At 34.1% G+C, this 130,788-nt stretch overlaps 7 protein-coding genes and 2 long non-coding RNA genes across 20 annotated transcripts; 6 read left to right on the top strand and 3 right to left on the bottom strand.

Annotated features, from left to right (window-relative positions):
* The first annotated feature begins 3,055 nt into the window (after positions 1-3,055).
* On the top strand, positions 3,056-8,508 carry LOC132610596 (uncharacterized). Of its 7 annotated transcripts, none has more exons than XR_009571187.1 (5): positions 3,056-3,295; positions 3,782-3,860; positions 6,008-6,804; positions 6,945-7,346; positions 7,573-8,508. It is a non-coding gene; the product is annotated as an uncharacterized LOC132610596 (long non-coding RNA). The 7 variants fall into 7 exon arrangements; XR_009571186.1 differs by having other exon boundaries at positions 6,008-7,346; positions 7,573-7,668; positions 7,793-8,508; XR_009571188.1 differs by having other exon boundaries at positions 3,057-3,295; positions 6,008-6,465; positions 6,716-7,346.
* Positions 8,509-9,310: 802 nt separating this feature from the next.
* LOC132609060 (uncharacterized) lies at positions 9,311-24,960 on the top strand. Of its 2 annotated transcripts, none has more exons than XR_009570660.1 (3): positions 9,311-9,749; positions 18,379-21,612; positions 23,422-24,960. It is a non-coding gene; the product is annotated as an uncharacterized LOC132609060 (long non-coding RNA). The 2 variants fall into 2 exon arrangements; XR_009570659.1 differs by having other exon boundaries at positions 9,312-9,749; positions 23,453-24,960.
* Positions 24,961-31,393: 6,433 nt separating this feature from the next.
* LOC132608778 (uncharacterized) lies at positions 31,394-37,670 on the top strand. Of its 2 annotated transcripts, XM_060322521.1 has the most exons (7): positions 31,394-31,681; positions 32,390-32,619; positions 33,128-33,669; positions 34,176-36,156; positions 36,565-36,680; positions 36,799-36,911; positions 37,342-37,670. In XM_060322521.1, the coding sequence occupies exons 3-7, from the start codon at positions 33,162-33,164 to the stop codon at positions 37,447-37,449; spliced, it is 2,826 nt and encodes a 941-aa protein (XP_060178504.1). In that variant the 5' UTR covers positions 31,394-31,681; positions 32,390-32,619; positions 33,128-33,161; the 3' UTR covers positions 37,450-37,670. The 2 variants fall into 2 exon arrangements, with proteins under 2 accessions (XP_060178504.1, XP_060178503.1); XM_060322520.1 differs by lacking the exon at positions 32,390-32,619 and having other exon boundaries at positions 31,395-31,681.
* A 24,130-nt stretch (positions 37,671-61,800) lies between these two features.
* On the top strand, positions 61,801-62,974 carry LOC132610574 (histone H1-like). The gene is made up of 2 exons (XM_060324893.1): positions 61,801-61,959; positions 62,250-62,974. The coding sequence occupies exons 1-2, from the start codon at positions 61,891-61,893 to the stop codon at positions 62,721-62,723; spliced, it is 543 nt and encodes a 180-aa protein (XP_060180876.1). The 5' UTR covers positions 61,801-61,890; the 3' UTR covers positions 62,724-62,974.
* A 1,981-nt stretch (positions 62,975-64,955) lies between these two features.
* On the top strand, positions 64,956-67,976 carry LOC132610590 (small ribosomal subunit protein uS19-like). Its single transcript, XM_060324908.1, has 4 exons — positions 64,956-65,096; positions 65,182-65,327; positions 65,801-65,858; positions 67,586-67,976. The coding sequence occupies exons 1-4, from the start codon at positions 65,094-65,096 to the stop codon at positions 67,832-67,834; spliced, it is 456 nt and encodes a 151-aa protein (XP_060180891.1). The 5' UTR covers positions 64,956-65,093; the 3' UTR covers positions 67,835-67,976.
* Positions 67,977-70,574: 2,598 nt separating this feature from the next.
* Positions 70,575-74,245, bottom strand: LOC132609813 (transcription factor bHLH92). Its single transcript, XM_060323971.1, has 3 exons — positions 73,855-74,245; positions 72,942-73,232; positions 70,575-72,104 (listed from the first exon to the last, which is right to left on the bottom strand). Exons 1-3 carry the CDS (start codon positions 74,173-74,175, stop codon positions 72,012-72,014), a joined length of 705 nt encoding a protein of 234 aa, XP_060179954.1. The 5' UTR covers positions 74,176-74,245; the 3' UTR covers positions 70,575-72,011.
* An 8,788-nt stretch (positions 74,246-83,033) lies between these two features.
* Positions 83,034-85,332, bottom strand: LOC132611069 (transcription factor bHLH92-like). Its single transcript, XM_060325484.1, has 3 exons — positions 84,929-85,332; positions 83,998-84,288; positions 83,034-83,167 (listed from the first exon to the last, which is right to left on the bottom strand). The coding sequence occupies exons 1-3, from the start codon at positions 85,247-85,249 to the stop codon at positions 83,075-83,077; spliced, it is 705 nt and encodes a 234-aa protein (XP_060181467.1). The 5' UTR covers positions 85,250-85,332; the 3' UTR covers positions 83,034-83,074.
* Positions 85,333-93,698: 8,366 nt separating this feature from the next.
* Positions 93,699-101,039, bottom strand: LOC132609055 (CRM-domain containing factor CFM3A, chloroplastic/mitochondrial). Its single transcript, XM_060322885.1, has 9 exons — positions 99,761-101,039; positions 98,234-98,726; positions 98,021-98,151; positions 96,665-97,015; positions 95,918-96,074; positions 95,554-95,846; positions 94,972-95,031; positions 94,735-94,824; positions 93,699-94,272 (listed from the first exon to the last, which is right to left on the bottom strand). The coding sequence occupies exons 1-9, from the start codon at positions 100,661-100,663 to the stop codon at positions 94,141-94,143; spliced, it is 2,610 nt and encodes an 869-aa protein (XP_060178868.1). The 5' UTR covers positions 100,664-101,039; the 3' UTR covers positions 93,699-94,140.
* Positions 101,040-102,945: 1,906 nt separating this feature from the next.
* On the top strand, positions 102,946-110,501 carry LOC132609856 (DNA-directed RNA polymerase V subunit 7-like). Of its 4 annotated transcripts, XM_060324031.1 has the most exons (4): positions 102,946-103,152; positions 106,561-106,665; positions 108,016-108,453; positions 109,709-110,501. In XM_060324031.1, exon 4 carries the CDS (start codon positions 109,716-109,718, stop codon positions 110,274-110,276), a length of 561 nt encoding a protein of 186 aa, XP_060180014.1. In that variant the 5' UTR covers positions 102,946-103,152; positions 106,561-106,665; positions 108,016-108,453; positions 109,709-109,715; the 3' UTR covers positions 110,277-110,501. The 4 variants fall into 4 exon arrangements, with proteins under 4 accessions (XP_060180014.1, XP_060180015.1, XP_060180013.1 ...); XM_060324032.1 differs by lacking the exon at positions 106,561-106,665; XM_060324030.1 differs by lacking the exon at positions 108,016-108,453.
* The last annotated feature ends 20,287 nt before the right edge of the window (positions 110,502-130,788 follow it).

Raw genomic sequence — 130,788 nt, 5'->3', positions numbered from 1 at the left:
GTGTATTTTATTGTATAATATTGTATATGGGTGTATAATATTATATATGAATGTATATGGGTGTATAATATTGTATATGAATGTATATGGGTGTATAATATTGTATACAGATGTATATGGGTGTATATGGATATAAAGGTTATAATATTGTATATGGGTGTATAATATTTGTATATAGGTGTATATGAATGTATATGGATATATAGATTATAATTTTTGTATAATATTGTATATGAGTGTATATGGGTATATGAATTATAATACTCTATTAAAAAAATTTTAAAAAAAAATATTTTTTTTTTTTTAAAAAAGGAGGCAGTGGCAAACTCCAACAAAAAAAAAAATTAAAAATTAAAAAACGAAAAAGAAGGAGGCAGTGGAGAGAGAGGGGAGAAGAGGGGAGTTTTGGGTTAGAGCTTTGCAATGTATTGTCTATTTTTTTGCAATGTAAGTGACCCAATTGTATATTTATGAAATTTCCCCAATTTTTAATGGGAAATAAAAATATCATGAATAATAAATAGACGTTAATAAGCAATTACTAAAATCTATATCTATATCTATATATTATTAAAAAGAGGATAGTTTGTCATAGGATTGTGACAAGTGTCAGCGTAGAATAATGCCACATGGTAGTTTTAGGACAAAAAGTAGTTAATTAATTAATAATTAGTTATTAGTACCCATATATTAATAATTAGTTATTAGTACCCATATATTTATCTTTATTTTTATCTTTAAAAGGGAAAAAAATACAAAAATAAGAAAGACAAAATGATAAGAAGACAAAAAGAAAAAAGAAAGAAAAAAGAATAAACTAAGTAAAACAACCTGTTTTTGTTTTTGGGCTCCTTGGAAATTTAAAATTCGAATTGAAACTAAAAAAACTGCACGATAAAAAACTGAAAGATAAGGATCATCCGTTATTCACAGTAATAATATCCTGAGTTATCTATCTATCTATTTATAAAAGCTTCAAAAGATTTGGAGTTTGAAAATACTAAATAAAGAGTCTTGAAAAAAAAAACTCGAATTGTACGAAAAAATCATTCGCTTGCAGAAATAGTGGAACAGTTCCACCAATTAAGGCAATTTTAAAGGATGCATATGTAATGGGGAAGTTATAATCATTTAACCTATCATGCTGAAATTCTATCTGTTTCAACAATTTTAAAAAGATAAAAAATTAATATTGAATTAATTAATTTATCCATTTGAAAAGAGATATTTTTTAGTGTGCTTGCAGTTATTTTTTTGTGAACTACTGTGGTAAGTTTTAATTTGTATGATTGCAGTTATTTCTTAAACTGTGAATAAGATGATGAGCAGTGATGGGGCTTGCAGTTATCTAATGTGGTTAAAACCATGTAACCTCATATTTTAAAATTCCACCCTTCTCATTTATAAAAGAAAAGAACGTTTGCCTAACTTATGTTTCAATTAGGCATGTAGCAATTCATTCTCTGTTTTTGTTGTTTTTTTTTAAAACTTAAAGATAGTACTTAATTCATCCACTTGAACGGAGTAATTCATTCTTTGATGCTTTGTTTGAAGGTATAGTTCATCATGGAAAAAAATTCCTTCACTTCTTAATTCAAAAATCTTTTCATCTTTCTCAAATCTTTCCTAAATTTCTACACAATTCCATGGCTCCTAAGGCAGAAAAGAAGACCGCCGAGAAGAATAAATGGCCGGTGAAAAACGAACGCACTGAATTTAGAGCTTAGAAGTTCTTACAAGAAGCTTGCACTGGATAGAATTTGAAAAGCAAAAACAAAACAAAAAAGATCAGTTCTTTTGTGTTGATGGAATTAGGACATGTTTTTTTTTTCTTCCAATTTTATCTCATGCTTTTTGCAAGCTGGGGCTGTGTGATTTTCATGTTGTTCCATTTGTTTTTACTTCTTGAGAGGGCTAATAGTGGTATTCATGTTGTATCTCAAGAAATGGGCCCACATAAAAATTAGTCCGGTGAATTTGCTAAGCATGTTGTTTCTGAAGGGACAAAAGCAGTTACACATTACAAGCTCTTCAATTTGTTAGCGATTCTTGGGTTATTTGAGAATTGGTAATTAGAGTTACTTTTCTTATATCTTAGAGTATTTTGTTTTGTTGGGATATAATGTTGTTGCTAATCAATGAAATCTAATAAACAAAAAAAAAAAAAAAAAACAGGTATAGTTCTACAGGAATAGTTCTTTCTCTTTTTCTCTATTATTTACATAAGCTTATTCTTCATATGGTGTTGTTTTGCTGTGTTCCATATTTAATATCGCACTTTGTAATTATTGTATTATAGTCGGTATGAAATTATGTGTTGATATTTAGCAATAGAGCCAAAACAAGTTCATCTTGATCTGCTTTTAGTTATACCAGAATTGACTCTGATTTCGTTGAAAAAGTGAATAGAGTGTTGCCACCGTTACGAGAACTTCTAAAAAAGGGAAGTCAACTTCTGATGTTTTAGGTGAGATATACTTACCGCTCATTTTTTTAGGCTTATAATTTGTTTCAAGCTTATAAGCTGCTTTAGATAAGCTAAGTCAAACGGGCCCAATTAATTTTTTGAGCTTATTTTAAACACAAAATGACTTTAAGCTGGCCAGCCAAACACTCAAAAAAACTGAAAAAAGCTTATAGACAACTTATAAGCCAATCCAAACGGGCTCTAAGTTGCTTCTGTATTCATCCTTTGCTCATACATGTTTAATCTGTTTATACATATTTAAAAACAGTGAAGGAAATCTTAGATTTCTCTTTATAAATGGTAAAGTTTCTCTATGTTTTATTCTTTGATCTTTAACTTTTTTCTTACTTGCACCTCGATGCAGATCTATCTATCGTCTGCTCCTATTCAAATAGAAATTAAAGCAGGTAGAATCATCCAAAGAATCACTAAAATTCTATAATTCAAGTTACATATTTTCTACGTCTTCGACTTGACTCTGTCCCCTTTAGTTGCATTTAAAAAATGATAACTAAACTAATATTTTTCGCACATACCATATATGTGTTACTATTATACTAGTTCCCACTAATAAAAGAGGATGCCATGCTCATTTTCCCATCATCTTTTTTTTTTTTTCCAATCCCAAAATTCATTTTTCCACATTCAACTCATTCTACAACGGCCAATAGTCAGCCACGTAATCAGTACAAAATCCACGTCTTTTCCATCCTCAAAATCTCACTCTTCTTCAGCCAAAACCAAAAAAAAACAAAAAAAAACAAAGATAAATAACTTCCGGGTCGTCACATTTGGTGGCTTCGGGTCAATATTCGGGTGTGGATTCGGGTATGTTTTTGATTGGTTTTTATTGTGGGTCATATATGTTTGTGTTTATGTAATCAGTAATTTTATGCTTATTGTGACTTGTCTTTAATTTCAATTGACAGCAAATGAAGGCCAAAAAAATAACGTATGTTGTTATTTTCTAAATTGGAGTTTAAATTTTTATGTACTAACAATACCATCAGGTAAGTTAAAAGGTAATTACAGATAACTCAATTTAATACGTATTGATTGGCAACCAATAATCAAAGGCATAAATGCACTTTCGAGTTCATCTGAATCAACTACTTTTGACGTGAAACATAAATTTATGTTTAAAAATTGACTAAAATCGTAACATTAGGTCTGAATAATTAAAAAAAAATTATACTGCCAGTGGATATAACTCTTTTATGTGGGTCTGAAATTTTGTTTGTGTTTGTACTATTTTATAGTTGTAGTTTTCAATTTTTTGGTCGGTGATTTATTGTTTTTGTCTTGGAAATAAAGGGATTAGCTGTGTAACAAATGCTCCTAGCAAGTGTTGGCTATGGGGAGAGTGTGCTTGGAAGTGTAAGTGAAAATTCAAGTGAGTTTAGTTTACTCTACTTTTTGTTATATAGTGTATCCAAATGATTTACTTTTTAAAGTTTTGCCTTAGATCATTGAGGAGAAGTAGCGCATTTAGCATCCTCAGTGTTGAAATGCAAAGATATAGGTTTGAAAAACAGATAAAAACATACAACAACAATATACCCAGTGTAATTCTACAGGTGGGGACTGGGGAGGGTAAACAGGCAAAAACATAAAGAAAATAAAGTTGGGTCACTATCTGATGGTGTCCGGTGTGTCTGATGTATGTCATGTTAGAATCTCACATTGGTTAATTGTATGGGTTGTAATGCCCTTGTATTGTCTTAGACAATGCTCACTACTTGATCTACCTTTTGGGACTGATTTAGGCTCAAAGTCCATTTTTATGGTACCAAAGACAGACCCGTCCTCGAAGTTTGGTCCATGCGTTGCGAACTTAGTATTATGGTAATATTTGTTTTGCGGGGGACAAAGAAAATATATCTAGTTCACAATTGAAGATGGAATATTCTCTAGCTTAATAAAGAAAGTTCAAAATTAGAACGAAGTTCGTTAGTGATTGCCTTATGATTCAGATTGCCATGATTTAGAAAATGTGGGAATGCTAATATGTGTGTGTATCCTTTCATTAATTAACATTTAGTCTTACTATTAGAGAGGATAATCAAATATGGGGGACTTGTGCATACCGAGGCTAACTATTTTTAATGGAAAGAAAATATAATCACAAGACTCCCAAGACTCCCTAAATGAATAAGCAAGTTGGCTCAGAGTTTGGTGCAATGACCTTGTCTTTTAGAAGTGTATACAGTATTTAAGTTTTACTCAATTTGAGTAAGTCCATAAGATATCGTTCAAAGGATCATTTTCAAAATGTTTGTATGTGAAGTCTTATTAGTATTCATTTGACTGAAAGAGGTGAATCAAGGTCCATTTGGATGTTACTATAGAAATAGATCACACAAGATTTTCTTTAATGATGCATAATGTGGGGAGCAAATCTTAGCAACTCACCATTTAAAAGAAGTAAATGCATTGTAGTTAATGAGTATTACATGTTCCAAAGTGACGGAGAGGATGTGGATCATCTTCCCCTGCATAGCATTTTTCTTCAGAATTATGGGTCGTGATGTTCTCCAATTAATATATGGTATATGTAAAGAAATAAATGAGACAGTGTTTAGAAATTTTCTGATGATTTCTCTGTATTCACTGTTTGTGTATAAAATACAAGTATAATGCAGAAAGAAAAGTGTCAAAGAAAATAATTATGTACGCCTGTCTATTTCCTTCTTGTACCGCTTTGTAACAATATAACAAACTTAGGATTCTAATTTTGGCATCTATGGTAGAAACTGCTCGTATATACAGCTGTACTTGTTTACTTTGAACGATCAGGATTGAATCCATCAATCTCCTTCCGTGTGCTCCTGATTTCTCCACGTGGCTTGGTCTTCGTAGTCATTTTATCACATTTGGATTGAGACAAAATCCTAGGTTTCTCCGACCAAGCCTCCTTCATATCTTCAGCTCTGAGTTTTTCCTCTTGTTCTCTCCATTGTTGCTCTGTAAAACTTCATAAAATGAGAGATTTGAGTGAGGATTCCCAATAATATGCAACCGGAAGTTTTAAAGGATCCTTCTTACTTCCATAAATGGAGAATGAGGATTAAAAAGCAATAAGCATTTTACCATGTTTGGTGTCCTGCATTTTTGCTAGTTTCGAAACTTAACACCTCGACAGATAAACTTATAAGATAAGATGTGCTCAACCCGTAAAGCTATTGCTTTGTCGATAAAAACAATGAAGCGATACTAACGAGGGGTTACTGCTTCATGGTGAAGCCATGGGTTTTAGAGAAGTGTGTGCTTCAAACAATGAGAAGCGCCACTTGCCTTTTCATCTGTTACAATTCTGCCACTTGCCTCAGCATTTCTTCCAGGTGCATGCATACTTCAGTCTCACTGTACTATAAATATCGTTCAGGTGCTGGATCTGCTGTATCCAAGCAACATTTTTTACTCCAAGCAAGAATGCTTTTCTTACCGTTTTTTTTTCATGTCATAGAATGTTAAGTTCATTTCTTAATTTCTATGACCTAAAAAGAAGTTGTGATTCTTATTTTGTGTGTGACATGACAGGAACTACTATAGGTAGCACATCAAAAGGCTGCAGAGCGAGGGAACACATTGATCAAAGCCCAAAGGCTCAAAACCTTTTCGTGGTGGCTTATTCTGGTGAACACAAACATCCTCCACCCACTAACCGAAGCTGTCTATCTGGGCGGAGGATGGTTATGTTCACCGAGATAGGCCACCAAGCCGAAGCTGTCTGTCTGGGCGCTGCACCTGCCGTGCCAAATCCAAGATTCCAAAAGGAAAAATATTGTGTCCAGAGCATTAAGCTTTAATTCTTCGCATCCAATTGCTTTCGATGTTCCAGTGCTACTCCAATTAGCCCCAAAACGCCTGAAATCCAGAGCGTGTCACCTAACAAGAAAATAGAAATGGTAGCTGAGGAGGAGAAAGTTGTTCTGATTCCGAACAAATTCATGAGTGATGATATTCTCAAGAGTGTACTTTTCTTTGTGTTAAATGCAGTGAGTGATTTTATTGGAATTAAATTGATCTGGAAATTTTTCATAACTGAAAAATTTATGGTCCGCGACATTAACTGATTTTGAGTTTGATTTTATGATACGTGCCTTCTTCCTCTCAGGAATCCTGTTGCCGTTTAACTGTATCCAAACAATCATTTGAGGGTTGGAATTTGGCATGAAAAATCTTGCTTTGTGTTCTAGAAGTTGGGATATGTGTGTTTAAATTACTGTTTTATTTTGATGTTTCCAGAAGGGTGGGCGATCATGGCGAGCTTTATAGACATTTTAATTGGTGCAACACATTTGGTACTTTACAGATCCACACATCACTTTAATAAAGTTACGTCAGATTTGGACCCAGATACCAAATTCTTAATGAACTTTGTCGTACGAAAGTTGTGTTGATTATTTCATCTATATTTGGCAAACCATATTCATCGGGTTTTCTCTGTGTTTTGCTATGTGGTTTTGTTCATCAGATGGGCGCAACAGTGTACCAGAGCATACATGAAATCTGCTGCAGGGTTTAGCATATCCAGCTTCGCAAGGGTGGGGATTCGTCACAGGATGTGGGGAACTGCCAACAAGTTGGCACAGCGGCTTCAGAGCATATCAGACCGTGAAGAATTCAGAGGCAGCGGTTTTGAGGCATGCGATGATGGCACAAATCACTTCAAAAATATCATCTGATGAAGGTGCAGGTACTTTGGAGCGAGTCTCTGGTGAAGAAGATAAACATGAAACGATATCCAAGGTCAGAGAGGAGGTGGTGGCCTCAACTGGAGATGGGTGGTTAATCGGCAGAAGCGGGGCTGTAGTTTGCAGGCATATCTTCAAAAATTGTATTTGATTTCCTCCGCGATCATAACAGTAGGCGCAAGGTACTTTTAATTTTCACTAAGAGCAAATTATAAATTACATACTTCTTCCACTTCCATTTTAATTTGTCATTAGTTGCTAATTACTATTTTGGGCAATTCATATAATCCTAGCCAGTTTTCTCAAACATTTGGTTACATTATGAATTTTTTATTCACAAAGATCAGTCATTTTGTTTCTGAATATCTAAAATTTCTATAATAGTAACATAATTGAATGTTATTGCAGTGGGACATTCTCTCCAATGGGGGTGATATTCATGAAGTTGCGCATATTGCTAGTGGCAGGGAAACAAGCAACCGTGTCTCCTTATTGAGAGTCAACGTAAGGACATTTATGTCTTCAATTTTACATTCTTTCCTCATATTTTGATTTATGACACTTAATGTTTTATTAATGTGTCGAAGAAATAACGTGTGAATTCCAAGAATTGTTTCATGAATTGCAGAGTCTAAACTCAGCTCAAAGCGAGATGTTGATGTTTAGAGAAAGTAGCACTGATCCAACAGGGTCCTTAGTTGTTAATGCACCTATTGATGTTCCTGCTATAAACATTGTATTTATTGGTGGAAATCCAGACTATGTCCCGCTTTTGCCTTCTGAGTTAGCTGTTTAGTTTTATAAACTAGGTTTCACGAACTCCACGAGGATCATTAATCTCATCATGGTTTCAAATGGACAAACATTTCTCGTGTTTTTAATTTGTGAAGTTATGATTTCATATATAGACGCCAAGACCCCATGCAATAAACCTTCCAAAACAAGATTGAGATTCTACTGATTCAGAACTGAGAACTGCTACACGGGTATTATGGCACAAAGCACTACAAAATATCATCTGATGAAGGTACTTGGAGCGAGTCTGTGGTGAAGAAGATAAATCTGAGAATATCAATATCCAGGGTCAGAGAGGAGCAATTACATCAACTGGAAATGGGTGGCTATCTATTTGCAGGATCATGCTATTTTTCTCTGTATAATTCCAATTCTAGTCCGAAGGGACGGGAATAGAACCTAACTGATGTATTAGATCATTTGACAAGCAGCACAAAGATCAGATCGTTCACTGCTCTCTGACTGTAATAACATTTCCATGTGTAGACTGTATCTTATGTTGATATATCAACATTGTGATATGAAAATTAAACGCTGGAATTGTTAATATTATCTTGAGTCAAAGTTGGAGGTACACTATTGTAATAAGTGATATAGTACATGGGTTGTGAACTCTTACTATTTCTTCAAAATTGTACCGCGATAGAAGTGTCCAATTATTGTCCATTTGTTTGCTAAGTCAGGTAATTTAATCACCCGCTTGTGACACCGTCAAAACACACAAACAAGGAAAGTCCTCATCGAAGGCCTTTATGGCGAAAAGAACCTACAATTTTAGTAACACATACTCGCTCTGTTTCAAAAAAAATAAAGTAATGACATTGATTTTATTTTATTTCATTAAATAAATTCACATGTTTAAGTCTAAATTAAAATACAATTAATTGTGATTTATTAAAATAATTAAAAAAGTTTGAGAAATAATTTAGGCAAGAAAGAATTAATTGATTCTCTCAATATCAATATAAATAGTGTCATATTCAATCTAACAAAAATAATGTCATATAAAATAAATTTTGATAATACAAAGAATGGAATGGATATAGAGACACATACAACCCCCCCCCCCCCCCCACCCTCCCACGCGCGCACACACACTCACCTACCCCACCCGTACGCAGGGGCGGATGTACATGATAGTGATAAAAAAATTACAGTGTATATATAAGATAAATTTTTCATATTTATGTACATATATTAATTTTTAAACACTTTGCGGTCCAAGCTGTTTAAAATTGTCTCTAGCATTCTAAGTTTGATCCCCAAAGACAACATAGTTTTTATATTTAGCTTTTGTTATTTTTTTTAAATCCCTGAGTGAAAATTCTGGATACGCCACTGCCCATACCCAATACCCCACCCTTTGCTCATCCCCACCACTGGAAGTTGTACTCGAATTTGAAAACCTCATTGTGTTTTGCTTTGAGTACTTAAAAGGATATTTTCCAACTTGAGTATCAAACATCAGAAAAATTAATTATTTTCGGAGAAAATATTTTCCATAGAGAACATTTTCTGTCATACCAAACACACCCAAAATCTCACTCTCTTCTTCAGCCAAAACTTAAAGACAAACCAAAAAACAAAAGGTAAAAACTTAGTTTTGTTATTACTTTGTTCCCGCCATTAAAAATGTTGAATTCAACTTTTGTATAAGTTGAACCGGTTCATCTGCCCCCTCTTCCCGGTTTAAATGCTCATTCCGGGTCGTCACATTTGGTGGGCTCGGGTCGAAATTCGGGTCTGGATTCGGTTTTGTTACTGGAAGGGTACAATGCTACTATGAACAAGTATGTTTTCGATTGGTTCTTATTGTAGGAGCCCGTTTGGATTGACTTATAAGTTGCTTATAAGCTGTTTTCAGTTTTTTTTGAGTGTTTGACTGGCCAGTTTAAAGTCATTTTGTGCTTAAAATAAGCTCAAAAAAATAATTAGACCCATTTGACTTATTTAAAAATAAGTTAGACTACCTCAATTTATTTATTTTTAACTTATAAGCTGCAAATAACTTATAGGCATAAGCCCATCCAAACAGGCTCTAGGTCTTAGATGTTTGTGTCTTATGTAATTCTATTATATTATATATGCATAAAAGTTAATTTTAACTTTATACATCCGGTGTAATTCTGCGATTCACTTCCGGCCCTGGGTGTAATTTTGTTTTGCAGAAAAGATGTACTTTCCGTCCCAATTTATATGACACTCTTTCATTTGAGTCCGTTCAAAAAAGAATGGCATCTATCTATATTTGTAGTAACAATTCTTTTTTAAATTTATCTTTTTACCCTTAATAAAAAAAAATTTATCCACACAAATTTCTACAATTTGTTTTTTAAACCACAAGTTTCAAAAGTCTTTCTCAAACTTTGTGCCCAGTCAAACACCATCATATAAAATGGGACGGAGGAGTAGCTTATATGCGAATTGACTTCTTAATAAAAATGAAGGCCACGAAAATTAAGTTGTTACTTTTGTTTATCCCGAATTTAGGTAATCAATTGAATTTGTAAGTGAGGCATAGGATATGTGGGTGAACTTTAATCTATTTGGTTGGTAGGAAATGTATACGGATTCGCTGCAATTGATATGTGTCTGTATGTGTGATTACCGTGAGCAAATGGATCGATGTTGACGATTTATATTAAATATATATGTATTAAGTAGTATATAAATATTGGATGAGTAAATAAAGCTAAATAACACACAAATCCGGACCAATATCAGAGAGAGAGAGATATTTTATATATTTTGCTATTACAATATTCTTGATCTTGAAAGGCTAACTCTTGAAAGTAGGGAAATGCCTCCTATTTATAGTTTTGCCTTATGGGCCTTCTATACAACATAAAGCCCTTTTGAATAAAGAAAACCCTAAAAGGATAAGGTTGGGCCGTACGGTCTGACATCCGTACGATTGGCAGTACAATGTGGCAGAACGGTTTTGACGCGTGGCATAGTGTAACTGATCACCCGGTCTAACGGCCACGATCAACCGGACTATTTGCCATGATCAACTCGAACTAACGGCTACGATCAGCTCGGCTATGGAGAAACCGGACCGATTTCCTTCGCTTTCTTCTGATCCACTTCTAGTGCGATACCTTTGGTCCGGGAGAAAGTCTTCATGCTCTTGCTTGTTTCTTTCTTCCCTCAATTCCCGGTCTCACCGGTCTAGCATAAATCCGATTTTTACCGTATACAACTTTACTATCGAGTTTAAGTTGTATGTACTAACTATACCATCAGGTCAGTTAAAAAGTTATTGCAGTTAACTCAATTTAGTAGTATTGATTGGTAGCAGTTTCAAAAAAAAGTATTGATTGGTAATCAAAAATAAAGGATAGATAGCTCGCTATAATAGTTAAATTGTACTGATGGTTTAAAAAATCCTTATACTGTCAAGTGGATATAACTTAAGCTCTTTTATTATGTGGGTCTGAAATTTAGTTTGTATTTGTGACTATTTTATTGTTTTGGGGGGTGATTTATTGTTTTTGCTTGGAAATAAAGGGCTTAGCTGTGTAACAAATGCCCCTGGAAAATGCCGGCTATGGCATTCAAGTCATTTTAGTTTCTTTATTTCCACATCCATTCTCACAATGTCACTTAACATGGAGCATTAAATTTCTTTTTCTGTTCTTTTTTTCTTTGTTTTGAGAAAAGCTTTTTTGCATGTCATGTCCATAATGGTAAGAATTCACACTTTTAGCTTTCCTCCATCTTTCTAGTTCCTTTAGGAATTGATAAAAGCTTCATACAAGATTATGCATACTAACATAGAATTAGAAGTACAATAGAGTAGACTGTTAGAAATATAGCAGAGTAGTTATTATGTTGTCATCACTCATCAGCTTAAGATATCTGAAATTCTTGGTCACTTATTTTTTTTTTAATCAACACAACCTACAACAACCTGTTGACACATTCAAATAAAAGAGGTTTTTGGAGACGAAAGAAGTTCTTCAAGAGTCGAAAGATATTTTGCAGAAATGGAAGGCTTTCAATATTGTCTTATTTAATAACCGCGAGCTTGATGCCTTGGATTTATCGGAAAACTTGATGCGTGCAAGTTTGGTGCATTCGATGAATTTTACTAGAAAAGTAAATGGAGAATCCTAAGCCGATTTCTTTATGGATTTCTGGACCTCTCTCTTATTTTGTTTCATGCGAATAGAAAAGTAGATACCGTAAATCTACCAAGATTACGTAGAAGTAATGAAGTGATAATTTGGTGATGTTTTGACAAGCTGATGGCTGTAGTTTTGTTTGCAAATATGGCAACTACATGCTTCACCCATTTTTTTCTGATTTGTTTGTATTCAAACATCTGCATCCTTTTTCGTGTTTTGACGAGTGTCATGCATATCTCCCATTGGATCATCAACTCTATATAAATGTGTAATGGGAAGAGCGTGCATTGGACGACGCCACGCGGGTGTGTCAATTAAATGAAGACAAAACTAAGCATTCCGTAAATGGTTATAATTCAAGGGAGAAGGGAATTGAACTCATACAAGGGAATACATACCCAAGTAATTAAGAGGGTTCAATTGAAGATATAAGAGGATTCCTCCCCAAACTCACAAAGGAGCCTCAACTTCAACATTCATCCAAAAACTATCTAATGAACTAAACCTTAGTTTCTACTATTTGTAATAGTAGATAAACTAAGCTAATCTAGTTACAATAACACCCTTGAGCTTAAAACAAGGGAAACAAGAAAATTGATTTGCCTAACCAATTACCTATTTAAAATGTAGCCACCTCTTGCTTAAATTTCCACTTTAGTATGTTGTAGACCTTCCATGCTTCTTTCATTGATCTTCTAAAGTATTTAAAGCACTTCGGATCAAGTTGACGGTCTTCATATCTATGATGGCTAATCCATATCCCGTCATGGAGAGTGCTGCAAATCAGAACATTTTCTTGTATACATTACAGTACCAACCTCGTGATCTTCACACGGAACTTTTTGCGACGAGTGCCACTTGCATTTGTCTTGTGTTTTTTTATTAATTCTTGGATGCAATGGTCATTTCCAGGAGATCAGATTTTGGCTTTATTCTGTTCAGAACATTTTCTTGTATACTTTGAAGCAATATCCTCGTGATCTTTGCACGATCTTCGCACGGAACTTTCGTGAGGAGTTCCATTTGCCTTTGTCTTTAGTTTGTTTTTTTATTTCTTGGATGCAATGGTCATTTTCGGGAGATTAGATTTTGGATTTATTCTGCATGTCAGGACGTTTATTTTGTATACTTCAAAGCACCATCCTCGTGATCTTAATGCACATAACTTTCGTGAGGAGTGCCACTTGCCTTTTCACCCATTACAACTCTGCCACTTGCATTAACACACTTCGTTTTCGCTGGTCTATAAATACATATTCATGAACAAAAATTGGGTACCGTTACAATGTACATAGACACATTGCCGTAGATAGCACAATCATAGATAGAGATATTTAGGTATTTTCTTGTTTTGCTTCCTTAGATAGATTTGCTTGTACACAATGGTCATTTCCAGGAGATTAGATTTTGGCTTTATTCTGTAGGTCAGAACGTTTTCTTGTATACTTTAAAGTACGATCCTCGTGATCTTTGCACGATTTGTGTGTGTGTTTTAATGGGTTTTGTCTCAATGACCCCTTTACTTCCCCGAGGCGGTTAGGGTAATGGTGCTGTCAAAGTCATAGTAATCTCTCTACAACAGTGCATCGCTTAGGGGCGGGGGGCTGAACTTTGAAGAATGGTATTTTTAGTTTCTTTATTTTTCCTTTTCTTACACTTTTTAAGAGAAAAAACCGATGAAACGAATGCGACGATAGACAACCATAATGGCTCGGTGCCACTTGCCTTTGTCTTTAGTTTATGAGTATTTCTTGGACGCAATGGTCATTTCCAGGAGATTAGATTTTGGATTTATTATGCAGATCAGGACATTTTCTTGTGTACTTCAAAGACCGATCCTTGTGATCTTTGCACGTTCTTCGCACAGAACCTTTGCGAGTTTGCCTTTGTATTTTGTTTTTGATTATTTCTTGGACACAATGGTCATTTCGGGGAGATTAGATTTTGGCCTTGTTCTGCAGATCATAACATTTTCTTGTATACTTTAAAGTACCATCCTCGTGATCTTTGAATGCACGGAACTTTCGTGAGGAGTGCCACTTGCCTTTTTCGCCCGTTACAACTCTGCCACTTGCGTTAGCACACTTTATTTTCACTGGTCCATGAATGCATATTCATGAACAAAATTGGGTACCTGTTTAACAGTGAGAGGGGCTTGTTTTCTGAGAAGTTGAAGAACAGCTTGACCTCTTTCTTTGTCTTTGTGTTAGTTGATCTGATCTTTTTTCCCATTTCTCAATAAGACAAAGACTAATTCTGGTTGCTGTTTTCTTGTAACTATTGGTATCAAAATCTTAGTAGTCAAAAGTTTGAGACAGATTATAAACAAAAATTAATTGCATAAATTTGAAAAACAAAATAATATATAATTCAATCAAAAACCAGATTATCAAAATCTCAGTAGTCAAATAAAAATTAATTACATAAATTTTGAAAAACAATATAATATATAATTCAATCAAAAACCAGATTATCAAAATCTCAATAGTCAAAAGTTTGAGACAGATTATAAGCAATTACATAAATTTTGAAAGACTAATTCTTGTTACTGTTTTCTTGTAACTATTGGTTGGTCAACTGAAATAGAGAAAAGATGAATCTATCAAGAAACAAGAGAATATAGAGACAGAGATACTACTTTTCTTCTTTACGCAACCATTTGAAAAACAGTATGACAATAAGATGGAGAAAGCAATTTCTAGTGTTAAATAAGTAGAGTGAAATATTAAAGAGAAAAAGAGAGCCCGTATCTATATGCGTGATGAAAGCTGTTAAATAAGGCTACCAAAGGTCAACAGTGCCAATGACGGCTTGAAAGCAAGGCCTTATTTGAGGAGCTGTAGCAAATTTTGCATCCTTTCAGTGTCCAATTTCAAGGTAAGAAAGAATGAAAGGCAAATTGATATAAATGACCATTTGATGAGAATCTTCCAAAGATTACCCCTGATATAAATAGATGGGTAGTGGAACAAAAACGACTCAGTTCAATGCATTAACCATTATTTACGTCTCCCTTAGTAATTCAAGATCCTGAAAATTACACAAAAATGGTTTTACGAGAATACAGGTGGACGTGCACGGCAGCGTGCATTGGTCGTGCGCCGCGGGGGCCTGCCCTGTGCGTTCCCTTGATCTCCTAATGTTTAGCTACTAAATTGAAAACTATAGGCACTTTGCCTTCATGTTGGTTATCATTTTCGTTGGAAAAACATTGCATGGTAAAATCAGAGTTTTGGGAATTATGCCTTTGGATTTAGTTTTTGATTATTTCTTGGATGCAATGGTCATTTCACAGGAGGTTAGGTTTTGGCTTTGTTCTGCAGATCAGGACGTTTTTTTGTTTACTTCAAAGCACGATCCTCGTGATCTTTGCATGCACGGAACTTTCGTGCGGAGTGCCACTTTCCTTTTCATCCCTTACAACTCTGCGACTTGCATTAGCATACTTCATTTTCACAGGTCTATAAATACATATTCATGAACAAAAATTGGGTAGTGTTACAATGTACATAGACACATTTTCTTAGATAGCACAATCATAGATAGAGATATTTAGGGATTTGCTTATTTTGTTTACTTAGATAGATTTGCTTGTACACATATAAATAACTCTCAGTCTTGGAATAATATGTGAACTGAGATTGCTCCATTGTCTCTGTATTTTTACATGATATCAGAGCCACTAGGGTTCAAAATTGTTGTTCAGAACCTTTTGGCACCCTGAGAGGAGGTCTCGGCTATTTGGGTCACCCTAAGGAGTGACCAGTTTATCTCACCAGCACCATAACAAGAGACAAAAGGAGATTTCCAGCAAGAGCCATCTCCAGTTTCACTCGCCGATGATTTTGGCTTGCTGCTCCGGTATCGCCTCATCATTCATGACATGTTCTGGTACTAAAATTCTGTTTGGAAGGTCTTTTCTTCACTTCCTTTTTTGTCTCCAGTGTAGCTCTTTGAAAGATCTTTTCTGATATCTTCTTCCGACCACCATATCTTTTCTGATATCTTCTTCCAACACGTTTTCTTGTATACTTTAAAGCACGATCCTCGTGATCTTTGCACGATCTTCGCACGGAACTTTCGCGAGGAGTGTCATTTGCCTTTATATTTAGTTTTTGATTATTTCTTGATGCAATGGTCACTTTCCAGGAGATTAGACTTTGGATTTACTCTACGTCGTTTTTTGTGTATACTCCAAATCACGATCCTCGTGATCTTTGCATGCACGGAACTTCCGTGAGGAGTGCCACTAACTTTTCACCCCTTACAACTCTGCCACTTGCATTAGCACACTTCCTTTTCGCTGGTCTATAAATATGTATTCATGAACAAAAATTGGGTACTGTTACAATGTACATAGACACATTGTCGTAGATAGCACAATCATAGATAGAGATATTTAGGAATTTGCTTATTCTGCTTCCTTAGATAGATTTGCTTGTACACAATGGTCATTTCCAGGAGATTAGATTTTGGCTTTCTTCTGCAGATCAGAACATTTTCTTGTATACTTTAAAGTATGATCCTCGTGATCTTTGCACGATTTGTGTGTGGGTTTTAATGGGTTTTGTCTCAATGACCCCTTTACTTCCTCGAGGTGGTTAGGGATGGTGCTGTAAAAGTCGTCGTTATCTCTCTACAACAGTGCGTCGCTTGGGGGGCGGGGGATTGAACTTTAAAGAATGGTCTTTTTTAGTTTCTTTATTTTTCCTTTTCTTACACTTTTTAAGAGAAAAAACCGATGAAACGAATGCGGCGATAGACAACCATAATGGCTCGGTGCCACTTTCCTTTGTCTTTAGTTTTTGATTATTTCTTGAACGCAATGGTCATTTCCAGGAGATTAGATTTTGGATTTATTATGCAGATCAGGACGTTTTCTTGTGTACTTCAAAGACCGATCCTCGTGATCTTTGCACGTTCTTCGCACGGAACTTTTGCGAGTTTGCCTTTTTTTTTTTTTTTGATTATTTCTTGGATGCAATGGTCGTTTCCGGGAGATTATATTTTGGCCTTATTCTGCAGGTCATAACGTTTTCTTGTATACTTTAAAGCACCATCCTCGTGATCTTTGCATGCACGGAACTTTCGTGAGGAGTGCCACTTGCCTTTTTCGCCTGTTACAACTCTGCCACTTGCATTAGCACACTTTATTTTCACTTGTCTATGAATACTTATTCATGAACAAAAATTGGGTACCTGTTTAACAGTGAGAAGTGAGAGGGGCTTGTTTTCTGAGAAATTGAAGAACAGCTTGACCTCTTTCTTTGTCTTTGTGTTCGTTGATCTGATCTTTTTTTCCCATTTCTCAATAAGGCAAAGACTAAGTCTGGTTACTGTTTTCTTGTAACTATTGGTATCAAAATCTTAATAGTCAAAAGTTTGAGACAGAATATAAACAAAAATTAATTACATAAATTTTGAAAAACAGTAGAATATATAATTCAATCAAAAACCAGATTATCAAAATCTTAATAGTCAAAAGTTTGAGACAGATTATAACAAAAATTAATTACATAAATTTTGAAAGACTAATTCTGGTTACTGTTTTCTTGCAACTATTGATTGGTCAACTGGAATAGAGAAAAGATGAATCTATCAAGAACCAAGAGAATATAGAGACAGAGATACTACTTTTCTTCTTTACGCAACCATTTGAAAAACGGTGTGATAATAAGATGGAGAAAGTAATTTCTAGTGTTAAATAATTAGAGTGAATTATTAAAGAGAAAGAGAGAGCTCGTATTTATAGGCGTGAAGGAATGCGTTAGATGAAGGCTAACAAAGGTCAATAGTGCCAATGACAGCTTGAAAGCAGGCCTTATTTGAGGAGCAGCAGAACATTTAGCATCCTCTTAGTGTTCAATTTCAAGGTAAGAAAGAATGAAAGGCAAATTGATATAAATGACCATTTGATGTGAATCTTCCAAAGATTACCGCTGACTTAAATAGAGGGGTAGTGGAACAGAAACGACTATGTTCAATGCATGAACCACTATTTACCTCTCCCGTAGTAATTCGAGATCCTGAAAATTACGAAAATGGTTTTCCAAGTATACACATGGCCGTGCAGGGTAGCGTGCATTGGTCGTGCGCCAAGCGGGCCTGCCCTGTGCGTTCCCTTAATCTCCTAATGTTTAGCTAGTAAATTGAACACTATAGATGCTTTGCCTTCATGTTGGTTATCATTTTCGTTGGAAAAACATTGCGTGGTAAAACCAGAGTTTTGGGAATTATACCTTTGGCTTTAGTTTTTGATTATTCCTTGGATGCAATGGTCATTTCCCAGGAGCTGCAGATCAGGACGTTTTTTGTATACTTCAAAGCACGATCCTCGTGATCTTTGCATGCACGGAACTTTCGTGAGGAGTGCCACTTTCCTTTTCGTCCGTTACAACTCTGCCAAAGCATCAGCATTTCTTCCAGATGCATGCACACTTCATTTTCGCTGTTCTATAAATATCATTCAGGTGCTGGATCCAAGCAAGAACTCTTTTCTTATCAGTATGTCTCCTTCCCTCTGTCCCTGAACATCCATAGTCTAACCTTCTCTCTTTACCAGAGACTCGCCCCAAAAAATCTGTGTCATCATCAGATTTTTTTTTTGTTTTTTTTAACATCTGCTATCAGCTTTCCTTTACTTGGTATATCTCTGCTACCAGAGCTTGTGAAAATTCTGAGGAAATTGAGTGCATTGATTGTCCAGAGAGTTTCCTAATATGTTTTTGCCGATAAAGATTTATCTGATGCATACAAGATTGGCAGCTTAATTGTGTGTAAAGGTTCCTACACAATATTTGTTTTGCTCAGTTTGCGTAAGTCAATAAGTTATCATTGACAGGATCATCTTCAAAATGTTTCTATGTGAAGTCATATTACTATCATTTTATTGAAAGAGGTGAATCAAGGTCCATTTGAATGTTACTATAGAAATAGACCACACACAAGATTTTCTTTAATGATGCGTGTCTTAACAACTCACCGTTTAAAAAGAAGACAATGCATTGTAGTTAATTAGTGTTACATGTTCCAAAGTCAGGGATCGAGAGGATGTGGATCATTTTCTACTGCATAAAAAAATTTCTTCAGAATTCTTGTCCGTGTGAAGATTCGCCAAAGTTAAAGACTGAAATGAAGGAGATCAGATTGAAATAATTTTCTGTGTGTTTATTCCCTTTGTATGCACAGCTATATATAACAATCTAGCTGAGAATAAAAGAATATTTCTTGTACACATGTCTATTTTGTATTGGCTAAAGATCTAACAAACTAACTAATTGTCTTGTGCTGATCACATGCCATCATCTTCCTTCATTTCCATCGAAAGGCTGATATTAGTGCCAGCACATGTTGATCGAACAGCTGGTAGTGTGCCAGATGGTTTGTTTGGACGAAACATTTGAACACCGGGTGCCAAAATCCCTTTTGAATTAGCTTTCCCTTTTGTTGAATGTATAGCCTTCTTCCTTTCTTCCTTTTCTGTTTTCTCACGATCATGGAGGAACTATGAAGAATCATCATTGTTGTCAACACCGTGATGTTCTCCATTTTCAACAATTAATAGGTATCCTTGAACAGTAATTCCAACTAGTGAAGATATGGTATATGCAACCGGTATTGTGTTATTCTGCAGATCAGGACGCATGATCCTCGTGATCTTTGCATGCACCAAACTTTGGTGAGGAGTGCCACTTGCCTTTTCATGCGTTACAACTCTGCCACTTGCATCAGCATTTCTTCCAGATACATGCACACTTCACTTTCACTGTTGTATAAATATCGTTCGTTGAGGTGCTGGATCCAAGCAACACTTATTACTCCAACCAGTATATTTCCTTCAGTTATATGATTGCCTTCCGTCTGTCCCTGAACATCCATAGTCTAACCTTTCTCTTCTTCACCAGAGACTCGCTGCAAAGGATCAGTGGCTTCTCTGGTAACAGTACTTGTGAGGAAATTGAGTGCATTGATTGTCCAGAAAGTTATGCAGAAATAAAGGGGTTTCTGGAGACGAAAGAAGTTCTTCAAGGGTCGAAAAGATATTTTGCAGAACAGCAGAAATAGAAGGTTTTCAATATTGTCTTATTTAATAACCTTGAGCTTGATGCCTTGGATTTATCAGAAACTTGGTGCGTGCAAGGTTGGTGCATTCAATGAATTTTACTACAAAAGCAAATGGAGAATCCTAAGCTGATTTCATTATGGATTTCTGGACCTCTCTCTTATTTTGTTTCTTGCGGTTACAAAAGTAGATACGGTAAATCTACCAAGATTATATAGAAGTAGTGAAGTGATAATTTCGTGATGTTTTGACAACCAGATGGCTGCAGTTTTGATTGCAAATGTGGCAACTGCATGCTTCACCCTTTTTTCTGATTGGTTTGTATTCAAGCATCTGCACATGCATATCATCCCGTTGGATCAACTCTATATAAACGTGTAATGGGAAGAGTGTGCATCTAAGTTGCTCGGACTCTTCACTTTCCGTGCTGCACCTATGTCGACACGACATGGGTGTGAGTGTGGGTGTGGGATCCATACCGGATATGGTCAACCGATTTTGGGTACTTTGACCAAAATAGACGCAGAAATTTGAGACAAATACAATGATTTCTGTCATCAAAACAAAATCTAAGATAAGTGTTACCTTTTCCGAAAAAGGAAAAAAAAAAAAACTAAGGTGAAATTAAAGAAAATGGAATATCCTGTATATAAAAATTGCTATGTCAATCTTTTTCCTTATATCTTCTTCTAGGATTCTCCTCTTGATCAATATTTTCTCCTCGGAATACCTTGTAAGTTTTCCTCATAATATCTTAGACATGTAACTGTATTTTTAGATATTTGATTTGTTTTAGCCAAATCCCCGTACCCATATCCGTCCCTCGATCCATACCCCCAAATCTTAAAATTTAGATCATTAAGGATCTGACATCTAGATCCGCGCCCGTATCAGACACCCGTGCCCGAGTCCGAGCAACTTAGTGCCGTCCCTTATATCAACATGTTTAGCTAGTAAAGTGAACACTATAGGTGCTTTGCCTTCACGTTGGTTATCATTTTCATTGGAAAAACATTGCGTGGTAAAATCAGAGTCTTGGGGACTATACTGTTGGCTTTAGTTTTTTATTGTTTCTTGGATGCATTGGTCATTTTCCAGGAGATTAGAATTTGGCTTTATTCTGCAGATCAGGACATCTTTTTGTATTACTTCAAAGCACGATCCTCATGTTCTTTGCACGGAAATTCCATGAGGAGTGCCACTTGTGTTTTCATCTGTTACAACTCTGCCACTTGCATCAGCATTTCCATAAATATCGTTGAGGTGCTGGATATTCTGGATCCAAGCGACACTTATTATTCCTTCAGTAACAAACCGTTTCCAGTGATTCCACTGCCTTCCCTCTTCCCTGAACATCTGTAGTCTAACCTATCTCTTTTTCACCAGAGACTCGCTCCAAAGAATCAGGGGCTTCGTCAGATGAAATAATTCCAAATAGTGAAGATATGGTACATGCAACTGGTATTGTGTTACGTTTATTATAATTTCCTTTTATGTATCAGGTGGAATTTTGCTTAGATATATGTTACTCTAAATTTTAAAATCCTTGTATACAAACAGTTTTTAGTTATATGGAAAGTTTCTATTGTAAAGCATTTAACTGCACGTTTGTGTGTGTTAACATATTTGGCTCCTTATTTAATCCCCGTCCCCTTTCCTTCTTTTAGCCTTTCTCCAGGTTCAGGTGATAGGGTATCTATAGAGGATGCAGGTCTAGAACATTGTTAAAGTATTTGCATATAATGTTTAGCTAGTAAATTGAACACTATAGGTGCTTTGCCTTCATGTTGGTTATCATTTTAGTGTTTGATCATTTCTTGGATGCAATGGTCATTTTCCAGGAGATTCAATTTTGGCTTTCAGAACTTTTTATTGTATACTGTAAAGCACGATCCTCATGATCTTTGCAAGATCTTTGCACGGAACTTTTGCGAGGAGTGCCACTTGTGTTTTTCTTTAGTTTTTTAATTATTTCTTGGACGCAATGCTCATTTCCAGGAGATGTCCTGCATTTTTGCTAGTTTCAAAACTTAACACCTTGACGGATATTATAAGATAAGTGCTCAACCAGTAAAGCTATTGCTTTGTCGATTAAAACAATGAAGCGAACGAACGTGGGGTTACCGCTTCATGGTGAAGCCATTTGCTTTAGAGAAGTGTGTGCTTCAAACAATGAGGAGTGCCACTTGCCTTTTCATCTGTTACAACTCTGCCACTTGCATCAACATTTTTTCCAGGTGCATGCACACTTCACTCTCACTGTTCTATAAATATAGCTCAGGTTTTTTCTCAAAAAAAAAAATATATAGCTCAGGTGCTGGATCAAGAAACACTTGTTACTCCATGCAAGAATGCTTTTCTTACCAGTACATGTCCTTCAGTAATAACCCATTTCCAGTAATTCCCCTGCCTTCCCTCTGTCCCTAAACATCCGTAGTCTTACCTTTCTCTTTTTCACCAGAGACTCTTTCCAAAGAATCAGTGGCTTCATCAGATGAATTTTTTGTTTTGACACCTGCTTTCAGCTTTCCTTTACTTGTTATATCTCTGCTATCTTGCTCCAAATATTACTAATAGTTATTAATTTGGTACTTTTGCATATAAGATCATCTGGGATGTGCTCACATCAAGCCAATTCACTAGAGATAATCCAACTTAATAAGTGTGAAATAATAGTCCAATGCTTGTGAGCGTTGTGAGGAAAGTGAGTGCATTGATTGTCCAGAAAGTTCCCTAATATGTTTTTATCGATAAAGATTTATCTAATGCATATTTGTGTCTGTAGCTGAGGTATCACCTTGCTTTTATTTGTGTTAAATGCAGTGAATGATTCTATTGGAATTAAATCGATTTGGAAATTTATGATAACTGACAATTTGGTCCACGACATTATTTACTTGTTTTGAGTTTGATTTATGATGGTATGTGCCTTCTTCCTCTGAGGGAAACCTTTTGCTGTTTATCATATGTGGCTTTAAATTACTGTATTACTTTGATGTTTCGGGGAGGGTGAGCGATCATGGCGAGCTTCATGAACCTTTTAATTGGTGCAACACGTTTGGTACTTTACTGATCCACATCACTTTTTAATCAGATTTGGAATTTTTCACGACTCAGATACCAAATTTTTACTGAGTGTCACAAAAATTCTGTTGATTATTTCATCTTATATTTGGCAGACCATATTCATCGGTTTTGCTATGTGATTTTGTTTTTCACAAAAAGCTTATCTCTATCCTAGATTTAATTAATTTTTTTCTTATCTTCCAGAGTCTAAAGTGAACTATGTTTTTGTTCCAAGGATGTCTGTTATGAAGTTGATCAAATTTAACTGGATCTTGCACAGCGGGATGTGGGGAACTTTCAGCAAGTTGCACAGCGGCTTCAGAGCATGTCAGACGGCGAAGCATTCAGAGGCAGCGGATTCGAGGTGTGCAATGATGGCACGAAGCACTAAAAAATATCATCTGATGAAAGTGCTGGTACTTTGGAGCGAGTTTCTGGTGAAGAAGATAAACGTGAGACTATCGATTTATATGTTAGAGAGGAGGTGGTGGCATCAACAACTGGAGATGGATAGTTAATCGGCAGAACTGGGGCTGTAGTTTGCAGCCACCGTTCAGAAATGTGTATTAGATCTGGTCTGGTCGATCCATCACGTGACATTCACTTTTTGGAATGTGAAAAAGTGAAGAGTCGGACCAGAATTTGATGCACGATTAGTGTTCCTACCAGATAACCAGAATTTGGTGCACGGGAATTTTTCCTACTGTTCTTAATAGTGTGAATTCTCGAGTTCTTAATTTTTGAAGTTATGGTTTCATATAGAGATGTCAAGAACCCATGCAATAAACCTTCCAAAACAATATCGAGATTCTACTGATTCAGAATTGAGTATTGCTACAGGGGTGTTATGGCACGAGTACTACAAAATATCATCTGATGAAGGTACTTTGGAGCGAGTTTCTGGTGAAGAAGATAAATGTGAGAATATCGATACCCAAGGTCAGAGAGGAGCAATGGCATCAACTGGAAATGGGTGGTTACCGGAGGAACTGTGGCTATCTATTTGTAAGGGTCATGCTAAACTTCTATGTATAGTTCTGATTTTAGCGGATGTGAAGGGACAGGAATAGAACCTAACTAATTTAATTGATCATTTTGACAAGCAATAAAGAGATCGAATTGTTTACTGCTCTTGACGGGAAAATTTCCATGTATAAGCTGTATCTTATGTTGCTGTTAACATTTTAATGTGAAAATTGACATTGTTGGAATTGCTGATCAAAGTTGTTGGAACTACATTCTTGTAATAAGTGATATAGTACATGGGATGTGAAATTAGACGTCTCAGGTTCGAGCATTCCTGGGTATGAAGTCGCCTTTGTTAGGAAGTGCTTTTACCCGCAATGTGGGACTTTCCAGTGTGAACTTGGATTTTTCGGGGCCCAATGCAGGTACCAAATATCAAGTGGAAAACAAAAAAAAAAAAAAAAAAAAGATGATAGTACATGGGAAGTGAACTCTTACTCATATCTTACTATTTCTTCAGAATTGTACCACAATGGAATTGTCCAATTATAGCATTCAATGGTTTTGAATGACAGATAACAGCTGTACAACTACAAAATGGGGGCCAATCTCTAGTGAATTGGCTTGATGTGAGCATATTTCAGATGATCTTACCAAGTTCATAAATGTGGAATAACAGTTCATTCTTTACTTTCTTTATGACAATGACACCACAATGGAATTGTCCAATTATAGCATTCAATGGTTTTGAATGACAGATAACAGCTGTACAACTACAAAATGGGGGCCAATCTCTAGTGAATTGGCTTGATGTGAGCATATTTCAGATGATCTTACCAAGTTCATAAATGTGGAATAACAGTTCATTCTTTACTTTCTTTATGACAATGACAATATGGATAACTAGTATAAATATAACTTTTTCTGAAAAGTATATAGTTTTGATCCTAAAGGTGTATGTGGAGATAGTATAACTTCTAACTGGGTTAATTTTACTAGTGGTCACTCAACTTTATTTTACTGCATTAAAGTCATTTAACTATTTTTAATAAGATAAAAATAATTTAAGTTTGCCAAAGTATTACAGAAGTCACTGAACTATTTTTTATAATAAAAGAATCATTCAACTTTGTCTAACAAGTCACGAACAATTTTATTGTAATGAAAAACTCATTCAACTTTGTCTGAATATCATATAAGTCTTTATCTTTTCTTTTCTCCTTCTAATGACTTTTTGTGTACTTAGATAAAATTGAGTTATTTTTTAGTAACTTTTCATGATACTTAGATAAATTTAAATAATTTTTTCGTTATAAAATATAATTTAGTGATATTAGTTTAATAAAATAAAAATTAAGTGATCATTCGTGAAAATAACCCGGTAGTGAGGCTGTCCCAAAAAACAAGGGCATGCCTCATCAAAGGCGTTTATGACGAAAAGAACCTTCAATTTTTTTGGACCTTTTCTACAATATGAATTTCATGGCTCAACTCTCCTCTTGTCTCTATGGATTGATAAATCTTGAAAAGACCACCCAACCCCCCTCAACCCCCCCCCCCCCCCCCGCCGAAAAAAAAAATATAAGCAAGAGAAAGGAAAGAAGATTTTTTTTTTTTTTTTTTACTTCAAAGATAAAATAGTAATATACTTGCTCTGTATCGGAAAAGAAGAATTTAATATGAAAATTATAACATTCAATTTTCAATGTAGACCTGACAGTGATTTCATTTTATTTATGAAATAAATTTCATATGTTTATAAGTCTATATTGTTAAAATATTTTAAAATGTTTGAGAAAAGATCATAATCGAAGAAAGAATTATTTAATTCTCTAAATAATAATAGTATCATATAAAATAAAGTTTGATATTACAAAGAAAGAAATGGATATAGACACAAGTACATACTTTAGACAAAGAATGGAATGGGTATAGACGCGCAGACATTCAATATAACTTCTTCTTTTCTCATTTGTACTTTATGCATTTAGTATCCAGAATTTTCTAGTTCGACTAATTCAGAATCAACAATTTATGATCTATTAAATAGAGGCAACTTTTTTTATGAAAAGTTTCTCCATTCTTAGAACTCATCTATAAGTATTTTCGTTAAAAGTGAAGGATCTCACTGACTCTGCCATGCTACTTGGTGCTTTGGTGGCGTGCATGCACTATAAATATATGCAAATAGTAAACCAGAATAGGATGGAAGTATCAAATTGGTAAAAATTGATCCGCATTCAGTGTTTTCACCAAATAATATTAAAGTATCATGGTTGGTGATAAATTAAGGTGAGAAATTGTATTTATTAACTATAGTATAGTGATAACAATATATGTAAAGACATGTGTATGTATTTATTGTAGGAAAAATGGTCATATTTGTCTATCTACTATTAAAAAAGAAAAAGAAATTACCTTATGTTATATTATCAGTCCATATATGACTCCAATGTCATAAAAGTGGCTCAAACTTGCCCGTACTCCGTTAATCCCGTCTATTTTAACCACATGACATGCCAACTTACACCACCAACCCTTCGTCCACCACCACCACCCAAAATCACTAACATCTATCACCACCACTGCTTGGTGGCATACCAATTAAATATATGTATGTAAAAACAATATTTGAACAAGATGGAAAGGCCAAATCTCAACATATTGCTTGAAATTAATGAAATTAGGAAAAATAACACTCTATATCTATTTGGAGAAAATATTTACTCGGCTCATATTTGTAATATTTTCCGAAATGGCCCTTTTATACATGATTATACACTTTTATACAAGGTTAATTCATTATCTACAGTAAGTGTATAATGTTGTATAATATTGTATATTGTGTGTATAAACATTGTTACCAAAAAAAAAAGTTAGTTGTGCGGATGTAAATTAAAAATATGACTTCATGAATATAATATTTTATGTTGGATTGTATATTATTGAAATTATCGGTATTGGGCCAGAAGCCTTAAACAACTGTGGATTCATCTAGGCCCCACATTTGGCCCCATAATTTTGGATTAGCATTGACCACTTGGGCTGGAGTTTTCAATTTTGTCAAATAGCCATCAATCCTTCCTTTAGTGCTACAGGTCCCCTCTCTAGGGGCCTAAACTTGACTTCTTACCATAAAAATAATCCTAAGGATTTTCATGTCGATTTAAAGAGTAACATTAACACTAAGGCCTACTTGTACTTTTCCTAGGTGTTTTTAAGTGATTTAACCTTATCAAAGTAGCTCTTTTATGAAAACGAAATGGATATGATTTTCACATGCAATGCTACTTTACACTTGTCCTGTTGTCGATGTATGACAAACTTCTTTAGATTTTGTTAGAAAAGTTTTCAAAATGTCTATGCTATAATCAATATTAATTTTTCGAAAAACTAAATGACAACAAACGAAGATGAACCTGTGAAAATGGAGTTTCGAGAGAGAATTTTCCTCTCATTACACCCCAAAAATTTATACTGCCTTCCGTTAGAGAAGCATGTGACATTTATAAGATTACTTTTATATGAAAAATATTTCTTGAGAGAGCTAGTGTGAACCATTTTAAATTAGAGAGTTGGTAAATGGCCACATCAATATGACCCAAATTTGGCCACACTTATATAAAAATCACGACAACCTCTATTGTACAATTTTAAATTAACATGAACTTTGAGAAGAAAAGATAGAAATGACATTAAGTAAGCATAAATTATTAAATTTGACCTAAATAATCATATGAATTTACCCCATCTGGGTCATTGCGGCCAAAATAGTGTGACCAATAGACCTTATTGTTTAAATTAAATGTTTTTTTTTAGCGTCTCGTTTGATTAAATATCTAATTATAGAACAACCATGGAAGTATCATGAGTGTCTGTTACAAGTTCTTTTAAAGGAATTGTCATTTTCCACGAGTTTTGTCACAAGGGATAGAGCTAACAACCTTGGAAATTGTCATTCTCCCCTCTTTCCTTTCTTTTTTTAATTATGTTTTTGTGGGTTTTGCCTACACGTCTCAACCATATTTTTGTTTAAATAAATGTGATTCATATTTGAATTAAATCCACGGTTTTCAGAAAAATCTTATTCGCCATTAAGAGTAGGGAATTTATTTTAAAATAAATCTCACTTAGCCGCTTAACTTTTGAGTACCACCCCCAATCTTCTTAAAAGAGATTAATAACCTCCTTGAGAAATTTTTGTCAATTAGCTTTAGAACTTTAGTACGAGGAAAAAAATATTAGTATCTTTCTTTTTTCTTCTGTATAAGATCATTATTTCTAGTAATGAATAATGATACTTAACAAACTTTTAGTCTATGAATTCTTGCCAAGAAGAAGCTTGGAGAAAACAAATTTTCAGAACTAAGGTGTTACATTTTTTTGTGTCGTTAAAATATTAGAAATGGTTAAACTATTTCCTTACATTTAGAACATCATGGTCAGAAAATTGATTAAATAGGTGTTGTACATCATTAAAGACCCTGCATCCAGTCCAGGCACAATAGTTAGTAGGAGTATATAATTTTTAGCCCTTAGAGAAATTGAAATTGTGATGCCTCAATCTATAATTGGCATGTTTGTATTTGTAGAATTTTCGATCACATTATCACAGTCAACATTCCCCATCCAAAAAGGAAAATAAATGAAAAGAGAAAGATGTGGTAATACTTTTTTGTATTAAATTTTTAAAGTTCATTGGAATATACTATTTAAGGGGCTATTGGTCATATTCAATAAGTGGAGGGCTTATTTTATTCCAACCTTTAAAGATTCAGGGGCTTAAGTACAAATTTTCTCCTTGTTTTACTTAAAACCAAGGTAATAGATGGGTCAAATGCAAATAAATTTATTAATTCTCCTATCCAACAATACTAGCATCATGTTCAATACTAATTATTCAAAGTTCATTCTCATTGCTAAAAGCTTTCTTCTATATGTTAGCGCTCAAATTCTTTAATCAAAAACATAAATTTATATATAATCACAACTAGTTTTATATATAATCACAAGTTCACAACTAGTTTCATGGATGCAATTTTAGTGAGATCTTGCTAGAGGGCTTTGATCCAAGGTTAAAAGTGCATCACTTGATGTGTGAGTTAGACGTATATTACGAGATTAAATTATAGTGCAAACAAAAATCTTGTATTAAAGTACAGAAAAGCAAAGGAACAAACTGTATCCACCGAGATTCTAATTAGATGTTTAGCTATTAATAATATTATCCCTTTAACCAAAAAATATCAAACATTTTGTTAGTAAGATCCATTCCGGAAAATATCTCTTATAATATATTAATTCTTACATCCCTAGAAGCTCCAAAAGAGCCAAATCTTTAATTTGAAGACTCAAAGACATGTTGGAAGACAACGGGAAAAAAAAACATGTCGGAAGACGGTTCATGTAATCTCCATAATAATACTGTTATTTGCACCAATTAGTCAATGGTTTCTAATTATTTTTCTCACTTGCAATCATTTTTTTGCTGAATATATTAGAGTTAAAGCCATGTCCTACTCAACAAAAAAGGAGAATAACTAAAGAATTCCTCAATTCCATGTTCACCTTATCCAATGATAAAGGCGAGTTCCTCCACTATGTAGCGTGTAGACTCTCCCATCAAACAAAGCACTGACAGGCAAATACATGCCCGTGCGATGCACGGGCTGAACGTATCTATTTACTTTAATTAACCGGTCTTTAAGGTTTTGTATTTTGAAAATAACTTTTAAAAATATTCTAATTGTATATATACAAAATGTATTTTATGTACCATCACTTTAGTTGTAATTAAAAGTCTTTGAGATGGAAAGAGTCGGACTATTTTATCGTTATCATGACAATGAAAGTTGTTCATTGATGTAAAAGAAAATTAGTAAGAATATGAGGGAAAATTAATATTTTGATTCTAAATTTTTTCTTTTAAATTCTTTAATATTTTATATGTATACCGACATGTTGATATCCATTTCAATTAAGTAACTGTTCAGATCCAAATATAAGAACCATTTTGTTGTATATATTGGATTAAAATATTTTTATTAAATTAATTGAAAAATATATTATAAGTTTTTATATTAATTTTTAAATAATATAAAAATATTATTATATTATTTAGTAATGTGGCCACGAGAGTACTTCATTTTTATGAATTCTTAAAGAATGTGAAAAGTCAAGTATAGTAATGTGGTCACGTAATATGAGACGGAAGGAGTACTTCATTTATTAATTCTTAAATAAAGTGAAAAGTTAAAAGTGAACAAGTAAAAGTGCATGAAGGAAATAAATATGTGTCGGAGAATTAAAATAGAAGTGCACGCGTGTATACATGAGAAGAGAATAAATATTCAGTACTATGACATATATCCATATGGGATTTATTAATTCTCAAAAAATGTGAAAAGTCAAAAGTGAACAAATTAAAGTGCATAGAGGAAATAAATTTGTGTAGGAGAATTAAAATTGAACTGCATATGTCTATACATGATAAGAGAATAAATATTCAGCTAGAACACGAAAAGTCAAAAGTGAACAAGTAAAAGTGCACGGAGGAAATAAATGTGTCGGAGAACTAAATTTAAAGTGTATATGTCTATACATGATAATGGAATAAATATTTAGTACTATGACATATGTCTACATGGGAAATAAAAATAGTTGGATAAAATATATAAATTATGTAGCTCATGGGGAGCCGTGTTCGTACCCCCAAGCCGCTTATTATATATAGAAATATAATTCAAACCACTAATTATTTCCCAATGAAGCATATGCAATCTTTTTTCTACAGTAGGTAGTACTATTTTCTCTGTTCCTGAAGTGGTTAAAAAAATAATTCCATTTCCAAAAGTGGACATTAGTGGTTAAAAAAATAATTCCATTTCCTAAAGTGGACATTCTTTTTCCCCTTTTGACACCAAGTTTTCGACTTACACGTGCATTCCAAATTTGACATTCTTTAATTCTCCCTGCGTTCCTGAATTCTTTAATTCAATTTATGAAAAGATAATTTTTTTATTTTATTTTACTTTTAATATTAATTACTCATTTCATAATAACGCTAATAAAATTATATATCAATAAGGAATAATTTTGCTTTGATTGCAAATCCCAATTTGCCTTTTTGTGGACACTATTCTCCTCACACATGAACAGTCCACGTAGCATTTTCTCAACCACCAGTTCAATAAAGTTGTGTATACTACTTTGGGACTTTTCAGTTTTTGAGAGCTTCTTTGGTTTCTTCTATTACAAACATGTTGTACATACCAAAATACTAAAACATGGCAAATTCTCTAATTTGTTAAGTGTCTCAATCTCTTCCTGTTTTTCTTTACATATCAAGAAAAAATAACAATTATCTGAAAATTTTTGTTGACTAGTTGTCTCTTCACTAGTAAAATTACCTGCAATAATGGAGGAGAAATGAAAGAATGATAAGTTTCGATTTTTAAGAGTGGTAAAAAAAGGCTGCTATGGATTTTTGGAGAAAACGGTACGTGGGTATTATTTAATTTTCTTTATTTATAAAAGTACTAAGTACTGTACTTGTTATGTTTTCTTGATTAATTATTACCCATTTTCTCATGCTTGGTGGTGAGAATTTTTAATTAACTAATATGATGGTTAGTGAATTCTGTATCTTGGTTTTTTTAATTGAATGTTTTAGAATGTGCTGCTATGAAAATTCTTGGTTTTTGTTAATGTGTTTGAATTATGCTTTTCTAGAAGAAAGTTCAGACATAGTATTAAAGTAGTAAAAAGTTCTTGGATCAAAGGCTCATCTAAAGTTTTTTTTTTTCTTTTCTTTTTGCTGTTTATAACAACTGAAACTCTTTAAAGGACCAATCTTCCTTATATTTGCTGAATGTTTTGTCTTATTTTTGCTGGTAATAACATCACTATGCATGAACTAGATCACTGGTTTTGTTTTATGTGATGATATTCAATCAGAGCTGATTAGCAGCAGAAATGTATAGTAGTTGCTCTGAAATCTAAATTGGCATATCCTGAACTACCCCATTTTCTATTGTCTTTACAGTTTCTTTAATTAAGAAATATTATAATTAATTTTGAAGCTTTGGGAGATGGTTTTTCTAGGTTTGGATGTCTTTTTGTTGTGTTCCTAGTGGGAGTAGGGGTGTTTTAGGGGGGTGTTTGGAGTTTGTGGAGGGAGATGTTCATATTTTTTTCTTTTTTTCAGTTTAACTATCCGGTATTCGAAGTCTATTGCCTGAGTAATTCGAGTACGCATTACTTGGGCCCACTAGAAGGAGAGTTTTGGAGCAAGTTGCCTTCGTGTGACCAATAGGTCACGGGTCCAAGCCGTGGAATCAGCCCCAGATGCATCCCCTTGGGGCCCGGCCCTTTCCCGGACCCCAATGAACATGGATGTTTCGTGCATCAGGCTGCCCTTTTTAGGTCAGCTAAGTGGTAAAGCACTCCCTAGCAAACTTGAGATTATTGGTTAAAGGGCTAGGGATTCCAATCGTCGCGTCGGGGTAGTTAATAGAAGTCTTAGTTCATGATACTTTTGTAATTTGATATATTAATTGCTCAAAAGAAAACTGCGGCTAACAGGAATCCGAGTGCCAAGTTGCGCTGAATCTGAATCTATGATTAAAGAATGCACCGTAAAAAGTAGCATATTCCTTGGAAGCTTGCTATGTTTTTTCATTTGGATTTATTATACTTTTCAATCTTTCTTGAAAAAAGAGTGCGCCACAAAAGTAGCATATCCCTTCTTTTGAGGTGTGGGGAAGATGGAGCTGTAATAAGAAGATGATAGAACTGTTTCAAGAAACATTTCCAACATACTTTTATTAGTCTCATCTCCACAAAAAAAACTAATGTGATCTGGTAGTTGTCATTTGATAGTTGTTTTGCGTGGACTCTTTGCTATTTACTGAAATTGGTGAAGATAAATACTTTTTTTTGTCAGGCTTCCTTACAAGCTGTAGTACTCTGCCTTGCTGATGACAAATTTCAACGACGATGATATTGATTTAGGACTTGCTCTAGGTTGCACCACTCGTAATAATGTTCAGACAAAGCCAAAAGATGATTCATCTGGTGCAGGTGTAAATGCAAGCTCAACGGTGGATATGGCATTTGCAGCATCTGATCCCCTATCTGAATTAGTTTGGTCCCCTCGCAAAGGTTTGAGCCTCAAATGTGCTGATAGTAGCTTAGCTGACAAAAAACCTTTTCTTCTGTGGAATGTGGGACCAAGCAATTTGATCGGTTCGCCATCACAAAGTGACGGATTTTTTAAGGGGACTTATGATGAAAATGCTGCTTATGAGAAAATAATCGACTCTCAAGAAAGGTTTCGGACCAGTGTAATGGGGGGATCAAAAAGTGGAAATGAAGTGGTTAAGTTAGAAACTAATCAAGATGAGGAAAATGTGAAGAATACTGAGAAGGGCTTTTGCATTACTCAAGATATCATTCACACAGTTGAAAGTTTTCAAAATCATGCAGGTATATTCCTAATGGTGTCTGTTACATTAAGCTAATTGTGTCCTGTTATGTTAAGATTGTGGGGCTTATCATTCACCATCTTGATTTATATAGCTTGTTTGGTCAAACTTCTAAAATCAGCTTATTTGAAAAATGCTTTCAGAAAAATACTTTTGGTGAGAAACAGTTTGTGTTTTGGCTAATTAATTTGAAATTAACACTTTTGAGCAGTAATTAGTGTTTGTCCAAGCTTTTAAAAAGTGCTTCTAAGTGTATTTTCTCAACGGTGCTTTTGGGAAGAAGTTACTTTTTTTTAGTTTCTCGAAAACAGTTTCTGCTCCTGCTCAAAAGAACTTTTTCTTCTCCTAAAAGCTTGGCCAAATACCTCAACTTTGAAAAGAAAACACTTTCACCCTTGAAGAAGCTTGGCCAAACAGGCTATTAGTGAGCTGAAAAAAAGGATGGCCTGCTAGTAAGGTGTCCGATTTCATAACATGTGTCTTATTAAATCACTTTGTTTGATGCAGGTAAGGGAGAGTTTGGAACAGAGAGATCTCTGCTACACCGAGCCAGTTCCAAGGTTGATATGGAAACTACCGAACCTCTAGCAGGGAAAATTAATCAAGAAATGTCGACTAGTAACAAGTGTAGAAAGGGAGAAGCTCTAATTCCTGCTGTCAAAGACTCTGAGGCCCTTGCGTGTCTGCTTCCAAACTCACAGACCGAAAAGGAAGCAGACAAAACATTAGAATCTACCGCTCTGGCAGGACTGGAGAAACTGGAGTGCACAGCTGAGAATGATGTGCATCTTCGAGGGATTAACGAGACTTGTGATCAGAACAAGGAGCAACTTCTTAGGGACGGTTCTGCTCCACCTGAAACTTCTCCAACACATAGCAGGTCCTCATCATATAGAAGGAAAGGCAAAGGAAAAGCATTATCAGACGGAAATGACAATAGCAAAATGTCAAATGATGAGGAGAATAGCCATGAGAGTGTAGAAAGCTGCAACAGTACAAGGTTAATCCCGAAGGGTACTAAACGTTGGCACTTTGAGCAGCAGTTTTTTGTTGGAAGTAAAAGAATCAGGACGGACATGCGTGGAGATACTGCTACAGAATCGACAGTTGAACGTAATAATAGCTCTTTCATGACTTGGATTTCAAACATGGTAAAGGGATTCCCTAAATCCAATCTCGAAGAGTCTCCAACTCTTGCTCTCACCGTTACTCCTAATAATGAGGAAAATCATGGAAAGGGGAAGACTAATCATCAGGAAATTGTTATGTATGACAAAAATCATGATTCCAATAGCAAGTCTATTGGTTTCCAATCTGTATTTCAGTCACTATACTGCCCAACCTTGAAGGTGTCTGAAACAGAAATACCGAAAGAGGATCATCCGTCAGCTGACAAAGTCCTCATCAATGTTCCTCCAATATCCTGTCATCGGGGAGACGATATGTCAGATTCACACATGCTAATGTCTAATGACAAATTCAATCAATCTACAGTGGCTCGCAAAGAGATGCTACCGATTCAAACTCAGGTTATGCCTCCAGTTGTTTTTCCTCAGGAGGCTAGTAGGACCACTTCAGCAGAAAACAAAGCTTCTAGTGACATGTCCAATAGAAATCAGTCTCTTCGTAGCCTGTGGATTACTAGATTCTCCAACAAAACTCCCGTAAGTACTGTTCTGAACATAGCTAATTCCAAGCCAACTACACATGAAACATTAACAAGTGTGGAGTGTCGGATCGAACAGGCAAGCTCTGAAGCAAAGGAGACTTCAGCTGGTGACCAAGATGGTGATGTGGCAGCCAGCTCGAAAGAGATGGATGACAATAATTATGAAAGGTCGATGAATAATCTGCATCGTATTATACCTTCTGCCAAATTCAATAAGTCAGAAGCACTGGCCTCTCTGTTTGCTAGGAGATTGGATGCTCTTAAACACATAATACCTTCTTCAACAAGAAATGAGTATAGTTACGCAAGAACAACTTGTTTCTTCTGTGGCAGAAGTGGCCATGACTTGCACAACTGTTCAGAGGTGACAGAATCTGAGTTGGAAATTCTTATTAGAAGCATCGGATCTTATGATGGCGCTGAGGAATCTCCTTGTTTGTGCATTAGATGTTTTCAACTAGATCACTGGGCTATTTCCTGCCCAACTTCATCTTCAAACAGGTCACAGCAGTTACAACACAACGTTTCTCCTGTTAATCAGAACAGGAATGAATGTTTGCCTAGCCTTCTTGAAATAAAGCAAGGCCATCCCATTGAACTTGCTAATAGTGACCTAATGCACAACAGAAAGCAGTTTTGGTTTGCAATAACTTCTGGTTCCAATCAAGTTCAGAAGCAGAGAACTTCTGATCCTACCGAGAACAGTTTGAAAGAAAATATAATTTCTTCCAATCTTGTTAGTAAGGAGATAACAGATGTTCCAAAAGGAATTTTTGATGTCATCAGAGGTCTTCGGTTTTCTCGTGTGGACATTCTCAAGTAAGCAAATCATAAAAAAGGGCAGCCCGGTGCACTAAGCTCCCGCTATGCGCGGGGTCCGGGGAAGGGCCGGACCACAAGGGTCTATTGTACTCAGTCTTACCTTGCATTTCTGCAAGAGGCTGTTTCCACTGCTCGAACCCGTGACCTCCTGGTCACATGGCAACAACTTTATCAGTTACGCCAAGGCGCCCAGCAAATCATGTTATACATAATATTTTACACAAGCTGTGTTAATCTATTATCACAACTTAGCTTATATATTATTTACTTTGGGGCTATAGAGGTTCTAAAGGTTTACTTCTTGCCCTAAATTAATTTATTTGGCACTATTTTCACCAGTTGTCGCTGTTATACATATACCTATTGGCTTGTTTCCATTTTAATTACTCTTTTTGGTTGCTTCAGATGGATGAACTCCAACACTTCACTATCGCATTTGGATGGGTTTTTCTTGCGCTTGAGACTAGGGAAGTGGGAAGCAGGGCTAGGAGGTACAGGATATCATGTTGCATGCATAACTGGTAAGCTTTATGGGAATAAATTTTCATTTCAAACTTTCTTCCACCTTTCAATGCAGAACAGATAGTTATTCTTTTATCTGTTTACACTTGCCATATCTTCCTGTTATGGAATCCACAGGTCTAAAAGGAGAAAAAATAGAGAGAGATTCCAAGAACTGCATATATGTTAATGTCTGTGGAGTCAAATGCTTTGTGGAAAGCCAGTATATCTCCAACCAAGACTTTTTGGAGGTAATATACTTTTTATTTACACATTATGCATAGTTTCGCAGATTCCTCTTTCTCTGAGCTAGTTATTTTCTAGCTTATTTTCTTTCTTACCCATTTTTTGTGGAGGTTTCCGTGATAGTTTTTGTTGGAAAGTGAAGGTAATATCATGTTAAGTACATTTTTTTTTTCTTTTCTTTTAAGGAAGTAATAGCTTTGCCAGATTCATATTCTTACTCGGCACTTGGCAGTATGTTTATGCTAAATTTGATGCTGCATCTTGTCCTTGAGTTGTTTTTACTTTATTCTTTACGTGAGTGAATCTAGTTAACTTTTGCACTCACTGCTCTCAACTCAGGCCATATAGAGGTGAATAAAGTTAAGAAACGTGTACATATAACAAATCGCAAATCCATTAAAGTCAAATCTCAAATCCATCTCTAATTCCTTACAGGATGAACTAACTACTTGGTGGCGCAAATCTTTGGAGAGTGGTGGGGAGGTTCCTACGGAAGGCGATTTAAGACTCAAACTTGAGGAGCGTACGAAACTACGGTTCTAAAAAACTCATCACAACACACACTAGTCCCGAGTTTGGTTTGTCCAAAGTGTCAAAACCAGACCAAGAAATGAGCTATTCCACCATCTTGTAAATAAGATTTTGGGTGCTATTTCACAAATTCTTTCTTTCTTTTTATTTTTGGTGTTCTATAGACATCTGAGATTGAGAATTCTTTTTAGTGATCATCTGGTGTATATAGATGAATGTGTTTGTGATCATAAGGCTTTGAAATGTTAAATAATATGAGAAATATTGTTTGAAGAAAAAAGAAAGATTGCTGTTGATAAAGAAACATTTTGTTATAAAATAAAAACTATAAAGTAAATACACGGAAGAAATATATAGAGAGATATATGATTTTATTGCTCATCCAATTCTCTACATATGGCCACTATTTATAGAGGAAAATATATGCTTAATGGCTAAGCCATCTAAGATAACATGGCTAAGTAACTTAATGAAATGGCTAAGCTATTTAAGATAACATGGCTAAGTAATCTTAATGGACAAACAAACTCATAACACTCCCCCTTGGATGTCCATTAATTAGATGATGGGCCTCGTTAAAACCTTATTAGGAAAAACCCTGTGGGAAAAAACCTCAATGAAGGAAAAAGAGTACACATATCTAGTAATACGCTTTGAGAGCTGCCTCATTAAAAACCTTACCAAGAAAACCCAATGGGACAAAACTTGGTTAAGGAAAAAAGAGTACAACGCGTATTTCACTCCCCCTGACGAAGACTAAGATTTAGATGTCGGAGCCTTCGCATTCCAATCTTGAATATCATCTTCTCAAGAGTTGAAGTTGGCAAAGATTTGGTGAACAAATCTGCAGGATTGTCACTTGAACGGATTTGTTGCACATCAATATCACCATTCTTCTGGAGATCATGTGTGAAAAATAACTTTGGTGAAATGTGCTTCGTTCTATCTCTTTTTATGAAACCTCCTTTTAATTGAGCTATGCATGCAGCATTATCTTCATATAATACTGTGGGTATTTTTGTATCACACTTCAAGCCACATCTTTCTCTGATGAAATGTATCACTGATCTCAACCACACACATTCTCTACTTGCTTCATGAATAGCGATTATCTCAGCATGATTTGAAGAAGTAGCAACAATGGACTGCTTTGTCGATTGCCATGATATAGCAGTTCCTCCGCATGTAAACAGATAGCCCATTTGAGATCGAGCTTTATGTGGATCAGATAAATAACCTGCATCAGCATAACCAACTAGATCTGTACTACTATTGTTAGCATAAAACAGACCCATATCGCTAGTTCCTTTCAGATATCGCAATATATGCTTAATCCTGTTCCAATGCCTCTGTGTACGAGAAGAGCTATATCTTGCTAGCAAATTAACAGAAAACGCTATGTCAGGTCTTGTAGCATTAGCAAGATACATAAGTGCACCTATTGCACTAAGATATGGTACTTCAGGACCAAGTAGCTCTTCGTTTTCTTCCTGAGGTCGGAACGGATCTTTGAAGTGAGCGAACAACCATAGGAGTACTTAAAGGATGCGCATTGTCCATGTAAAACCGTTTTAAAAACTTTCTCAGTATAGGCAAATTGATGGATAAAGATCCCTTTTGCGAAATGTTCAATTTGCAGACCAAGACAGAGTTTTGTCTTTCCGCGATCTTTCATCTCAAATTCTTCCTTCAAATATTCAATCGCCTTTTGGAGCTCTTCTGGAGTTCCAATGAGATTTATGTCATCAACATAAACAGTAAGTATAATGAACCCTGATTTTGTTTTCTTAATAAAAACACATGGACAAATGGCATCATTCATATATCCTTCATTTATCAAGTACTCACTTAGGCGATTATACCACATGCGCCTTGATTGTTTTAAACCAAATAATGATCTTTGTAATTTGATTGAATACATTTCCCGAGACTTTAAACCAAATGCTTCAAGCATTTTATATCCTTCAGAAATTTTCATATAAATTTCATTATCAAGTGAGCCATAAAGATAAGCTGTAACCACATCCATTAGATGTATTTCAAGGGTTTCATAGACAGCTAAACCGATGAGGTATCGAAATGTTATAGCATCCATAACTGGTGAATACGTTTCTTCATAGTCGACACCGGGTCTTTGAGAGAATCCTTGTGCAACAAGGCGTGCTTTGTATCGCACAATTTCATTTCTCTCATTTCTTTTCCATACAAAGACCCATTTGTGGCCAACTGGTTTTACACCATTAGGCGTTTGGACTACAGGTCCAAAAACCTCACGTTTAGCAAGTGAATTCAATTCTGATTGAATTGCTTCTTGCCATTTTGGCCAATCATATCTTCGTCGACATTCTTCGACAGATTGAGGTTCCTGATCCTCACTGCCTTTTATAATATTTAGTGCAACATTATATGCAAAAACACTATTCACCACAATTTTCGAACGATTCAAGTTGCCCTCATCACCAGTAAAACTTAATGATAGTTCTTTACTCACTGGAGTCTCGGGTTTGCTGATTTCTTCAGGAATATCTGGATTAATCAGATCTTGAATCTCTTCATGAGATCCTTTCATAGTGTCATTCTGATCATTGTTTGTATTTCTTTTTCTAGGATTTTTATCCTTGGAGCCCAATGGCCTACCACGCTTCAGGCGTGGATGAGATTCAGAGGTTATGACACTAGTAGATTGTCTCTTTGGAACATCAATTCGAATAGGCACATTCTCTGCAGGGATATGCGACTTAGTTATTCTTTTCAAATCAGTAAATCCGTCTGGCATTTGATTTGTTATTTTCTGCAAGTGGATGATCTTCTGAATCTCCTGCTCACATATAGGGGCACGTGGATCAAAATGAGATAGTGATGGAACTCTCCACGCAATTTATCTTTTGATTTCTTTTCTCTCTCCCCCTAATTGTGAAAAATTTGTTTCATCAAATCGACAATCTGCAAATCGGGCAGTGAATAAATCTCCCGTCAATGGCTCAAGATAGCGAATAATGGAGGGTGATTCAAACCCAATATATATTCCTAACCTTCTTTGGGGGCCATCTTAGTGCGTTGTGGTGGTGCTACAAGCACATATACAGCACAACCAAAGATTTGGAGATGAGCAATATTTGGTTCATTACCAAATACTAATTGTGACGGGGAGTATTTATTATAATGAGTCGGTCTGAGACGAATAAGAGATGCTGCATGTAAGATAGCATGACCCCAGACGGTTGTAGGCAACCGTGTTTTCATAAGTAATGGTCTTGCTATCAATTGCAAACGCTTAATAAATGACTCAGCAAGGCCATTTTGGGTATGAACATGTCCTACAGGATGTTCAACCTTTGTCCCAACTGATAAACAATAATCATCAAAAGCTTGGGATGTAAATTCTCCAGCATTATCAAGACGTATAGACTTTATAGGATAATCTGGGAACTGTGCCCTTAAGCGTATTATTTGTGCCAATAATTTCGCAAACGCCAGGTTGCGAGACGATATGAGGCACACATGAGACCATCTCGAAGACGCATCTATTAGAACCATAAAATATCTGAATGACCCACAAGATTGGTGAATAAGTCCACATATATCCCCATGTATACGTTCTGGAAAAACAGGGGATTCAACGTCAACTTTCATTGGTCATGGCCTGGTTATCAATTTGCCCTGATGATAAGCGACACATGAAAATTCACTACTTTTAAGAATCTTCAGGTTCTTAAGTGGATGCCCTTTTGAATTTTCAATAATTCGTCTCATCATTATTGATCCAGGATGACCCATTCGGTCATGCCAAAGCACAAAAGTTCCTGAATCGTTAAACTTCTAGTTTACGATTGAGTGCGCTTCAGTTGTACTAATTTCTGCATAGTACAGGCCAGAAGACAAAGTTGGTAATTTCTCCAAAACATATTTCTGGCCGGAGACATTCTTTGTAGTAATAAGATATTCATCATTTGTTTCATTTAATGTCTCGACGTGATACCCATTACAACGGATATCTTTGAAACTCAACAAGTTTCTTGGGGATCTAGAAGAGAATAATGCATCTTCTATAACAAGTTTCGTCCCCTTAGGTAGAAATATAGTAGCTCTTCCGGAGCTTTCAATTAATTTCGAATTGCCAGAAATTGTATTAATATTCCCCCTTTTTCTACGCAAGTGAGAAAAATATTTCTCATCTTTGAATATGGCATGCGTTGTTCCACTATCAATCACACAAATATCTTCATGATTGGTCATTGATCCAAATAATATTTGAGGATTTTCCATATATTCTTCAAAACGAAAGAATAGACAAAGTAAACATCGAAGTAGATATTATGATTAGACAAAGTATTACACACACTTTATTACATATATTACTATTAAACAAAGCATTACACACACTTTATTTACATAATTATGGAAACATAACCACATTAGCTAATACAAACGACATGTATGAAATATCTAAGTTATTATAGATCCATCACCGACCAGATGATCTATTTTCCCTTCAGGGAGTTCAAAGAAATCTGCCACATCTAGATACATGGGCTCAACATTATCTTCAGAAATAAAATTTGCTTCGGCATCCTTTTCTGCCTTTTTGAGGGAGGCTTGATACAGCTCAACTAGGTGTTTTGGCGTACGACAGGTACGTGACCAGTGTCCGTTTCCTCCACATCGGAAGCATTTATTTTCTGAATTTTTCTTTTGCACAGCTTCATGCTTTTCATCCTTCCTTTTACACTGCTGGTGGTGAAGGGTATTATTTGGTGCAAGACGAGAATCATGATTAAAATTCCTTCCTCGACCACGACCATGACCACGACTGGGGCCACGACCTCTTCCACGCCTAGAATGGCGAAAATTTGCCTCATTCACTTCAGGGAATGGGGCAGTACCAGTGGGTCGGCTTTCATGATTTTTCATTAATAATTCATTATGTTGTTCAGCCACTAGAAGATGTGAGATTAGATCAGAATATTTCTTGAACTTCATCTCTCGGTATTGCTGCTGCAGGAGCATACTCGAGGCAAGAAAAGTGGAGAATGTTTTCTCCAGCATATCATGATCAGTGATATTTTCACCACATAATTTCAACTGAGAAATAATTTTAAACATTGCAGAATTATATGCCTTAACAGATTTAAAATCTTGTAGCCTTAAATGAAGCCAATCAAAACGTGCTTGTGGAAGTATGACCATCTTCAGGTGATCATATCTATCTCTCAGATCATTCCACTGCGTAAGAGGATCTTTAACCGTGATATATTCCATTTTCAAATTCTCATCAAGATGATGGCGGAGGAATATCATTGCCTTGGCACGGTCTTGGTTTGATGCCTCATTTTTATCTTTGATGGTGTCTGTCAGACCCATCGCATTAAAGTGAATCTCGGCATCAAGAATCCAAGACATATAGCTATTGCCGGATATATCTAAGACTACAAATTCACGTTTAGAAAGATTTGTCATTAGTAAAGGGGAAAAAAATCAATACCTTCGAGGCTTTTAAAGTATTTGCTCGAGATAACAGAGTCTCGTGCTGATAACGTGTTATAAAATAAAAACTATAAAGTAAATACACGGAAGAAATATATAGAGAGATATATGATTTTATTGCTCATCCAATTCTCTACATATGGCCACTATTTATGGAAGAAAATGTATGCTTAATGGCTAAGTCATCTAAGATAACATGGCTAAGTAACTTAATGGAATGGCTAAGCTATTTAAGATAACATGGCTAAATAATCTTAATGGACAAACAAACTCATAACACATTTTACATTATGAGGTATCTTCTTTTTGTGTTTGGACCAGTAGTATATATTCCATGATAAGTGGTAAGAATTTGTTGGAATCATTTTTGGTCTTTTGGATTCACATATTTGCGAGAATATACAAAGTAGTTTTGTTCACTAGTTCAAATTTCGTTGTCTTTCCTTTTCCATTTCTTCGTCTTCCCTTTTCCCTTTCTGACATTAGATTTTTGTTGTGGCTGTATTATGTTAATCTCCTTTGATTATTCTGTGGTAGATATGTTAAATCCCACATCGGTGGTGGGAGGCAAAATCTGTATCTGCACGTGGTCTTTGGGTATGTCTCGTCTCTTGAGTTAACTTTTGAGATTGAGTTAAGCCTAATGTCCACACGCTAGAGGTCCAATGTGTTAAAGCCCCATATCGGTGGTGGGAGGCAAAATCTGTGACAAATTTTGAAGAAAAATGACCAAGGGAAACAATATTTTGTGTGATTGTAAGTTGAATAATGAAAATATGAGTAAATTACAAACATATTCACTTAAGTTTGAGGGTAGGTTCAAAATAGTTACAGTTTTAGTCCTTTAAGTTTGTCAAAAGTTAACATTTTTAGTCTATGTCAAATATTTACCGAATGCTATTTGTTAGATTTGACGAGAACTATTTGAAAAAAAAAGGGGGACTTAGCGGGAACTCACACTAAGAATATGTATGCCAGCACATACACTGTTTTAGGAACAAACTATATACTTTTCAGAAAACACTGAAGGTGCTTTACAGTAGATGAGTCTCTCTCCAAAGTTTGAAATATCCACTGAAGGCTCATGGATTATACAGCACCTTTAGTGTAAATATTTTTAACAGACCGTCTGTTTTTAGAGGTGAAAACTGCACACTGAAATGCTCCACTGGGGTTGCGTTTTCACCATTTTGGTTAACAAAATTCTCATAAATCAATTTATTGGATTTGTCCCTCAAAGGACACCATTTTGGTCAAAAATTCTTATCAGTAAGATCCATTTCGAAAAATATTACTCCTGCTATTTCTTAATTCTCACATATCCCTAGAAGCTCCAGAAGAACCAAATCTTTGAAGACTCAAACATGACATGAAAAAAAACATGTTAGAAGAAAGTTCACGTAATCTTTTTTTTATAATACTGTATTTGCACCAAAAAAAATTTTAATTGTTTTTTATTTATTACATAGGGGATAGGAAGGGGAAATGGGGAAGGGAATTACAATGTGAGGATTCGAACCCTCACTAATAAGGTGAGAGTTCAGATAGTCAACTAACTGAACTACTAGATCCCTGCTATTTGCACCAATTTGTAAACAATAGTATCTAATTATTTTTCTCACTTGCAATCATATATTTTGTTCAATATATTAGATTTAAAGTCATGCCCTACTCAACAAAAAAAGGAGAATGAATAAAGAATTCATCAATTCCATGTTCACCTTATCCAATGATAAAAGGCAAGTTCCTCCACTATGCTCCACGTAAACAATGGTCTTGACATCTCTATACGGAACCATAACACGATTGAGAGCAAAGAGAATTCACACTACTAAGAACAATAAAAACTAAGTGTATGTAGCGCAGTGGCGGAGCGAGAAATTTAGCGAAAGGGTATGCGAATTTTCTTCTTACTTGTGTTAAGGGTGTGCAAAATTAGATATATACTCATAATAGCTAACATTTAACCTATTTATATCGCGTAATTTTCCGGCGAAGGGTGTGCACCTGACCACCCTTCACCTAAGGTGGCTCCGCCCATGATGTAGCGTCTCCATGTCACGTGATTGGATCGACCAGATCTTTGCTCTACGTACTCCAAGCAACAAGGCATTTCTTGAATGGAGGCTGGCCACCACCTCCTCTCTGATTATCCGGGACATTGATAGTCTCACGTTTATCTTCTTCACCAGAGACTCGCTCCCAAAGTACCAGCACCTTCATTAGATGATATTTTTGAAGTATTCATGCCATCATTGCACACCTCGAAACCGCTGTGCAACTTGTTGGCCCCAGCTGATGAACAAAATGCAAGATCCAGTTAAATTTCATCAACTTTATAACAGATATCCTTGGAACAAAAACGTAGTTCAATTTGTATACCAAGAAACTCTGGAAGATAATAAGATATTTCACTAAATCTATGATAGAGATAAGCCTTTTACGATAAACAAAAACCAGAGAAAAGGACAAAAATAGTACATTATCTTTGGGTTTAGACCTAAAATCATACATGTTCTTTTACATGGATCATTAATAGTCCATTATGTTTGCATAATTGGTGCACTTTTAGTCAACTCCCAAATATTTTGTTAAAAATTTAACGAAAAAGGGCAAAAATGCCCCTGAACTATTAGAAAAGGTCTAAAAATATCCTTCATTCATCTATTTTAATAAAAATATCCCTAAATTCAACTTTTTGGCTCATTTATGTCCTTTGACTAACGGTCAACACTAAAAATATTTTTAAAAAATAAATTAAATTATGCATGACATTTTATTACTGGAAAATTGATGTTTTGTTTAAAAAAAAAGATCTGGAAAAGGTTTTTTTAGAATCAGGAAAAATGATTTTTTTTAAACCCAAAAAAACTGGAAAACTTGATTTTTTAATTAAATTATCTCGAAAAATGTTTTTTTTGTCCCCAAAAATTTAAATTTTGATGATTTTATTTTTCGGACACTTTAAAAAAAAGAAGGAAATAGTGGATCTTTTTCAAAATCTGAAAAAATGGATTTTTATAAAAAAAAAATGGAAAAAATGATAGTTTTACAAAAAGTGTGGAAAACCCGTTTTAAAAAAAAATAATCCAGAAAAATAAATTTTTAAAATCTAGAAGAAAATTATGGAGTTAGTTTTGCACATTTTACTTTAAAAATTTAGTTTTTCCAAATTTTAATTAAAAACATTCAATTTTTCATATTTAAAAAAAAATCAGTTTTCCGGATTTAAAAAAAAATCAGTTTTCCGGATTTAAAAAAATTCCACTTTAATAAAAATGCAATCCTGATTTTTTTAAAAAAAAAAATAGTTTTGCCACATTTTTTTAAAAAAAATAGTGGTTCCAAATTTTATAAAAATCCAATTTTTTCAGATTTAGAAAATCGGACTAGCCGTAAAATGCCATGTATAATTTAAATAATTTTTTTAAAAAAATTTAGTGTTGAACCGTTAGTCAAAGAGAATAAATGAGCCAAAAAGTTGAACTGAGGGGTATTTTTAGCAAAATAGATGGATGAAAGGTCTAAACTTTTTAGACCTTTCTAATAGGTCATGGACATTTTTGCCCTTTTCAGTTAAATTTTTAACAGAATATTTGGAAGTTGACTAAAAGTGCACCACTTATGCAAATATAATGGACTATTAATGTTTCATGTAAAAAAACATATATAATTTTAGGTCTAAACTCAAAGATAATGTACTAGTTTGATACTTTTCTTAACAAAACCACATAGCAAAACATGGAACAAAACCGATGAACAATGTTAGCCAAATATAAGATAAAATAATCAACACAACTTTTGTACCACAAAGTTCATTAAAAATTTGGTATCTGGATGATGGAATTCGTTATCTGACATAACTTTTTACAAGTGATATGTGGATGTGTAGAGTACCAAATGTGTTGCACCAATTAAAAAGTACATAAAGCTCGCCATGATCTCCCACTCGTCGGAAACATCAAAATAAAACAGTATTTTAATCACACATATCCCAACCTCTAGAAGTACAAAGCACGATTTTTCATTTGAAACCATGATGTCCATACCAAAACATAGAGCAAAGCGTCAGTTATCATGAATTTCTGGATCAATTTAATTCCAATAAAACCACTCACTGCGTTTAAAACAAAGAAAAGCAAGGTGATACTTCAGCTACAGACACAAACATGCATCACACAGATCTTTATCGACGAGTACATATTAGGGAACTTTCTGGACAATAAATGCACTAAACTTTCTAACAATGCATGCTCACAAGCACTGGTACCAGACATGTAGCCAATGAAGGAAAGCTGATAGCAGATGTTAGAACAAAAATTTCATCTGATGAAGCCCCTGATTCTTTGGAGCGAGTCTCTGGTGAAAAAGATACAATTTAGACTACGGATGTTCAGGGACAGAGGGAAGGCAGTAGAATCACTGGAAATAGGTTATTATTGAAGCATTCTTGCTTGGAGTAATAAGTGTTGCAACACCTGAACGATATTTTTAGAACAGTGAGAGTGAAGTGTACATGCATCTGGAAGAAATGCTGATGCAAGTGGCAGATTTGTTACGGAGGAAAAAGCAAGTGGCGCTCCTCACGAAAGTTCCGTGCATGCAAAGATCACGAGGATCGTGCTATGGAGTATACCAGAAAACGCCCTGATCTGCAGACTAAAGCCAAAGTCTAATTTCCTGGAAAATGACCATTTCATCCAAGAAATAATCAAAAACTAAAGCGAACAGTATAATCTCCAAAACTCTGATTTTTCCATGTAATATTTTTCCAATGAAAATGATAACAAATGTGATGGCAAAGCAGCTAAACTTTAGGAGATAATGGTACTGATTAAACAGAAGAGGTCAAGAGGGGGAGGGGTAAGTGACCAAATGTATTTTGAGATTGTAACAAATTGTGTCAAGTTCATTTTATATGCAAATACATTACCAATGTTCTAGACCTCCATCCTTGCTAAATATCCTATCACCTGAACCCGGAGAATGGATAAAGAAGGAAAGGGGATGCAATGGGATTAAATAAGCAAATAAATAAAGAGCCAAAATGTTGACACACAAATGTGCAGTTAAATGCTTTTTGGTACAGTTGAAACTTTCCATAAAACTAAAACGGTTTGTATACAAGGATGATACAAAAATTTGGAGTAATAAACGTATAAGCTTTAATCGACGAAGCGATAGATCTACTGGTTGAGGGTGTCTTATCTTATAAGCTTATCTGTCGAGGTGTTAAGTTTAGAAACTAGCAAAAATGTCAGGACATCAAAAATGGTAAATTCCTTATTGCTTTTAATCCTCCATTTATGGAAGTAAAAGGGATCCTTTGAAACTATCGGTTGCATATACCACATCTTCACTAGATGAAATACTGTTCAAGGAACCACCTATTAATTGTTGAAAATGGAGAACATCACAACCCATAATTCTGAAGAAAATTGTTATGCAGTGGAAGATGATCCGCATCCTTTCCATGACTTTGGAACATGTAACACTAATTAACTACAATACATTTTCTTCTTTTTAAGTGGTGAGTTGTTAAGATTGATCCCCACATTACTCATCATTAAAGAAAATCTCACTACAAGAAAGTATAGAAATGGCAACAAAAAATTTAATATTTGGCAACAACTTAATTTTATTGTTGGCAAAGAACTTTTTTGTTGCCAAAGAATTTAATTTTGTTGCCATAGTATTGATTATTGTTGCAAAAAGTACTTTTGGCAACAAACAAAAAAAGTTGTTGCATGTTGTTGCAATAACAGCCGTTGGGAAAAGTCTATGCAACAAAAAAAAATTGTTGCCAAAAGTACTTTTTGCAACAATAATCAATCTATGGCAACAAAAATAATTTTGTTGCCAAATATATTTTTTCTTGTAGTGTCTTGTGTGGCTATTTCTATAGTAACATCAAAATGGACCTTGATTCACCTCTTTCAATCAAATGATAGTAATAAGACTTCACATAGAAACATTTTGAAGATGATCCTTTCAATGATATCTTATTGACTTACTCAAATTTAGCAAAACTTAAATATTGTGCAGGAATCTTTACACACAATTAAGCTACCAATCATGTATAAATTTCTAAAAGACAACGTCATTGCACCAAACTTTGAGCAAACGTCATTGTAACGAGTATGAGCATGATCAGTTAGCCTAATTTTCGATTTGATCTTGAACCTGATTTCACTAACAAAATGAAAATGGATTTTTTATTGAGAAACTATATAACAAAAGTAGAGTAAACTAAACTCACTTGAATTTTCACTTACACTTCCAAGCACTTGTTGGGTTTTTTGGAGTGTGAATGGAAAATGAGAAAAGGTACTTTTTGGAGTGCACCCAAAAGACACCTTTTCTTTTTCACCTCTCCATCTCACCTTTTTCTTGCCTATAAATTTAGACGACTAGCCTCAGTTTTCTACACAGAAAAAATTCTTGACTTCCTCTACATATTTTCTTACAAACTAATATCGAGTCTTTGTGTGATTCATTGCCGAATTTGCGTTCGACGAAGTTGATGGGGCGTGAGGTATTGCTACGCCATCAACAGGTATATCCGTTTTATCCTGGGAGGAAGTAATCCATAACCTCGGGTACAGTGAGGGGATTAAATTCCTTAAGGACACATAGTAAATTCTGTGGACTCGGATATTTTCAGTTTTATGCATTTTACGTTTTTTTTTTTTTTTTTTTAAGATTAACTCGTGTTTTTGGTTTACTGGTTTTGAACATAGATTTACTAACAATCTTAAGGAATTTAATTTACTGTTTTTATTATCTCTATGTTCATATAAATCGGAGTAGAAAACAGGAAGACACCAATCTGGATTTATGAATTATTTCATCTATGATAATTGGAAAAGACAATGAAAGCAACCACGTTAAATTGTTTTTAATTTCCGGACAATCACAAGTACTGCTAAGTGTGTAGTAGTTGCAATTTATTTGTTTGATACAGTGTTATTGGCATGAGTAATCACAATAAAACCCATCGTTTGTCAATGGTTATTGAGATCAATTCTCTTGGTGGATAATCATTCATGAAGCCTATCCCTGGAAGAAGTTTAATTTGGAGAAGGTACTTTAAGGTATAGTGCTATGTTAGGTGTTTTCCAAAGGTTAGAAAGAAAATACCATGTTTTCTGTTCAAAGGTGCATATTACTTGTTCATATCAATGCTTGGTCTGTGGTATAAATGCATAAAAGGAAAAAAAATAAAAAAAAAATAGAGGCACTGGAAAAATTGGAATCGATCGTTTCTGGTGAACTGCCACAAAAACAAAAGGAGTCCGGAGCCTAAAGGATATAAAAATACATGGTATAAACCAAAAGGGCATCATCAAAAATTTATATACCAAAAGGGGTATATCGTGGATCAGCCCACGATATACCCCAAAAAACTTTTTCCATTGTCAGAAACATTCAACGAAAAATTAAAAAAAAAAAAAAATTGTATAACGTGGATCAGTCCACGTTATACGGTTACATTTTTTTTTCCCCCGTTTTACAAATACTTGGTAAGACGTTGCCTCTATTTAAATCATATTCGGTTGTGTTTTTAATAAAAAAAATTTATTGATTTTTTAAATTTTTAAAGCATATAGTTAATTTCAGTGATTAACTCAAATAAATATTTTAACACATGCAATAATTAAATGTGTTATATATGCAAACAGAAATAAAAAATAAAATATAAGTTAAATAAACGTCACACATTAACTGAGTAGTAAATGTTAAATTACATACTAACTAGTAAACGGCACAAGACATGTTATATATTCTTGGAAGATTACATAAGGAAACAACAATCGTACAACTTAAGAAAAAACATAAAAACCAACAAGCAACAACAACTACTGATTTCTGTCGGGGCAGCGATTCTTGTTATGACCTGTTTGCTTGCACGTACTACACTTTCTAGCCATGCGAGCAGGAGCTATATCCATTTCATTCCTCCTTCTAGTTGTACTCCGCGCTCCTGAAGTTCGCTCGTATTCAGTGTTTGCAATTAAACTGAAGGGAGAAGGTGGCCAATATGCCTCATCACCCAACGGTGAAAAATTTCCACTGTACGTTTGCTTGTAAAACCTGCAACTGTAGTACTTGCTAACATAGGTCTTTGGTTGAATTCCGCGAATATCACAAAATTTAATTGCATGTGAACATGGCATATGGTAGTTTCTCCACTTTCTACACGAACACTTTTTCCCTTCGGCAGAGACTTTATAGATATTTCCGCCCTTACCTTCGTGTGCAAATGTCAGAATCTCAAAGACCCCTTCAGTTGCATTGTATTGCTGCATGTCAGTATGCTTTAGGGACCTCTCCCAGTATTCATCAAACTTCATAAAATTACATGATAATAAAATAAATAAATTACACATAAGCATAACTATTATATCAAAACGCCATTAACAACCATAATTATGATAAAATACCTGGCCATCTATTAGGTTGTCCAATACATCCCTACATATGGGTAGCACATCACGTGCCTCATTTTCGCAGGATTTACGATGAGTCCACTTTCGTGCAAGAGCCTTGTGTGGCGGAAGAGCCCTGCATGGTGGCTGCATCAGTATAATGCGCTCCCAAGCCCAAACCTATATTAAAAAATTAAAATAAATACATAAAAACCTTATAACTATCAAATAGGACAACCAAATAAAATTATATAATTTTAAAGGTCACGTACCTGTAATAAGGAAATGAATCCACACACATTCTTGGCTTTCCTCAACGAAGCGCGGCATAAACAAGTATACAAATATGACAATGCAACCGCTCCCCAAGCTTGTCTACTCATTGCTCTAAGGTCACGCATGTCAAGCAAATAGTCTAAATTAAGTAAGTCACCGGACTTATCCGAAAATATCGTGCCGCCACAAAGCCATATCAAGTACAACCTAACCCGCTGTTGCACATCAATTTCTGGGGTCATCTAAGCCTCTAATATATTCAATTAATTTATGTACTTCTAACCTACTAACACCATTAAAACAATCCAGACCGGGTGCCCAACCAGTAAGCTCATGGATCAATTGTTGCCACCCAACAATATCTATATTTCTAGCATTAAGATCATTCAAGGGATTACCATCAACAACCAAGCCAAACATGACCTCAATATCTTGTAATGTGATGGTCGCCTCACCTGTAAGCAGATGAAAGGTGTGCGTCTCAGGACACCATCTCTCTATAAGTGCAGTGATAACTGCCCAATCATATGATACACATCCTACCTCTACTACTCCCCTAAATCCACACAGGCCAAAGTAGTCAAGGATGCGAGGATGAAAAGGATGACGCCTCACGTGCTTCCAAAATTCGGTATCCGCGCGGCGAGGAAACAGGCATCCGGTCGGTCCTCTCAAGGAACCATCTCACACAGCCTCTGATCGATGCTTCTCCTGGAGAGTTAACACATCGTACACTTCTGGCCCCGGATGTACGCATACCCGTGGAAACTCCATACCTTATATAAAAAAAAATGAAGTCCAGATCAAGCTATTTAGAGTAACTCACTATTAAAAAAAATATTATTCCAATTTTAGCAGAACAAATATGCACTGGCTAGATAAAGCCAACTTCCATACGCCTTATTTAGAAACCACTGATAGTGGACCACATTAATACCTATAAGGTATAGACAAAATAATTGTCCACCCACTTAGACTTAGGTCCCATATAATAAAGCATTATCATGACATTTTAAGTATTTTTTTTTTGGGCTATTGAGGCATCAATTAAGTTTCACTTTTCTGGCTATATAAATATCACATTAAAGGTACAATGAAATATATTGTATAACAATTCATAACAAAATATATTGTATAACAATCCATAACAAAATATATTGTATAACAATCCATAATAAAATATATTGTATAACGTGGAACTGTCCACGTTTCACAATTATATATTGTAAAACGTGGACTGATCCACGTTATACAATATATTTTGTATAACGTGGATCAGTCCACGTTTTACAAATATCCACAAAAATAACAGCAACATAACAACAAATTTCTTCAAAAGTGCTACTAAACAAATCGGACCTTTTATATAATAATGCTTCTAACAATCATATCTTAAGCTCAAATTAAAATAACACAAATAACACAAACGTATTAAAATAACACAAATAAAAAATAACAATTAAGATATATAAGACAAACAGATCTACATCTACTATAAATATACAATATTATATGAGTTAGAAAAAATACCTTAATTTAAATAGCAATAAAAGATAAAGATGAAGAAGTTGCTCCAAAAATTAGATTGTAATGTAGGGTTTAAAAAGAAAATAAATGGAGGAGAAGGAAAAGGAGAAGGAGATGGAGAGGTAGAGGTTCTGTAAGTTTTTTTAATGGAGGAAGCAGCGGAGGAGAATGAAAAATTTTAGGGCATCTGAATGAGTGAGTCGTGGAGTGGACAGTCACGTTACAAATATAAATTGTATAACGTGGGTTGATCCACGTTATACAATATATTTTGTATAACGTGGATCAGTCCACGTTATACAATTTATATTTGTATAACGTGGACTGATCCACGTTATACAAAATATATTGTATATCGTGGATCAGTCCACGTTATACAATTTTTTTTTTTAATTTTTCGTTGAATGTTTCTGATTGACAATGGAAAAAGTTTTTTGGGGTATATCGTGGGCTGATCCACGATATACCCCTTTTGGTATATAAATTTTTGATGATGCCCTTTTGGTTTATACCGTGTATTTTTATACCCTTTAGGCTCCGGACTCAAAACAAAAGGCACCGTTTGGCTCCATTTCAAAGGCTGTTGAAAGGAGGAAGCAGCAATGATGGGAATGTTTCGCAAGTGACATACAATTGGAGAATCGTTGCTATAATCTTGTTCTGGAGAAAGAATTCTGCAAGCCTTTGTTATGCCACTAATGAGATAAATTTGATGTGACATTAATTTCAAATTATCAAAGGTCTCGATTAATTGTTCATTTACGGGAGAGAAGGTTTTGTAAGTCCTTGAATCTTTTCATAATTGTTAATGGGAGACGCATTACTTAAAGACAAGATATAAGTATGGTAGAATTTTGTGGATAATTATCATTTTGTTATGCAACGAATGGTGGAAACCTTTTCAAGTACTTAAACAAAAGGAGTCAAAATAAAGTTTTGCATGGCTATGTTGACCCCAGCAAGTTGAACCTCTCTTCTGTTTAACCACATGGCCAAAAGACGTCAGGAAACCTTTACCTTTTTCACAATTACATATGAAAGGATGTCAAAGAAAAGGGTCGTGCCTCTTCAGAAGATCAGAAGTGGTTTTTCATTTTGATATGGCACAAAGTGGTCAAAATCAATGTAATTGACAAGAAGAAAGTGACAAATCCGGGTTTGTTTTCTTAACTTTGCTCGTCTTTTAATTAATATTCTACCCTTTATGATTTTGAAATGAAAGTTCTATAAATGTTAGGGTAGACATTTATTATTTGTTGATCTCAAGTATACTTTATTTACATTATTTGGTATACAATTTGGTGACTTGCATGAATCAAGCTTACACTAATGCTTGAAAATTATTCTTGAGATCATGAAAATAAATGTAGTAAAATTATTCTTGAGATCATGAAAATAAATATAGTTGGATCAATAGAAAAAAAAATACATATATATTAAACTATTGAAATATGTACGGGTTACCAAATGATTAGTTGAAAGACCTTATATATATATATCAAGAAAATAAATATAGTTGGGTCAATAGAAAAACAAATACATATATATATTAAACTATTGAAATATGTACGGGTTACAAAATGATTAGTTGAAAGACCTTATATATATATATATATATATATATATATATATATATATATATATATATATATATATATATATATGTTATTTACTTTCTATGTTGGGAATGAGTTCCGTGAACGTGTTGCTTGCGGTTGTGCGTTTAAATAAAAAAGATGAAATTGTTTCTAGATACATATTCATCGTCTGAATTGAGAATTTGGAAAAGAATGTACTGTGTGTTTCTAGGCCTTCCAAATTCTGTTCGTGGGAGACTGAATCCTAGTGATACCGTTCTGGAGACTAAAATCTACGAATTTTCTACTTTATTATTGAGATTAAAGTCATCGGGACTTACTCATTTTTTACTCTGTTTGAAGATATAAAAACTTCACAGAGTAAATGTATTTGGCTTGAAGATATCAAAATGTCGCCGCGTTAAAGGCTGGCTACGGGAACAGAGAGATAAAAAGGCACTCTTTTCAAAAATAAAACGTACTCTTTTTGGAGAATAAAACCTTTGTGGTTTTCTACTCCACTGTTTGGAAATTAAAATCTGTGTGATTTTCTACTCCAAGATACTATTCGGTTTAAAGAATATAAAAACTTTACCGATAATAATGTTCGTAGGTTTGAATATATAAAATCTTCTCTGGTCGTTTATTCAGTTTGAAGAGATAAAAACTTCACCGACTTATTAAATCTGTTTGTGTCCGAAATTATTCGGTTTGAAGATATAAAAATATCACCGTTTTAATCTCCGGTTAAGAGAAGAGAAAGATTACGATCGTAAAGATGTTCATTACACTGGAACTAAGTGCATACATGTTTAATGATGATGTTGCACTGCGAAGGAACGATTGAACGTAAATGGTAAATGCCTTGTTAATAAATTGATGGTTGATCATGAGCCTTTTCATGATAGGTTGTGCTCTTACGTGAAAGGGTGGTCATTGAAATGCTTAAAAATGTGGGGGGAACTATCCTAATAGCTAGCCGAATACTCAATCGAGTACCCATAGCAAAAACACAATCTATTCCATATGAAAAATGGAAAGCAAGAAAGCCCAATTTGAAATACTTCAAAGTGTAGGGGTGTTTGGTCAAAGTCCAAGTTCCTACCAAAACGATAAAAATAGGAACTAAAACCGTTGATTGTGCTCTCATAGGATATGTTACAAATAGTAAAGCATATCGATTTATGATTCATAAATCAGAAATTTCGACATTCACGTGAATACGATAATCGAATCAAATAATGTTGACTTCTTTGAAAATATGTATCCGTATAAAAGGGAATATGATTCATCTGGCGAAGGATCTAAACGACCTTGGGAAGAATCAAAGGAAAATACACCAAGTAACAAAAATCCAAGGTGCAGTAAACGTCAAAGGACGTCTACATCCTTTGGATCAGATTTTCTGAAATTTTTGTTAAAAAATGAGCCTCAAAATTTTAAAGAAGCTATGACTTCTTCAAAAGCTCAATATTGAAAAGAGGCAGACAATAGTGAAATTGAATCCATATTAAACAACCATACATGGGAGTTGATTGATCTTCCACTCGGGAACAAACCTTTAGGTTCTAAATGGATATTCAAAAGAAAGATGAAAGATGATGGTACTATTGACAAATATAAGGCAAGAATTATTGTCAAAGGATTAAGACAACGAGAAGGTCCTGATTATTTTGACACAGATTCACCGGTAACAAGAATAACATCTATTCGGGTGTTAATAGCTTTAGCCGCTGTGTATGGTCTTGAAATCCATCAAATAGACGTTAAGACAACTTTCTTAAATGGGTATTTAGCTGAAGATATCTACATGGAACAACCCAAAGGGTTTGAAGTTCCCGGGAAAGAAAAAAAAGTATGTCGACTTGTTAAGTCTCTATACGGAATAAAACAAGCACTCAAACAATGGCATGCAAATTTGACCAAACGATGTTAACCAATGGATTCAAGATTAATGAGTGTGATAAATGTGTTTACATTAAGAACACTCCTAATCATATAGTCATTGTTTGTTTGTATGTTGATGACATGTTGATAATGAGTAAAGATATTGCTAACGTAAATGCCACTAAGCGTATGCTAGCTAGCAAATTTGATATGAAAGACTTAGGAGTTGCTACTTAATTTTAGGAATTAAGATCCACAAGACTCCTCAAGGTCTAGCTCTGTTTCAGTCTCATTACATTGAAAGATTACTTGATAAGTTCAACTATTCAGATTTCAAAACTGCAAAAACTCCAATTAACGTAAACCTTGCTCTTGATAAGAACAAAGGTGAAAAGTGAGTGTCAATTGGACTATGCTAGGGTATTGGGAAGTTTAGTGTACATCATGAACTGTACGCGACCAGATATAGCTTATACTATAAGTAAACTAAGTCGTGCTCGAGTAATCCCAATCAAACGCATTTGATGGCAATGAAATGAGTTCTTGGATATTTTAAACATACCCAAAACTTTGCCTTGCATTACAATAAATATCCCACAGTTATTGAAGGATACAATGATACAAATTGGATCACCGGATCAACAGAATCCAAATCCACAAGTGGATATGTATTCACTATTGGTGGAGGAGCAGTGTCATGGAAGTCATCCAACAGACATATATGGCTCACTCTACAATGGAGTCTGAGTTCATAGCTTTAGACAAAGGCGGTGAAGAAGCTGAATGGCTTCGAAATTTCTTAGAAGATATTCCTTTCTGGCCCAAACCCGTGGCACCTATATGCATACATTGTGATAGCCAAGCAGCGATAGGAAGGGTAGGGAGCGTAATGTATAACAGTAAATCTCGTCACATACGGTGGAAACATAAGACCGTTAGACAACTACTCTCTAGTGGAATTATCACAATTGACTACGTTAAGTCAAGAGATAATATGTCGGATCCACTAACTAAAGGCCTAACTAAAGAGGTGGTTGAAAAATCATCGAGGAGAATGGAACTATGGCCGAGGACAAGTCATCGTGGCGGTAACTCTACCTAGAATACTAGAGATCCTGAGATCTAGGTTCAAAGAGATCAAACAAAGTCATTGATAACGGTTCAACATTGTCAAAATAAACTTTTTTGGTCCATTCTCGTGATGAGATAATGTTCAGTACCAGGATAAAACATTAAGGCTTTTTAATAGTTTCTAAGTTTGATACAGGATATATCAAATAGTGTATCTACAGGATGACATATTTAGGAATCACATATGTAAGTGTGAAGTGTAAGCCGATGCAAGGAGAATTCTGTAAGGCCAATTCTCTACGCACTTATGAACCAGGTAGTGTTCATGGTTGAAACGAACAAAACAATGAGAACCAAAGACGGTTAAAGGGTTAATTTTGTGACATGTGGTTGTCTAGGTATACACCAAAGCTTGACGGTTCAAAGATATCAAATCTACCGATTGGCCGAGTATATCCGACATATGTTCACCACGGAAAGTTCCAAGAGAAATCTACTTATCCAGATGCGATTAATCCTTGCTTACGAATCACACAATTTTTCATGCATGTTTTTCATAATATAGTCATTCCCCATTCATGTGAGGAATTGTTGGGTTTTTGGGAGTGTGAGTGGGAAATGAGAAAAGGTACCTTCTGGAGTGCACCCAAAAGGCACCTTTTCTTTTGCACCTCTCCATCTCACCTTTTCTTTGCCTATAAATTTAGAGGACTAGCCTCAGTTTTCTACACAGAAAAATTTCTGGACTTCCTCTACATATTTTCTTACAAACTAATATCGAGTCTTTGTGTGATTCGTTGCCGAATTTGCATTCGACGAAGTTGTTGGGGTTTGAGGTACCGCTACGCCATCAACAGGTATATCCGTTTTATCCTGTGAGGAAGTAATCCATAACCTCGGGTACAGTGAGGGGATTAAATTCCTTAAGGATACATAGTGAATTATGTGAACTCAGATATTTTCAGTTTTATGCATTTTACGTTTTTTTTTTAAGATTAACTAGTGTTTTTGGTTTACTGGTTGTGAACATAGATTTACTAACAACACACTCTCCCCATAGCCAGGAGCACTTGGTACACAGGTGGGCCATTTTTTCCAAGCAAAAACAATAAATCACCCCCAAAAATTTGAAAATTACAACTAAAGAAATTCGGGAGGTGTTGATTTAGTTGAAATTCGGGATTTTGTAGTGTGCTTAGATGGATTGTTTTGTGTGGGTTTGTCAGATTTAGGCACATGAGTACACGGAAGGAAAAATGAGTGTTTTTTCGGGAGGAGGACACAAATGGCCATCCGGCCCAAACTATTGACAATCGAATGATCAAGAAGCTTAAAAGATATTCTTTAACCTTTTTAAAATAATTCTATTTTTAGCCTCTTTTTTAAAAAAAACTAATTTTAGCATATCTATATAAATAGCATCATTGTTGTATAGAAATCTATCATATATATATATAAATTGTATCATTATACATGTTTAGAAAATGTATTTGTATAATTTCTGTTTAATAAATGTATAGTACTAATTATACACATATTATGCATGTTTTGGGTATTTCTTGAAGGCTCAATCAACATATGCTTAGTAATTATACACATATTATACATATATGTGTATAATATGTATATAATATAATTGTGGTGCACAACACACCATAAACAAGACTCTGCTAGACACGACTTGTAGACAACTCTACGACAGAACTGCTTTGATACGAAGTTTGTCACGACCCAAACCAGAGGGCCATGAAAGTAACACAAGGAAGACATGAAAGTACATGGGATAAAAGGAATGCAACCTGTACATCTGAACTGCCTCTGAGGGCCAATGACATGCATAAGTACTGTATATATGCGTATATAACGCCTTCTCATACATATATATATGCTTATGTAACGCCTGTCAAACCTCTATGGGCATCCCATCGTATCATATCGGATCTCTATGGGCATAATCATCATCATGTGACCAACTGATCAGGTGGTAGTGCATATATAACGTCGTCACCTTCCCCATACTCCATACCTCATATAGATATAATTTAAGTATACTCGTATATAACGCTTGCGGTTCATAGCATATAAGAGTACATCCTGAATATGATAAGAGTATGATAAGAGTACATCCTGAATATGTCGGAGTCACATAAGGTCGTTACACCTTCGAATATCGTTATGAGATAACATATCATCAACATGTGACTTTATGAAGCATACTGAATCTGAAGAAGGACTTGCTAAGAACAATATTACTGGATCATGAATCAACATGGAACATCTCTAGCTACTAAGAATGGAATCATTAAGATAGATTCCCTACACGTGCTAGACAAGCTTGCATGATTGTTCGACAATTTGAAATGAGTGTTGAAATTGCCAAATTAGTTAAGTCTTGAACTTTATTAAAGTTTCAACGACTCTTATAATCTTTATGCTAATTGTGTTACGTACTATTTTATTTAAATGTTTCTCATAACTCGTTGATTTCAAAACTCATGACATGGTTTCAAATGATAAAACAATGATTTTTACATTATAATTTCTATTAACTAAAGATATAAAAGCCAGTATTTGATGCTATTCGAGAACGAGATAAATTTACTTAAAATGCCACGTCTTGAAATAAAACACAGTTGTGAGATATTTGTATTTGACCTATTTTCTCGGGGGGAGGGCAGTCCCGTGAGTTTTTACTCCAATGACCAGTTTCAGTTTCGTGAGATTCTACTTAAATGTATCATTGACTAATTATTCTGAGAGGCATAACAACAATCAGAAACGACCTTCTGATGTATGCTACACTTATTTATGTGAGAACAAGACTAAACATTGACATGTTGAATTGTGAACCTTATTATCTTTTGCTACATACAAATAAAAGATTCGTATGACATTCTTTAAAAGACTTGCCGATTTAATAAATACTGACTATTGATTGGCTTAATTGAAATCTCTTCCATGTCCCTTTGATATTTCTTTTTATTTCAATAACTCTTGGCGTATTATAAGTGATTTGGCTACAATATTCAGGCATCATATTTTTATGATGCCAGGTCCCTAAGTTGGTCGTGAGCGAGGCAATCCACGTGAAAGCTACTTTTATTTTATTTTGGTGGATCCACTTTGAAACCGTGAGACGTATATTGCATTTCTATTCTATTGTATAGTGCGTGTTAAGATTCTTCATTCACATTTTTTTCCCGTCAAGAACGGTTTTTAAAACTTTTTGACACCTGAATTTGGAATATCTCACTTTCACGTGTAAATAGGTATAATACTTGTAATCGCAGAAACTATCAAAACAAAAAGAGAAGTGACAATAGTTACCATAAGTATAAATCTTGTAATCTTTTCTACTCATTTATTGTGCCATAGAGACTCCATAGATTAAAGTGCGTAATATTTTGGGTTATGGGTACTTGTATGATTTTACTAATGATTATTTCATTTGATGTCTTGAAATATTATTTGACGCACTTAAATTCAAATGTCATTTATTTTTCCGGTACATGAACATGAAGTGAGCAGTTATTACACTAAATCAGTGCAAGTTGGTATGTATCAGGTGTCGTGTCACGTTTCAACTAGTTTGAGGCATGCCAAATTTCATCATTAAGTAAACTATTTTTTGATAATTAAATATCAATGACCGCGCGAAGCGTGGACAGCTAACCTAGTACTCCTTATGTTATGTAATGGCTATACTCAATTATCTCTGTAGTGCCAAAACCAAATTAGCCCCATAAAATGGTAAAATAACAAATACTACTAAAATTAAAATAAGTTCACTTTATAAATATTTAAACCTCATCACAACCCTTAAAACAGTAGTAATTCAAATTATTTAACCTCCATTCCACACCCCCCACCAACCCAAAAAAAAAAAAAAACCATCACTATTTAATTCTTATCCCAAAAAGGCCACTTCGTAACGTGGGGTAAAAAGAAAAAAAATAGTCTCATTTCTTCAATCCGCGTAACAGACCTAGCGGATCATCTCATCCGTTGATAACTTTTAATCTCAAGGCTGATATTCAAACTCCACATCGATCCGCTCACTATCCTTGTAACCAATAACATTTCATTACTTTCCCTTTATATAACCATTCTAAGTCATCTCGTATTTGGCACAATTCATCATTTCTATATCTCATCAATTACAAGTCTTATATTCCTTGTCAATTAAGCTCTTGTCTGCAACAATGGTGTCTGCTACTGCAAAGAAAACTGTTGCTCCTAAGAAACCCAGATCTCATCCTCCTTATGTTGAGGTATTTCTTTAATTTACCAATTTCTTTTTCTTTTTTCGAAAAGATTTGCGTTTTTTTTTAGTTTAAAGAATGTATTTTGATCTAGGGTATAATATAATTATAATCGAAAATGACCTGAATTAGTTTGATTTTGCTCAAAAATTTGTAAAATTGACTTTTAATGATTTGGGGTGTGAATTTGATGGTTAAAAGACGAATTAAAGTAGTTTGATTTTGCTTCATAAGTTATAAAATTAACCCACTGATAAGAACATTAAACGTGTAATTTGATTTGGGATGTGATTGTGCAGATGATATCAGAAGCAATAATGGTGTTGAAGGAAAGAACTGGTTCAAGTCAAGTTGCGATAGCAAAATTCATTGAAGAAAAGCAAAAGGATTTGCCTTCAAATTTCAGGAAACTCTTGTTAGTTCAATTGAAGAAACTCGTCGCTTCAGGCAAACTCACTAAAATCAAAGGCTCTTTCAAGCTCACCCCTGCTGTCAAACCCGCCGCAAAACCCGCCGCAAAGGCCGTTGCTCCTCCGGCGAAGAAGAAAACCACCGCCACCTCAAAGCCAAAAGCAGTGAAGAGTAAAGCAGCAGCGCCGGCGAAGAAAGCGACGAAGAAGACAGTGGCTGCTCCGGCGAAGAAGGTTGTGAAGAAAGCAACTCCGGTGAAGAAAGCTGCGGTTGCTAAAGTGAAGAAAACTACACCGGCGAAGAAGGTTGTGAAGAAGCCTAAAACTATTAAGGCAACTCCTGCTAAGAAAGCTAAGAAATGAAGAGATTAGGTTAAATTTGTAAATTGTTTTTACATTTCTCTAGTGAAGTGATATGAATTTGGCCCTTTTCTTTTAGGGTGTTGGTTTTTTTTTTTTTTTTTTTTTTTTTAGTTTGCGTATTGCTGTTAGTATTGTTCTCCATTGTTAGGGTTTGTTTTAGGGGTATGATGACATATGCTCATTGTCATAATAGGGTTTGAATGAATAGTAACAGATTTGTATGAAGGAAATGAAGAACAGTGTTGGTAGTATTTCTTTATCCAGAAATTAGTTCTCTTTGTGTTAATTAATTTGTTTATTTATTAAATGTCAAAAAGAGTCTTGTATCGAAAGAGACCGAAATGCAGCGTGTTCTTAGCATCAAGTTTCGCCGTCAACGGTCCAGAAATTTAGTGCAAATAGGAAAAGGATGATAAAATTTTCCATTTTTTTTTTTTTCTTCCTGGCAAGTTCCATGCAGACTAATGAAGCCACGAATTTCCTACCACAAAATGTCTTTTGCGCTAAAAATGAAAAGGAAAAAAACAAAGTGAGGTTGAGTAGGCCCTTATCTTTTTACTTTCTTTGGTAATAATCATTGTATTTCCTTTATACGGATATATTCAGCTGGAGAGTTATTTAAAGTCCGAGAAAAATTGATTTTAATCAAAATACAATCGATTTGATGACCAAATAGGACTGAAATATTCATGAAAAAAGAGAAAACTAGTTAGAAAATGTAAAAAGATTAGATAGGACCAAGCATATCGAAAACAATATGAAAACAAGGGGATAACAAAAGCGAAAAAGTCATGGTAGAACAGTCCAGAAAGAAAGGAGCATTAACTACTATAGATAAATAAGATAATTAAAGTACAACGACCCAACAAATATAAGCAGCAATCAAATGACAATGAACACATGAGCAAAACTACAATTACTATGGTGAAAAGATAAGCCACCTAACTTTCTATCCTAATCTGAGTCCTCCACAACCTCCTATTTAAGGTCATGTCCTTGGTGAGCTGAAATTGTGTCATATCCTGTCTAATCACCTCTCCCAATACTTCTTCGGCCTCCCTTTACCTCTCCTGAAATCGTCTATAGCCAACCTCTCACACCTCCGCACTGGAGCATCTGTGTCTCTCCTCTTCACATGCTCAAACCATCTCAGCCTCGCATCCCGCATATTGTCCTTCACCGATGCCACTCCCACCTTGTCTCGGATATCTTCATTCCTAATTTTATCCCTCCTAGTGTGCCCACACATTTACCGCAGCATTCGCATTTCCGCGACTTTCATCTCCTGAACATGAAATTTCTTGATTGACCAACACTCCGCCCGTACAATAAATTCGGTCTAACCACCACTTTGTAGAACTTGCCTTTAAGTTTTGGTGGCACTTACTTATCACACAGCACTCCGGAGGCGAGCCTCCATTTCATCCACCCTGTACCAATACGATGTGAAACATCGTCGTCGATATCCCCATCTCCCTGTATAATAGACCCAATATACTTGAAACTTTCTTTCTTTTGAATGGCCTGAGTACCAAGCCTCACTTCCTCGTCAGCCTCATGCGGTACGCCACTGAACCTGCACTCCAAGTATTCTGTTTTGGTCCTACTCAATTTAAATCCTTTAGACTCGAACGCCTGTCTCCAGCCCTCCAGCTTACGGAATAATATACTCCAACGTCTGAATATCCAAAAAGTTAATTGTTGTAATAGCTAACAAACAATCTGAATTTCGCATAGGTAAATTATTAAGACTATAGTGACCAACCAACATAATTTTGAACATGAAGGAAAATGAAACATAGCAAACTTTGTCTCGTTTTTACGGTTCCAGGACAATTCTCTTCTGGATTAATGCAACATACGACTTGTAAAGTAAACATTGAATATTTCTGTAATCTCTTGACCTCCTCTTAAGTCACAACTCACAAGAAAATCCTAAATAATTACGGTATCTCTATTTAATTTTTATTTTATTTTTGTTTTTTTTAAATTCCTTATCATAACAACAGAGAAAAATTCTCAGTTGTTCCAAAAACTTCAATAAAATTTACTTTACATGTGTTTTGCAGAAATTTTCCTCTAATAACGTTTGGTTGTAAAAAAGAATATCGAAAAAAAAAATCAAAATGTTTTTCAAAAATATTTGCAACACCTTTTCGTCAGGTAAATTATTCGTTTTTTTTTTTGTTAGGTAAATTAATATCTAACTCACTCATACGATAGTAATTAGTAAGTAGCAAATCTTTGCCCATTGATCTTGGACCAGTCAGTGAGGCCCAGTTAGCAGACCCATCACAGCCCATTCATCTAAAAACCCTAAACACTCTTCACAGTCCCAAAAAACCTTGGCCGAATTCCATCTCCACAACCATGGTAACCATCTCCACCACCACATTCTTCGTTAAACTTAACTTATTTTGAATGCCTAATAACATCGTTTTCCTGTCTGTTTTGACAGGCGGACGTTGAAGCTGATGTGACAGCGGGACAGCCAAGGAAGAGAACATTTAAGAAGTTCAGCTACAGAGGAGTCGATCTCGATGCTCTTCTCGATATGTCTACTGATGACCTCGTTAAGCTCTTCAATGCTCGTCCTCGTAGAAGGTTTTTCTCTATTTCTTCTTTCTTATTACCAATAATGTCAATTATAATCTTCCTTGTACGGTTTATTTCTCAAATGTACGTAATTAATTTTGTTTGATTTTATTTCTGGTGAAATGCTCGTTCTCGCACAAGGTTTTTGTCAATTTCATATTAAATAAATCCATTAAGAGTCTAGTCTTTCATTAATGTTTGAAAAAATTGTAATTACAGGAATAATTAGTTGAATCTCAGGATAGTTATGGTGTTATAGAAAATGGGAGTAGAGAGAGTATTCATTTTATGGCTATAGACTTAGTTAATTACCTGCAGTTGCCTCATACACTAAACAATCCTTATATTGGCGGTATATATAACATATATCCGTGTATGTTAAGCATACATTTATATGTTGATGCCGAGCATAATCCTGTTGTATCTAAGGTAGTTATAGTGAGGACTTATGTTCTTACTTGCAATTTGATGATTTATTGCAGGTTTCAAAGAGGTTTGAAGAGGAAGCCGATGGCACTGATCAAGAAGCTGAGGAAGGCGGTATGCATATGAATATTTTTGCTCTTACTTGTTTGCATATGAATATAAAACTCCCTTTTATAGTATGGATATATGAGTCTGTAACTATCTTCTATTTGCCCTGTGATCTATGTTGCTCGGACCCTTCACTTTTGCCGCCGTACCCGTGTCCGACACGACACAACACGGGTTTGGGTATGGAATTCGTGTCGGATTCGGTCAATAGAGATCGGATACTTTGACCGAAATTCATGACCAAATTAAAGAAAAATTTTGAGATTATGATTTCTCAAGATAACAAAAAGTAGAGATTTGAAGACTTGAGATGGCATACCTTCAATATTATGTAGAAAATTTAACTAGTTTCTCGGAGCACGCAGTCTAGCACCTAGTAGAATGGAAGATTGAATCACATGTCTGGTACAAACTACATGTAGGTGCTTCCACAAAAAGCTCTCATAATCTAGACATATTCTTGTAGCTATATTATTAGAATTTTGAGTTATTTTTGCCGAATCCCCGCACCCGTATCCGTACCCACGAATCTTAAAATTTAGATCATGCCGACTCCGACCTCTAGATCCATACCCGTATCCGACACCCGCACCCGAGTCCGAGCAACATAGCCTGTGATGCCTGTTGCTTCTGTAACATTTGCTATATTAGTTAGTATTTTATGTAGAGACATATTTTGTAATGCCGAAATCAGTCTATTTGGTTAAACTCTATCAACAAAGGAACAACAGTCAAGCAGATTTGTTTGCTTTAGTTGATCTGTCAGAGGTTCGGTATATTTCATTTCTTGGATGACATTGCATATGGACATCACTTGTTCAGAAGAAATGGTAGTCTATATATTATGAGATGATCCATGCATATCGTGTTTTTGAGTTCTCGTTTCAATCTTGCCTGTTTACATGTTAATATTGACTTCCGTCAACTTTGATTTTCATCCTTGAGCCCCCCCTGCAGCACCAAGGTTGAGCTTTGTAGTTGAAAGTTAACTTTGTCATTTGATCTTCCAAGTATCACCAGAAATGCTTAACATAGGGTGAAGTCGTACAGTGTATGATTTGTACCAAAAAGTAGGTTTAGATCTCCGTCAGCCTTAGTGACAAAAACTTATAAATCTGTCAGTATTCACCTCCTTTTGATCCTCTGCTGCAATTTATAATGATGGAGGTGATCGAGGGGGTTTAATATTAAATTCAATTTGGCGACTTTATCATTGAAATGCCTAATTTAGTGTTGACGACATAATTTATTGTTAATTGACTTGAAGCATAACATACTAGAATCAATAGCACCCAACAGATCTTTTGGATCTAAAACCTGACTATAGTTTTTTAGTTTATTTGATTGAGTGCTTATGTAGACAAGATTGGTTTAAAAACAGTACTAGTATGATTTCATGGGTAAAACACACCTGTGGAAAAAAGGATTTCACGGTTAAAAATATTCTGTATGATGATAAGTGGACTTGAAGTAAAGATCCATTTTTTCTCAACACATGAAAAAAAGATGTAGTAGTAATCCTTGGGATATACAGAGCGATAGATGTTTTTAGAGGATTCTGTGTCTATTATGCTACTCCAAGTTACTTGATTGTATAGTTTCTTGTTTATCGAGTTACCTTTTTTGTTTATATGCCTCCATGATTTTGTCAGTGTTTGTTTTCTCTCAGCAGATATTCGTATTACCTATTATTCTTTTTCACCTGCACCTACTCATAAAGCATTTGTATGCAGAAACGTGAGGCTCTACCGGGTGAAAAGCCAGAGCCTGTCAAGACTCACCTGAGGAACATGATTATCGTTCCTGAGATGATTGGAAGTGTTATCGGAATTTACAATGGAAAAACTTTCAATCAGATCGAAGTCAAGCCTGAGATGATTGGCCACTATCTGGCCGAGTTCTCCATCTCGTATAAGCCGGTCAAGCATGGTAGACCCGGTATTGGTGCTACTCACTCGTCAAGGTTCATACCGCTTAAGTGATTTGGCCTCCGATGTCTACTTTTCTTCTGTTCTAGTCTTGTCAAAGTCCCTTTTTAAAACAATTTTGATGCGAGAAATGGGTTATTTAAAACAGTTACTTTGTAAAACTCTTGTGCTTTGCTGAAAACTGATTTGTCATGAATATCTCCGTTTTTGATTTGCAATCTCATATGTTTGGGTTACCTACGAATTTGTCAGACATCTAAAGTGTTCGAGACAATCAATCGATTCAGCATTTACATATTTCCCATATAGATACCAGTAACAAACATTCTAATAAATTAGAGGTTAAATTTGAGTAATCACTAGCAAACTATGCTCGTGCGATGTACGGGGTCAACATTATTAATTTGATTATTCAATTTAGTTAGTCTTTATGGTTTGTATATTTTGCAAAGGATACTGCGATTCTCTTTAGTGAGTCTCTATATTTTTTTCTTTTCCTCTTATTTTTCCCCTTAATTTTTCAATTGTTGTTAAAAATTTTCTTATTTTGATTATGACCGCCTCTTTTTATATTTAGTAAGTTGATAATTCAAATATCTTGCATGTCAAGTTTATAATCACAAGATTGAAATGATATTTTATTATATTATACACATTTTTAATTTAAAATCATAAGTCAAAAGTTTATCGTTATTTTTTAAACTCAGTGTCTAGTCAAATGTAGACACTTAAATTGAGACAGATGGAATATATGCCAAATGAAGGAAATCAAAGGACAATTGAGACACTGCGGACGTGTGGGGGCTTAAAAAGTAAACACACAATAGATGTTAAACTTCTAAAATGTACACATGTTAGTCTCGGCTTAGAGTATAATTTCAGTTGCTTTTTGTACAACTTATTGTTGCTTGTGTTCGTCCACCTTGGGCGTTTGTTGTTAACTAAATTAAAAAAATTGTCTTATTTTGGTTATGTCCGCCTCTTTTTATATTTAGTAAGTTGACAATTCAAATATCCTGCATGTCAAGTTCATAATCACAAGATTCAAAGGATATTTTATTATATTATACACATTTTTAATTTAGAACCACAAGATTTGAAAGTCTATCTTTATTTCTTAAACTCTGTGTCTAGTCAAATGTAGACACTTAGGCCCCGTTTGTCCATAGATACCAAAAAAAAAATCACTTTTTTTTTGGAATTTTGGAGTTGGAGTTGTGTTTGGCCATAGTTTTTGAAATTCTAGTTTTTGGTGAAATGTAGTTGTAAAAAAGTGAAAAAAGTAATTTTTTTTAAAAAAAAAGTTTTTTGAGTTTTTGGTATTCCGGAATACAACTTCAAGTTGTATTCGGAATTTTCATGGCCAAACGCTGATTCGGAAAAGAGTGAAAAAAAATTCCGGAATAACATGAATAATTTTTATGGCCAAACGGGGGCTTAAATTGAGACAGAGGGAGTATATGTCAAATGAAAGAAATGAAAGGACAATTATGACACTGCGGACCCGTGAGTACTTAAAAAGTAAACACACAAGAGGTAGAATTAATGTTCAACTTCTGAAATGTACACATGTTAGTCCCTGCTTAGAGTACAATTTCAGTTGTTTTTTGTACAACTTATTATTGCTGTGTTTGTCCATTTGGGCGTCTATATACAATAAGAAAAATATATAATAGAAAAATAGACATATATTTTTATTAATGTGGCCAAGTAATATGGGACGAAGGGAATACTTCATTTATTAATTCTTAAAGAACGTGAAAAGTCAAGTATAGTAATGTGGCCAAGTAATATGAGTTGAAGGGAGTACTTCATTTATTAATTCTTAAAGAACGTGAAAGGTTAAAGAATGTGGCTAAGTAATATGGAACGGAGGGAGTACTTCATTTATTAATTCTTAAAGAACGTGAAAAGTCAAAAGTGAACAAGTAAAAGTGGACGGAGGAAATAAATATGTGTCAGAGAATTAAAATTGCAGTGTATAATGTATGCATGAGAAGAAAATAAATATTCAGCAAGAACATGAAAAGTCAAAAGTGAACAAGTAAAAGTACACAGAGAAAATAAATATGTGTCGGATGTGCGCACCAGAAGGGTAGCGGCTGCGGGTTCCCATGTCATAAAAAAAAGTGTCGAAGAATTAAAATTGAAGTGCATACGTGTACACACGAGAAGAAAATAAATATTCAGCAAGAACGTGAAAAGTCAAAAGTGAACAAGTAAAAGTGCACGGAGAAAATAAATTTGTGTAGGAGAATTAAAATTAAACTGCATACTTCTATACATGAGAAGAGAATAAATATTGAGCAAGAACATGAAAAGCAAAAGTGAACAAGTAAAAGTGCACGGAGGAAATAAATGTGTCGAGAAATTAAAATTGAAGTGCATACAACTATACATGAGAAGGGAATAAATATTAAGTACTATGATATTTGTCCACGTGGGATAAAAAAGTAGTTAGTTAAAGTATACAAGTAATATATCTTTTGGTACAAGATTTCATTGTGTGTACAATTCCTAATGCTTTTCGTACAAGCAGTCAATGCTGTGTTGGACCCTCTTCCACACTTATATATAATAGAAATATATATAAAGACCAAAAATAAAATTTACCAAATAACCAAGGAACGAAAAATGTTATTTTCTCTTTATTTTGTTAAAACATCAATGATCAAACGCAATAGAGATGAAGTTAAAGGTAACCGAGAAAGGAAGAAGAGATGAAGCTGCTTTTCCGTATCAATAAGCACATAACTTTATATAATAATTATATATATATATATATACTAGTTTCATCAGGCCTGTAACCGAGCAAAGAAGAAGAGATGAAGCTGCTTTTCCGTATCAATAAGCACATAACTTCATATAATAATTATATATATATACTAGTTTCATCAGGTCCGTACTAAGTCCGGGCCTAAACTCATGATGTAAAAGTAGACATTTTAATTAAAGAAATATAATTTGTGTTACACTTTTTACGGTATAATAATAAAATTTCAAAAAAGTAAATTTGCAATAGATAAAAGCAAAATTTTCATTTCAATCCTTTTAACATTTTAACTTTTATTGTTGAAACTATTTACTTCAATCAATCCGATTAGGAGTCAGGCTTTGAAGTTTATGTGTTCGGAATTCTAATATTTTCAAGTTATTCGGTTCTATATTAACAATCAATACATCATCAATGAATTTGTAAGACAAACATAGAGTTTAAATCAAAGTTGCCAGATCTGATCAAACTCGAGCACTCTAACTCCGCCCTGCGTCAAACTCATTTTGTGCTTATCTTAAACTCATTTAAGATTTTAATGATGTATTTTATTCTCACATGTATTAGCAAGTACTCATCCTTCCTCTAGAATCATCTAACACAATAAATTCTTTCAATAACTCCGAATTTATACTACAATATTTATTACTTTAGTTTCGAGTTTTTACACAATTAACCTAATGGTCTTACAAGAATATTAATAAATAATAATTAAAGTAAATTAATAAAGTAAAATATTTTAAAATTATACTTAAAAATATTTTTAGGACTTTTATAAGCACGTATGAGCTCACTAAAGACACAAAATATAGAAAGTTTAAGGATAAAAGATATAGTAAGACCTAATAAATACTCCAGTTGTTAAAAAAAAAAAAATCGACTCCAAAGTTGCTTAAACTTAACCAGAACGTATAGGATAAATAATAAACTCCTCTCGCCTCAAAATATTTGTCACATTTCGTTTTTTGAAAGGTAATTTGACTAATTTTTAGAACTAAATTGAATTAGATAAATTTAATTTTTTAAAATTAAAATTTAGATATTCGAGAATTACAAGGAAATAATATCAATATAGTGATTTAAAAAAAAATATATTGGTTAACATTTATGTAATTTGACCATCAATAAGTGAAATGTGACATATATTTTGAGATGAAAGAGTAAAAAATATCTGAGCTAAAAAAAATCACAAACAGGTATTACTCCAATATTGACCCATTACAAAGCCACATGTGAAAATGTCTTAAGAAAGGGACCGGTAGCAAAAGTAAAAAATTTGCAGGGGAAAAGCAAGCAACAGCCACGTGGCAGCTTAATCACCAAGAATTGTGAAATGTTAGGACGACAAAAATTTCATATCCATGCTTATATATAGTAGTAATAGTAATATCAACTGGTCAAAAATCAGACGCCAAGATTGCTTTGAGAACACACGTGGCATCATTCTATGGCTTAAAATTACATGGTCATTGGCTGCCAATGGGCACGAAAGTTCCTTTCAGCTTCAAATAGAGTATTTTGCACTACTTTTTCCAGTTCTGCTGCTCCACTCTATCAGAAAATTGACCATAATTAGGCACATTAAATCATGAAAGAGCAGCTTGACAAACATTAAAACAGAAAAAAGAAAATAGTATCCCCCGTCCTAGTGACCGTGTTTGACTGGACATTAAGAAAGTAAATAAGACTTTTGAAATTTAAGATCTAAAACAAGTCATGAACATTTGTGTGACTATAAAACACCTCACTAAAGATGAAATGGTAAGTTTTAAAGTTAAATTATTTTTACATAAGGGACTATGATCTTGTTTTTGTGACATATTCAAAAAAAGAAAAATGTCACATACATTGAATCAGAGTGAGTAATAAAATGGGTGAGTTGAACTAACCCCCACGGCAGTAGGGATAGGGATAGTTTCACAGATTTTCTTTTTCAGATGCTTTTTTCCACTATAGTATTTGTTACTGGTCCAGCTAATCCGAATTTGAGCAAGATAGGTCCAAAAAAGGGGTGAAGTGCTCCTTATTAAAACGTATTTATTTTTTCAAATTATTGTCTATAAGAATTGACAAGAATCAAACATTAAACCTCTAATATATAATGTAAACACTTAATATTAAGCTATCACTCAAATTAATGGTCTTAACATGTAACCTACTTTCGTCGGGTAATAGAGACCGATTTAAGATTTAAATTTTATGGATTCTTGATTCTAGGACAACGACTTCAAATGTTAATCATTGGGGTCTGAATCCAATTCTTACCCATATTTAGTGAAATTTTTATCACACATACATGATTTGAGTCAAAATTACTTGATTCTAACATACCCGTAATTCAAGCCTATATCCACCCCCGTATGGCAAGGAGAAAAGTACACAAATTACCTTAGTTTCTATTTCAATCATAGTGGAGAATTCTTGCTGAGAAAAACTTGATTGTATGCCATTTGCTTTTGTTCCACAGTTCTTCAAGCACTTGAGAACTTCTAGCATTGAATCAACACCAGAAATTGGATTACTGACTTTTGCTTTGATATTAGCCTTCTCAAATTCCTCCTTTTCACTTTCTGCTAAAATCATTTGAAGTTCATCATTTCTCTTCTTTAAATTTTCTTTGTATTTTTGCAGCTCTTGAACTCTCTGTGTTGCTGTTTGGATTATTGCATTCTTCTCACCCTGCAATCACAAGCTCATCATATAATTTACAATAACAGTTATAGCACTTCTCATTTAGTTTATGAGTTATTAATTATTTTATTTTTTTTGAAAAAAAGAATGAATTTAGTCCAATGTAACTCTGAGGACTTGCCAAAATTGATCCTCAAACAAAAATGTTGAACAAATTGCAATTAGAAGAGAGGTAGAAAATCCATGGCTCTTTTTTCTTTCTTTTAGAACTACAATTTCTAAAAGAGAAATATATAGAGATCTCCGGTTTGAGCAGTGGAAGTGAAGTCTTCTTTTCTATGAACGCTTAAAACTCTTATATTGGGCTTTTTACGGCACGAATTAGGACTAATTGAGATGGTCGAGCTCCAGATATAGAATGCTTGAATTAAAAAAAAAAAAAGGATATTTGGACTAATACTATGTATTATATACTACAATACCTAGAAATTTTATTCAAGAAAATGTAGAACACTGCTAAAAATGCTGACGGGCAGCGCCATCAGAAATATGAGAATTTTGATGGAAAGTCTGTAGGAAACACTTCTGACGAGCCAATTTTTAAGAAATTCAATCGGAATTTGCGTTTTTTTTTTAGCAGTGGAACTTCTTGGTATGGAGATGCACTAACCTTAGTTCCCATAGGAAGCAATTTATGCAAGGCCAAATAACTCTGCTTCTGTTTTTCCCTTCTAATCCTCTCTTTAATCATGTGTTTATGACCTTTCTCTCTTTCCATTTTCATTTCTCCATTTTTGGGACTCCAATTCTTCTTCAAGAACTCCATCATCCTCTTGTTCATGTTCTGATGATTCGCCGATACATTTCTTCCATAGCCAGAAACCCCAAATCCTTCATTTGGTTGTTCTCTAAAACTCACAAAAGCACTTTGGTTCACCACAGAATTAGCTTCATCATCATCAAACCAAGAAATGTGAAAGAACTCTTCCATAGTTAGTTTTTTTTTTTTTTTTTTTTTGGCTTTCTCCTTTTGCCGGGAATTTTAAAATTTGGTTATGTAACGGCTATATATACATATTTGGCAGGCTTTAATGGGTGAGGAGGAATTTTAGCATAATGTTCTTGAAATTCACATTTAACATGTGGTCAAATGTTGTGACATAGTCTTAATTTGTCTTTGAGAGTTCTTAGTTTCAAGATTGGTCAAAGTCTTCTACTTTTAGAATTTTATTGGCGAAAGCTTTATTTTATCGGACTTAAATCAGCTTTACAATTAGAATATCTATTACTTCCAAGAATTTAGAATTTAAACTCCTACTAAAGTTTACTTTTGGATTTACTTTAATAATTATTAAGGATTACAACACATGCTTCAATTCAAGGTTTAGTCAACATATTTTCCTTATGATTTTGGATATTACACAAAATTTCATGTATTGTTTGATTCTTCTTTTTTTTTTTTTTGGTAAGTATCCCCTATACAAAGAATGACGAAGAATTCAAATAAGCCATAAAATAAACGGGAAAAGAAAACTTGAGTAGTCTGTTTAGACATGTCTTTCCCATTTTCTTTTTAGACTACTTTATTTTGTTAGTGAAGTTAGTTGCAAGTTATTTCTATAACAGCAGAACCCGTGGAAAATTAAGAAATTTCGCTAAGGATATTCAAGATTAATTTAAGGGATTCCCTCAATTTAATGATGTGTAAAAAGAAATATTTCATCTACATATATCTTCTTGTAGTTTTCTCTATATATATATACATCTTATATATATAGAAAATAGTAACCACTAATTAATAAGGTGAAATCGTCCACTTTTGGGTTAGAACATAATTGTATAGTAATACTTAGAATATTTGACACTAATTATGGAGTTGAGAGTTTAAGAGATTGAGGAAAGCATGTCTAAATTGTAATAGACCATTTTACTTGTATCAGGGTAAAGTATTATAACTCAATTTAAAGTTAAAAACCATATATTAATCAAATAATTAATCATTAAAAGAAGGATAGTGGAATTATTTTATGTCATTAAATTAGGCTTAGTATGCTACAAGTCAATAGTAGTTAACTGGTTATTTTGAAAATTGTCTACCAAAGTGGACTCTTTTATTATTCCACCAATGCACGTTAGTTGTCTATGATATGTATCTTATCCATAAAGTGTGCAGGGTCTATATATATACATATTTCTTAATGATGTTAGTAACTTTAAAAAATAGCACATGTTCTCTCTAAAAGTACAATACATTTGGCACTCTAAACAATCAACATGAATATCTATAAAGTGACGTTTTACTCCAAAATACAACAAACCATTCAAAAATTTCTAATATGTATGTTCAAATAGAAGTTTCGAAGAATTTTTAAATCTCTCAACAACTTTTGTCATAATCATGGTAAAAGACATAGAAACTTTCGAGGGGAATGAATGGATAATGAGCAAAAAGATGAAGAAATTCAAGTGATTGACTACTTATTTTCAGATATATCCCAAAAATATAAAATGCATCTTTTCATAAAGAGTTATGTCAAAAGACGACACGTTAAATTTTAAATTAAGGAAGTAATTGTTAGTTCGGAAACAGTCGTCCTACCTTGGTAGGAGTAAGGTCTGCGTACACTTTACCCTTCTCAGACCCCACGTTGTGAGATTTCACTTGGTTGTTGTTGAAGTAATGGTTAGTGCTAATCCTCAGTCTCCTCTAGTCTTGTCCTTAGGCCCCACACCAATGATCCACCAGCACAGATGGTTGGCTGAAGCCTAAAGCCACTAAAGCAGTGGCTTTAGACCCCAAATATATTAGGCCCCAAAATAATTTGTATTATATATACTATGATTTAAAAAATTATATATTTGTTATTAGTGACAAACAATTTTCTTGATCATTTTATTGTCAATTATCTACCAATTATTACATATATTTTCAAAGTTTATGCTACTTTTTAGAAATTTGATTGATGAAATTACAATTGGAAGTTGTAGTCAATTAAATTTATAATGCCTTCCTACTTTGTAATATGGTTTAATTCTCTTCAACTTAAACTTCTAGTTTATAAGTTTGGCTTTGTAAGATCTTCTATAATTGCTAGACGGCGTATGCCCGTGCTGTGCACGGGCCCAACACTTTGAATTATAGTGTATCTATGTGTATGTAGTTGTGTTTGGGTACTGATAATATATATATTTTATATTGCTAATAAAATACATAAGTTTGCACTGTTTTTATGCATATATATATATATATATATATATATTATGTTCAAAACACGATTAATATAATATTGTAGTTTGTGCTCCTTATCCAAACTTTATTATATTAGTGTTTGTTACGAATACAAAGTTGGCACAAATTAATTAATACTTTTTAAAAGAGAAGACTTGTTTAAAAGGAAATTATTTTTCCTCTCTTTGAGATAAAACAATAATAATATTTAAGCATCAATTGATACTTTGAATTTTAATTCGATTAATTTAAAGGTGTAAAATATTCTATTGTTAATGTATGTAGATTGGACCTAAACAATACTTATTATTTTTTTATTAAATTTTAATTTTGATAATTCTAATTCAAATTATTAAATTAATTTTACATGTTTAAAACGAAACAAAGTAGAAATTTGATTTTCTATTTAAATGAAACACTACTACTTTTTAATTTTTGGTAAATATCTTGGTTTATCTCATTTTACATTTGATTTTCTATTTAAACGAAGAACTACTATTTTTTAATTTTTGGTAAATATTCTTGGTTTAGCTCATTTTACTTGTCATGTTGTCTTTTGCACGGTTTTTAAAAAAAACGTCAATTAGAATTATAATTTGACTAATTTACTTTATTAATTATTTGATCTCCATTTAATATTATTTTTTCTTTTATGACATTAATCTATTTTCACATTTATTAGAGTAAGAATAAAAATGAAAAAGTAATTAAATTCTATCTTATTTTAGAAATATAAATATTTGAAGTATATTTATTTAGTAAATATAACAAATAAATGACATGGCGGAATAGCAAATACAACAGTTAAATATCTAGATTAGATTTCAGGATAATATAAGAAAAGAAAGAAAATTGTATGGTTTGGCTACTTAACCTTTTGAAGAAAAGCAATAATATGGAGTCCGTGCTTTTTGCTATACAATAATGGATTGATACACATGTAGCAATGAATCCACAATTATTGACTTAATGGGGATACTTTGGGAATTACATGAATATTGTGTGATTTTTTAATATGGGGTGCACGTTTTGTTTTTTTACATTGCTTGTTTTTTTAATATGGGGTCCAATTTTTTTTTTTTTTTTGTAATATTGCTTGATTTTTTAATATGGAATCCATTTTTTTTACATGAGTTTGGAGATGGTGGGGTCCACTTTTTTTTTTTTTTTAAATATTTCTTGGGATTTTTATTATGGGGCCCACCTTTAAAAAAAAAGGATGTAGATTATTAAAAAATTAGAATATAAAAGGCATTATTAAGCCCTTAAATGTCTTTTAAGGCACAATAGTCGCTATATTATTGATGGCTTTAATCCATTTTTATAGTTAAAGTGATACGAGAAATTATATTAGTAGAAGATAATACTCTCATTGGCCTAAAGTCTTACTTCTATTTTTAAATGTTTCTATTGCTCATAAAATAATTTTACAAAGTTTTTTATAACAATCGCTTGATTTTTTTTTTTTCAAAAACTAAATCTATGAGATGATCATAACACAGTATATAAGACTCGTGATTTAGATAATGTCTCATGAAAAATTACATGAATTCACTATATCGTCAATTGAAAATAAAATACACGTTAAGAAGCTATAAGAATAAATATCAAACTAAAACATATTAAAATTGTACTAAGTAAATATAAAGGCCTCCTTTTAAATTTCGGCTTTAGGCCACCGGCTCTCTTGAGCCACCCCTCCGGCTGCACACATGTAGTTATATATGAGTCCTAATTAATTTGATATTATATTGTTTCCAAACTTCAAATTACACGACCTCATCATAGAAATAGGAGAAATTAATCTGTACGTGTTATATATATATATATATATATACACACACTAGACGGCGTATGCTCGTGCTGCGCACGGGCCCAACATTTTAAATTATAGTTTATATATATATATATAGTTGTGTTAGGATAATGATAATATATATATTTTATATTGCTAATAAACATACATAAGTTTGTACTATTTTTATGCATATATATACACACACACACACACACTATGCTCAAAACACGATTAATATAATATTTTAGTTTGTGCTCCGTATCTAAAACTTTATTATATTAGTGTTTGCTATGAATACAAAGTCGGCAAAAAATTATTAATAGTTTTTAAAAGAGACGACTTGTTTAAAAGGAAGCAATTTTCCTCTCTTTGAGATAAAATAATAGCAATGTTTAAGCATCAGTTGATACTTTAAATTTTAATTCGATTAATTTAAAGTTGTAAAATACTTATTATTTTTTATCAAATTTGATTTTGATAATTCTAATTCAAATTATTCAATTAATTTTACATGTTTAAAACGAAATAAAGTAGAAATTTGATTTTCTATTTAACCGAAGAAATACTGTTTTTTTATTTTTAGTAAATATTCTCGGTTTAGCTCATTTTATTTGTCATGTTGTCTTTTGCATGGTTTTATAATTTGACTAATTTACCTTATTCATTATTTGATCTCCACTTGATATTATTTTTTCTTTTACGACATTAACAACAACAACAACAACAACCCAGTGAAATCCCACAACGTGGGGTCTGGGGAGGGTAGAGTGTACGCAGACCTTACTCCTACCAAGGTAGGATGGCTGTTTCCGAGAGACCCTCGACTCAATAAAAACATAAAAAGAGGTCAGATACGGCTAAGAGATTCAAAGCGATATGGAAATGAAGTAACGCAAGCGACACAGATAACATAGAATAATCAAAGCACAGGAAATAACAGATAATAGCATAATAGCATAAATTAGAGCACAAGAAATTATACTACGATAATGCGACTATTAATAAGGCAGGGTAATGAGACTATCTACTAGCCTTCTACCCTAATATGGGTCCTCCAAACCCTCCTATCTAAGGTCATGTCCTCGGTAAGCTGTAACTGCGCCATGTCGTGTCTAATTATCTCTCCCCAATACTTCTTTGGCCTACCCCTACCTCGTCTGAAACCATCCATGGCCAACCTCTCACACCTCCGCACTGGGGCATCCGTGTCTCTCCTCTTCACATGCCCAAACCTCTTTTCATATTTATTAGAGTAAGAATAAAAATGAAAAAGTAATTAAATTCTATCTTATTTTAAAATATAAATATTTTAAGTATATTTATTTTAGTAAACATAACAAATAAATGACATAGCGGAATAGCAAATACAACAGTTTAATATCTAGATTAGATCTCAGGCTAATATAAAATAAATAAATTGTATGATTTGGCTACTTAACCTTTTGAAGAAAACAATAATACGAGGTCCATATTTTTTGCTGTACAATAATTTCATTTGCTCCCACTAATGGGTTGATACGCATGTGGCAATGAATCCATCATTATTGACTTAATGGGATACTTTAGAAATTACAGGAATACTATTTGATTTTTTAATATGGAATGCACTTTTTTTTTTGACGTTATTACTTTACACTGTTTTATATATATATATATATATATATATATATATTATGTTCAAAACACGATTAATATAATATTTTAGTTTGTGCTCCGTATCCAAAACTTTATTATATTAATGTTTGCTACGAATACAAAGGCTGTAAAAATTTATTAATACTTTTTAAAAGAGAAGACTTGTTTAAAAGGAAACTATTTTCTTCTCTTTGAGATAAAACAATAGCAATTTTTAAGCATCAGTTGATACTTTCAATTTTAATTCGATTAATTTAAAGGTGTAAAATACTTATTATTTTTTTTTATCAAATTTTGATTTGGATAATTCTAATTCAAATTGTTAAATTAATTTTACATGTTTAAAACGAAACAAAGTAAAAAATTTGATAAACACGATTAATATAACATTGTAGTTTGTACTCCGTATCCAAAACTTTATCATGTTAGTGTTTGCTATGAATACAAAGTCTGCAAAAATTTATTAATACTTTTTAAAAGAGAAAACTTGTTTAAAAGGAAACTATTTTCCTCACTTTGAGATAAAACAATGGCAATATTTAAGCATCAGTTGATACTTTCAATTTTAAATCGATTAATTTATAGGTGTAAAATACTTATTATTTTTTCCAAATTTTTATTTGGATGATTTTGATTCAAATTGTTAAATTAATTTTACATGTTTAAAACAAAACAAAGTAGAAATTTGATTTTCTATTTAAACGAAGAACTACTATTTTTTAATTTTTGATAAATATTCTTGATTTAACTCATTTTACTTATCATGTTGTCTTTTGCATGATTTTTTAAGGAAACGTCAATTAGAATTATAATTTGACTAATTTACCTTATTCATTATTTGATCTCCACTTGATATTATTTTTTATTTTACGACATTAACCGCTTTTTTTTATTTATTAGAGCAAGAATAAAAATGAAAAAGTAATTAAATTCTATCTTATTTTAAAATATATATATATTTTAAGTATATTTATTTTAGTAAACATAACAAATAAATGACATGGTGGAATAGCAAATACAACAGTTCAATATCTAGATTAGATTTTAGGCTAATATTAAAAAAGAAAGAAAATATGACTACTTAACCTTTTGAAGAAAAACAATAATATGGGATCCATATTTTTTGCTATACAATAAATGCATTTGCTCCCACTAATTGATTGATACGCATGTGACAATAAATCCATCATTATTGACTTAATGAGATACTTTGGAAATTACATGAATGTTGTTTGATTTTTTAATATGGGACACACTTTTTTTTTGACATTATTTGTTTTTTTATTATGGGATCCACCTTTTTTTTTTTTTTTTTTTTGTGATATTGCTTTATTTTGTTAATATGGGTGGAGATGATGGGTTCTACTTTTTTTTTTTTTTTTTTTTTTTTTTAAATTGCTTGGTGTTTAGTATGTGGTCCACCCTTTTCCTTTTTTTTTTTTTTTTAATATATATATATAACTTACATGGCAAACTCTCTATGAGCCCTTCCCATGGTTTTATCATAAGCCTTTCTCATACTGTAATCGGAACAAAATAAAGTTAACACCGTTATAGCCACTGCAACTAGGAATTATATTAATTAGTGAGATATAACACACATATATACTCATGGGGCATGTATATTTTTGGATATATCATATGGTATACAATGTTCACTGTATCGCTTAATTCAAATTTGCACCGCGTAAGGCTTATTGAAGAGATTCTATTCATCTCACTACATCTCCTGGAGTCTGGGTTGATAAGTTTGCACTATTATTTCTAACCCAAACCGACAGAACCGGATATTTTAGCTTCTTTTTTAGTTCGTATATTTAAAATTCAGTATATTTTGGTCGATTTGGTTTTTAGTTATCAACTTTTCAATTTTTTATTTTTTTTGGTTACAAAGACAAACTATCTATAAAATCCTTCTTAATTATTTATGCACAGTTTTTTTTTCCAATTCTTACTAAAATATATTGTTTGAAAATTGTATGATTTTTTGGATCGACCAAAAATTTAATAGGATATTTGTTAAAAGTTGAGCGAAATTTATGATTTGAAATAATTATTTAGAGGTCCAAAAGGGGTTCAAATTAATTTTTTTTTTAAAAAACTTCGAAACAAGGAATTGAAAAATCGAAGTGAGTTAATTAAATTGTTCTAAGATTGGTTTCCTTATCAACAAAAAATGAATAAACCAAGCACACTACGTATAAATTGGAAGTAATTATAATTAGCAAAAGTTAAAGACTCACTCAAGATTGTTTATGAAAGAAGCAAAGCCAAAAAACAACACGCCTGCAACTGATACAAAAAAAAAAAAAAATCACATATCAAAATACCAGTAAGCACAAGAAAGTTTTTATTAAAAAAAATTGGGAGAAGAAACTAGCACAGAGAGGCTTTAATTTACCTTCTTAATTTCTTCTTTGAAATAAAAAAACCCTAACCTTGAAAATAAATCACAAACTTTTTTTACGTAGGTACTTTTATAGTGTAAATCAATTAATTATTGTAACTTGCAAGAGAAGAAATGTTTTCAACAATATTAAACCTCTCTTAAAAGTGTCAAATTGAGTTGATCCATTGATGAATGGGTTAATTCGACCCGTCCAAAATTTTTGTTTGGGTCATAATAAACAGGTTTCATTTTTTAAAATCTCTAATTATACTATTGAGTTCCTCAAAGATGATTTATTCTTCAAAGTAAAACAATTATCCTACACACACTATTTTCATCATTTGTTTTTCTAATGATTGGTAACTCTCTTCGAGTTATGGGTTGCTTTGAATAAATAATGTAACCAAATTTAACTCAAGAGTTCATCCAAACTCAGTAATTTTGGTTTAGTCCTTGTATGAGTATATGTTTAAAAGTATGTTAAATACGTGCAACTGGTAAATTTCAAACCTAATAAATTAGATAAGACGTGGTAGAGTTCCAAATCCGAACCCTTAAAGTTCATGAATTCGTATTTGATGCTCATATTTCAGGTGCTTCAGTAATTTAGGAAATAAATCATGCTTAGCAACTCAGATACAAGCATTACATTGTGCCAGCATTTTTGAAGTGAATTAAAACCGCTCAAGAGCTGTTGATCTTTTCCAGATCAATAAGCAAATAACTGATTATAATAATTATATATATATATATATATATATATATATATATCCACTGGTGAAATATCAGACGCCAAAATTTCTTTGAGAGCCCAACTTGAATCATTCTGTGGCTTAAAATTACAGGGTCATTGGCTGCCAATGGGCACGAAAGTTCCTTTCAGCTTCAAATAGAGTATTTTGCACTACTTTTTCCAGTTCTGCTGCTCCACTCTATTAGAAAATTGACCATAATTAGGCACATTAAATCAATGAAAGAGCAGCTTGACAAACATTAAAAAAAGAAGAAGTATTATTGCCCCGTTACGTGGCCGTGTTTGAGTGGACAAGTAATTTAAGAAAGAAATAAATACTTTTAAAATTTGTGATCTAAAACAAATCATGAACAATTGTGTGATAATAAATCACCTCATTATAGATGCAATGGTAAGGTTTAAAGTTAAATTATTTTTAAATAAAAAACTATAATATTGTTTTTGTGACATTAAAAATACAATATGTCACATACATTGAGTAATGAACTGGGTGAGTTGAACTAACCCCCACAGTAGTAGGGATAGGGATAGTTTCACAGATTTTCTTTTTCAGATGCTTTTTTCCACTATAGTATTCGTTATCTGAACTAGTCCAGCTAATCCGAATTTGAGCAAGATAGGTCCAAAAAAGGGTAAAATGCTCCTTACTAAAACGTGTTTATTTTTTCAACATTATTGTCTATAAGAATTGACAAGAATTAAACATTAAATCTCTAATATATAATGTAAATACTTAATATTAAGCTATCACTCAAATTAATGGTCTTTAACACATAACCTACTTTCTTCGGGTAATAGAGACGGATTTAAGTTTTAAATTTTATGGGTTTTGATCCTAGGACGACGACTTCAAATGTTAGTCATTGGGTCTGAATCCAATTCTTACACATATTTAGTGAAATTTTTATCACATATATATGATTTGAGCCAAAATTATTTGATTCTACCGGACCCATATATTCAAGCCTATATCCGCCCCAATGTGGCAAGGAGAAAAGTACTTATTACCTTAGTTTCTATTTCAATCACAGTGGAGAATTCATGCTGAGAAAAACTTGATTGTATGGCATTTGCTTTGGTTCCACAATTCTTCAAGCACTTGAGAACTTCTAGCATTGAATCTACACCAGAAATTGGATAATTAACGTTTGCTTTCATATTAGCCTTCTCAACTTCTTCCTTTTCACTTTCTGCTAAAATCATTTGAAGTTCATCATTTCTCTTCTTTAAATTTTCCTTGTATTTTTGCAGCTCTTGAATTCTTTGTGCTGCTGTTTGGACTATCGCATTCTTCTCAACCTGCAATCACAAGCACATCATATTTTAACAGTTATAGCAATTCTCATTTAGTTTATGAGCATTAAATTTTTTATTTTTTTTAAAAAGAATTAATCTTGTGTAATGCAACTCTGACAACTTGTCAAATTGAACCTCAAACAAAAATGTTGAATAGATTGCAATGAGAAGAGCGGTACAAATGTATGGCTCTCTTTTATTCTTTTTTCGTTTTGGGGGGGGGGGGGGGGGGGGGGAATTAGCAAGTAGAACTACAACTTCAAGAAGAAAATATATAGAGGTATTAGATTTGAGTACTGGGAATGAAGTCTTCTTTGTTAGGGACCGTTAAAACTCTTATATTGGACTTCCTACGATGCAAATTAAAACTAATTGAGATAGTGGTCGGGTTCCAAATATCGGATGCTGGAATTATAGGCTAATATGTACTAATAGATACTACAATACCTAGAAATTTTATTCAAGAAAATGTAGAACACTGCTAAAAATGCTGACTATTCGATGGGCAGCGCCATCAGAAATATGAGAATTTTGATGGAAAGTCTGTAGGAAACACTTCTGACGAGCCAATTTTTAAGAAATTCAATCGGAATTTGCGTTTTTTTTTTAGCAGTGGAACTTCTTGGTATGGAGATGCACTAACCTTACTTCCCATAGGAAGCAATTTATGCAAGGCCAAATAACTCTGCTTCTGCTCTTGCCTTCTAATCCTCTCTTTAATCATGTGTTTATGACCTTTCTCTCTTTCCATTTTCATTTCTCCATTTTTGGGACTCCAATTCTTCTTCAAGAACTCCATCATCCTCTTGTTCATGTTCTGATAATTTGTCGATACATTACTTTCATAGCCAAAAACTCCAAATCCTTCAATTGGTTGTTCTCTAAAACTCACAAAAGCACTTTGGTTCACCATAAAATTTGCTTCATCATTATCAAACCAAGAAACTTGAAAGAACTCTTCCATGGCTAGCTTGTTTTTGTTTTGTTTTCTTTCTCCTTTTGCCGGGAACTTTAATTTAAAATTTGGTTATTCTAATGGCTATATATATATATATATATATATATATTGACAGGCTTTGATGGGTGAGGAGGAATTTTAGCATAATTCATGACATTCACATTTAACATGTGGTCAAATGTTGTGACTTAGTCTTAATTTGTCTTGGAAAGTTCTTAGTTTCAATAACGGTCAAAGTCTTCTACTTGTATAATTTTTATTGGCGGAAGCTTTATTTTGTAGCACTTAAATCAGAGCTTTACAAATAGAATATATAGTACTTCCACGAAAGTAGAATTTAAACTCCTACTAAGTTAACTTTTTGATTTACTTTAATATTTTTTAAGGATAATAACACATGCTTGCACTTAAGGTCTAGCAACATATTTTTCTTATGATTTTGGATACGACAGAAAACTTCATGTATTGTTAATTTCTTTCTATAGCAACATATTTTTCTTATGATTTTGGATACGACAGAAAACTTCATGTATTGTTTAATTTCTTTAGGAAGTATGCCCCATACAAAGTTTGACGAAGAAAACAAATAAGTATAAAATAAACAGGAAAAGAAAACTTGAGTAACTTTCTTTCTAGAATACTTAACTTTGTTAGTGAAGTTAGTTGAAAGTTATGAAAGGTATATCAGAACCAGTAGAGAAGTAAGAAATTTCGCTAATTAAGGGTATTCAAGGCTAATTTAATGTATGTGTAAAAGTATAATTTTTAATGAAGGGTATTCAACTGACCATTCATCACTCTGTGTGACTATGCCATCAATAACTAACAATATAGTTATTGTAGATAGAAAATATAACACTAATTAATAAGGTGAAATCGTCCATTTTTAGGTTAGAATATAATTTTATAGTTAAAAAATTATAATATTTGACACCAAAACGAAGTAGTAGTATGTTTTATGGAGTGAGAGTTTAAGAGATTGAGGAAAGCATGTGTAAATTCTAATAGACCATTTTACTAGTATCAGCGCAAAGTATTATAACTCAAAATTTAAAGTTAAAAACTATATCTTGCTCAAATAATTAATCATAAAAGTACGATAGTGGAATTATTTTATGTTATTAAATTGGGCTTAGTATGCTACAAGTCAATAGTAGTTAACTAGTTATTTTGAAAATTGTCTACCAAAGTGGACTCTTCTATTATTCCACCAGTGCACGTTAGTTGTCTATGATATGTATCTTATCCATAATTTAGAGGACTATCTTGTAAATTTGCTTTTAAAACCTTCTTGGACATTCTCAAAGAAATGGAATTTATATAATATATACAATATGTACTTTAACCTACTAAAAGTTATTTAAAATCCTATGGAAAATACTTGATCACGAAACTTGTCAGAGAATACTTGATCACGAACACTGTACTGAATTCTTGAAAGCTTGAGGTATGTCAATTAAGACACTGACTTAAGAATATTTCACCTGGTATGAGTGTATCTCTTAGGATTCAACAAGATCTTCTAGTATAAAATTAGGAGCCAGAATCTAACAAAAATTTAATATAACGAAAACCATCATAAACAAAATGTAGAAGATAGATGGAAGAAATTCTATTTTATGATGTTAATAACTTTGAAAAATAGCACGTGTTCTCTCTAAAAGTACAATACTTTTGGCCCTCTAAACAATCAACATGAATATCTATAAAGTGACGTCTTACTCCAGTCTTACTCCAAAATACAACAAATCATTCGAAAATTTCTAATATATATGTTCAGATAGAAGTTTTGAAGAATTCTTAAATCCCTCAACTATTTTTCTCATAATCATGGTAAAAGAAATAGACACTTTCGAGGAGAATGAATGGATAATGAGCCAAAAGATGAAGAAATTCAAGTGATTGACTACATGTTTTCAGACATATCCCAAAAATATTAGATGCATCTTTTCACACAGAGTTATGTCAAAAAACACGTTAAATTTTGAATTAAGGAAGTAATTATTAGTGCTAATCCTCAGTCTCCTCTAGCCTTGTCCTTAGGCCCCGCACCATTGATCCCCCTGCATACATGTAGTTATACATAAGTCCTAATTAAATTGATAGAATTGATATTATATTGTTTCCAAACTTCAAATTAAACGACCTTCCATTGGTTGTTCTCTAAAACTCACAAAAGTACTTTGATTCACCTCAATATTAGCTTCATCATCATCAAACCAAGAAACTTGAAAGAACTCTTCCATGGCTGCTTGTTTTTGTTTTTGTTTTCTTTCTCTTTTTGCCGGGAACTTTAAAATTTGGTTATTCTAACGGCTATTATATATATATATATATATATATATATTGACAGGCTTTGATGGGTGAGTAGGAATTTTAGCATAATGTTCATGATATTCACATATAACATGTGGTCAAATGTTGTGACTTAGTCTTAATTTGTCTTGGAGAGTTCTTTCAATAATTGGTCAAAGTCTCTCCTACTTGTATATTTTTATTAGTGGAAGCTTTATTTTATAGTACTAAAATCAGAGCTTTACAAATAGAATATATAATACTTCCAAGAATGTAGAATTTAAACTCCTGCTGAAGTTAACTTTTGGATTTACTTTAATAATTTTAAAGATAATAACACATGCTTCAATTCAAGGTTTAGTCAACATATTTTACTTATGATTTTGGATATTACACAAAAATTCATGTATTGTTTAATTCTCTTTTTTTTTTCTTGGTAAGTATCCCCTATACAAAGTATGATGAAGAAAACAAATAAGCTATAAAATAAACGGGAAAAGAAAACTTGAGTAGTCTGTTTAGACATGTCTTTCCCGTTTTCTTTTTAGAATACTTTATTTTGTTAGTGAAGTTAGTGGAAAGTTATTTGTCTAACAGGAGAACCAGTGGCAAAGTAAAAATTTCGCTAATGATATTCAAGGTTAATTTAATGATGTGTAAAATGCAATATTTCATCTACATATATCTTGTAGTTTTCTCTCTATATATACATAGTATAATTTTCTAGTAAAGAGTGTTCAACTGACCGTCCATCACTCTATGTGACTATAAGCCACTAATAACAAACAATATTGTTTAATGTAGATAGCAAATAATGACCCCTAATTAATAAGGTGAAATCATGCACTTTTAGGTTAGAACATAATTTTATAGTTAAAAACTTAGAATATTTGACAGCAAAAACGTAGTAGTATGTTTTATGGAGTAAGAGTTTAGATCGAGGAAAGCATGTGTAAATTGTAATAGACTGTTTTACTTGTATCAATGTAAAGTTTTGTAACTCGAAATTTAAAGTTAAAAACTATATCTTGCTCAAATAACTAATGATAAAAGTAGGATAGTAGAATTATTTTATATTATTAAATTGTTAAGTAGGCTACAAGTCAATAGTAGTTAACTAGTTATTTTGAAAATTGTCTACCAAAGTGGACTCTCTTTTATTACTAGACGGCTTATGCGCACGGGCCCAACACTTTATATTATGGTGCATCTATATGTATATAGTTGTTTTTGAATAATGATTATATATATATATATATATATATATATATATATATATATATATATATATATAGAGAGAGAGAGAGAGAGAGAGAGAGTATATGTTATGTTTAAAACATGATTAATATAACATTGTAGTTTGTGCTCCGTATCTAAAATTTTATTATATTAATGTTTGCTACGAATACAAAATCGGCAAATTTATTAATATTGTTTAAAAGAGAAGACTTGTTGTAGAAATTGATTTTCTATCTAAACGAAGAAATACTATTTTTTAATTGTTGGTAAATATTCTCGGTTTAGCTCATTTTACTTGTCAAGTTGTCTTTTGCATTAAATTCTATCTTATTTTAAAATATAAATATTTTAAGTATATTTAGTGAACATAATAATTTGATTTTGTCAATATGGGATACTGTGTTCAAAACACGATTAATATAACATTGTAGTTTGTGCTCCGTATTTAAAACTTTATTATATTAGTGTTTGCTATGAATACGCATGGTGTTTAATATGAGGCCCACATTTTTTTTAACATTGTTTGTTTTTTAAATATGGGATTCACTTTTTTTTTCAATATTGCTTGATTTTGTTAATATGAGGTCCACTTTTTTTTTTCCCGTGAGTTTGGATGTGATGGGTTTCACTTTTTTTTTAATACTCGATGGTGTTTAATATGGGGCCCACAATGTGGGATTCATTATTTTTTTATATATATTGCCTGATTTTGTCAATGTGGGATACTATGTTCAAAACACGATTAATATAACATTGTAATTTGTGCTCTGTATTTAAAACTTTATTATATTAATGTTTGCTACAAATACGCACGGTGTTTAATATGGGGCCCACATTTTTTTTTTTTTTTAATATTGCTTAATTTTGTTAATATAGGGTTCACTTTTTTTTCCCCTGAGTTTGGATGTGGTGGGTTCCACTTTTTTTTTTTAATACCCAATGGTGTTTAATATGGGGCCCACATTTTTTTTTAATATTAGTTGTTGTTTAATATATATAGGGCCCACAATTTTTTTTTTCACAATTTTTTCTTAATGGGCCTGTTTAATATGGGGCCCAATTTTTTTTTTATATATACTATGTTCAAAACACGATTGATATAACATTGTAATTTGTGCTCCGTATCTAAAACTTTATTATATTAGTGTTTGCTAAGAATACAAAGTCTGCATTTTTTTTTTGACATTGTTTATTTTTTTAATATGGGATTCATTTTTTTTTATATATATTGCTTGATTTTGTCAGTATGGGATACTATGTTCAAAACACGATTAATATAACATTGTAGTTTGTGCTCCGTATTTAAAACTTTATTATATTAGTGTTTGCTACGAATACGCATGGTGTTTAATATGAGGCCCACATTTATTTTAACATTGTTTGTTTTTTAAATATGGGATTCACTTTTTTTTTTCAATATTGCTTGATTTTGTTAATATGGGGTTCACTTTTTTTTTTCCCGTGAGTTTGGATGTGGTGGGTTCCACCTTTTTTTTTAATACTGGATGGTGTTTAATATGGGGCCCACATTTATTTTTAATATTAGTTGTTGTTTAATATATATGGAGCCCACATTTTTTTTTACAATTTTTTTTATGGGCCTGTTTAATATGGGGCCCAATTTTTTTTTTTTTTATATGTACTATATTCAAAACACCATTGATATAACATTGTAATTTGTGCTCCGTATCTAAAACTTTATTATATTAGTGTTTGCTACGAATACGCATGGTGTTTAATATGGGGCCCACTTTTTTTTTTTTAACATTATTGTTTTTTAAATATGGGGTTCACTTTTTTTTTATAATACTGGTTGGTATTTAATATGGGGCCCACAATTTTTTTTAAATATTAGTTGTTGTTTAATATATATGGGATCCACAAATTATTATTTTTTTACAATTTTTTTAAGGCCTATTTAATATAGGGCCCAATTGTTTTTTTTTTAATGAGGTCCATCAACGGACGACGAAGAGGGACGACCAAACTCCCTCTTCTAAGTAGTAGTAAGTAAAGTAATTCCACCAATGCACGTTAGTTGTCTATAATATGTATCTTATCCATAAAGTGTGAAGGGTCTATGCATATTCCTTCATTTTTTTTTTTTTTTTGTGCGGAGTGCCCTTCAAATGCACTGGTCTTTAATTTTTGTCCCTCAAATTGGTGGTCTTTAATTTTTGTCCCTTTCACTAATAATATGAGGTTTGGGGTTCGAACCCCGGCTCAATAAAAAAAAAAGACAATTTCGCAAGGCAGGGTTTTGTAGCAAATTTAGACCTGTTCGGGCCAAAGCTAGGCTTGAAGGCAGAGTTTTGTCTTATACCTGAAAGCAAAACTCTGCCTTAAGGGAGAGTTTGACTCAAACTCTGCCTGATCAGGTAGAGCAAAACTCTGCCTGAAGGCAGAGCTGCGAATCCAAACTCTACCTTGCGATTTTTTTTTTAATTTTTAACTGAGCGGGAATTCAAACCCTAAACTAAAAAATTCTAGCTAGGAAAAAAATTAAAAACCACCCTAACATAAGGGCATTCCTGCGAATTGCCCATATTTCTTTATGATGTTAGTAACTTTAAAAAATAGCACATGTTCTCTCTAAAAGTACAATCCGTTTGGCACTCTAGACAATCAACATGAATATCTATAAAGTGACGTATTACTCCAAATTACAACCAACCATTCAGAATATTTCTAATATAAATGTTCAAATAGAAGTTTCGAGTATTCTTAAATCTCTCAATTACTTTTGTAATAATCATGATAAAAGACATACACATTTTAGAGGAGAATGAATGGATAATGAGCCAACAGATGAAGAAATTCAAGTAATTGACCACATGTTTTTAAAAATATTCCAAAAATATAAGATGCATCTTTTCATAAAGAGTTATGTCAAAACACGACGCGTTAAATTTTGAATATATGAAGTAATTATTAGTGCTAATCCTCAATCTCCTCTAGTCTTGTCCTTAGGCGCCACACCATTGATCCACGTGCACACATGTAGTTTTTTTACATATATAAGTCCTAATTAAATTGATAGAATTGATAGTATATTGTTTCCAAACTTCAAATTAGATGACCTCATCATAGCAATAGGAGAAAAGCAACTTACATGGCAAACTCTCTATGAGCCCTTCCCATGGTTTTATCATAAGCCTTTCTCATACTGTAATCAGAACAAAATAAAGTTTACACAATTATAGTCACTGCTACTACGAATTATATTAATTAGTGAGATATAACACACATATATACTCATGGGGTTTGTATGTTTTTGGATATATCATATAGTATACAATGTTCACTGTGTCGCTTAATTCCAATTTGCACCACGTTAGGCTTATTGAAGAGATTCTATCCATCTCACTACACCTCCTGGAGTTTGGGTTGATGAGTTTGCACTATTATTTCTAACCCAAACCAACAGAACCGGATAGTTTAGCTTCTTTTTTAGTTCGCATATTTAAAATTCAGTATATTTTGATCGATTTGGTTTGTAGTTATCAACTTTTTGAGTTTTTTTTTGGATACAAAGATAAACTATCTATCAAATCCTTCTTATTTATGAAAAGTTTTTTTCCAATTCTTAATTACTAAAATATATTGTTTGAAAATTGTATGATTTTTTGGATCGACCAAAAGTTTAATAGGATATTTGTTAAAAGTTGAGCAAAATTTATGATTTTGAAATAATTATTTAGAGATCCAAAAGGGGTTCAATTTTTATTTTATTTTTAAAAACTTCGAAACGTATGAATTGAACAATCGAAGTGAGTTAATTAAATTGTTCTAAGATTGGTTTCCTTATCAACAAAAAATGAATAAACCAAGCACACTACGTATAAATTGGAAGTAATTATATTAGCAAAAGTTAAAAACTCACTCAAGATTGTTTATGAAAGCAGCAATGCCAATAAACAACACGCCTGCAACTGATACACATAATAAAAAAATAAAAAATAAAAAGAATTTTACACATTACCTGCTACTTCTTCAATAATTTTACACATTGCTTCACTTCTACAATTTCTTCATATGAAGGATCCAAAAAAAAAAGTTCAGACAGAAATAAATCAACCACACAATTAATTGTACGAACATAAATACAGAAATAAAATAATTAAAGTAAAAAAGAAAAAAACCCATACATAAATAAGGGTAAATTAAAAAAAGAAAAACTAACCTTACAAGGTTGATAAATTCCCCGCTAAGATAACTCGAACTTTTTTTTTTCCTTTTTTCTTTTTTCTTTTTACGTAGCTACTTTTATAGTGTAAATCAATTAACGTAACTTGCAAGAGAAGAAATGTTTTCAAAAATATTAAACCACTCATAAATAAAACTGATAAAAGTGTCAAATTGAGTTGATCCATTGATGAATGGGTTAACCCGACCCGTCCAAATTTTTTGTTTGGGTCATAGTAAACAGGTTTCATTTTTTAAAATCTCTAATTATACTATTGAGTCCCTCAAAGATGATTTGTTCTTCAAAGTAAAACAATTATCCTACACAAACTCTATCTTCATCATTTGTTTTTCTAATTATTGGGGTAACTCTCTTATAGTTATGGGTTGTTTTGAATAAGTAATGTAACCAAATTTAACTCAAAATTTTGGGTGAGCTGATCGAATTGGTAACCATATTCATCACATCTAGTGAATTAAGCTACGGGTTCAATGCGTATATATTTAAAAGTCTGTTAAATACGTGCAAATAGTAAATTTCAAACCTAAAAAATTAGATCAGACGTCGTAGAGTTCCAAATCCGAACCCATAAAGTTCAAGAATCGGCATTAGATGCTCATGTTTCAGATACTTCAGTAATTTAGGAAATAAATCATGCTTAGCAAGCTCAGATACAAGCATAACATTGTGCCAGAGTTTTTCAGGTGAATTAAAACCCCTCAAGAGCTGTTGATCTTTTCAGAAATTAAGAATTATTGTCTCAAAGTTAATAGATTTGCAAGAGGTACAATAATAATAACAACATACTCAGTGTAATCCCACAAATGGGGTCTGGGGAGGTATAATGATACTAATACTAGCATAATTACCTATTATCAAAAATGAGAATGGGAAAGTGTATACAATGTTGTATTTGCTTAACAAATATGTACAGAGATGCAAAATGAAGCCGCCGTTCGGCCCCCCGCCTCTTTCCTGTTGGAGGTAAAAGCCATCAATCATATAAAGTATCAACAACCTGCTCAATGATCAAATTCTCTAAGTTATAGAGTTTTGACTAATTATGTTATGCTGCTTCCGTAGCCTGGGGCTGCATCGTAGCTTCTTCTCTGTCAGTTGTACAAACTACCACATGTTTTGCATAGTGTCAAGAAACAGTATTTACTCAAACAAACAGTCATTCTGATTCATTTTGATGAACATACTGGAACTCTCTTTCTGAATGTGGAGTATCGTCTGAACCGTCACTACGATTGACAACATCGTTATCACTGTCGTATACATCTATGTATGCCTCATCTCCTTCCTCCTGTTAATGAACCGAGTTAGGTGATTTGACGAAAATAATGAAGAGTTCAAATCAAGAAAAGGGTGCATCTTTTTTGTGCACATTGTGAAGCAGGAAGTTGGATTCTCGGGAATATGACACCCTTTTAACTTATTCTTTACCTTACCAAATCATAGGCTGATGCAATAAAACAAGGGTAGCAAGGAGATTTTTATGGCGTTTTTGTGTTGTGCTGCTATGCAGTTAAAATCGTCAATGGACAAGAAAATCTACATGTATTTGTAGACAAAGGTATCCTTTGTACAAGTTTTCCTGATACCGGACATGCTCTTTTTAAAAAAATGATGGTGGTGTCAGGACCAGCTTGGTTGCACCACATAAATTTGGAACAGAAATGATATTCCACGTGCAATCTTAAAAAAAAAAACAAAAAAAAAAACTGTGTAATCAAGCAAACCTAAAATGCCAGATGGAGATACTAACCTCACTATCCTCGTCTTCAGAAGGATAAGCAGAATTTAGCTTATCATATAGTTCATCATCTATAGAGTCTTTCACACTAGCCAGTTGTTCCTAGCAACATAAAAATATGGGAGAAAAGGTTCAACTCAAATCCAAATGAGACAAGAAGTGACCAACTAACATAAGGATCTATTTAGGTTAGTAAAAAAAATAAAAAAAATACTAGATATGAGATATAGAGTAACAAAGAGATCATACAATTTCAGCTATAAGCTGCTGAACTCTAGTTTGAACTGCTGAAATATGTTTCAGAAGAGCCTGTTTAAGAAATAGCAGCAAAGCCTTGTCATCAGCACAAATCACTTCAAAAGATTAAAACTTTTGCATATGTACATAGCAACTCTTACAGAAGCAGATTCAAGCAACATAAACCAAACGGGCTGATTATTGAAAAAGACGTGTCCTTTGCACATAAAAGAGACAACATTTTCAAATACTACGGAATTAGTAGCCTGTTTGGCCAAGCTTCTAGGAAGCCAGAAATGCTTATTTTTTCCCGAAAGTGCTTATTTTAGAAAGTTGAGGTGTTTGGCCAAACTTTTAGGGAAAAAATAAGTGCTTCTGAGTCATAGCATAAGCTGTTTTTCAGAAGCTAAAAAAAGTCATTTTTCCCCATAAGCTCTTTGGGACCTTGGTCAAGCACAAATTACTGCTCTAATATTGGCAAAAGTGCTTCTTAAATTTATTAGCCAAACACGAACTACTACTCTCCAAAAGTACTTTTCAAAATAAGCAGAAAATGAAAGCTTGGCCAAATAGGTTATAGATCAAAGAAGGTACCTCACGTCTCTGAAGCTCTATTGAACGTGCCAGTGCCTTTCTTTTGGTTAAAAGATTTTTGGGCCTCAGAGTAGGTGGCCGACTGTAGTCTTTACCACGGAACACAATTATAGCATATCCTTTGGACACTTTGTCCACTGAAACCAAGACGCCTCCACTCTCTGCTTCAAGGGCTAATGCAATCTTTGATACTTGCTCAAAATTCTTGGCCTTCACCATGATTTTGACCAGTTCACGGTACTTCCAATGCAAGTGCATATTCTCCACTGTACCATCAAATATTCCACGTCTACCTGAAAAAGAGCTTTTCATGTCATTTTCTGGTTGTTAAGCACAAAAAATTGAGTCTGAGAGAGAATGTTACCCAATAGTAAGAAAGCTTTCATCCTTAGCCCAAGCTTCCGAAACATAAATCTCTCCTCATCTGTTAAGCTGTCAGGCTCTGCATGCCTATCCAAAGGATTTAAAGTTTCCTCCACCTTTGACAAGACACGCTCAGCTTTCATTAACTTTCTTTCAGCCTGAAAAAGTACGTTTTGCTTTAATATCTTGCACTGGACTCTTGAATCTCCAAGATATTACAGACTGATGACCTTACTGACACAGGGTGTCAAGTGGGTGGGTTGGGCTGAATTTGGGCAGGTCAAAAGGGGTTGATTTGATAAATGCACTTGGGCTGGATGGTCTAAAAAACGGGTCATAACCAAACCCGCCCAAGTTTTAATTTCTTTGTCTCTTCTTTTTATAGAATTTTAAGTAGCTAATTAAAAAAAAAAAAAAAACTTTATTATGGCTACATATCAAACAAAAAAAATTGTCTTTATGAAAATATTTTGACAAGGTTTCTCATGGGTCAATTTGGGTTATTTATGACCCCAACTTTTAGATAGGCTGAATTTGGCAGGTCATATAAATTGGGGGGGGGGGGGGGGGGGGGTTCATTTTTCATAGGCTAATTATGCCACCCCTACTGACACTATTCATATTAGAAATGAGCTATTCTCACAATAATACAACTAGAAAATTGAAAGACCTAAAATCATGAGAATGCTGCTAGAAAACAGAAAACCAGAACACATAATAAAAGTAACCTGACTTCTGCAGAACTTACAAATGCAAGCTTCTTTTCGAGCTTCCTGACCAGGTTACCATGCCTTAATATTTCTGCTTCTCGCATCACATTTTCTTTGTCCTTATCATCCAGCCTTTTCCCCCATCTAGCATCAGCATCCAATGTTTCTCCTAGTGTGCCAGCTGTCCTTGAAGAATTAATTGTTGCAACACCTGCTGTGAGTGCATCTGATGCTCGTAGCCTAGCTTTCTCTTCTTCATCTTGCAAGGACTTTGCCAATCTCTCTTTCTCCAACAAGGCTTCTGAAACCTCTGGTGACAAAAAATCTTTCCCTCTGTAAAATACCAAGAAGTCCTTGTTTCTAGAGAGTAGCATACCCCCTGTTAATTTCTGAACCAAAACCAAATAATACATAGGTATCGTTAAGCTACATTACTATGCTATCGACATTCAGTTAATACAAAAAACTATAGGCCTGTGACAGAAATATCTGACTCTTAATTAGATCCCGGGAAAGCGTCAAACTCGGTATGGATAGAACATTTTGATAACAGTGAGAATGGTTTCGATGTTTAGAAATGAAAATGGTGAATACCTTTTCATGTGTAATATTCATTTCCAGTCAACCCTGTATTTCTTTTGTCTTCCAGCAACTATGGTCCAGTACATAAGTGACAGAGAACTAAATCCTAGTCTTTATACAAGTCTACCAGAAAGCAGAAATGTCATTTAAAATACTTGCTTTTGGTACACTCCAGTGGGATTTAAAGAAATAATCTTCATATAATCTTCCAGTTCGCTTGTAACAAACTCATTTTGTTTTTTTTTGATTAAGCACCGGGTGTCCGGGTCTCTTAGAGCCCCGACTAATCCCGGGGGTGCACAGGCCCTCGGCAAGGAGTTTCCCGCAAGTGCACCACGGTTAATTCAGGTTTTACCCAGTCCGATGACCCTCAGAAATTGTTTGCACCCAATGGGTTTCGAACTTGAGACCTTGAAAGGGAGCACCCCAAGGCTCAAGTCAATTGCCACCAGGCCAACCCCTGAGGGTTTGTAACAAACTCATTTTTGGTTGGACAAACACACAATACCGTAGCAATATGCTCTTATGAGACAATATCTTGCAATATGTACTCTTGAGACATTGAGATTTTGGTAAATTGCATAATTCGTTTATTCTATGTGTATTATAGTTAGCTTTTTATTTATTTATAATCCTTTGCCTTTTCTCTTGGAATAAAATCAACTGTCCGTAAGACCTATTGGACCAAACAAACTGCAACTTGAAAGTAAATAACTGGTAAATGGCAGTAGAATACCAACTAGAAGGCATGGCATCGACACCAATTTTGAGTTGACAATGCTCAGAATTACACCAAAACACTCATTTATTACCTTAATATCTTCAGCCATTCTCTCACTTGTAGTAAGCTGAACGCCGCGTTTTATAGCAATCTTTGCAATTAAACTTCTTTGCCACAGCTTAATCATGGCTGATGCCAAACCTTGATGCTGCCTGCTTCTACCTGAATACTTGAACTACATAATATTTAGAGTATATTTTGAGATAGCCAAATGACTTGGATAAGTCCAGCGATGAATGCCTACCTAAAGCAAAATGTGGAGGTAGAACTCTGGCAAGCCTTCTTAAAGCAGTTGCTTCTCTTGACCCAAGAGTAGATCTCACCCCATATGGAAGAATTCTGAAAGGAGGTTGATATCCAGGGACTATACCGGGAAGTAAATCTGCATCTACGGGAAGTGGACCAGGTCCTGGCCAATCTGTATACCTAGGCCCCAAGCCATCTAACAGTTTTTCTACTTCGTCCTCATATTCTACTTCTGGTTGTCTAACGATACTTTTGTTCTCTTCAGAAGTATTTGCAGAGTCTGCTCGAAGTGAATCCACATCATTGCATGGACTGCTTTCTGAAGGATTTCGATTACTTTCGTCATCAACTATTGAAGTGTTCTTATGACGAATCTCATCTCTTCTCATTATCCTCTTCTTCATTCGATCAGATGGAGTCTCATAGCTGATGCCTCTGTAAAGGGCCACAGAAGTGCCAGATCTCCAAATCACCAGTCCACCAGTTTTCCTCTAAATATAGCGGGAAAAAATGAATCAGCAAAGGCTAAAAGCTAACACAAGACAATATTCTTTGTGAATTATATGAAACCATATGCTTCAAATACTAAAGCTTTTTGCTTATCAAGAGACAACTAATATTACCAGTACACACTCAAGCTTTTTTATCTCAAAGATGCAGCAAAATTTAAGAGATAGTCATCCATATAGGCTTTACAAGAATGCAAACACATGTTGCTCTGAGGAAAATCAATACAAGATAAAAGACAATGATTAAGCAAAGTGGTACAAGATAATTCAGATAACTCAACACTGCTATTTAGTATGCGTAGTATGGTATAGCCTAACTATACGCGTTTGAACTGTATAGCAAAAACTAAAAATGCACTTGAAATACTTCCTTTTCCCGTTTACTGAAACTAGGATTGGCAGACGTGCGAGTGGGGTTGGATATGGGCGGGTGGAAAATGGGTTAAACAAAAACGGATAAAATATCCAACCCGCCCATATTTAACAGCGATAAGAAGTGGGTTACCCGACGGATAATATGGATATCCATATTATCCATGGTTTAAAGAATAGTCAGGTGAGAAGACAAGCTAAAAGCCAAAATAAGCTTATACTCCAACTCATGAAAAATAACAAGCAGACAAATGGCTATTGAAAATATAGATATCCATATTATCCATCTGGATATCCATTTTTTAGAGGATAATCGAAAGTCAATTATCCAACCCATGTCTAATGGGTCGGAATGGATGGTTAATTGCTTTTTAAACCATTTTGACAGCCGTAACTGGAAAAAAAATGTATCCTCACCGAATTGCTCAATTGTGATGCAGCCAAGAATTATTTTTTTTTCTACTCCAGTTACCAGGAAAAGAGGGTGGAACTTTGCGCTCCGCTTACACACATGGTTTACACAATTACACTTCATATAGGACAGGAAAATATGAGCTAAATGCTCCAACAGAACAGGCTAGAAAACATCACAGACTGAAAGAAATAACACTAACAAGCAGATATAAAAAGCTCTGTGGCTTTACCTCTAAAATCTCATGCATTCTTTTCATATTTAATGCAGGAGCACCTTCAACTTTCAGCCTGACAACCTCGGACGTGTTCCACTTCTCACGAATGGTTTCCACAACTTGTTGCGTAACACCAGCACCCGTAATTCTCATCTTGTTCTTTATCCTAAGCGCCAAATTCGTCAACCTTCTAAGCTCGGAAGCCGGTAGTGTCAGCTCAGCCAAATGAGTTCTACTCTTACTACTCATTGAATAACTCTCCTTCTCTTCTTTCTTTTCCCACGGAAATTTAACTACACCATCTTTGTAAATTACATTTTCATCCCCAAATGGTGATTCTTGAGAAAAACCACCTCTTACATTTGGCAATATTCCTTCTTCAACAAAAAATATATCCTCAATAGACCCTTTCTCAACATCTCTCTTTACTATCTCATCCTTATCTGTTGCCTCATCAGCATACCCAAATTTCTTTAATTTCTCAATAATTCTATCCATTGTACTACCACTAATACTATCTTCACTATCAGAACTAGATGTATCACCATTATTCCTATAACTCAACACAACTTGAGGCTTTTTAAGCTTAAATTCATTATGGGTTTCATTCCATTTACCTAACCAACAACTACCAAATACACTACTTGTACTTGCACTTGCTTTGGAATTTGAATTGGGTGATATTGTAGCCAAATTCCATCTTTTGGTATTGTTTTTCACCACAAAATTTGATCTTTTTGGTGGGGTTTTCTTAAAAATACAATCTTGATTATGTAAATTTGGTTTCTTGAAGGGACTAATTGAACTGTACCTGAGGAATGATAAATTTGGTTTCTTGAAGGGAGTGGATGAAGTGTACCTGAGGAATGATAGCCTTGTGGTTCTTGGGTAGAGTTGGTGGCTAGGAACAAGTGCCATGCTCAAATTTTATCCATATATAGACATAGAGATGAATCAATATGTATATAAGATTGAATAGAGTGAATATAGGAGGAGAATGTGAGGGTTTAGGGTGGGGGGTTTGTTCTCTCCTTCAAAATAATATCATCTCTGTGACTGATTGTGATAAACAGGATTTTTATACTTTATTGTGTTTTTTTCCCTTTTTTTTGGGGGGTACTTTTTTCCAACTCAAGTGAAATTCTAAAATCCATAGAGATAAACAAAGGGGTCGTTTGGTACGCGGATCAGGAGGGAAAAGAACGTTGTTTTGGTGGGGTGGGGTTGCGGGGGTGATACCCGTTGGTACCGGATTCAAGGGATTACCCTTCAAAACAACGTAACAACATTTCTTTGGAAATAAAAAAAAAACAAAAAAATTATTCGAGGGGAAGATGAGAGATATTTTGTTTCATCGCAGAAAATAATATCCCATCACTAAGTTTGAGTTTAATTTTATATTTTGTTTGGTAGAAGGTACCAAATAGAGTATAAAATTAATCTCAAACTTGATGCTGGGATATTTCACTGTATTTCATTAACTTTGAAATTATTTTATCTCAAGTCCTAAGATTATAATTCCGAGATTATTTAATCCGAATACCAAACAAATTCTTAGGTTGGAAAGAAAATTGTAGTAACATACTCGTATCGTAAAAAGACCAAGTTTCTGTTGCCCTTATGAAAATGATGTACGATTTTTACAATGAAATTATCTTGAAAATGACAAAAATGGTCCATCATGTATGATAATAGGCTATTGTGTATTTGTTCTTTGTAGCCTGAAAATGGGGGTTCACACCTTAAGTATATCCACTCACATTTTCGCCCTTTAAATTTTGTCAAAATTAACACTTTAAGTTTCCATCAACTATTTGTATAGACTTTTTTTAGTACAAAAATATAAGTGTTTGCCATTAACACAACAATTACATAAAGGAGTTCGGAGAGAATAGTTTGTACGCAGATCTTATTCATTGTAAAGGTAAAGAGGCCGCTCCCGATAGACCTCGACGGTGTTGCTTTTAAAAATAAGAAAATGTATGTGTAGTTAAGTTAACATTACAGGGGCATTTGATGTAATTTAACCTAAAAAGTACTGCTACTATTTGAGTAGAAATTGGATTATTCTAGTTTTCTTTTCTATATATTAGAAACATTGGTTTCGACATGAGTTTAATGCCATTTGCAGAGAAGTTTAAGGGCCATGTTGACATTGAACATAAGTCTTTTAGTCTTCATACATCATTTAGTGGACAACATTTCTGGATATATACCTACGTGTCTTTTACTTAACATCACCTAGTGAATTATTTACGTGTCTTTTAAATACGAATTTACTTATATACATCTACTTATACATTGAATACCATATCGTTTAGATACGACGAGACAATCATCAAAGTTCGAGAATCTCAACTGGAATACTTCACTGCACCGGTCCGGTTATCCACTTATGCATTCTAAATTGCAAGGAAAATGAAAAAGAAAAAAAAATGGAATGCTATTGGTTTAGGATGTGAACCTCCTTTACTTGATCGTTTCAAATGATTTTTGTCATTAATGCTTAGTCATGTATTTTTAATGATATATTCTTATTTCATACTCTATCCGGCAATAATACACAAGGACGAATTCATGATATGAAGTTTAGTTCTTCCTATAATGATTTCAAGTTAATATATACAATAATAGTAATAGGGTTATTCGAGGTTAAATATTTATAAATATTTAATAGATTTTTCAGTACATATATAGATTCTAAACAAAATCTATGACATTCACATAAACCAACGGACGATATTTTAATTCACCCTGTACATCAACTCTTCCATAACTTATGTGAATATTAGCAATAAAGCTAGGTAGACGTATTAAGTTATGCAATTTCACAACCTATGGTATTTTTTCACAAATTTAAAAGTGATAAGAATCTCCAAATTTAAACACATACATAAATTGTTCACTTTTCCATTTGCTATAACCTTTTGAATTCTTTTTTAAATTTTATAATACTCAACTTTTTTGAAATAACCATCAAAAAGATATGATGCAGCCGGCGGGCTGATCCTTCCTCAATTAAAGGTTTCGGATTCGAGTCTTGAATATAAAAAAATACTTGATAGGGAACACTTTCCTCAAATGAGGCCCTAAACGGCTCGAATCCGGATATAGTCGGACTCCAGTGCGAATACCGACAGCCGGTGGAAAAATAAAAATAAAATAAAAAGCTTTTTCAAATAAAGCCCCGACTGTGTACCCTTCAACCCTGCTTCACGTTGGGCCACCATTCGCCCCTTGTCTGAAAATAGAAAGAGGTTACAGAGTTTGCTCCTAATTCCCAACCCAGAAATAACAAATTTGCTCTAACCCACACTTCATCTCTATAATTCCATTTCATTTCCAGTATAGTTTTCTTATAGCTTCCCAAAAAAAAAAAAAAAAGTGCAAAGCTGTCTTCTTTACCGGTAAGAATTTCATTCTAATCTTTAGGTTTCAATGAAACCATATTCTTTAGTTTTCTGTTGCTTTTCAGTGTCTTTTTGATGATGGGTTTCTGTTCTTTCTTCCATTTGAAATGATGTGTTTTTGCAATTCTGAGTTTTGCTTCTTTTTGAAAGGTTTAAATAATTGAGTCTTGAATTACTTGGATTAATATGTAGCTGTTATACTCTTTTTGTTATGAGAATTTTGTATGGATGTATGCTTCTTGGGCTTTCATTTAATGGCAAATGTAGTACAATACATGATGTGTGGTAGACACTCGAGGCAGATCCAGTATTTGAAGTTTATGAGTTCCTGTATTGTCCTCTAGTTAGGGTTCAGAGTAAAATATTAGCTATTAGGTTCATGTGAACTCATAGATCGTACCCGTAGATCCGCCTTAGTTAAGACACAAATCATGAGTTTTTGAATCTTGTAGGTGAACCAAGTATTTAGGTAAAGAAGGATAGAGGGGTGCTCCTATTATCTATGGAGCATCCCAACTGAAAATACTGGATTTCTCGGCTATAAAAAATACGCCCTCCATTTTAATTTGTTTGTCTTAGTTTGACTTGACGCGGAGTTTAAGAATTAAAGAACACTTTTGGACTTAAACTAAAGATATATATGTATATATAACGTACTAAAGTGCCCTTTAATCTTGTGGTCTTAATCATGCCATGTGGATGTTGAAATTAAAGAGCTGCTAAATTAGGAAAGAGACATTCTTTGAAATAGACTAAAAAGGAAAGTAAGACAAACAAGTTGAACCGAAGGGAGTAATCTGTGGATGATTGGTACAATTTCCACGATATTCCATCAACCCAAGATTTGGAATAAATGAAGAGATCTCCAAATTATTGACTTGTGTTCTACTTGACTAAAGTAGTTTCTTAAGTAACTCCGATTATCATGTCTGATGAGATTCTCAAATTATGTCGAATTGGTTGGCAAAAAAATGAAACATGGAAACTAAGTTGGGTTGGAGAATCATTTGGATCATTGGATGTAAGGCTAAGTGGTCCCTTAGTTAAATTTCTCTATATATATATATTTTGGGATAACCGTGGTGTTTGGGCAAGCTCGACTAATTCCATGAGATACCTGCCACCTCCCACTAGCAACAGCTACCAGGTAACTCTGTTTACCAAGTCTAGAATAGATGGAAAGAAATCACCTTGTGTATTTTGTCTCTGCTTGGAATTGAACTTGAGACCTCATGGTGCTTCACCCACTTCCTTGCCATTAGGCCACACCCTTGGGCTTCTGTTTAAATTTTCAGGATGTCTTTTCACTGTGTAAAGTTTAATATGGATATGTAGTCTGTGACTGTAGGAGTGTTACTAATGTGTTGTAACTTTGCATTGTGTGCTGTGCTTTCGTCATCGAAGTATTTTAGAGGGAGGAAAGGATACAAAAGAAAATGGCAGGTTTATAATGTTGAAGATGTTGTCTGTCCAATTTCACCAGAGAACAATTAGAAATATATAAATTACATCCTGCAAAGAAGGTACTGATTGAAATACAGAAAAAAGAAATCTAATAGACGATATTACATTTAATGTTCTTGATGACTTCATAAAATCAACTTTTAAACTGAGAAAAAGAAAAAAGAAAAAGAAATGGAATGAGTATTCATCAAAGGTTTTATGAAAGTATGGCATGGTGTTAAATGTAAATGATACAGTTCCAATGCCGAATACTGTAATACATGTGTTTTCTTTAATTGTCCTTCCACCTTCTATTTAACATTAGACATTCAATATAGTGGAATGTAGTTCACAAACGCTAGCAATAATACGGATCAGCCTAACCTTCCAAAAGAATATTAAAACTGTTTCTATTTTGTCACAATAGTAACTTGTGGATCTGAATAATCATGTGGGTAAATGTGTAATCATGTTAAGTTGAGCCGAGCACTAAGTTGCTTGGACGGGGGTGCGGGTGTCCGATACGGGTGCAGATCTAGCGGTTGGATTCTTCAACAACAACAACAACATACCCAGTGTAATCCCACGAGGTGGGGTCTGGGGAGGGTAGAGTGTACACAGACCTTACCCCTCCCATGGAGGTAGCGAGGCTATTTCTGAAAGACTCTCGGCTCAAAGAAAAGAAAGAAAAGCAACCAAATCAGTCTGGAAAAAGAAATAACAGTCTGGAGAAATACTAAATACAGCATGACAAAGCAGTCTGGAGGAAAAGAAAAATAACGTAACTAACACAAAATCATGTCAATTGGGGAAAAAGACACAACAGATAATAACAAGAATCATAAGATAAGAAACTGCAAGAGTACTACGAAGCGTGACACGCACAACTACCTACTAGCCTACTTCCCTGATCCGTGTCCTCCATAACTTCCTATCTAAGGTCATGTCCTTGGAGAGCCGAAACTGCGTCATATCCTGTCTATATCACTTCTTCGGCCTACCTCTACCCTCCTGAATTTTAAGATTCTTCGTGATCTAAATTTTAAGATTCGGGGGTACGGATCCCATTACGGATACGAGTGGGGGGATTCGGTTAAAAATAATTCAAATATCTAAAAATAAAGTTATAAAAATATTTTAAAATTATGAGACATTATTTGAAAAACTTACAAGGTATTGCACAGAGAGAATATTGATCAAGAGGAGAATCCAGAAGGAGATAAAAGGAAAAGGACTGACATCAAAATTTCTATATATAACATTTAAGTATTCAATTTTCTTCAATTTCACTTTTGTTTTGATTTCAGTAATCATTGTATCTGCTCCGAATTTCTATGTCGATTTTGTCAAAGTATCCAAAATAGGTTGACCAAATCCGGCCACATCCACACCCACACCCACGCCGTGTCGACACGGGTGCGGCACCAACAGTGAAGAGTCCGAGCAACTTAGGCCGAGTTAGCATGACCTAGCTTGACTAGAATACTAAACAACTTCAAATTGTGCTCAAGCAGAGTGGTACAAGCTTACCTGGACTCCACCTGACAACGTAGAAATATTGATAATAGAAAAGTGAACTAGCTTCTTTTATCGGTTTGAAATAAAATCTTTGTAGTTTATGTTAATTAACAAAGTCTTGAAGTCACATCCAATTTCTTGCATCTTCCTTTTGTAGAACTTTTTTCGGTGTTTTTTATTGGTTGTTTTTGCCTCTGTTGTCTATGGTGAGACTCCATGCCTCTCGCCATAGTAGTAGGGTACTACGGAGAAATTGTGTTCACTCTTTCCTTTTCCTTGAACCACTATTTTCTCTCTCCCCATCATCATATTCACTATCGTTTCTTTTGTTATCTTTCTTAACTGGCACGAAAATAGTAGAAATTAATTATGTTGAATGTGGGTCTCATTGAGCGAGAAATATGAGATTTAATCCACATAATTTGTGGTGGCTTAACTAAGCAGGTTAAGGAAAAGATTTAAAACTATAGAGCGTTGGGAATGCTATCAGGTTAGAATGATTTGCTGAATCTTGTTCAGCGACTCAGCATCACTGGAGAAATTTATCAGGTATCATCCAAAGTTGGCCAATCCAAAAAAGGGGCTGTTTTTATTTTCTTTCAGTTCTTATGTATAGGTTGTATGAACGAGTATATTGAACAGATACTTCAAAACTAAAAAGGAAAATGAAAACAAGGAGATGAAATATCTTAATTTGGATGGTTATTTGCTAAGCTGTGCAATAGATTTTCTTGAGCTGGCCAAGATGTAATGCTGATGATGGATATCGTATCAGCTGCTTTGTTTTCGTGTTTTAAATTGTCCTCTCCTGTAACTATGAAAACTGAAGTAGATGAAGTAGTTGCCCTCTCAAGGTAGATTTTTATGTTGCAGCTTGCAAAGGCATATCAGATTTAGATATATGTCTCCACTTCTAAAATTTTCAATCTCATTGTCACTAGTGTTTCTAGCCTATTTATAGAACCATTGAGGAGGGCAAGATAGTTTTTAACCAAATGAATACGTACAAAGTATGTAATACTTTTTCTTAGTGGAGATCTGGATTTTCTTGAAATTTTTTCCAAGTTAGCTTTCTGAATAATTAAGAACTGAGAAGGTATAGGTCACAAAGACCATTGGTGGCCACTTTATATGTTGGTGAAGCTGAGGCATGAAAACAGTGGTAGCATTTTTCTAGATAAGCTGTGAGGTCCAAAAGACCTAGAATCTGGTAATAGATGGATGCACTGAAGAACTCTTATCCTAGAAGCAATAAAAGAATGGTGTCTCAATCATGCAAGATTCTTATTCAACAGTTAGATTAGTTCCTGATTTTATTTATGTCTCTATACTGCAATCTGCAGTTCTATATCTCTGAAGGAGTTGTTTGATTTAGAGACAAGTTATGCATGGATTAGTAATGTAGGGATTATTGTTGTTGGGTTTATTTCTTGTTGAATGATTGATATATTACAAATCAGTATACAATGTGTAATTTCAAATATTCTTTATTATTTAAACAAACAAACAAAAAAAAACTCTTACTTTTATGAGGGTTAGTTCGTCATTTCAGAATTTTAATTATGTACTCCCTCCGGTTCAAAAAGAGTGTCCACTTAGAAATTTGCACACCCCTTAAGAAAAATACTAACTCCAAGGCAAAAAATAGCTAATTTGATGAAATTCCCCTAATTAAGTAGGTATTGGAATTTGGTCACTCAACACTTAATAAGGGCAAATATGGAAAAATAAGGTTAATTCTTTGTTGATTTGGTAAGTGGACACTCTTTTTGAACCAAAAAATGAAGGCTAAGTGGACACTCTTTGTGAACCGGAGAGTATATTGTTTTAAACTTCATTCTTATTCCACATTTTACTCCACATATAATAATACATCGATTCCTCTTGTTACTTATGCAGGTATTGGTTACGAGGAAAACAAAAATTAACAACCAAACATTGTATAACTAAATGCTAGTTTTTATGTGGAGCTTAAACTCTGTCAAACCCAACCAAACATGGCACAAATTAGTGCTGGGTTTTATGTGGAGATTAAATCGCCTCTAACCCAAACCAAACGGCCCTCTAAATGTATTTCTACATTGGGTTCCACCCACTCCCTAACCCAGGGAAGATGTCAATCTCGTTGTCAATGGTGGATGGTCTTAAGGCTGCTCCTTGCTCCACATGCCAAATTAACATGTCAAATTGCTTGTTTTGAAGAAATGATAGATGTCTTGAGGATAGATCCAATTCCATTCAAAAAGTCAAATGGAATTGTATAGTATCTTTTTATTTTTGGTGTAGAGAGATAGGCTTAGAAGATATAGATCAACTTGTAGACTTATTAAGATCACTGTAAGTACTTCTTTTTACTCTGTTTGTTCCTTTGTGAAGGTTTCCAGCATGTCCTTAATGCTGAGGAATACAATATTTACCAGTTTAAGAAAAAAATAAACATGTCAAATTGCTTGTTGCCTTCATAGTTGTTTTGTTGATGTATTCGTCGTATTATCACTGGTAGAGTCGTGTTAATAATAGTTGTGCTCATAGTATTAGTTATTGGGATTATTTCTTGTTGAATGATTGATATATTACAAATTAGTACACAATGTGTAATTTCCAATATTCTTTATTATTTAAACAAAATAACAAAATTTTCTTACTATTATGAGGGTTAGTTTCATCATTTGAGAATTTTAATTATGTGTTGTTTCAAACCTCATTATTATTCCACATTCTACTCCACATACAATAATACATAGATTTCCGCATAACTTATGCAGGTATTTGTTACGAGGAAAATAAAAAATAACAACCAAACATTATTGAACTAAATGCTGATTTTTACGTGGAGATTAAATTCTGTTAAGCCCAATCAATCATGGTACAAATTAGTGCTGGATTTTCTGTGGAGATTAAATCTCCTCTTACCCAAACCAAACAGCCCTCTAAATGTATATCTACATTGGGTTCCACATACTCCCTACCCGGGGGTAGATGCCAATGTCGCTGTAAATGGTGGATGGTCTTAAGGCTGCTCCTTGCTCCACATGCCCAAATTAACATGTCAAATTGCTTGTTTCCTTTATAGTTGTTTTGTTGATGTATCACCTTGAATTATAGTTGTGCTCATCGTATTATCACTAGTAGAGTCGTGTTAATAAGAGTTGTGCTCATAGTATTAGTTAATTAGGGTGTTACCTTAGGTAATTGTTGGTTCAAATCACATGATGAAGGCATTGGGTTATGCAATAGACGACTCGATCTGTTGGTCTTGCATTTCCCTTCTGTGCTATTAGCTATTGTATATCTGCATTTTGTCTTTCTTTAATCTTTTCCAATTTTCATAGCCATGCGTGGTTTGTTGGTTCCAGCTTACAAATATGGACCAAATTCACTTATCTCAGAGAGAGCCTGTGACTCATTTTGTTCTAGGTGGCATAATCTCTTTCCCGTGCCTACATCACTTTAGATGTGATTCTGTTTGGTTGCGCCACACTTTTGCCCAAAAATGTTTAAAGCAGAATAAAAAGGGAAAACAGGAGGATGTGGTTGATTTATCATAGCGTTGTCTCTGTCCTAATTATCTTATTTCGTGTTTGAAATGTAGGGACTCAATGCTGTGTGAATTTGAAGTTCACTTATATGTGGTAGTTCCTGTGGAAGATCTAAAAGAAAGCAGAGAACTCCCTGGAAGTATTGTCATCAGGCGTCTTTTTAACCAGCTCACATTTCTGAGGGCTACAGAAGATTGTGGATACTTTCTCAAAGTAACAAAAGTGAAGAGCGTAGGCAATGGAAAGTTATCGGACTCATCAAAATACATCATATTCCCTGTAACCTTCTACAGTCGTACCTTCTTACCTAAAACTGGGGAAGTCTTGGTTGGTATAGTCATCAAGGTTTGCAGCGATGGAGTCTTTCTGAAATGTGGACCTATGAACTCTATTTACCTCAGTCGTCGGAAGATGCCAAATTACAACTATGTTTCGGGTGAAAACCCATTCTTCTTATGCGATGATCACTCGAGGATTGAGAACGAAGTGGCTGTCCGATTTGTGGTGTTTGCTATGAGATGGAGTAGAACCCTTGTTAGGAAGTTCGACGTTCTTGCAAGCATAGAAGGTGATTGCCTTGGGCCAATTTCCCTGAATGGATTAGATGGACTAGAGCTGTGAATTTCTCAATAGGAAAGGTAAAGAAAAGTGCATTGTTATAGTTTCTCTTACCAAATCAAAATAGGAAAACAAGAAACTTTTGTATATGTTGGTTTACTTATAGGATGTAAATGAGTTATCAGTGACATTATGAATGTACATGGTTGGTGTTACAGCTTTGCTGGGAATGTGTTGGAGAAATGAAAATGGCTGAGATGCCATGACAAAAAATTGGCTCGGTCCAAATTTAGAAATTTACAATTGGTACTGGAGCTGAAATAGTGAGAAATCTGAACCTTTGAACAATTTTTCATTCTTAAGAAATGTTATTTCAGAAGGTTTTTAAAACAATATATATTTGTCTAGATTTCTCTAGATTTCCTTTTTCTATTTTTGTTTGTGATATGCTTGTCTAAATTTCCTAGTCACAGAGGCTGGTGGTTTTCACTAAAAAAAAGGTTTTCTCAGTTTGATTACGAGTTGGTTTTCAGAAAACAGTTTTTGTCGTCTTAGCCAAATAGAGAGGGTACACGCATATATTGTAGGAGTATTTAAATTTGAAGACGGGTTAATTTAAAATTATTTGTTTTTCAAATATTTTAAATGTGTACTTCAATTGAACAAAATTTTAATAAAGTACTTCAATATTATATCCACAAGATATTAGTTAAATTTTTATTTACATTGTATTATAAAAATTATGTGTTTGATAAAACAACACACTTTAAAAGAATAGAAATGGTGGTTGGTAATAGTGATGTGTTGGTTATTTGTCACGCGTGTATGATGGTTGTGGATGGTAGAGGTTGTGCAGGAATTTTAATAATCATGCGGCGATTGCCATTGATAATTGTATGGTGGTACTGATGGTGGTGATTGTATGGTGGTAATAGACGGAATGTTGTATATATCATATTCACAATAATCTTTTTAAGCAAACTGAATCAACCATATGTGTGCAAAGAAAATGCATGGTTGTAATTTAATGAATTGAGATCTAAATAATACAAATACAGACCTATTAAGTAAAAATAAATAAAAATTGGAGCCTATTGCTACAACAATATGGACTAAATGATTTTTTACACAATCAGCTCACTCAAAAGACATATACAGTAAAAAAAATATGTAAGATTCGCAAATCTCGAGAATAGAACATGCTGACAAGATATAAATATGACTTTGATGGTACTCTTCCAAATTTAGCAGTTGGAAGCTGTACCAGAAAAAACATGTCTAGAGTACTAACCACTGATTACAAGTAGTTTTATTAGCTGTTTTAACTGTTAAAAGTCAAATTAAGTTAGTTAATTTGAAATCATGTAGTCAATGATGTGGACAAAGAATATCTTTGAAGCATTTCTCTTATGTGCATGGGTAGGCCATCCATTATTATTATAAGGAAAAGTAATTAATTTTAAGAGCATATAACTTATAGACTGACCTTATAGAAAAAAAAACAGATATTGTTCTCTTTTCGCCTGTACCTTAATGAATTAAAATATTTTTTGCATGTGAAGTACACTCCAACATGTTTTGTTTTCCTTTCCTTTACAAGATTCTAAACTTGCGTTTATTGCAGAGCAAGTCTTTAAAAGTGCATAAAGGAATCCTTGACAATGTGAGATTTTAAAAGTAAATATTATTACAGTGGAATTTGTCCTTTGAAAACCCACTAAAAAGAAAGGAACAAAAAAAGGGAAACTAATTAGAGAAAGAAATAGAATTGCCAATAAATAAGTAAATCCAATTCTATCAAATTCAGATACAAATATTTCTAATTAATTTTAAACATGTTAGTACAAAATAGTGAGAGAAAAAAATGGTTTAAGTATCAATTAAGGTAAATTTCAAGATTTTCAATCCCAACTCATTTTCCTCTATTATTATAGGTTGAATTTTGTTATTTTTAAAAACGGTTAAAGGTTTAGTTGGAAATTGTAACAAGCAAAAGCTCCTAATGTGACAAGTGGCTAATCATTAATTAGTAGTAGTTGTAAAGTGCTTGACATTCTTGTTAGGAATCAGTAACCTGGAAATTAAAGTTACTTTGAATGTCTTTACTGTTTTATTAAGTTTTCGTATTGTCATTTTAGTCCTTTAAGTTTTTGCTTTGTGTTTTGCAATTCAGTCCCTAAGGTTGTTAGGAGAAGGGACAGCTGTCACTAAAATCCAATGCTGGATTTGTATATATCCAGCTGCTATGTACTGCTTTTGTCATCTATTGAATGAAACAACTTTCTTCTTTCTCAATTCTTCTCTGCTTCTTTCTCTTTTCTTATTTCTGTAGAATTTCTCCTGAAATTCATAGTAACAAGAGGCACTCTCTTGTTACAAATGGCATCAGAGCCAACTGGGCTCATTGCTTCCGCCGCCATGGTTCCGATTTCAGATCTTCAGAGCTTGCAAAATGATGTGAAAGCCATGCAAGTCCAACTATCTTCATTTGTTGAAGATTCCGGGAAGAGGTTTGAAACAATGGAAACAACTCAGACTCACTTTCAATCACAGTTAGATGAGGTCCGAGAAGCTAATAAGAAGCTGGATTTTATCATCTCCAACATGGGATTGGCCTCACGAGCAGGTTCTGCCCCTTGCACACCACCAACCACCATTCAATCTTCTCAACCTATCAACACCAACAGCTCCTTGCAATCTGTTCCACCGGGAACTTCTGTTTGTCCAGTGATTCAAGAGATTGGAGGAACATCAGGTAACAAAACCCCGATTCAAAATACCCCTTTTACTCCTTCCACTTATCCTATAGGCAGAGGATTCACTTTTCCTCCTGCTCCAGTGTTCAATAGCCCTCCAATTTTTCAAAACCATCCTTACACACCTACTGCTTCTCCTCTTTTACCCACACCTGTAGACCACACTGATTCTTCTTTAAAAAATTTGAAGCCTAAAATTAATTTTCCAGAATTTGATGGAACCAATCCAAGGGGTTGGTTGAGGAAATGTGAGAAATTTTTTGAACTTTACCACATTCCTGAACATGAGAAGCTAAACTATGCTTCTGTTCATGTTAGGGATAGGGTAGATGTGTGGTTGGATAGTTATATAGTCAACAATAGAGGAAGGATAACATGGGCTAAATTTTGTGTTGAAGTCTGTAGGAGGTTTGGTAATGTAAGGCCTCAAGATATTGTGGATGAGTTTAATAAGATAATGCAGGCTGGCAGTGTTGATCAATATCAGGAAAAATTTGAGGAACTCACTAGTTACATGTCCATTATCAATCCCTTGTTGAATGAAGCTCATTTTGTGTCCAGTTTCATTAGTGGCTTAAGACCTGAGCTAAAACCTTTGGTGAAGTTAGCCAATCCCTTAACCATAATGGATGCATATGAAACTGCTAAAGTATATGAAGAATCTTTTTCAGCCTTAGCCTATCTTGTTTCCCCTCCCAGACAACCTCAATACAACTCTTACCCCAGAAATCCCTCAATTACCTATCCCAGAACCCAAACTAATCCCAAACCACCAACTTTACCAACCCCAAACCAGCCCTTAAGATTGACTTACCCCACTCAAAAACCAAACCCAAGAGCTGCCCTCAAACCAAACAACTTGGAGACTCTTAGAACTCAGGGACTTTGTTATAAATGTCATGAGAAGTACTTCCCCGGACATCAATGTAAACCTAAGACCCTTCATGCCATGGAAGGGGTGGAAGGTGAACCAGAACCGGAAGTTGAAGAGTTTAGTGATGTTCCAGAAACCTTGGAAGAGCCAGTGGAGGAACAAGCTGAAATATCAATCAATGCAATACTTGGCTTGTCTAATACTAGTAGTCCCCATAAGACCATCAAAATTATGGGATTTGTCAAAAAGATTCCAATAATTATGCTCATTGATACTGGTTCCACTCATTCATTTGTGGATCCTATTGTTCTTAAGAAGCTTAACAAACAGGCACAATTCTTGTCTAAAACAATGAAGGTAGTGGTAGCTAATGGACAAATCTTAACTTGTGATAAGATTTGTACTGGTTTTAATTGGAAAATGCAGGAGGAAGGGTTCATTTTTGACATCAGAGTGCTAAAAATTGGTGGTTGTGACATGGTACTAGGAATGGATTGGATTGACATGATTGCTCCAATCATTCTGAACACTAGACCCTTGAGTTTATCATTCTTGAAGGAAGGAAAAATGATCACTCTACTGGGAATGACAAGAAAACAAAACATATCTCAGGTGGATAGCAATGAATTATACAAGATGCTCAAGTCAGGCATCTGTGAGATTATGGCAGAAATGTGTATGATCAGTCAAGGTCATTCCTCAGGTGGTGGGAACCAAGCAGGTTCAAAGATAAAAGCACTGTTGACATCTTTCACTGATGTGTTTCAAGAACCAACTGAATTACCTCCTGCTAGAAACTGTGATCATGCTATTCAACTCACTCAAGGAGCTCAGCCTTTCAACCTAAGACCATACAGGTATTCCTTTGACCAAAAGAATGCAATTGAGGGTATAATACAAGATATGCTTAAAGCTGAGACTGTAATGCCTAGTCAGTCCCCTTTTGCTTCACCTGCTCTATTGGTTAAAAAGAAAGATTCTACATGGAGGTTGTGTGTCGATTATAGAAGGCTAAATAGCATGACTGTTAAAAACAAATACCCTATCCCTATTATCGAAGATTTATTGGATGAGCTCAATGGAGCCAATGTTTTCTCAAAAATTGACCTTAGGGCAGGGTACCATCAAGTGAGAATGAAAGTCAGTGATGAACATAAAACTGCTTTTAGAACTCACCATGGTTTGTGGCAGTTTAGAGTAATGCCTTTTGGATTAACAAATGCTCCTGCTACTTTTCAGTCCCTTATGAATGATGTGTTTCAGTCTCAATTAAGGAAGTTCATACTTGTCTTTTTTGATGATATTTTAATATATAGTAAAAATGAGGAGGATCATTTCAAACATCTGGAAGTAGTACTGCAAGTTCTAAGGCAGCACAAGTTGTTTGCCAAACAAAGTAAATGTGACTTTGCTCAATCACAAATTGAGTATTTAGGACATATTATTTCTGGAAAGGGTGTAAGTACTGATTCCAGGAAAATTGCTGCTATGGTGGACTGGCCCCAACCATCTACACTCAAAGAACTAAGAGGATTCTTAGGATTGACCGGCTATTATAGAAAGTTTATCAAGAATTATGCAATCACAAGCAGGCCTCTAACTCAGTTGTTAAAAAAAGGAGGTTTCAAATGGGGACCTGAGGCCTCAAAAGCTTTTGAGGAACTGAAAGGAGCAATGACAACAGCTCCTGTTCTTGCATTACCGGATTTCAATAAACCATTTGTGCTAGAAGTGGATGCTTGTAATAGTGGCGTGGGTGCTGTACTAATGCAAGAAAGGAGACCTTTGGCTTTCATGAGTCAAATGCTGAGCAAAAGGCATATGGGTCTGTCAACATATGAGAAGGAACTCATTGCCCTTCTGATGGCAGTGGACAGATGGAGACATTACCTTCACCCCAACCACTTCATCATCAAAACTGACCATTTTAGTTTAAAGTTTTTGCAGGAACAAAAGATCAATACTTGTTTACAACATAAAGGTTTGACAAAATTGATGGGGCTGAGCTATGAAATTCATTACAAAAAGGGAGTGGAAAATCTGGTTGCTGATGCATTATCCAGGAGAAATGAAACAACAGAACAAGCTCATTTCCATGTAATCACTCAAGTACTACCATGCTGGATTGAAGAGGTCCTCAACAGTTACAAAGAGGATCAGAATATCACTCAAGCCATTACTTCCATCAGTGTTGATCCCAACAGCAATCAGAATCTCAGTCTGCAACAAGGCTTATTGCGGTACAAGGGAAAGGTTTGGGTTGGCAACTATGGAGAGTTAAGGCAGCAACTAGTAAGGACCATTCACACTTCAGGATTAGGAGGTCACTCTGGAGTAATGGCTACTTATCAAAGAGTGAAGGCTGTGTTTTACTGGCCAGCTATGATTGAAAACATTAAGAAAATGGTGCAAGAATGTGATGTGTGCCAAAGATGTAAAGATGAGCAGGTGGCTTATCCAGGATTGTTGCAACCACTACCTATTCCTGAGAGAGCTTGGGAACACATTTCTATGGACTTTATTGAAGGATTACCAAAGTCAGAAGGGAAGGATACTATTATGGTGATTGTGGATAGGTATAGTAAGTATGCTCATTTCTTATCTATATCTCATCCTTTCACAGCTGCACAGGTTGCAAGAGTGTTCATGGATCAAGTTTATAAGTTGCATGGTCTGCCTAAAAGCATTGTCTCTGATAGAGACAAAGTGTTCCTTAGTTATTTCTGGAAAGAATTATTTAAGCAACTGCAGGTTCATTTATTGTATAGCTCAGCCTACCATCCTCAAACTGATGGACAGACAGAGAGAGTTAACAGGTGCTTAGAGAACTATTTAAGGTGTATGACTGGGCACAAGCCTAAGGATTGGCACAAATGGTTAGCCTTGGCTGAGTTCTGGTACAACAGTAACTATCATTCTACATTAAAAATGACTCCTTTCAAAGTGCTCTATGGTTATGACCCTCCCCAACTTTCATTTGAGCTTATAGCTCAGTCTAATGTGGCTGCTGTTGATCAAGTATTGAAAGAGAGACAACTGATGGCCAAAGTTTTAAAGGATAATTTGGAGAAGGCTCAAAATAGGATGAAACACTATGCTGACAAGAAAAGAACTGAAAGGGAGTTCAATGTTGGTGACTGGGTATTTTTGAAATTACAGCCTTATAGGCAAACTTCCATTGCAATAAGAAAGAGTCTCAAATTAGCTTCAAAGTTCTATGGTCCATATCAAGTTTGCAAGAAGTTGGGGCCAGTTGCTTACGAATTGAAGCTACCAGTTACAGCAAAAATCCATCCTGTCTTTCACATTTCTCAACTCAAGAAGAAGGTGGGAGCTCACATTGTTCCTGCTGTTGATCTACCAATCTCTTCACCCGAAGGGCAACCACTGGTAGAACCAGTTGCCATACTTGAAAGGAGGATAGTGAAGAAAGGCAACAAGGCTACAACACAAGTTTTGGTGCAGTGGGCAAATTTGCTACCTGAAGAGGCCACTTGGGAGGATTACCAGTTCATGAAGTCTCAATTTCCAACATTTGATCCTTGAGGTCAAGGATCTGAAGGAGGATGGATTGTTAGGAATCAGTAACCTGGAAATTAAAGTTACTTTGAATGTCTTTACTGTTTTATTAAGTTTTCGTATTGTCATTTTAGTCCTTTAAGTTTTTGCTTTGTGTTTTGCAATTCAGTCCCTAAGGTTGTTAGGAGAAGGGACAGCTGTCACTAAAATCCAATGCTGGATTTGTATATATCCAGCTGCTATGTACTGCTTTTGTCATCTATTGAATGAAACAACTTTCTTCTTTCTCAATTCTTCTCTGCTTCTTTCTCTTTTCTTATTTCTGTAGAATTTCTCCTGAAATTCATAGTAACAAGAGGCACTCTCTTGTTACAATTCTGTCTGTCCCTTGATTATCCAGTTACTTTCTCGGTCTTAAATTATTTATTATGATTAATAAAAATAATCATATTAAATTATTTATCGTTTTAAGAGTTCAATACATAATTTTTTTTCTCCCCTTAGTAGAATTTAAATGACATATAAAAAGAATAAATATTTAATAAACAGTAATTATAACTTAGACATAAATAAAAATAAAATTAATCAAATATTCCTCCTAATTAATACCACAGCTTTTTTGATTTTTTGTTTTCGTTTTTATGTAAGCATGGGAATAAAGACAGTGATGCCACTTATATTTTTTTAGTATATATCTTTTAATTGAGAAATTGTTATTGTTTTAAGCCCATTATTATTAAAATCAGGAATATTCAAGAGGTTGGGTTTCTATAATTATCTAAATTTCAATTATCTTGTTATAATCCCAAAATAAATTTACCCTCCAAATGTTAGCCAAAAAAGGAAAGCCCTTCATTCCCTCACTTTAGGAGTTCATATTTTGTGACACAGGTTCGATATCTTTAATTTCTCCTCTCTACACAATATATGTTTAAATTTTAATTGGCTGTTTTTTTTTTTTTTGCTTGACTTATTTATATTAAAGAATTTGTTTTTTTGATAGTTGAGGAAGACCCTTTGAGCAAAACAGTATTTTGTTGCTGATTCTTGATTGAAACTGTGTAAATTGTTGCTTTTGCTAATCAAGATTCATTTTTTTTGGCTATGTTTGAGTGTTTTTCTACTTGTCTAGATTAGGGTTATTGAATTGTTGAAATTTTTAGCTGATTTTCTTGTGTGGGGTTCATAAAGGTTTGAACTTGCAGTTGTCATTAGATGCCAATGCACCTTCTTTGTATTTTCAAATGGTGTTACTGAAATTATGTTGTTTGTAACTGTATCCTTGTGCATATCCTTAATTTATACAATGCCATGAATTTGTTTTAAGCTATGTATAACTACTTTAGCTACTTTGTAAAATGGCATCTTCCAGTTGCCTTTCTTAATGGAAACTTCTTACTTCATCAAAAAAAAAAAAAAAAAAAAAAAACTTTAGCTTCTATTTGTTTTTTTAAGAGTTTCTAGGTGGTTTTAAGTATTCATGCATTAGTGGTGAAGTAAGGATTTGATACTGAAGCTATGCAAAAGGATATTGTTCTTTTTTATGGTTAAAGAAGATCCTTTGAGTGTTTTGTTGCTGCTTCTTGATTGAAACTGTGTAAATTGTTGCTTTTGCTAATCAAGATTCAATTTTTTTGCAGTATTTGAGTGTTTTTCTACTTGTATTGATTAAGATTCACGAATTCTTGAAATTTTTAGCTGATTTTCTTGAGTGGGGTTCATAAAGGTTTGAAGTTTCACTTGTTCTTTGTATTTAGGCATAATACATAAACAAGCCCTCAAACATAGCCTTAGCTGGCAAGTATGCCCTCCAATTTTGGGTGTGCACTAGTAGACACCTCAACTTGTCTCCACTTTGTCAGTTGAACACTCCAACTTACAAAATGATCATCTAGACTCCTCCAAAACTTATGTGTCACGTCAGCATTTGTGTTTACGTGTTCAACTTTGTACAAGTTGAGGTGCCTACTTGTGCACAGTTGGAGGGCATACTTGCCAGCTGAGGCCAAGTTTGAGGGCTTGTTTATGTATTATGCCTTGTTTTTAATGTGCAGTTCTTTAACAGAGCTGCATTTTCAATGGTGTAACTGAAATTATGTTGTATGCATTGTATCCTTGAGCCTTGTGTATATCCTTAATTTATATATTGTTCTCTGTAAATCCCATCAATTTGTTTGAATTCTGGCCATTTCTAACTACTTTAGCTTCTATTTATTTATTTTTTAATATTTTCTAGGTGGTTCTAAGTATTCATGTATTAGTAGTGAAGTAAGGATTTGATACTGAAGCTATGCAAAAGGATAGTAATTCTGGTGCCCCAGGAACACCACGGCTACGTCGTCGAAGAGGATCAAATGAGGTGACTTCCCTTTTCTTTCAGTATTTTTTTGTGACTGGATCCATTTTATAATTACGGAACGGAGCGGTATATAGAGAGTTAATGTACCTTTTGACAGAAGTAGTCTATCCTCTGTTCCATTTTATATTACTTTATTGACTGAATAAAGCGTTAAGACGTTAACTTGATTTTTGTATTGTATTGTAGTAGTGAAAAAAAATATTTAAGTCATGGTTCAAAATTTGTTTGATAGAGAAAACATTACATTAACTTTTAAATTGAATAGTTAAATATATTTCAATTCTTGAAATTTTGAAAGTGGTATAGACTATAGAATAAAATTATCTGCTGTCGAACAATTTAGACTGTCTCGAAAAGGAAAGAGTGTCATAAAAATTGGAATAAAAAATACTAGGTTTTGGTTCGGAATCTTGTAGAGGCTATGGGCCTGAATTTCTTCTGAGGTTCCTTTTCTGCATCTTCCTGAAATTTCAGGTTCCTGGGGAGGTTGTCAAAGCAAATGGAGCTCATTTGCTTGTTGACGATAGGAGCAAATATAGGTCAATGTTGATCCGTCTATATTCAACTCTCTGGATGATTGGTGGTTTTGCTTTCATCATTTACATGGGACATCTTTATATATGGGCCATGATAGTAGTTATACAAATCTTTATGGCAAAGGAGTTGTTCAATCTACTAAGGAAAGCGCATGAAGACAAGCAACTTCCTGGTTTCAGGCTATTGAATTGGTGAGCAAAATTATTCTTGTATTTACTTAATTACTTTCCTGCTAAATTTTCTTTTGCCATTAGACTTCTTCTAAAGCCCATATGTTTTGTTCTATATATTTACTTCTCTTTAAGAAGGGGAGCCTTGAAGCAATGGTAAAGCTTCGTGTGACCTATAGGTCACGGGTTCAAGCCGTTGAAGCAGCCACTAATGCTTGCATTAGGGTAGGCTGTCTGCATCACACCCTTTGGGGTACAACCCTTCCTTGGACGCTGCTAACGCGGGATGCTTTGTTCACCTGGCTGCCCTTTTTTATTTTTACTTCTCTTTAAGACAATTTTTGTAGTGGGTGGCAGGTTGTGGTCAGAATACCTTTTGGTTCAGTTAATTTCTTCTAAGTTTTGATCCTAAAAAAATTCAAGTTCTTTAAATGTCAAGGAACTTTGAGGATCCTATGTATTCTGTTTTTCACAATCTTTAGAATCTCAATATATTTCCTTTTGATTTGTTCAAACTTTATTACAGGAAATTCAAGCTATGCAAGTACTTTGAAACTTATTCTTTGGTTCAATTAAATATCTTCTAAGGTTTGATCCTAAAAAATTCAAGTTCCTTAAATATCTAGGAACTTTGATGATCCTGTGTACACTGTTTTACACAATCTTGAGAAGCTCAATATATTTCCTTTTGATTTGTTCAGACTTTATTACATGAAATTCAGGCTATGCAAGTACTTTGAACCTCTGAGTTAAGTTCTTCTCTGTGTAAGAATTTTCAGCATTTAACACTGCAAGAACTACTGTCATTTTTGAGACTTAGGTAATAGGTACTCTAGGTTGTGCTATTGGCTCTTTGGTGAACTGAGGATTACACAAACTGATCTGTTCAACCAATAATCTTCTTCATATGTGCTACTTGTTGAATTTCCAATGCCATTTCAAAATAAGACTTTCATTATAGTACTTCAAGTTCTTAATCCCAAGACTCCCGTTCTCCTGTTTCTGATAGCGTTTCCCACTTGATGAGACATAAAGAGCCGCTCTATATGTTTCAGTTCCAGTTTGCCAATTTTTTCTGCATCTTCTCGGGAACTCCATTCCATATATTGATCGATTTGTACCTTTGCCCTAAAGGTAATCCCAGATATATCGTGAGAAGAGAACCATTGTTGTATTGTAGGATGCTAGGTAGTTGGCGAATGTTTGCAACCTGATTTACAAAGAACACTTTTTGAGAAGTTGATGTGAAGCCCGGCGAAGGCCATGAAATGTTCAGTTTCAACTTAATCATCCTATAATTTATACTAGTAGACAGTGGCGGCAAAGGTGATTGAATTGAAACTAAAACACAAATTTCAGAATGGAGAAAGGAACTTATTTGCATCTAGAAGGGAATCATATGAGTTGACTGGGGAGGTATATAGGCAAAGTCTGTCAATTATTTAGAATAAAATATAGACAAAGTCTGTTGGTGGATGGAAAGGGAAGATTTTTTTTTTTCTTTTCTTTTTCTCAACATACTATGGCTAACACCGCATATGCTTCTGTGAGTCTGTCAACTTGAAGGCACTAGAGAGTTGTGCAGAAAATGGAAGAAATAAGACAAGCTATACAGGTACTGCTTACTCTAAAGCTTCAATAAGTTTGGTACATCCATTAGGATACTTGCAATTTAAGGTATGAGAAGTGTGGTTATTGTCCTGAATGTTCCAACAAAATCCAGCTAAATCCAACAAAATCCATTTGGTTAACTGGGATTCAGTTCAACAAAGCAAAATGGATGGAGGTTTGGGGGTGAAAAATCTAAAGCTGCAGAATAAATGCTTGCTAATGAAATGGCTTTGGAGATATAATCAGGAAGACCAAGCATTGTGGAAACAGTGTTATCAAAAGCGAAAAGCGCAAAAAAGCTCTGAGATCAGGTGGGGCTTTAAGCGCAAAGCGCAAATAAAGCGTGGGCTTTCATGAAAAAAGGCGCAATGGTGCAAAAATACAAATATACATATGTTTAGTCCAAGACTAATAATAATAAGCACGAATAACAAATATATGGACAAAGAATTCGTAAATACATTACGATAAAGTGAAATATCAATTATCTAATGTCACCTCTTCAAGAGAGGCTCATTGGCAAGGTAAAGTGTGTCTTAGATCCTTGATGATGACACTGAAGCTCACATAAAGCGAGGCGAAGCGCTCAACATGTTTGAGCCTCGCTTTAGGGCTTAAGCGCTTTTGACAACACTGTGTGGAAAGAAGTGATTCAACATAAGTATGGCCAAGCTGAACAATGGTGTACAAATGAAGTGACAGATACCTATGGTGTGGGGGTATGGAGGATATTAGAGCCTTCTGGTTGGCCTTGAAGACAAATGCTACGTATAAAGTGGGCAGGGGTGACAAGATCCTTTTCTGGAAGGAGAATTGGAGTGGACAAGGGACTCTGCAAGTTCTGTTTCCTGGACTATTTTCTATATGCACCAATCCTGATGGCAGAATAGAGGAGATGTGGTCTCCTCAGGGATGGAATTTAGTCTTCAGAAGATTGTTAAATGATTGGGAAATAACATGGGTAGCAGTAATGTTGACAACAATTTATGGATTTACAGGAACCAATCTAGAACCAGACAAGATGATATGGAAACATCATAATGATGATCTGTTTTCTGTGAACAGAATGTATACCAAGGGATTGACTGAAATTGCAGGGAGGACACCAGGCCCATGGAAATCTATATGGAGGACTGTGGCACCAACAAAGGTGAAGTGCTTCACATGGTTGGTAGCTAGGAGGGCATGCCTGACTCATGAAGCATTACAGAAGAGAGGAATTTGCATTGCTTCAAGGTGTTCACTATGTAAGGAGGCCTTAGAGACAAACAATTATCTTTTCCTTCATTGTAGAGTAACAGCACAAGTGTGGGCATTATTCTTCAACTTGGCCAAGGTGAACTGGTCGATGCCAGAACACACTGCAGATCTTCTAAGTTGTTGGGTCAGAAGGGGAGGGAGCAAGAGTCAAAAGATATGTTGGAAAACAGTACCTGCTTGCATTTGGTGGAACATCTGGAAGGAAAGAAATGAAAGGATTTTTGAAGGCAAAGAATGTACATTACAGAAGATCAAGTGGAAGGTCATCACTTCTTTCGGTTTTTGGTGTAAAGAGCAAGATATAGAAGAGGAAGTTCAGCTAGTGAAGATCAAGTGGAAGGTCATCACTTCTTTAGGTTTTTGGTGTAAAGAGCAAGATATAGAAGAGGAAGTTCAGCTAGTGAACTTTTTAGGTTTATTGTAATTACTTTCAGGAAGTGTAAATTTTTTGGAGGTGGCCAGCATACCCTTAATGCTGAGGAATACAGAGTTACCAGTTTCAAAATCCAGCTAACCTAAATTGGGTCTCTGTCGAGTTCCTTCACGAGTGATATATATATATATATATCTGTACAATGTAGTTTGAGAAGCTTGGCAATTTGTTTTGCAAGATTGATACAATATCTTAGTGTTTACAGGTTCTCGTTTCTGTTTTAGCTCATTCTACCATTTTTTCCAGGCACTTTTTCTTAACAGCAATGCTGTATGTATACGGACGCATCCTAAGCCAGAGGCTTGTCAACACGGTTACTTCAGACAAATTTTTATACAAGCTTGTTAGCAAATTTATCAAGTATCACATGGTCACGTGTTATTTCTTGTATATTGCAGGTTCGTACTTTTATCATGTTCTTGATTTAATTGTTGCAACATTGACAATGACTTTTCCATTTTACAAAGCCCAAGACATATCAAATCACATATTGTTCAGTCTAGTGTTGTCCTGCTAATGTTTTCCTTCCTTATTTTTTCATTATATGCATGATTGTGATACTTATTTTTTTTTCTTTCATTTGAAATCAGGTTTTATGTGGTTCATTCTGACACTGAAGAAGAGGAGGTACAAATATCAATTTGGCCAGTACGCTTGGACCCATATGATTCTGATTGTGGTGTTTACTCAGTCCTCTTTCACAGTAGCCAATATTTTCGAGGGAATTTTCTGGTAAGACAGCTTAAATATATTTCTTCCATTTTGAATAGATTTTCTATATCTTTTGTCTTTCACTTGTCGGGATTTTATGTTATTTTACTGCTGAAACTATTCTTTAGATCCTCTAGTCCGCCCTCCGCTTCTACTAATTGTCCCATTCTCTTTTTTGGCAAGTAATCATTGTGACCAACTTCAGGTTCTATTTTCTTTCCTTAACATGCATATGTCTTGTCGAAAGATAGAGGGCTGATTTTATGTTTTTGGGAACTGCCACATAATACCACATATTTTTTGGCCATTGTCTAGTTTGTGTTTCATTATTTCTTCCCTTTTTTTTGCTTCGCTGAAGCTTGCGACAAAATTTAACAGGGATATGGAACTTCTTCTGCTTCTTTTGCGCCTTTTTTGGGATGCTAAGTTGAAATAATGCAAAATTATTTGATATGGATATAGTATTTCAAACAAAGGGCTACTATAATGCAGGTTCCTTCTTCCAGCATCGCTCATTGTCATCAATGACATAGCTGCTTATATATTTGGATTCTTCTTTGGAAAAACTCCTTTGATCAAGTTGTCTCCGAAGAAAACTTGGGAGGGATTTATTGGAGCTTCAGTAACAACCATTATCTCCGCATTTCTGGTGAGTGGCTGTGTATTTTGGTAAAAGAAATTCATGGATTTGTCTCAAGTTTGGAGTTGATGACAGTGAACATTGGTCCTATTTGTATGCTATTATTGAGTAAACTATATCAATATATCTATTCTTACCTCAAAAAGTAACTATCTAATACAACATGCTACTGATTTCTCATGATCAAATTTTGTTCTGGTTTCTGCAAATATTTATCTATTCAACTGTTAGAATGTCAGGTTGTTTTAATGGTAGAGTTAGTGCTAACTGTTAATTAATATTGTTAAGTTAGTTTCATCGGCCAAATATAAGATGCGGAGTGTACCTCCCATAAAAGGGTGTCTTGTGTCTACTGTCATCAAATTCTCTACTTATTTTTCCCTCTTAATTTTATCACATGATATCTGGAGCCTATACAATGTTGGCAGAGACACAAGTAGCTTTCGCCTATCAACAAATTGTGTATACTGTCGGTTCAGTCAGTTTTTTTTTTCCTTTTCCTCTGTAACTTAATATTCTTGCCTCTTTTCAGTAACTTAATATGCTGGTGATTAGTACCTTTGGAGAATTTTTTGGCAAGTTCACCTGCAATCAGAGGCGGACCCAGGATTTTAAGACGTCGGGGGCACTATTATCTTAACATTCACCAACAAAAATTTTAATGACGACTGAGGGATAATACTGTGTCAGACCGGTCACTAATAGTGTAGCGGTGGCGAAAATACAAGTATATAGGTCAAATATGTGTAATAAATAAAATTTAACACAGTGAAGCAGATGAAAGAGATAGCTCAGTGGCTAAGGCTGTACAACATGTGGTGATAGTGCAGGTTCGAATCTGGGCCAGCTCATTTAACGCTTATTATTTTCCTAAAATAAGTTAAAATAATAATTAAAAGTGACATTCGGGTTCGATTCGGGGTGACATTTAAGGGAAGCAGCAGTTGCAACCAACATGCCCCATAGACAGTTTCGTTTGTTAGAGTGCACAATTAAATATATACTAGTTTTTCAAAGTATATACACATATATATACATAATTTTTTCCGAAGGGTGGGAGTGCACGTGCACTCCCACCATTACATGTAGGTCAGCTTCTGCCTGCAATCATCCAAACAACTATTTACTTTGTATGTTTGGAATAAGCTAACTCAATGTTGGCTTCCTCACCTTGATTTTGAGGGTCGTGTTAGTGTGAATGAGTTAAAATGTTAGATATAATGTTAGTATTTAGTTAGTCTCTCTTAAATTTAACATTTGAATTTTATGTCTAGTATTGTTGTCATCAATTATCTGCCTACTCTCCTCTTCCCTTCTCTTGTTTTTCTTGCACCTACTACAGATTTGTCTTCAAAACAATGAATTTGAGAGGGGTGTATGCTTGTTTCAAATTCTGCTAATTACTTTTCGTTGCGTGCTAATGTGCAGCTTGCCAATATATTTGGTCGCTTCAAATGGCTAACATGCCCTAGGAAGGTAATATTTTAGGTTAATGTCTCTCCCAATTGGCTTGGGGATTTGCTCCTCTGTTTTGGAAAGCATAAATTCCATGTTGTTTAATGCAGGATTTATCAACTGGGTGGCTTGATTGTGATCCTGATCCACTGTTTAAACCAGATTATTTTACTGTCCCAGAGAGGTTTCCTGCATGGGTAAGTGAATTTCTGTCAAACATGGACATTTGCAGTTTTTCTCTTTTGCTCTGTCACTACTAGCATATTTTACTATTCTAGTGACTTTGGTAAAACCTTGTATCTTTTCAAATGATGGGCCGTCTCTTTCCCCCTTTCAACTATTGTTGGTTCTCAAGCTCTTTCCTTACTTCTTGGAGGATGGAGTGTTGGTTTAGGCAGAGTTCTCTTTCTCAAAGTATGTTGAAGCTAGTGTGAAATAACTAAATCCATGTAGATTAGATTTTATGGAATCCACCATCATAAAAATATTATTTGTGAAACTGTCTATTGACTAGATTTTATGTGAACCAAATCGTGAATGATAATTTCCCCGATTAGCGATGAAAATTATTTTCCTATTTTTCAACTTCAAATTGGAATATTATTTTCAAATCAATGTTTGTTTTACGATTTGGTTCATTATCTCAACTTCAATGTTTTAACTTTAATTTTTTTTTTCCAATTCATATCCAAACACAAATACTCTTTTTCAACTTCAACCAAATATTGTCCAAACGTAAAATTTCTTAAATATCGAGTCTTGAAATAGTAGTACTTTTTCTTGGAGATGTGTTGAATAATACGGGTTCATGAGATACAACTGGAAATGGTTCTTTTAATTGTCCTAACACTCGACAAGATTATCCAGTGATTCCCCCCCACACCAAAAAAAAAAAAAAAAGAAATCAAGTTATTTTCCTCTTCTTCTTTATGCTTGTGTTAATCAGCTTGGCCTAATAAACATCATTAATTCTTAATCCTGCAGTTTCCTTGGAGAGAGATCTCTGTTTTGCCTGTGCAATGGCATGCCGTGTGGCTTGGCTTGTTTGCATCGATCATAGCGCCTTTTGGAGGCTTTTTTGCTAGTGGCTTTAAGAGGGCCTTCAAGATCAAGGTTCAATATTTATTCCGTCTTGTTTTATAGGTGCCTTAGTGGGATCATTAATACTATGTTGCATTTATCAAGTTCTTTTTTTTCCCCTTTCTCTGTGCTGTAGGATTTTGGTGATAGTATACCTGGACATGGTGGCATGACAGATAGAATGGATTGTCAGGTGAGCTAAATAATATATTGTTCTCTATACACATATTGTCGGACACAATTTGGGGAAAGGTATGAAGTCTCTAGGGGTGGCAAAATGAGCCCATGAAAACAAGACCCTCCCTACCCGCTCAAGTTGACCCTCCCCCTTATTAGCTCAGTTCATTTTAGCCCTACCCATTTTAGCTCATCTAAATATTGGGCTGATATAATAAGCTAAAAGCCAAAAATTGGGTATTACCAACTTATATTTACCCATAAAAACCTTATCAAAATGTTTTCAAAAAGACATTTTTTAATATTTGAGAGTAGTTTTATTAAGTACTTAAAAAATTATGCACCCAAGGGTGTGGCCTAATATCAATGAAGTGAGCTGAGAACTATGAGGTCTCGGGTTCATATCTTAGAGAGACAAAAAACACTAGGTGATTTCTTCTTATCTGCCCTAGCTTTAGTGGACAGAGTTACCAAGTACCTGTTGTTGGCGCGGGGGCAGGTATCCAGCGGAATTAGTCGAGGTGCCGCAAGATGACCCGGACACCACGGTATTAAAAAAAAAATTATAAAAAGAATAAACAAAGAAATTATAAAAAAATTAAACAAAGAAAAATTATGAAAAGAATAAACTTAGCCCATTTTGACCCGCCCAAATTCAGCCCAACCCGCCCATTTGACACCCCCTAGAAGTCTCATTGTCTTCTAAGTTTCTTTGACTTCACGGCTTCATGAAATTGGGCATCTAAGTTAATTCAAGAACATAATATTTGTGGTGGTTGGGGGGTGGGGGGGTGGGGGGGTTGGAGGGGCAAAAAGAGGAGAGTTTAGGCCATAAAAAAGGGAAAGAAAATAAAAGATGCTGTATCCTGATGTTTGGACCGTACCTTGTTATACGATTAGTATTTCCTCAGAACGATCGATTTCTCCTACTCCTATTCTGGCCTGTTAGTAGTGCTTTTTACTAGTTATCTGAACTATCAGTTTGTGATATCTTCTTATGTGTATGTTCATGCAGATGGTGATGGCTGTCTTCGCATATATCTATCATCAGTCTTTTGTGGCGCCTCAGAACTTGTCAGTTGAGATGATCTTGGATCAGGTATGCGTCTCAAGTTACATAAAGTCCAGTAAATTTCTTGTTGAAGTATATCCATTGTAGCTGATATACTTACTCTATACGATGCAGATAATAATGAACCTGACCTTTGAGGAGCAGCAAGTTCTGTACTTGAAACTTGGGCAGATCATCCAGGACAAGATGTTTGGAGAATCTTGAGCACATCAGATAAGCTTGTATGATTATTATAGCTTTTAGATAATCATATCTTGTATATGTGTTTTTTTGCTTTTCTGAATCTTTTTTTGTTAGCGTAGCTGCTGTCGACTTTTTGCACATTGTACAGTGCTGTCACCCTCCTCCTCCCCTCCCTCTCTGTTTTGTATTTTTTGTTTTTTCTCATTATATTCTTTAGTAGTTAAGTGCATCCCTACTGTATTGACAAATTATAAGCTATGAAACTGCAAAAGCTAGATAGTGTTATGACATATACTTGAGACTTGTAACTGATTGATTAAAAAGATGCATACAGTTCACAAGTTTTGCTTCTTTTAGCTTATGAGATTGGTTCATTTATTTACTTACCAACATTTTTCTTATATAAAAGGAGACATGCCATTAATTCTGCACTTAGTGAATTTGCCGAAGCTATACAAAGTCTGATTTTCCCTCGTGTTGTATGTTGCGAAGAAATTTCATTTGTTAATGAAGTTATTACTTTTCACTTTTATGCAATCAACTTTGTACATATATAAGGCCTATTACATAATTTACCCCTGAGCTTGTAGCCAAAAATCACCCTTCTTTACTTACAACCTTTTATGCATCAAATATTTCACGAAGTGTCTAATATACGTCACTTTGGTGTTTGACTTCTTTTTTAATATATGTCACGCACCAATGGAGTCGTGGGGCGTGTCCTTAACTTAAAAACAAGGGAACACTTGAAATTACAAACCATTTTAATTGACTAGTGCTCTTGGTGAACTTTTTGGGTTCATTTGATATATTCAAAGAATGGAATATATAAGGAATCGAACATTTCAACTTTGGATACCTCTACGTTACTCTGCTTGTATTAATAATAAAATAACAAAAGTAAGTCTTCTTCCTCTTTTGGTTCTAAAGATAAAACTCGTCAATCCTCCTTTATATTGTCAAGCGATGAACCTTTGATCAATCAGGTCTAAAATGGGATAAAGTTTGTAACCCGTTGGACCAGCAAAAGTTTTTGAAGCCTTCTCTTTAAAGTTGGATTTCAAGTAATTATATGTCAAATTTTGAAGAATCATTATTAAATGATTCGTTCACTTTTGATATTTTTTTAATCAACTGACTATCGTTAAACACGAATGTATGCTATTCTCTTCAAGATTGTTTTTTTTTTTTTTGATTGATAAATTTAGGTTGATGTAGATCGTTTTTTTATGAAGACTAGAGATGAACTGGTTTCATCATTCATGCAATCCCTTTATTTATCGACCGCTGGTTTCATCATTCATGCAATTCATTTATTTATCGACCGATCACGCGGATACGCATTCAGTCAGCATATAGCGAATGAAAAAGGCGTTCATTTTGGATTACTTTCCTCAAGAAGCAAAGCAATACATCGCGTACGTATAAACTCCATAGTAAATCAAGAAAACATCTCACGTGATGAGGAGGTGACTCCATCTCTGTTAAAACTTTAATTAATGGGGCGTTTGGTCAAAGACTAAAAGAGGAGCACCTTAGCTAATATTGTGGATCGTTAGTGCTCAAGATAAAATTATACAAAAGAATTTGCGGAAATTGCACCTTTTTCCCTTCAAATGGGTTGGTCTTTAATTTTTACCCTTCAACAGATTGGTCTTTACTCTTTAATTTCTACCCGTCGCAGCAAACTTATGCCCAGTGAACCATAAGTTTTTGTAGAAACTGAAGTCGTGCAGGC

Source organism: Lycium barbarum, chromosome 9 (assembly GCF_019175385.1).
Source record: "Lycium barbarum isolate Lr01 chromosome 9, ASM1917538v2, whole genome shotgun sequence".
Taxonomy (NCBI): Eukaryota; Viridiplantae; Streptophyta; class Magnoliopsida; order Solanales; family Solanaceae; genus Lycium; species Lycium barbarum.
Note: the sequence above shows the minus strand (reverse complement) of the source record. Positions and strands in the feature narration are given on the sequence as shown.

Coding starts and splice junctions, on each gene's coding strand:
- LOC132608778 (XM_060322521.1), top strand. CDS start 33,162: ATGACAAATTTCAACGACGATGATATTGATTTAGGACTTGCTCTAGGT. Junction 36,157..36,564: donor TCTCGTGTGGACATTCTCAA/GTAAGCAAATCA, acceptor TGGTTGCTTCAG/ATGGATGAACTCCAACACTT. Junction 36,912..37,341: donor CCAACCAAGACTTTTTGGAG/GTAATATACTTT, acceptor AATTCCTTACAG/GATGAACTAACTACTTGGTG.
- LOC132610574 (XM_060324893.1), top strand. CDS start 61,891: ATGGTGTCTGCTACTGCAAAGAAAACTGTTGCTCCTAAGAAACCCAGA. Junction 61,960..62,249: donor CTCATCCTCCTTATGTTGAG/GTATTTCTTTAA, acceptor GTGATTGTGCAG/ATGATATCAGAAGCAATAAT.
- LOC132610590 (XM_060324908.1), top strand. Junction 65,328..65,800: donor AATGCTCGTCCTCGTAGAAG/GTTTTTCTCTAT, acceptor GATTTATTGCAG/GTTTCAAAGAGGTTTGAAGA. Junction 65,859..67,585: donor TCAAGAAGCTGAGGAAGGCG/GTATGCATATGA, acceptor ATTTGTATGCAG/AAACGTGAGGCTCTACCGGG.
- LOC132609813 (XM_060323971.1), bottom strand. CDS start 74,175: ATGGAAGAGTTCTTTCACATTTCTTGGTTTGATGATGATGAAGCTAAT. Junction 73,233..73,854: donor TGCTTCCTATGGGAACTAAG/GTTAGTGCATCT, acceptor TTGTGATTGCAG/GGTGAGAAGAATGCAATAAT. Junction 72,105..72,941: donor TGATTGAAATAGAAACTAAG/GTAATTTGTGTA, acceptor ATTTTCTGATAG/AGTGGAGCAGCAGAACTGGA.
- LOC132611069 (XM_060325484.1), bottom strand. CDS start 85,249: ATGGAAGAGTTCTTTCAAGTTTCTTGGTTTGATAATGATGAAGCAAAT. Junction 84,289..84,928: donor TGCTTCCTATGGGAAGTAAG/GTTAGTGCATCT, acceptor TTGTGATTGCAG/GTTGAGAAGAATGCGATAGT. Junction 83,168..83,997: donor TGATTGAAATAGAAACTAAG/GTAATAAGTACT, acceptor ATTTTCTAATAG/AGTGGAGCAGCAGAACTGGA.
- LOC132609055 (XM_060322885.1), bottom strand. CDS start 100,663: ATGGCACTTGTTCCTAGCCACCAACTCTACCCAAGAACCACAAGGCTA. Junction 98,152..98,233: donor ACCTCCACATTTTGCTTTAG/GTAGGCATTCAT, acceptor TCAAGTATTCAG/GTAGAAGCAGGCAGCATCAA. Junction 94,825..94,971: donor AGCAGCTTATAGCTGAAATT/GTATGATCTCTT, acceptor TTATGTTGCTAG/GAACAACTGGCTAGTGTGAA.
- LOC132609856 (XM_060324032.1), top strand. CDS start 109,716: ATGCTGTGTGAATTTGAAGTTCACTTATATGTGGTAGTTCCTGTGGAA.